Consider the following 127,919-nt stretch of genomic DNA (forward strand, 5'->3'; position numbering starts at 1 on the left):
ATGAGTTCACTATTTGGATCAAATCATTAGCAACGACAGGCAAAACCTTCTTAAAGAAATGTGTGGGTAACACATCCAGACAGCAGGAACTGGAGCTTAATTGACTTATAATTTCCTCTAGGGTTTTATAATTAAGTAGTTGAAATTGGGTCATCTTTTCTGCATTTGTTTTGTTTGGGCATAGCATTGGTACTGGCTTTGGAGTGGATGTGCAGATTAATCCTCTGATTTTTTGAATTTTCTCTGAAAAGAAACTGGAAAACTTGTTGCAGGCGACATTAGATTGAAGTTCAGGTGGTAACGTCACAGGATCAATGTAAAACTAACCTCATTATTAGCTTATTAGTTTTATTAAGCAGTTGATGAAACATCCAAAATACACATACTACTTCAGCTATTATACAAATAACTGGTCAAGAATTTTGTCACAAAACCAATACATTTTGTTTTTGACTTTCACCACTGTTAATATTTTAGTCTTGGATACTCAACTATTTTATAAAACACAGAAATACCAGTGGCCTTCTGGAAATAATAGTTTGATGCAACTTATTCAATTGGGTACAAATGCAGTTTTTTCATGCTATTTTTTATTTTTTTTATTTTTACCCACTTGTGCCTTCTCTGACCGTCCTTCTCTGTTACAGTTTCTTCAAAAGCTGAAATGCACACCAAACTTCTGGGTGGATTACAGACACATAAACCTGTGCACACACAAGAAAAGTAAAAAAACCAAGAAAGAAAAAAAAAAGAAAGAAAGACTTTATTTAAGTTCAATGACTAAACATTTGAGTAATTGAACAATAAAAAAGACAGTTTTTAAACTTTGTAAACACAAATCAGTCTCAAAGCTGACTGATATAATTTATGCAAAAAGCCTCGTCTGTAAGGGATGCCTACACTTATCCAGACACTCTTTTATTTTCTTGGTAGCCCTTAAAAGCAACCAAGGCACCCGATACTCCAGCTGCACTCCCCACGGAATGCCTCGGGGAACACGGTCATAAGCCTTCTCTAGATCTACAAAACACATGTAAACTGGAGAGTCAAACTCCCATGACCCCCTTAGCAACCCTGCAAGGGTGAAGATCTGGTCCACCTTTCCATGACTGACCAGGACGAAAGCCACACTGCTTCTCCTGGATCCATGAGGCTTCCTTCCAACACTCTAATGTAACAATAATAATCCCTAACTCAAAATCAATTTCTTTTTTTTTTTTTTTACTTTTTAACTTTTAATTGGAATCATTGTAACCTACGTCCAGAATGACACTTGATGGGATGTCACTGAATGCTAGTTGTGTTTGCTGAACCTAGTGTTGAGTCAGGGTTACCTATTTAATTTAAGAACGAGATGGCTGGCTTTATCATAATCTTTTGTGCCTGTGGTCAGGATGGTATTTTTTAACAGGGATGGACTGTGATCCTTTCCTCGTGAGAAAAAAAAAAGTGTGTGTGTGTGTGTATAGGTGTGTGGGACAATGTGTGTGGGGATGCATGTGTGTGTGTGTGTGAGATGGATGAGGTTGTGGAGAAACGTAATGACACACTCCAGTGGTCCAGAGAACAGCAGAAGTGCAGTCTCATTGATAACAGGATAATTATATACTCTGTCATCATGTTATTGTGTGTGTGTGTGTGTGTGTGTGTGTGCATGAACATTTATTTATTAAGAGCCATGGTACATGTAACTTCTTCGGCATGGTTATAAAGCTATTTTAACTTCCATGTGTGTTGCATGAGTTAATTACCAGGTGTGTTTTATCTATGACCTTTGTGTATTATTCTATATAGAAATAGATGAAATTTTGATATTTGTGTGCGCACACGTTTTGTATGTCACATGCGTTTATAGAGCACCTACCACAGCCTGCATGATTGTGTATGACAGCAGTGAAGGGGGATGTTAAATTGCTGCATCAAGTTAGTACACTCTTGCAATAAAAACACCCCTGCTCTCTTTCACACACACAAACACATAACTCTTGCACAAAAACATACTCTCGAAAAAGCATCGGAGCCTTACAGTGAAGAGACCTGACATCAATTTCATTTCAATTGACTGTTGTCAGCATCCGTTTTTCACCTCCACATTGTCTCCATGATCTCATTCTTATACCTGCCTCACACATTAAGATGTATGAAATAAACACATGCACACACATAATCGCACAAATGCACAGCAGACGCACACAGTCACACCTATACACCAGGCCTCCATCATGTCACAGAGCTAAGCCCTCAGCATGTCCCACATTCCTGTTGAGAATGTTTTGGACTTCCACTGCTATGTGGTTTCCCTAGTGATGTGAGTATGTGTGTGTTTGTGTCCTTATTTGTTCCCTGGTGAGTTGGGGGATAGAATCTGAAGGAGGCCATCCGACTGGGCTGTCACTAATCCCTTAACAACACAGCTAACCATGATTGGCCATGACCATACAGAAGGGGATGGAGCCCGTAGGTGGTTGGAAAGATGATTGAATGGTTGGAGCGGTTCAGGAATAGGGAAGTAGAAAGTGAGACAAGAAAAAATGGAAAAGTCTACTTTAAGAATGAACAGCTCAAAGATGATCATGACCATAGTTCCCCGAGACTCAACAGTCTCAACAGTGCTCAAAAGGATAGAATTTAAATGAAGAGTTGAACAAAGAATGTAGCAGTTTGATCAAAGATATTTGAAATGTCTTTTTTCTAAGAATTTGCTGAGAAGAAAAAGAGAAAATAGGTAAAATTAAATTTTCATGTTTACATGCTGATAAAGATACTTTAATAGCTTTAAGTACATTTTTCCCAACATTTGTAAAGTTGGCTTGCAGGATGAACTTAATTAGTGTAGAATTAGATGAAACATGAACAACGGTGCTGCTCCTGAGTTATGTAGTTAAATAGCTACCCAGTCATTTTGTCTGGGTAGATATAAATATTTGTCACTACTAATTTGTTTAGCTTTTATACTTTAAATTTTTAGGTTAAAGCGTAGAAGCATTGGATGAGCTTATATTTGAAGTTTTATACAATCACTTATAACTAAACTAAATGACAAAAAAAGATATATTGATCTTCAAAGAAAATTGCAACTTCAAACAAATCACTTAGAGGAACTTCAACTGAATCACAGATCTGTGCATCCACACACACACTTATACCTAGGGTCAATTAAGAATCTCCATTTAACTAGACATGCATGTCGTTGGACTGTGGGAGGAAACTGGAGAACCTGGAGAAAACATTCAAACGCCACACAGAAAGACTCCAGTTAAGATTTCACCATATGACCTTCTAGCTGTTACGTGACAGTTCCAACCTCCACACCCCCATACTGTCAGACTGGAAAGAAGATACAAAGGAGTTTAGTCAAAAAAAGGGTGAGGACGAAAATCCCCTGGGCTTGTATACAGACAAACTAAAAACAGAATTACATATTTGTAGTGCTTTAAAGTGCATACATTTTTAGTAGCATAAAAGTTCTGAATAAAGTGATGCACTTTTACCAGAATCAGTAAATATGTGGTTGATGTATTTCTATTCTCTCATTTAGCACTTTTATTACCTTCTTGGTTTTATTTGAATTTATTTACCTTATTACTTGATTTTGTGTAGGCCACATTATCATGCATTGTCTACAGATAGAGTCAGTGACAACATTATTGAAATTCTACATCGACCATCCCAGCTGCACCAGAGGCATTAGCATGATCCACCAGGAAGTGCCCTTTCTATCCATTGAGGCTCTGTGCATGGGTCACATCACAGATAGAGTTGTGGCTCCATCCATCATGTGGGTTATAGTTAGCTGCCTATGCTAATGTCTGACCCAATGAAAAGTTTACTAAGAGACGGACAAGGACATTGGGGTGGACTCTTGTCGTTGCCGTAAACACATACATGCTCTTTCTATTTTTTCCCTCCATGTGTGCGCATGTACTCACACTCCCCACTACAGCAATGTGGGGCTGTCATATTTCACAGTACCTGGTAGCGTGGGGTGAGTTATGGCCATGTCATCGTGTAGAGGGAATATGTGTTGTGTGTGGCATGTGTTTATGTGGTCACACATTTATGTGGGTATGCATCTACACTGTGTGTGCGTTTGAAGTTCATTCCTTATAAGTTTATTAAAAGAAAACTCAAATTCTTTGGTGTCCAGAAAGCAGGTGCATGTTTAAATGACAAAATGATTTATAGAAATATTTCAAAAATAAAGTTCAAACATTAGGAGTAAATGGAAAACCCCTAAGAGCATAGTACCTCAATGGGAAACATGCAATAAATGTACCTGTACATAAATGTGGTTTATTCAGATACCCTCATAGATGCACACTCACTGTGGTGTGGCCCGTTTATGGACAGAGAGGACGGTGCTCCGGTATAACGGCGCTGCAGATTTATGACCTGTAAACTTGGAGATAGACATGTGGCTGAATAGAGGGACGGATCAATGGAAGGGCAAAAATAAAAACATGAGAGAATTAAGATAGAGGGTAAAAGATGGAAGGACAGAAGGACAAAAAATGATGAAAGCACAGACAAAAAGGAGGAAGAAGATAACAGTATAAGAATAATAAGAATAATGGTACCCAACATATGTGCTGCCTAAAAAAGAAGAAGGCACTTTAAGACGTAGTTTGAAAGAGGGATTTGAGGAAATGAAAGCAAATGCACAAGTAAAACAGCAGAACATAAATGCTTGGATGGACAGATTGATGGAAAGTTGGTTAGAATAATGGCAGGTCAGGGAAGGGATAGAAAGAAAAGAAAAAAAATTGAAAAGAGAAGAAAAAGGAGAAAGAAGAGAACAGAAAAGTCCTGAACTTTTTTTCAGGCAGTTATAGGAATATAACAAATCCTGAAGTGGTCTTTGCTTCTTTGTGCACCATGATTCCTGGAGGAATTGTCAAAGCATGAAATGAGTCTTACTCTGGGAATTGTCTCATCCTGACTGTGAGCACAGTTATTAATGGTGTTATCATTCTGTACTGGTAATTATGCTCTCTCAGGGAGCAGGCATAGACAGAAAAAGACAGAAAAGGCAGAAGACAGACACTTTGATGTCTTTTGAACTTGATGAACTAAGCTGAATGAAATAAAATGTCTGCGAGTGAATGAGAAACTAAATCCTGTATGCAACTTGGTCTTGGGGACTTCAGGTTATAGTGGTGTTAGTAATGTTCTATAATTTTTTTTTATAGAAAACATGACACTGTTTTATCTAAAAAGATTGTGCAGGCAAGAATACTGAGAGAATATATGTAGAAAAAAAAATTCTAATTGTGTCATAATTTTTACTACAGTCACTTTTTGATCTTCTAAATAATCATTAGATATAGATTATGTTTATAATGATCAAGAATAGAGGTAAACTGTTTTCTAATATTTTTCTAATAGTCAGTATATACATTACTCAACTTCTATTTATTTTAGGACACTGACATGGTCAGAATGTGTCAGATATGTTTTTTATCAATGTTTTTTTCTTGAAAAAACAAACAAATACACAAACAAAAGTGCTGCCGCAGAGCATGTCTGACAACAGTTTATCAATAAGCATTTTTCTGCATTGTCATCATTCTCATCTGCTATTTTCTCTTTGTTTTGAACACATCCAGTTTTACCCACCGATATACCAGTTTAAGTCTGTTCAGCCTCATTTTCCTTCATCTTTCAGAGTCCCAGTGCCATGTGTCCTGTTATGTAAATGGGCTGTGGTAAATGTTTTTCTGTCCCTGGTGAGTTTTAACAGTATGGAGAGACAGGCACATCATCTTTAAACAGGGCATCTGCTGGCATCTGCTTTATCTTTATTGTTCCCTTAACACCAAACAAAAAAAAAAAAAGCAAACTGCTGAAATGGAGACACACAAAGGCACAAGCACACAATGCATGGTATGTGTAAAATTTAAAAAGTAAACTTGGAGTCATACATGAAAACGCAAAAGTTAATTTATCATAAAACACAACTCAAAGGTATGTTTATAAGTTTGCTTTAAATAGATATAGTCCAATCAACTTTAAAGTGATGTTCTGTTTAATACTTATCAATAGTTAGTACCTTATGAGTTCTGACATCAGTCTTAGTGCACAGAATATAGAGAAAGAGGCAAAGGTTTTTACTAAGGTAAAAACTAGCTAATATTAAACCTCTACACTTTTTTTGTCGCAGTTTTCTCAACTGAACAACGTCCATGTTACTACACAAATGTTCTGTTTGTGTGCAGAGAACTGATAGACCGCATATTTGCCAATGGTGCCATGGCTGCTGAGTATATCAGTCTGCTGGGAATCATCAGGGGTATATTTGACTAGACGTACAGACGGACTGATACATTAAGCTGCCATTAGCAAATATGCAGTCTAAATAGCATTTTAATTAATTTTCCAATTTGGAATTTTCAAAGTTGGAACTCGAAAGTTGGACTTTCTGAGTACAAACAGAACACATAATTTATGCAGAAACCTTTCTATAGTCATCACACCATTGTGCCATCTTGATTTACCTCATTATGTTAATATTACTTACATTGAGCTTGTAATTTTGGGAAGTTGTACAGTACAGAAACATAAACAAACCTAAATCCCATATTTCACCAGTCTTTCATCTCTATTCCTGACAATTTGTCCATCACTGAAGTTGACAGGAACAAAAGCCTCAAAAATATGTATCTACACACATTTAATCATAAATGTTTTACATTTTTTGGATAAAATAACAGAAGTGACACTTGCTAAGTTCAACTCCTGGAAAACCTAAGGCCATACTCCAAATTGTGAAGGATCTCAAAACCTTTGTTAAGGATTAACAACATCTGTCGGTTCAACAAAAATCAAGCAAGAGTAGAAAAAAAAGAAGGAGAAAAGACAATGAAGCAGTGGGTAATCATGAGAATGGTCAGCTGCAATAATTACATGAGGAGAAGAAAAAGATGAATGGATTCATACATGAGAAGAAAGAGGAGGAGCAAAAATGACAAGAGGAGGCTGAGTTTTCAGTAGGGAGCCCAAGGGCTGCCAAGCACCTAAGTAACACCTCCACTATTTGAATATGTGTGAGTCTGTCTGTCTGATTTTATGATTAATGAAGACATGCCTGTGTGATAATCCTCCTTAATAAGCACCAGTGGAACAACCTTCAACCATACCTGTGTTAATTTATGCATGCATATGTCTGTGTGTTAGGATCATGGACATAATCACAAAAATGAGGCAAGTGTCTAGATCTGCTTGACTTGTTGTCTAAATATGAATATCTGCGCCATGCTTATTTGTATCAGTTCAGTCAGATGAGCAAAACTCTAGTGTGACAAAGGACTCTGTCACAGCTATACAAGCTGCTTCCTGTGTGCATGTGATTTAATGTCATTCTTTATAAGTATGCCCAGATGTTGATACTGAAATGGCTCTTTAATTACCATTTAAACAGCAGGGGCTTTGTGTGTCGCCTGTAAGTCTTTTATGTTTGTGTGTGTGTGTATGTGTGTGTGGTGTTGGTGGTGGTGGTGGCGGTGGGGGGTGGGGGGAATGTGTGTGTGAGTACATGTGCATTGTTGACAGCAAAGCTACTGTTATTACCATTTAAACTGTGAGAGCTGAGTGGATCATTTAAAAACAGAAGAGCTCCAGCCTGCTAAATGAGTAAAACACAATTTTAGGCACATGCACACACGCACACACACACACACACACACACACACACACACACTAAAGCCACATATTAAGTATACATTTATCTTAAGTAGGCGGTAAAATGCATTACTTTGTGAGCATATTTTACTCCGTATAGGTACAGTATGCATGCATATTTCTGTTCATCAGTGACTGTCAGTTTGTTAGTCAGTCACCCCATAAAAAGTTTGCTTCCTACTGAAGCAGTTGGCCGGTCATTCACCTCCCAACATCTTTAAATCACTCACAATTGTAGATGGCAATAAGCCTTGGATATGGGTTCTGTTCCTGTACAATACTTTGGTACTAGAAAATCAAATAAAGATATCCTTGATTAATCTTAAAACCTACACCTTACTATAGGGTGACATTTTTAACTTGTAGATTTATATTTTCATTGGATAAAGAGATTGTTTGTTTTCTCTTGAATAAAAATGCAAATAGCAGAAAGACAAGTGAATGCTTCTTAAAATGAGAAGCAGTTTAGCACCTTTATTCATGCAGTCATCATTTAGGAATTCAAACTACAAGAATTGTATAAACAAACCTTTCTAAACCTTTCAGAATCAGTCAGTGGTTTGCTCTCTTAACTTCTAGCTGAAGAATCTGAAACTTTGTAACAGTCAAATTATTTGTGTACTTTTACCAATGAAAAGGTACACCACATTTAAAAGAAATGAGATGTTGGAGATATTGCTTTAATTGGATACAGAAATAAGGTAATCTAGCCTGTTTGTGTTGTCAGGCAAATATAATAAATCGCAACATCATTTTAGGAGCTTAATTCATGACTTGAATAGAATTGCATTTTAAACTTTTGTCTGTGATAAGGTCTGGGGATAAGAAGAAAAAAAATGTTCCAACTCAGTTTATCTGTTTTTCAAATGTGTATTTTAGCAGAATAAATCATCAACATTGAGTTAAATGCCAAGACACAATAAGAACAAAAGAGTGACAAGGTGGGTACAAAGCGGGAAAAAGTGGAAATGAAGTGACCAAAGCTGCAAAGGCACAATTTGGCAGACGTACAACTTAAATTGGAGTCGGTAAAGATGCACATAACCTCGGTTATCTAAATCTAATTATTTCACATTTTAGATTATTGGCAAACAAACTTTACTTTTCATAATTAAATGAAAAAAATAACTGTATTGAAAGGAATAAAAAAAGGATAATTAAACCAACTGGTAAGTATGAGTTATAATCCCAAATTATTTTCACAATGGCATTGGCAGGTACAAATGAAGGTAGCAACGATTCCTTACACAAAGGTAGTTAAATAATTACAGTGTAACGGTGAGAATGATAAGAGCGATCATATTTGTGACAGGCAGGGTGCGTCGCACTGAGAGTATTATGATAATGAAATTAATGATGGATTTTGGTAAGTGTGTGTGTGTGTGAGTGTACACTAGAGTTTAGTGGGGGATGTCTTGCTGCACACTGGGCCTCTCTGTGCTGTGCCATCTGCTTTGTCAGAGTGCACAAATGCATACACACACACACACACACACATATCAATATGCACACACAAATATGTGTTAAAATAATAACTAGTCATTTACATACATAAACATTGTATTAACTGGCCACTAGGGAGCACAAGCCAGTGTATGTCTCTTGCTGGTCCCAAGCCCGGGGTAAATGGTGAGGCTTCTGTCAGGATGGGCATCGGGCATAAAAAACTGAAGAAAGGAGTTCAGGCAGGACAGAGTGGATGGAGAAAAGTTTCAGGAGTGATTTGTGGCAAAAGGGTTTGAGCAAAGGTCAAAGGAAAGGTCTACAAAACAGTGGTAAGACCATCTGTGTTGTATGCTTTGGAGACAGTGACACTGACAAAAAGACAGGAGACAGAACTGGAGGTGGCAGAGCTGAAGATGTTGAAGTTCTCCTTGGGAGGGACAAGGCTGGAAAGTATTAGGAATGAGGTCATCAGAGGTACAGCACAGGTTGAACAACTGGGAGATAAAGTTAGAGAGGCCAGACTGAGATGGTTTGGACATGTGCAGAGGAGGGACAGTGGGTATATTGGTAGAAGGATGTTAGAGATGCAGCTGCCAGGAACAAGACAAATAAGAAGGCCAAAGACGAGATATGTGGATGCAGTTGAAGAGGACATTAAGGTAGTTGGAGTGAGGACAGGACGCAGAAGACAGAGTTAGATGGAGGACGATGACTTGCTGTGGGGAGCCCTGAAAAGGGAACAAGCAAAAGAAAAATAATAAGAAGAATACATAAACATTGTATATAACACACAATTATAACAGCTGGTAATAAAACACTCACACATACATGTTCTAATTCAATAATAATAATAATAATAATAATAATAATGTGTCCAAGCATAGACTCGAATAAAAAACACATAGACATCAATGCTCATAGTTCTGCACGATTGGTAGTTCTGGATCTGTTCATAAACCTCAGTTGTAAAGGTTCAGCATGATGTCTGCATGCTGGTGGCACCAGGGACCAGTGTTTATGTGTCTATATTGGGTGTGAATATGGGTATAATATCTATGTATGTAAGTACTGAATGGGTTTGACTTGGCTATCTTTAACAGAGCAGCTGATCCAAACACATATAGAAAATATGAATGAAAAATTTTGTATCTGAATTAGTTCAAATGTGGTTTTGTTTAATTGGTCCATATAAATAAAAAGCACTAACTATATACTAACTGTTCTAATTGTTCTTTTTTCATGTCGGTCCTCTTTTTCTATCATTGCCAAATATCAGGTCAAGAAAAGGGAAAATGCAATGGGTAAAATTATTCTGAAAATATTATATATCACAGGCCTTATCTGTCACTGTGTTTTCTCACTCTGACAACACAGGAGTTTGGGTGTAAAGTACGTGCCTGGGTATTCTGGCGATGCCCAGACTGCATATGACCAACTCACACAAGGACTCATACACACATACTCACACACACACACACAGATACAATTTGCACATCCATGTAGCGTTGCCTAGATGGTATATGAGCCGCATATCCGTCAGTGTGTGACAGGTTGACAGCTCAAGCTCCCAGCACTTTGTCCACTATCATCACGTCAAGAAAACACACACATAAACATTCATGCACACACTCTCATGGTCACATGAAATGATGACATCAAAATAGGCCACAGTGGCTGGAGTTGATGCTTTATACCACCACTGAATAACTTTGTATGCTGTATTTGGGAAAATACTGTAAAAAAATAACATCTTGATACAGTTTAACACCAAAAAATTTAATAAATGTAATAAAAATTGAAAAAAAGTACTAGAAACATCTCTGTGGAGAGTTTTGTCAAACATAAGACAGGTGACAGAAAACTGGATCATAAGTTTTGAAAGCCTTGCAGCGTTTAAGTACATGCCAGTGCATGCCCTCCTCCATGCATTTCCTGCCTCTCTCCACTCATGCTATCTGTCCCAGCAGAAATGCTCTAAATCATCTCCAGAAAACAACAATAATTGAAATTAATTATTGGTATCAGATTCAATAGCATATCAAAAACCAACAGGCGCTTCTATAAGTTTTAAACAGATTCTGCTCAATGTCACCGCAAAGTTATCACCAGTTTACAAAGCCTGAATTACAGGCTCATGGCAATTCACTATATGCAGACACCACATGAAAGCCGGCAGTATTATCTTACCATAATAGCTGCATTTATTGATATACCCATGTGCCCCAAGTCGCCTTTTTATTTCTGAAGATGAAGTTCAGCTCCTACAAAACCCAGCCAGGTCAGAGCAGATAATTTGAGTCACTGGCACAATCACGGATCACAGCTTTAGCACATTTCATACAATTAAGGATTGTGGATTTGAAGCAGACTAAACAATGGGCTCAAATTAAATTTTGAGTTTCTCAGTGAAAGACACTCTGGCAGCTCTGGAAATATAATCAAAAGAAGAAGAATATAGACACAGTCTCTAACAGGATTGCTGGGCATACTTACTCACAATATGGCATCTTTCTCTCTGATTCTATTACTCAGTCGGTCTCGTGTACAGTTGGAGATTTAGTAGATCTATAGCTGTCGTTTAATTCTATAGTTCTTCTATTGTATAGCCAGCACTGAGCCTCCTTGTGTCAAACAGTGAGTAAAAAAATAAAACAGAAGCAAAAGTGCAAAGCAGAAAAGACTCATTACAACCTTAGTGGTCATGCTGAGATGGAGACAAAAAAAGAACAATGAAAGACAGGAAGAATGTAGAAATGAGAAGAAAAACTGAATAAGAATGTTTTTTTTCCAAGTCTAGGTAATGTGGAAAAACTCCTTCTGCCAGTGTTTAATTTAATAAATCTTAACTTTTGAAAGAATGAAAATGAAAAGGTTTGCGAAGAAAGACACAAATGGCAGAAGAAGCACAATGGGAGTCATAAAGAGAAGATCGTTAGAACAAGGACATCAAATTGACCCATCCAAGTAAAAGAAACAAACTTATTTTTTAAAAAATATATTTGAAAACAAGAATAAAAGATTTTCAAAGAAATAAAGCAAAAAAAAAAGTAAGAAAAGAGACTAAAGCAGGTCAAGGGAGGACAGACAGGAAACCAAAGACAGAAACTGACAAAAAGACAAAAGAAAGATTACATAGAGACATGGATTGAAACTGAAGAGAGGAGGAAGAAGAAAAAAACAGACATTCAGGAAAGTTGAGAATACATAAGACAAAGAATAAAGACAGAGAGAACAATATTGAATGAAACAAAAAGAGACACTGAACATTTTTTACTTCCAGTGAGTGAAAGACTTAAAACTCCAGTGGATGAGAGGGCTCCACTTTATGGCTATTCTCTCTGCATTAGCATTAGCTATAGCACTCAGACTGACTTTGTAGCGCTCTGCTCTCAAGGTCAGGAGGGGCACTCACTACCAAGGGCCATGACTACACACACACACATGCACACATACAGACACACCCTCTGCACAGACAGCCTCTCATCAGCACACATCAGCATTCGTACGCATATCCAGATAAAGACAATGCCAGGATTACCAAGTTAACTTATCAGTTTTGTTCATTCAACACAAAGTGGGCAAAAATGAGACCAATGTTGTTATGCTGGATTGCCCCATCAACCCACAAAGTACGTTAAAATTATGTTTGATTCACAGAAAGCCAACAACCTTATATGTTTTTTTCTTGTGTCAGGAGTGAGCATTGCTGCAAAAGGTGGTTGTGGCACCAATAAGTGAAAAGGTTAGAATTTACATGTCCATCCTTCACACCTATAAATTAAAGCGCTGTTCAGTTTTTCTTCTTTTTCTGAGTGTGCACTTTTCAAACAACGGTGTCTTGTTAGCCATAACTGCATAACCTTGCAGTTACAGTTTTGCATGTGCTTTTACACTTAATAAGTGAAAAAAGCCAATTAAATACTTAATTAAAAGGCAAAAATTAAGATTATTTAAAAAATAACTCTTAGTGTCCAGGTTCAAGTTTTTCTTATACTTTTGTTGGTCATCACAACCTTAGCTGATTGAGGAAACTTTGGTATCCACTGCTAACAAACTTCTTGATACTGTCATAATTTGAGCACTTCGTGCACCACTTTTACGCTGCACAAAGTCAAGATTTCATGTTTTTCATAGGGACTGAAAAATTAACTTGTCAACACCACCCTGATAGTACTATAGTGCACATGTTAGGTTAATTGGTAACTTTAAATTGTCCCTAGGTGTAAGTGAGAGTGTGAATAGTTTTTTGTCTCATTTATGTGGCTCTCTATGTGGCTATTTGATGTCCAGGATGTACCCAATCTCTTGTACAAAAAACACTGGAAGTAGGCACCATCTCCCTTGTGACCCTGCATGAATTTATGGATGGATAAAAAGTGTTTTAGGTCCACCAATCAAGATTAAGCTACATCTTTCTATTAATTGCTGATTCTATAAGTCATTGGTAGATTCATAAAATTGCCACATCAGCTATTAATAACAATTTACAGTAACACAGCATTTAAAAAAAAACATTTCCAACAAACCTGATTTGTTCTGTTTGTTATAATGATGCGTCCAACTGCTCTGAGTCGGTTTGGGAGCCAAAAGAGCTGACTCAGAGCCCGTTCAGAGCTGCCTCTTCACAAATAGTACTCAATTAAGAACTGTTTGAAAGCAAAAAGAGCTGTCTGTCCATAAGTCTCATCACTAGTTTGTTGCATGTTAGAGAAATCACTGAGTAATCAACTTTAATACTGATGGATAGAAAATTATGGAGAATTTAATATTGGTTATTAGATGCCAGTCAGGTGTGTCAGCATGACATTTCTTTGTAAGTTAGAGTTTATACTTAACACACATTAGATGATATTTGTGCTGTGATTTTGTCTTAATTCAGACACTTAGTATTTAACTCTGATAGTGTATTTTACTTTTGTCTGCTGTAAATGTTTTGGACATTATATATATATATATATATATATATATATATATATATATATATATATTTTTTTTTTTTTACTGAAACAGAATCACAGGAAGTACAAAAAGATTAAAAGACAAATAAGGAAAAAGATAGCATTTCGGCAATCTGCGATTCTTTTAAAAACTGTCTATAATCATAATCTTCCTACTGTGATCCAATTCCTGCAACAGTTTATGGGGAATGAGAGGCCATCAGAATTAGAATGAGTATAAATTGCTATTTATTCATAGTGTGTGTGTGTCTATCTCATCATGACTGGCTATTTATGTGGATTAAAGGACTACTGAGGCCATCTGAAACACATGAAGCAGACCTCACAGTGATTTAAGAATGGACATAAACATGCACCACAACACTTAAAGCTTAAAGCATTCAAACATATTGAAAACCTTTATTTTCTGTCTTGTGGTTGAGTATGATTATGACTTGTAGAGCTACCCTCAAAATATTTTTTTTTGTATGTGCTGATGTTTGTGTGTATATTTCTCTGAAGTGTGTGTCATTTGCACAGACAACATTCATCTAACCCACAATGTGCATGTGTACACTTACTCATGTGGTCTACGTGTTTGTACTTGAGTGTGTTCTTAACTACAGGTTTGTAAGTCTGTGTGTGAGAGAGTGTGTTAAAGAATGACTGAGTGTTGAGAGAGTGGTAATTACCATTCGGCAGTAGCTAAAGTGACATGTTTGAGGAAGAGATAAGGGGACATAAATTGGCCTGGTATAAAACGGTGATATTTCTTCCTCTGCTTTAGAAAAACCCATTTACTCTGCCTCTTTAGCATGTCAAGACCCCTGTCACAACCCTCTCATCCCCTCGGCCGGAGGAACTCATTTGCACACATGCACACATACACACACATATGCACATATATATGCCTAACACATTCGGCCAGCTCCTTGTGAAAAAGTGCTCATCTGCATTCTGCTATTAACTTGAAGAGACAGAGAGAGACGGGGACAAAAAGGGAGAGAGTGTGTGTAAATCAGTGTAATGGGGCCAGGACCTCAGTAGCTCTAAAAAGAGAGAAGACATGTGGAGGACAAGACATGATTTCTTTTTTTCCCCCCTTTTCATGAAGAAAAGCAGTGATACAGCACATCTGTCACTGCCTGCCACACTATTGCTCCTACAGTCACTCAAAGAGAGAAAAAAGAAAAAGAGAATAAAGTAGACTGAGCAGTTAAGTGACAAAATGAAAAGAACTCTATGATTGGCCAAAAGGCCTCTCAGTTTGTCTTAGATTATTTAACTTTCTACTTTCATACTGTTTTTTTCCTCAATTTAACATGCACTGCATTGTTTGTTTGTTTGTTTTTCTTTTCACCCAATTTCATCTTAGAGCCTCTAAAAACCTGTAAACAAGTACAGCTACCCGAACTAAAATCAATGTGTGTGAAACAGGGTATGTAAAAGCTCTAGCAGACTTGGCCACCCAAACAACAGAAAATGAAGCTTTGTATCTAATAAGTCCTTTTTTTCTATACAGTTGTTCAGGTCACACAGGCAACAAGCTAAATATGGTGTTATAGTAAGTCATAGATTGCCTTTAGATCCCACAATAGATGCCCATTTTTTTTTTATCATACATTCCCAGTGAAACCTTTACAAGATCTGCAAACTGTTTGGGGCTATTACAGAATGTCACGCCAAAGTTTACATCAACAGTGTAAATACTAACAGAAACCAAGGTCTTAAATTGTTGTACTTTGTAGGGAATACAATAAAGTTTCATCTGCCATAACAAAGTTGCTGGAAAAGTTTGTACCAAAAGTGTCTAAACTAAAAAAAAAATAAATAACTATATAGATGTCCTACAATGATCTCAGATTTGGAATCAGATCACTGAATAATAAAACAATCAAATTAAAAAGTACCGTGTAAAACTAAATGAAACTTATGAAACTATTTGTTAAAGTTGAGAAATCTGAACAATCCTCCACCAATACATCTGTTTTGTAGTCTGAATCAAATTAAGGAGAACACTGTAAAACACTCTAGTTAGTGATTATAGATTTATGGGTTGATTTATTGATTGGAAAAAGCTGATGTGGGTGTAACTGCACTGTAAAACTGGACTGCTACAAGTTTATGATAACTGAAAAATTCCCAAAGGATATGAAAACAAATTGTGAGAACAATAGTCTCATACTTATTAATTTAATCATTGTTTTGGTCACTTAAACATGAGAACTTAGAACTTAATGCGCTTGCTATCCAGAGTGGGTGTTCCTCTTCTTCGGAGCTCTATAGATGGAGAAAAATCTTTTCTCCTTGAACAAAGTTTTAAAAGACAAAACATTTCAGCAGTGCCACACAGAGAAGATTGTGAACCATTTCTACGTGCCATGTGCTCCAGGTCGCAGGTTAGAGCCCTTGTTGCGTTACTTAGTGAACGTGCACACTCGAGCCACAGGGGAAGGGGTGAGAAGAAGGGAAGATGAGAGGAGGAGGAGTGGAGAGGAGCAGAGAGGAGGTGAGGTCAGACCTCTCTTTAGCCTCACAGTTGTGGGCAAGTTAAGCCTTTTTTCACACAAGTAAATAAAAGCCACACCCTGTTTGTGTGTGTTTTTGTGTGTGTTGATGTGTATGAACCTGCTCCCACCGCCTGCCTTCTCTGCACTGCTGACACACCCCATGAACAATCTCCTTTTACTGTCAATCCTCTGTTTTACACTGCCCTCTTTTTATCGTTTTGTCTTTGTGTGAGTGTGTGTGTGTGTTCTGCTTTGGTATTTGTGTTCTAAAGAAAATGAAAACTTTTTGTCATGTTGTGATGTGTGTTTAAACCTTACACTTACTCATCTTTCTCAGTCTTCAATATTTAATGTTTCTCTTCACATGTTTCTCTTTTTATCATTTTGTCATCTTTTTGATTTCCTTTTGACTGAGTTGTCCTCAGTTCCTTTATTTTTCTTTTATAGCATAAACATTAATTATTTATCTTTTCTTTTCTTTTCCTGAGTATCTTCCCCACCCCTACAATTACACCTAAATATACAGACACGTATGGACACAACACTACATCAGAGTTGACTTTTTAATCACAAGGTGTAAAAGAAAAATTTTGTTGACAGCCACAGGTGTTAAATATAATACAATTCCTGCACAGAACCAATTCACAGTCAGGAAACACACTGATTCACACACACACATAATTCCACAGTTTCACAACTTTCACCTACGGTTACCTAGACTTGTTGTAGAGCAAAACCAATGGCCTCAAAAGGAATGAAAAAACAAAAATTTAATTATAGCAGATAGAAAAAAAGTGTCACACAAATTCAGCTTCATGCCTCGTTTAAGATTTCTCATCTTCAAAAAATGACAAAAAAAAAATTCACTTTTCGTAGTTGGTAACCTGCTATTTTTTATCTTTATACATAATTTTAATACATCTACAAAAAGAAGGTTGCACAATGAAGGCTAAATCTTTCTGTAATTATTTTTGATGTAATAAAAATACAGAAATCATGCTTTGCAGCTTTTAAGCAGTTTTATTTCATCAGTCAGGAGAGCCACAGTTCATGACTGAATTCATCAATTTATCGTAAAGCATTAAAACACAACAAACAAACAAAAACCCAAAAGAACCTTGCATGAGCAAACTTGCATTTTCTCCAACCTTTTGCATCGCATGAAACCCTTTGAGCTCAGAAATGTCTCTGAAGTTTTAGGTTTTTAGAGGCACTTGAATGCAGTGTAAACATCAACCGCATCTGAAATATTTACAGATTTAAGTTGTATTAAATGACTTTATACATGATTTTATAAAAAGAAATGAAAATATTCTTCTATACAAATTAGTAGGAACATGTGGCTTCTTATTTTTGAGGAAGCAAAAATTTAAACTGAATTTTTAATAACCTATTTCTTTTACAACTTCAATAAAAATGTATTTAATGTTCAGTTTTGTTATGCAATGACTATTAAAAAGAAAAGCAAAACTCATAAAAGTATTTTTCTCTTTATGTTTTTAATGCATTCTTTACATTCTGTGGTCATATTTCAGAAACTGGGTTTTAAAAATATTTTGCCCTTTGTGTTACCAGGTATATTTAATCTGAAGTGCATTCGTATTCACTTATCTTGACTTAATCTTGTGCTATGGAATATTTTCAAAACACATTAGAGGTTTTTTATGCTGCAGATTAAAAAAAGATTTAAAATGGAAAAGCCATCAGGAGATGGAGTTAAAATAATCTACTCCTAAGTACTTAATTAGCATTCTGCAATAAACTACATATTTAATGTAACCTTCACAAACCTGATTGAATGAAATGAACAATAAGTGTTACTGACAATGACAATCACATTACTGTTTTTTTTGTTGGTAAATAAGCAGGTCTGGTGGATTAAGACACCAGCCAGCATTTTCCTGCACAGTAACAACAGAAAAGCCATGTACTAATTCAAACTGAAGAGGTTTTCTACCATAAGCACAGCCTGTATAATTATTTCAAATACGGGGAAAAGCAAATCACTTTACAACGTGGATTTACATATGATTAGACTCATACAAAGACAGGATTACTACAAGTAGTCAAGAAGCTGCTTTTTCCTTCTCACTGTCATTCTCCTTGTCTTGATTCGGAGAGCGTTGACACGAGTTAACTCTGCTCTCTTCCTCACAGGTACAACTCCACTGACAAAAACTGTCAACCTGAGCATGATTACTGAACTATTTAGTGTGAAGATGAAAATATTAATCTGGTGAAGAAACATGGTGACAAACAGTTCTGGCTAAACAGACATTTAGAAAGCTTTACAGCAAAAACAACAAATTGCATATTGTGGTTACTATTATCATTGTTTACTCTTTTGCCCTTTTAACCCAATTTATAGACTATATAGACCATGTTGTAGAACTGGTGTAAATCCTGGTCCCTGAGGGTCACTATCCTGCATGGTTTAAATGTTTCTCTGCTTCAACACACCTGATTTGAATGAATGAGTGATTAACAGGATCCTGCAGAACCTAAAGATATGCTAAAGAGCAGGGAAACAACTGAAACAGGCAGGACAGTGGCGCTTGACGACCAGGATTAGGCACCACTGTTGTAGAACATATGCACTTATTCACAAACAAAATGAAAATGTGGAGTTGACCCTGGAGATGTTAACAGTCCACTATAGGGCCATGACAGAGATAAACAAGATGAAATAACCATGTATGCACATGCATACTCACATCTAGAGTTAATTTGGAAACATCAATTAACCTGAAACATATGGTTTTGGACTGGACTAAATGAGAAAACCCCAAGTATATATATTTGCCTATTTCACAAAGAAAAATTTAAAGAAACCAAGATTTAAGTTGTTCAGCTCTTCATCACTGAAAAAAAAAACAGAGGTTACCCTTCTATCTATGGTACTTATAGGGTGGGACAGAATTACAGTTACAGTAGTTTGTTACAGCTGGAAACCTCCATCAATCAATCAATCAACCAACCAATCAATCAATCAATCAATCAATCAATCAATCAATCAATCAATCAATCAATCAATCATCCATCTTCTATAACTGCTCTTGCCTCTTAAGGGTCATGCGGAGCTAGCTTATATCTTCAGTGGTCATTGGGCCAGAGGTGGGGTACACCTTGGATAGGTTGCCAGTTTATCCTAAAGCCACATAGGGATGAACCATTCATTTACACACACTTCCAAACTCACACCTAGTGACAATTTCGGGTTGCCAATTATTCTAGCATGCATGTTTTTGGAAGTGTGAGGAAATCAGACTGTTAATAACCTCAGTTAGCTCTTTTTAGGTTGACAAAAGTATCCAATGTTTTATAGAAGATGTGAGAATGCAGCCGTAGGTTTTTGAGAAGTTGTACTTGTTGGAAAAAGCTGTGAAGAATGCTTACTTAAATTACATTGTTGTCTTTAAACTATAAGATAAAACATATAACAGCACCAAATCATCTGAAATGTTAATAAATAATGTTATCACTTTCTTTCTACTAAAGATTTTGTTATAACTGTAGAAGTAACTGACAAGAGGAAACTTTATATTGAATTTGCATGTATACATTGACCTGAAATATATATTCAAGTTACAAATGTGCTATGTACATTAACATTTTTAAATTATTTAGAAGATTTTGTGTCTTTTCACAAAATAGATGTTGTAAACACAGAGAAATTAGAGCATATTAATTCCTATTATATTGGATTTCATTTTACATCTCAGTTTATTGATCAACTTTGAAAGGAAGTTGTTTTATATATATATATATATATATATATATATAAAAATATATAAAAATCTGTGGCAATAGCAACAGAGTCTCATAAGGTGAGCAGGTGAGCACACAGATGAATGGAGGACAGGCAGCCGCACTGACATACAGAACAGTATGTAGAAACAAAACAAAACAAAAAAAGCCTCTCAGTGAGAGACTGTGATGATGGACAGAGAGGAAAGCAGGAAGTTAATGAGTAGAATGTGGGCCAATAACATAACCAGTCACCCACAACAACGCACTGGCCATACTCCGTACCTACCTGCCTTGCTGCTCTGCGTTCTGGTAGTGGAAGGGCAGAGCGGCGCGGCGATGGGATTTGAAAGGCGTTCTGCATGGATGACTCTCTGATTTGCATTCAACAGTGGAGACACACAAGCACATACACCAACAAGTATTGTCTCAAAGCACAAGTGCATCACCAAATCCAAAATAACAAAAAATAAAATAAATAAAAAAATTGAAACAACTATACACACATAACAGAGCATGACCATGTATGGATATTTTCTACTAATTAATTCCTCTCATATTCAAGTATGTCTGCATCAGTGACAGAGAGGAGATGATTGGAGAGAGGATGAGGGAAGAAGAGGGATTAGAGGCTGGAGGGAAAACACTCACCCCTCTCCAAACCCTCTTCCCTCTCCTATTTTTTCCCCTCTGGCATGTTATTTTTCGCTTTACGATTCCGATAATGATGATATTAGAGAGAAGAAGAGGGGGAGGAGGAAGGAGAGGAGAAAATGATGGGCGCCGCATGTGATTGTTCACCCTGTCTTTCCTCTTATTATTATTTTTTTTTTACTGCTACACATTGCATAGAGAGCTACATAGTGAAAAAGAAAGACTAGAGGATGGGGTGGGGGCCCTCAATGACTAATTTTCCTTTCTTTTACAGCAGCATAAATTTAATGGGGGGGGGGGGGGGTGTAGAGTAGAAATCCTTTTAGCGCTCTGATTTATGTATGTCTGATGGCTGAATCATAGATCACCGCTGGAAGATGGCAGACACACTGATGATGATGGGGCCCTTCGACAGGCCCCACTAATGCCCTGCTGAACAAAATGTAACCAATCTGTGGGGGCCCTCAAGCATGCAATGATCCTCTAATAGAAACTATAGCAAACTATATGCCTGTCACCAGTGACTGGAGTGGGGGAGTTGCAGGCGAGTTCATGTTTTGAAGGATGCAGCAAGAAGAAAACTGAAAACACAAGGAAGTTTGAGACGGCTTAAATAGAGAGAACTTCATCAACATAAGAGCAGAGAATAAACTTTAAAATTTGCTAATTAAAAGATGGACAGGAAAACCAAGAACAGAAAAAGCAAGTGAGGTGAATCAACAGGCAGAGTTCCAAATGTTGGACAACAGAGGCAAAAATTAAGAGTCTAGTAGAAGGGTACGCCAAATGTCAAGTAAGATGGAAATCAAAAAAGAAACCAAACAAAGAAGAAAACAATGGACAACAACAAGTAAATAACTCAAGTGTCCACTTTAAATCACCCAATCCCACAGGCCTGATGCACAGTGCAGCGCGTGTATCCCCACCAATCATCCTTATATCAAAACATCATTATGCTGGCTGACAGCAGCTAAGATTCCAGCGAAGCCTCGTTGTCATAAATCGTCAGCTGTTGCGGCCCTGGAAAGTGAGCCTTTTCATTTAGAAATGTCAGAGCTCTCCAGAGCCTCGTTGTAAAGATGGTTGTAGACTGGAAATGGGGAGAAAGACGTAGAGAAGGCAGAGCCCGGGAGATGAGAAGACTGAAGATGTCAAGCCTGGTGAAAAAGTACAAGCCTGTGAGACAAACGCTATAATCGACTTTACTAACATAGGAGTAAAACATATAATTTAGATTTTGCTTTCTAGATTATTACTTTTTAAACAATGTAGCTATTTCAACTTCTTCTTTTTTTCTGAGGACATTGGCAGTGCGGCTCAAAGTTTGACAATGTTGGTTGTCCATCACAAAAAATATAGTAATATGACAACCTATGAAATTAAGAATAATTGAAACAATCTCAGTCTTTCTATAATGACATTTTGAATAACTCAGTTTGTTTTGATCATGAGATTTAAAGTTGTAAAGTTGAGTAAAACATCTTAACTAAACTCAGCTAAAATAAATTGTTTTGAATTGGATCTGTTTTATTTTGCTGTATAGGTCAAGTAAAATTTCAGTTGCCTAGATGATGCCATTTTTGTTGTGAATTGATGTTAAATAAATAAACTGAATCGAAACTAATTGGAATGTTGCATTATTCATTATTTGAACAACTGTTTAATGGATTGTTTTGAAAACACCAAGCTTGTTAAAATCAGACACAGAGCTAAGGGTTGGCCAGGACTACTGCTTACCTTGTCTTTTCTTTGGATATTTGCTGATTGTTGTCATGTTCTCAGTCAAGAAGTTTTGGCTTAAATGCTGCTTAAACCATCACAGAGTCTCCACTGTCTTTGAAAGACAGTACTGTAGCTGTCTTGTAATCTTCTTTCAGTGGTGTGCAAAAAAAATGTCTCTTTTGCAAAACTAAACAAGAAGGAATGAACATTTACTGAGAGCTGCTGACTGTGGCGATGCTGAACAACAATTATTTTTAGCATAAACTATTGTTATAAACTGAAAACTATTAGAACAAACCTAAACTATTTCATGCTGAAGATAGTTGCCTCTCAGGTTTTGAGTGGGAACGTGCTTCATCCTAGAAATATCCAAGAAATGTAAATCTGTATTCACATACAAACCTTTTTGATTTGAATTTTAAAATGTGCAATGTAGAAAGCCTAACCTTAATCTGTTTCTGATCTCAGTCAGTCAGCTGAAGGTTTTAAAAGCACTCTCTTGAAAATGGCATCCAGGTCCATGTAAGTACATTTAAAGTTTCCAGATGCTTTTATTCTAAGTGACTTACCAGTGAGAAAATGACACAACCAAAAAGAACATGAGTGGAAACAGGCAGTGGTTCACAATTAGACCAAAAGAGTAGAGTTGGGAATCAAGCTGTAGAGTTGGAAAGAGAACAAAACCGTACAAGGATAAAATCCAAAAAAAAAACCATGCATTTTAAAATGAGAGCTTCCTTGTTTTTAGATCAGAAAGAAAGTGCTGTAGTTCTCAAGCTGTTCATCAAACTTAAATATAAAATTGTTGCAAATAAAAGCTGACATTCTGCACTTCACAGTCACTGTCATTTCAAATTAAAAAACTAGGATTATAAAACAGGAAAAAAAAAACTTATGTATGTGTGCCATTTGTGTGTATGTGTGTCTGTGACTAATGTACTGGAGAGCTCTTCACGGATACTGACAAAAAGACAAGTTTGCGTTGCTGGTGCTAGTGTGTCCCTCCAGGGCTTCTGTCCATTCACTGGCGGGGGAGATGAACTGAGACAAGATGTCAGAGCAGGAAATGTCAGACCACTGCCAAACCGCTGCCCTGCACAGCGCTGACAGGCACACACACACACACACACATAAAAGAATAACACATACTCACCGTGGACACAAATTCACGTGCCATCAAAGCTACAGGAACAAACTATATTACGAAAAAAGAAAAAGACTTGTATGTTTTCCTCAAACACTCTTGAGAACACACATAGGAAAACTAATACAGCAAGCAGTTGCTTTTGCAATCTGGTTTTGTTCTTCGAGTTCATAAAAATCAACCAAATTGTTTTATAATTTCAGTAGAGGGCCTGTTATGAAAATGTTATTTCAGAATTTCAGTTACTTCACTGAGTTTTGGAAACAATGGTAGAAATCTGTTCGCAAAAATGCAAACACAGGAATGAAAAAAGAGATTCAGGGAATAACGAGCACAGCAGAGGTTTATGTCCACTGGCCACTTCTTGTGTTTGTTTTCTTTGGTGGTGTGTACACATTACAGATGTCTTGAGTAATGCCTCCATCTGTAATCTCTCTCTTCCTCTTCCTCCGACTCTCTCTCTCTCTCTCTCTCTCTCTCTCTCTCTCTCTGCTATCCTCAGGACTCAGTTTTCCTTAAGTGTGTCAATTTGGTTCTCCTTGTTCAAGTTCAAACATTTAGCCCCCAAACAGCCATTTGTCTCCAACTTACCAGACAGACAGACCGAAATAGAAGAAAATACCTCAAGAAACAAGACACAGAGAGAAGAAAAATAAACATCTTGTATGTTTGACAGCACTTTTTGCTGCCTGGTTAGAGCACACGCACACACACACTCACACAGAGTGACCCCTCACAGCCTAAAGGGACTGCAAGTGCACAGCCAGTAACCAGACAAGATGGGGGGTGGGGGATATGTGTGTCTGTGTGTGTGTCTGTGTGTGTGTGCTTGTGGGTGAAGGGAGTCCACCCAATGCCAACCATCCCAACCCCCTCCACCCCCTCAATTACTCTATGATACAAACACACACACACACTCACACATACATATATTCTGAAACATACATGCACCCATCTCTTCACAAAGCTTCAGATGATGTGCCGTCCAGCTGCATCTTCGTCACCGTGACGATGAGTACTCCTGCCAAACGCCCGGCAACCAGAGTCACATCTGCTCCTGTCTCTGTCGCCACGGCAATACTGCCAAAGTCTGCTAGACAACCAACACACGGCCAGAGGGCAACAACGGGTGGCACAGCAAAGAATAAGATAAAGGGATTGAAAGCGAGAGTCAGTTACAAATAAAACATTTAACAAGCTCAAAGTTCATTTATAAGCCTGAGTTGGCTTGGCTGGATGCTGCAAAGAGAAGACATTTTATTTCTCAGCAACCACTATTATACAATTTAAAGAAAGTTTACTTCACATCCAAGTTTTTTTTTCTGCTCCTGGAGAACCCCTTCCCCTTGCCTTTATTATTTTCTGTTTCTTTTTTTTCCTCCATTATTTGCACTTCCCTGTGGTGGGGTGATATAATGGATTGTAAAAAGTTTGTATCTTACTTCTTATTTAAAAAACTGTCAGCACAGACTCGGTTTGGAAAGCCACAGAGGAATTTCTGAAAGACAAGCAAAACAGAGTTCAGCTTAGAATTGGAATAGGGACAACTGAAGAGAAAATTTAGTTTCTTTAAACTTCAGACATTTCTTTGTCGTTGAAGTGAATGTCTGTTGAGGATTTTTGGTCAATTTCATTTTGATTTTCAAAGCAAACTGTCTGCTATTTGCATTCTACTGCATTTGACTTTTCCTCCCATTTATAATTAAAGGCCTAAAATTACACCTTTCATGCTAGTTTTAAATTTAGATCTTCTTCTGTTAAGTTATGTACATTTTGGTCAAATCTTGAACATAAAATTGTGTGTTATCTCACATGGTACAGCCAGATCTAATGCAATCTCTTAGCACTCAAAGTATCTGTTGGGAATGACTCATAGCTACTACCACACCAAATATAGTTCAAAATCTATAAAATCGACAGAACAATGGTCATTTTTTTGTGTTGGCTTAGGTTAATTAGCTGTGCCAGTCATTTTAAAATGTATTGAATCCAAAAGGTAATTAGCTGTGGATGTACAGCCAATGATCACTTTCAGAGAGTTTCATTAAAATCTGTCAAGTGGTACATGAGATATTTTGCTAACAGACAATCACGGTTGTTCTTAACATTATTGCCCATATTTCAGTGGGTAATATTGACCCAGTAGGAGTCTATTGATTTTAATCAGTTTAGCTAAAGCAGAGAAAAAACAAAAACATGAAGACCAGTTTGTCCTGAGAATGAACATTGAAACATTGGTCTATAGTGTTAATGCTACTATTTCCTACATAAATCTTCTTCCCATCCTTGTTTTTTCCTTTTTTTCAAATATCAGTCTACTTTCTTCCTTTAATCCAATAACCTTTCATTTTCATTTTTTATCTCCCTCCTTTCATTATATATACACATTTTACTCCCTCTTCATTTCTGCCTCCATCTTGTCTATCCTGCCAGGGTGTTTATATTTTCCCGGCCCACGGCTGAGTGCCTAACAAGGTGGAAAAAATTAGGGGTGAAAAGACAGCACTGCTGCCAGCGAGGGCCTCTCTCTCCCTCTCTCCTTCCTTCTCTCATATTCTGACAGTAGATACATTTCAGCTAATATACTCCTGACCTCTTCTACTCCAACGAAGTATTATAAAAAAAAACAGTTTTTCACACCTTAAACAATGTGAGTTTTAAAGAACCCTAGAAAATGTGTTTAGGGATGTTTTTTTAAACCTGGACTTAAATGACTTTCTACATGTTTTACTCGTTTTGTAATTTGAGACCAAGATTCTTGGCTTTATTCTATCCTAAATTTTACACCATTGATATAAATATTTAGTATACATTTTGTATCACAAATCTTCAGATTAAAGAGAAATCCAATTAGCACAATTGTATGCTTTTTTACTTTTATATCAATAATTAAAAATAATTTAATATTATAAAAAAGGACATAATTTTTGTACAAAATTTTTTAAGACACCTAAAAAACACAACTTTTAATGAAAGTAGATTTCTGGAAGAAATACATATCACCTGCCACTTTGCATGCCCACGTTGCTGAGATGACTCTCAGCTACAACCAAGCTAAATTTTAGTTTAACCAGTTCAACATTTCCCACAAACAACCTTGCAGTATGACATTTGAAAACAAATATTACAGAAACAAACTCTCAACATGCTGACATTTATTACTTTTACAACATTTGCAAGTATCCTGAAGAAGTCCAATTCACTATCCTTTTTTAGTCAGCTTCCCTTCATTTCTTTTCCTTTTAATTTTGTCTGCTCCTTTCAATGGCAAAATGTAGAAGAATAAATGTAATAATCTTGCAGTATTCGATGAAAACCCCTCCCACATCCCTACCACCTGCTTTAGAGTTCATTTCAGGTATTTAACCTTATGGTTGCCTGCAAGCAAGAAAGAGTGCCCGGTTTCGTTTTAACAACTTCAGTAAGTGAGTGCATGAAAAAGGCAATGAAAGCACAATAGTAGTAAAATAGTGGTGTGCTGATGTGTGTGTGAGATGGGCAAGAGTTGATGTGCATCACCTCTTTAAATGCAGACAGGGTGAAGTCTTGGCCCCCTTTTCACCCCTCTCTGCTCTCCTTATACCCTTTCCCCAAAGTGAGGTGTTGCATTTCCTCCCTTATTAGACAATGAATTATTCGTTCTCACAGAGAGAGCCAGAGCCGCTGTGCTGCTGGGAGGGAGGAGGCTTGCAAACCAGAGGTAGTTAGTGAAGTGGGAGGGATAGAGAAGCAGGTTGGTGGTGAGAATAGGTCAAGCTTTTTTGTTTTGCAAAACTGAGGCTCTACGTTTCATAAAAAATACATAAAGAAGATGGTCAAAGGTCTTTTCTTGTTCTACTGAGCTCTGCAAAGAGTATGTTAAATTATGTTTATAAATTTCAGTGGAGGTGTGGTGGTTAGTGTTGTCACCTAACACAATGAAGGTCTCTGAATTAAATCCCAGCTGTCCACGCCTTTCTGTGCAGAGTTTGCATGTTCTTATCATTCCTGCGTAGGTTTTCTCTGCATTCCACCCACAATACATGTTCTATGCTTTTTTGTGTGTGTGTTTATCCTTTTGATTGACTAGCAAATTGTCCAGGATGTGCTTTGGCTCTCGTGACAGCTGGAATAATTTCCAGCACCCTTGTAAAACTCAATAAGATAATGGAGACATAAAATAAAACCAAAAAAAAAACCAACCAAAAATGAATGGATAAATGAGTTTTACTAGACTTAGATGTGGATACATGTGTGTCTTCAATACCCTCTTCTGATATGTGTGTTAGAGTTTTTGTGTGCATGTGTATTGATGGGAACACCTGGCCAAGAACAAGATAAGTGATTAAATGAATCACCTTGAGGGTGTGCCTCAGCTTTTAAATGCATTTTCAAAGTCACAGTTTTTTAGCACAGCACATGCAATGTGCTGTATAAACAAGGGCTTTACCATTGGTAGGTGAGCATGTGGGTGGTTTAGCAGCACTCATTTTAAACAGTCAGTGTATGATGCACTTGTCTGTAACTCAGGCAAATCATACTCAGCTCTAAAATCCACTACTGGGCTGAGTTTCATTAAAGATATCTCTCTGTGTTAAAGTACACAACAGCAAGTATGACACTCATAAGTGTAAGTCACACTGGCATTTTACATTTGATTAAGGTGAGTTGCATTTCATGACAGTTACAATCACACATTTCGATAAGATTTTGTAAAAATGTTTTGTTAAAAACAGTTTGCTAGAACTTTGAGACAGAACAGAAGACCCAGTAGCCAGACATTGCCTAAAGTTAACCCAAATGGAATGACTATGCCATGGTACCGGGGACGCATGTTCATGTGATGTCTTAAACCACCTTGGCTGCTCTCTGTCCAGTTATAGATGCACCTCTGCTCTTTCTGGGGTACTCTCCATGCAAAAAACTCCTGCCCTCACAATCCAACATACTAGGCAGATTGACAACCAAAGTATCTTAAACAAGGTGAAACCCCTTCAAGGTAAACAAGGAGTTTATTACAGGCCTATCTTGCCCAGTCATGCCCAGCAGTCCTACAAGCATCCCCATCCACATATACTGAGACAAAAACAGGATAATTAACCGATCAGCTCCTCACGGTTCACATATTCCAAACATCATTAGTATTATCCCATTCCCAGATTCTTCTATACAATACACAACTATAAATCATGCCATCAACTATATCTGATTAGAGGGCACTTTCTGTCTTCTGTCTTTATGGAATGAAATACCTTTTTTTAAACAATGCCTAAATCACCAGACCAGAGGTTCAACTTTATTCCATTCCAACATTGCAGCATCCTCTACATGCTTTAGCAGCTACTACAGTCACAAAGGGCATCCAAATGGCCTGCAGGTTCAAATATCTCTAGCTACAATCAAATTTGCCATCATCTTCTCTTTAAGAGGTATGCCCTAACATTATACCTGCCAACCTTTGGGGGGAATAAATGATCCAAAAAGTTGATTTTTCAAAAAGTTGCAAAAACAAGAATATGATGCCTGCTACAAATATCCAATCTCCCAAACCTACACTCTCTATATCATTCTCTTCTTTTAGTCTTTAAACTTGCATTGTTGTAGCATGGCCCCTGCCAGTGAATAATAAAACCTCAGCAAGGCACTAACAATTTTCAAGAAGCTACTTTTAATATGTTAAAGTCTATTGGTTGTGTAAAATTCTACATTGGCAGAATTTAGAGAACATTGAGGATTTAATATCCTGAAGTTACTGGTGAAAGGCTTTGATTAGAGTTAACACAGTTTACTCAGAATCATTCCATTCAGTATACTGAAGGTTAAAAGCCTGTGATACGACATGATAGTCTCTGGTCCTACAGGGTGCAGTAAGTTCGCTCTCCATGGTGCTGAAAGGTTTGAGCGATCACTGTGTTTCTTGTTTTAATTAAACTAATTCCACAACCAATCTTGCAATTCTTAGTATTGCATATTAGTAACACAAGGTTTGGTTCAACAAAGAATTTGACTAAATTTAGTACTGAAAGGTTTTAAATGTGCTGTAACATGAAAACTTATTTCCACTTCTTACAAAACAACAATAACAATTTCTTTCAATAATAACATAACTAAGTAATTTAGGTGTATATAATGCTTAAAAATACTTATAACTCTAAAGCACAAAACCCTGCTGGCCCTTCCCTGATAATTCCCTGCTCAGTGGATGTTCTCACCTTTCGCAGCCTGTTCATGGCTCTATTTATAATCCTATCACTATGTACACACACACGCACACAACTGGTTTCTTGTTGCACCGTTCCACATCTATATGTGAGCGTGTATGTGTCAATGTCGAGGTGGAGATGGATCCAAGTTTAAAGTCTCAGCAAGGTTTGCTTCAGTGTGATAACAGGCTGTGATTTGTATCTGTAGATGAAACTCCAGCATAATAAATGTTCTCCACCTCTAACCTTCCCCATCTCTTTCTCACTCTCTTATTCTGACTCTTACGCACTATTTCTCTGTCTGTTTTCCTCTTTCAAGCTCTTTGTCATTCTGTCTTTCCATTAGCTGTCTTTTTTACAAATAAAGTTTCCAGTTTAATTTTCATTAAATTGTAACTACTTCTGTCTGATTATTTGTGGTGTAATTGTATTTTCTTTCTTACTTACACCTCTGTGTACTCATGAATAAGAAAGCATACATACAAGCAAATATGTGTAGCTGAAAGTGAGAAGGTGTCAGTACCATTCTCAGGTCAGTTGGATTTGATCTTTTCCACTTTCTGCTTTCACACATTAACAGACACCCCACAGGCTGAAACACAGAGGAAAACAGATGCATACACAGAGTGAAACAGAGACATCACAGTCTGAACATTGCATATAGAAATTTCATAATGATGGCAGGCATGTACAAACACACACACACACACACACACACACACACACACACACACACACACACACACACACCGACATACAGACAAAAACATTTTGAAGAAGATGCTTTTTGAAAGCAAAATCACAGCTTTAATCATTTATAAGAAAACAATAAAACTTGTTAATTAGCATTATATAAATATCTTTGTAATTTACATAAAAAATAACTCTTTTGAGCCTAAAACTGTTACTTTCTGCCTTGGTATTCTGAACTCAAAGGTGCAATTTTTTCATTCAATGAAAAGACTACGCTGAAGTTGATTTATAGTTTTCTGCTGGTCTGTCATAAAATTATATCAGAGGTATTAGTTGACATTAGTTTTTATTCAATTCTCCTCTCCACAGTCAGTCCATCTGCTTGTTATCCTCTTTAACACTATCCTCATCCTCACCTCAGCTCTGCTTAAGACTCATTCCTGCAGGAGAGAGCCTGTTGGCAAACTGCTCATCTCTTGCTCTCATCTTTCTCACGTTTTCCTCACCGACCCACTTTCACTGATTATTTGTCTTCTTCTGTCTTATTCCTGCAATCTTCTTGATGCATGTCACTTGCTCTGTCTTCTTGTCTCATTACCTGATATTTGTTCAACTATACAGTACATCTGATCCCTTCCTTTCCCCATTCGCTCCTCTTTAGTCTGGTTCCTCTACTTAACTTTTTTCACTGTTTGTTCAGTGTGTGAAGAAATGTCCAATAAAGCCAGAGTAGGCATACAGAAGATATACCTGTAGCTGGAATATAGTCAAATTTTCTATAATGAACTGCAACCTTCATCATCTTTAGATCTCCTCTTACGCTGGTGGAAAGAAATCAATTTTAACTCATATTAATGGAGGCCTGCTTCTGCTTAAATCTGATTCAAGTGTGTGAATATGTGTGCACTTTCACTGCCTGTTCTCTAACTCTTGGCATCATTCTTTCTTTCTGTCCTTAATGTATGACTCTCTCCTTTTTCCCTTTGTGTTCATTTTTCATTCGCACTCGTCTCCCTGCGATTATCCCAGTGCATATCGGAGGCTCTTAATGAAGATTCACAACATTTTCCCCTCCCAGCTAATACCTTATCAAAGGAGAAATCTCGTTCCAGAAAATCAATTTTCTTTCATATTATTAAGTCCTCCTTTACTGCACTTGCATGCGTGATTCCTTTGGTTTAGTGCTGCAAAGCAACAGGGAGAGACTTAACCTTAAGAGCCCTGCAAGCTCCATCCATACACACTGATCTGATATCTCTCGTGACTTAAGCAGACAAAAAGGTAAAAGCAGAAAATGAAATGAAGGGAAACATAAAACACAGCATTAAGTTTGTTGAAAAAGAAAACTTTTCCAACATGTTTAGCCACAAAGTTCTGCAAATAATTTTAGCTATTTGTTGGACACTTTGTTCTAAAAAATGACAGAAACTGTGAAAAATAGGCAAAATGCAACCTTAGGTAAACTCCATAGGCTGAAATTACATCCATTACTGTACCAACATCCATCATCCATTACGGTACAGTAATGGATGTGCAGTAACTTGAACCAAAAGGATGCTTATTCACGGCGTGTTCCTCTTAAATACGTGTTTTAGCTGCAATAATATACAGCTGAATGTAACAGAAGGTGCAGTTTAGTGGTAACATCGTTATCCTGCAGAGTCACCACAATTTGCACTTGGCTTTTGGGTAGGAAAGGTGTGAGGGAACATTTCTCTTTCAATGAGCACAGAAGATGTAAAAAAAGAAAAGAAAAATCAATAAACCAAGGTCAAGGTAATGTTACTAATCTTGCAAGAAGAAATTTGTATGTCAATATAAGTCAGTGAGAGTTTGGAGTTATTTATGGTGGTCAAGGTATGCTGATTATCCTCCTATTACTGTTGCTTCACTCTCTCACAAAGACAAAGACATCTGGATATATTTTTTCAGGCAACTTAGTACTTTTAGTACTGAAGCTTTAAGCCCAGTTTAAAACCCAAATCTCACTTGTATTCAGTTTGCAATTCATGTCTTGTTAATGTGATTACATTTGTATTGCTCATTTTTGCCAGCATACTATAAACTTTCATTGCCTGGAATATATACTTCCAGGATTCATTTTAAGTTGCCATTGGCAGTGCAGTATTACTTCCTCATCACTATTCTAAGTTCATTCATTATAAACTAATCTAAAGGATTTACTCATCATGCAGGAACTGTTGCCAACTCCAAGTGACCTTCGGTCTGCTCTGGTCTTAAAACCAACTGGTCCATAAGGAAAATGTGCAATGAAGCATCCGAGGCTCAGGCCCCATAAGCTCTGCCAGCCTCAAGTTTTGATATTGTTAAAAGGATTTCAGAGCATGATCTAGATGCAAACAAGTAAAAAAATAACTGTAACAGAAGCTGAAAAGCAAATGTCCAAAAAGTAAAAGAACTATTAAAAAATAGTAACAACATTTTAAATGTAAGGTATTCTTGTTAAAGTGACTCAAGATGTAAAACAGAAAATGTTTAAATAAACTCAGAAGAACTGATGAAGACAATCTGATGAAAACCACAAACAGTTAGAACTTTTGTATTTTTTTTTAAAAAAGAAAGATAAAAACAAGCACATGTTGACTGAGTCTAAATGTAAAAAAGAAAAAATGAGGAATTCTACTGTAGATGGAAACAAATGGTTACAATGATGACAATGGGACAAAGGCTGGAAATTGATCACAACATGATGCACAAGAAAAGTTAATTTTCTAAAGAAAAACAGATCATGACATGTACCAAAAGCTTCATAGTGTTTAAAAAGTAATAGATAAAGACTTGATACACATGAACAGACGATATAAAAAACATACCAGCATAATCTCAGATTCTGTTTATTTTGGCAATTATCAGATACTATAATTTTATTCTCAAAATTCAAAAGTGCACAAAAACAAACATACAAAAAAACAATAGTGTACTTTTGTTCTGATGTATATGAGTAAGATATTTTAATTTTACAGAGCTAAATAAATGACTTTGTTCTCAGTCTGATAATTGTTCCTAAACTAGTTCTTCATGTCTTTTGTAACGATCCAAGGAAGATTCAATATTATCTTTTTAATAAATGTGAAATATTTGAACAATGCATCCCCAAGAGAAAACTCCTTGACTTCTGACAGCAACAAAAAACGTTAATTGATCATGTTACACTGAAGCTGCAAGTAATATTTATTTAAGGTTAAATTGATTAACTATAACTTTAGTTTCTGCAAAATTTATTTCATTTAGACTACTATTGGGGTTCCCATCTTCTTCTTAAAAAATCAAAATTGTTTTTGAAGCTTATAACTTAATCTCAAAGAAGGCTAACAAAAATCAATTATGCTTAACAAAATTTATTTGTAAGAATAATACGTTTTGGCCTGTAACATTTTCCTGCCTACCTAGCCTGATTCTGCTATAACTTTTTGGGCCTTGTTTCAGCAGTTGAGATCTATGGCGGCTAACCACAGGAATCAGGCCTCCAGTGAAGAAATGGGCTCCACATAGAGCTGCTGGATGATAGATAAAGTAGGGCAGGGGTAATGATGAGGCATCATCGATGTAAATGATACTCAGGGAGGCCTGGCAAGAGGTGTGTGGGGGGCTGCGAGCAGGTGAAAAGGGAGAAAAGGGAAATGCAGAGACACCGGCACTCTAGAGAGATGGGAGCAGGTGAGAGGGAGGGTAGGCGGAGAGGTGGATGGATGGAGGGAGGGAGAGAGGGAATAAGGATGATGAAGAGGGAGAGGCGAGAGAAACAGAGGTGTTGGGGTGGTGATGTATGTAGCCCTGTTAGAGAGTAGTCGAGGAAGATGCAGCGTAGTCCTTACGCTGGGGAAGCAACACCCCCACCCACTCAACAAAATACACACACATTTGGCTGCCATCCCACACCCACCCACCACCTCTTCCCAGGTCGCCCTGGATGTAGAGGCTGACTAATAAGGTAAAGGTTGTTAGGTTGAGCCCCACCACAGACAGGGGTGTTTTCTGACTGTGGGCTGGCAGCTGGAGGATTTTGGTATTACTTCTAAACTTCTCACCAGCAATGCCCTTGAATAAGACACAGAGTCCCACGCTGCACTGTAGGTGGCCCCTGGCACTGCTGATAAAATACAAATGTATAGAGATCTTTATGTAAAAAGGAAATATGAACATCTAATTTTTGCACCAGTATGAGTTGATTCAAAGAGTAATTGTTACAAAGGCAAGGTGAAAAGCCAGGAGCTACAGGAGTTAAATTCTAGCTGCTAAATAATAAAGGCCCACACTTCTGCCAGATGTATTGTGCAATATATGATCCACTGTCCAGTTGATCTCCATCTAAACCATGAGGCCTGTGTGACATAAATTTGATCTTCACCACACAGACTGTTTGCCCTTACTACACATACATAATGACAAAACTCCCAATCAAAAGGTGGCACCAAAGACAAAATGACAAAATGAGAGAAATGAAAAAACAGATGGCAAATACAGCCGCTAGCAGAAAAACAACAACAACAACAACGCTTGTTTTGGGAAAATACTGTTAAAGGACATGAGCTGTTATATGCATTCATATAACTATCAGTCGGGGACCACAGAGACAAAGTCCTGCTGAGAAGTCACAGACCTTTTTGTTGTTTTATAAACAGATGACTCATTAGTAAATTATCGCCACCTGCTGGACTGGAGTGTAAAACAGTCACATAAGTATAAAGTCAAATGGTGTGGTAAGATCTTAAAGATTTTGTTCTGGCAGTTATGGAAAGCAAATCCAAGCCTTAAAAGGAAGTACAATAATTTTATTTTATATATTATTTGTCCACTGATTAATCTTCGGTTAAAATTTCAGGGTATAGTTAGTTAAAATCTGATGTTTAGAGTTTGAAAATGTCATGACAAGACATAAAAATGTAAAACAAGGCAAGCTTATCTGTAAGAAAAAAGCCAGGATACGGTAAAAACTTTGAACTTTAACACTTCTTTATGTCTTTTGAGTGTGTTTTGATTTTTAAATACTGTTACATCATATCCTAACATCTGGTACATGTTTATTATTGTGCCCTTGACAACAATCAAACATGTTCATATTATACAGTCAATATGGTAAGGAATTTTTTTCCACATGAATAAATTATATGGATAAATGTGACAATGCATGTTAGTTTGAGACACAAGAAAAAAGAACTGGTATTTGCTGATTCTTTTAAAATAGTTTCTGCAGTCCAAATCCTGTTTTGTAAAATGTGACCAATGACACTCATTAAACATTTATACTATGAGTTTTCCATTTTGTGGAATGAAGTTGGACTAAATAAAGCTCAACTCTCAAGGTCGCCTTTTGGGCTAAAACTGAACTATAGTATGTGAGACAGATTAAACAAGGTTTAATTTTCAACATATTTTCCTGACCTAAATAAGGGCAATGACTGACCAGCCTAAAACAGCCATAAAAATGTCTATGATTGTCCAGAGTTTTAGCAGTCTGCTCAACCATTATTAAAGTAATAAGTGTTATTTAAAAAACAAAAAACAAGCTGTGAACATTATATATATATATATATATATATATATATATATATGTCTGCCTTTATGATTGTACTGAGTTTAGCACTTATGTGAGCCATATGTACAGTAAGTACGTATTTGAGAGGTTGACATGAAGATGAGGTGTGTGTGTTTTGGTGCATCAAGTCAGAGAGCAGAGTAATCCATTCTCTCCACAGTGGTATGGAGAGACACTCTTGTCATGCTGTGTTTCACACACACACAAATACATAGACACACTCAAATACACAAGCTGTTGTCATGCTGTGTTACATGGAGTCATGATCACATTATCTTGTGCTGGACCCTACACACTCATTCACTTATATAGCATTCTCTGTAGAGTTCCTTCACACACAGACACACACACGTGCACACACGTATCGAGATACACACACAACAGACATTGTAGGAGCCAACTGTTCACCTGATGGACTGGATGAGAGAAGAGCAGGATTTTCACACACTCACACCTAAACACACAAACATACACACACAGTGGTCCTGCTGACAAGCTCTTCCACGCCAGATTAATCTGGTTTACAGTCTTATCTGAGCACAGATAGCACCTCCACAGGCAAATACACACACACAAACACACACACATAAATATAATATCTCAAACATTTGGACCAGGAGGAGCAATGAACTGAAGACATACTAACACACGCACACACATAAACACAATCTGGTCAGAAAAATACAATTGGTTGTTTACCTGCAGATGGGCAAGTCAGGAATAAAAAAAATGGCCAAACTAAACAAACAATAAACACAACTATAATATAAAACAACAACCAACAACTGAAAAGAGAGATAGAACTTGTTTATATGAGAGCTGTGAGAAAGTGGGGGGAGGGGGGGCAGCAGGAGAAAGTTTGGATTCAACAAACATCACATTAGTCACAGCGAGCCATCTCCACTCACTCTCCCGTCTACACAGAAATATAACATAAAGAATATTGAAGCATAATCCTCCAGAACTTCTCTGTCCTTTCTGCCTGGTGAAGGTCAGCTTACGGTTTGAAATGTTCCTGCTCACTTTTCAATTCTTCTATTTACTTTTCTTTGTTCTTTTTGTGCACCCACTGCCAGGAAACAGGTTTTATAAATACAGTTTAGATCTGTGTGAGAGGTAAAACTTTAATTAAAACAGGGCTATGCACAAAGCCTTTTTAAACTGTCATATCTGTATGTTTGGAAACATCTGGACAGAAGCCTTCCTTAGCAATCCTTCTTTTTCTCACTTCCTTTTCTTTTTTGATTTAAATTTTTATTTATTTATTTCTTATTTCTAATTTTCTTTGCCAGGGCTAAAGCGCCATTAAAAAACAGTCCGATCAGGATTGTGATCTGGAGCACCACCAAAATTTTAATCAACTGTTTCTTGTGACAAGCCCAGCATTTCCTGAAAATTTCATCAAAATCTGTTCATTAGCTTTTAAGTAATCTTGCTATCAGACAAACAACTAAACCTCTTTGGGAGAGGTAATAATTAGAAAGTACAGAAGAGATAGGCTGGGAAAGGGCAAACAATATAAAGAAAGAAAGAAAGAAAGAAAGAAAGAAAGAAAGAAAGAAAGAAAGAAAGAAAGAAAGAAAGAAAGAAAGAAAGAAAGAAAGAAAGAAAGAAAGAAAGAAAGAAAGAAAGAAAGAAAGAAAGAAAGAAAGAAAGAAAGAAAGAAAGAAAGAAAGAAAGAAAGAGAAAGAAATTTAACTGGCTTCCAAATTTTGTAAATAAAAAATAAATAAATACATAAATGACATTTGTGCTTTAAATGGAATGCATAATTAAATATTTTGTTCTTTTAAAAAAGGCATTTATATTTCTAGGTACATTAAGATTTTATGATTTTATCTTGAAATGCTGTTGGACATTAATTTAAAGTGTCTGCAATGTAAATAAAATATTTATTAATTAAAGTCACAACAATCTGTCAGTTTAGTGGCTGTTTTAATCATTCCTTAGCATAAAGTTATACATTCAAAAGTGTGAATAATTTCTTATCTCTAGGACTTTAACAAACATTCCCTCTTCTTTGTTTAATACTTTCTATCTGCTCGGGCTGTTTTCCTCCAAATGATGAAAAAAGGTGTGCTACTATACTGTGTACACACATTTACAGCAGTGTTGTGTATGATTACAGTAACAGCATGAAACTAAACTCCACTTTTCACTCCACATGGGGAAAACGGGTGAATGTCAATTCAGTTTCTCACCAATTTCTCTCTCTGCCTGAGTCTAAAGCAGAGATTTGAGCAACACGGAGTTCATATGTATGAACAGGAACAAAGTAAAACACATTATCCATTCTCTCTCCTCTCTTCTGTCCTTAAATTTGTCATCCTTCTGCTTTAGGTTCATCTTTCTTCATACAGTTTTCTTTTTTTCCTAGTACTTAAAAACACTTTTTATTTTTGCCATTCTTAGATTTTCTCTCTGATTTCCTTCCTGCTTCCTTCCCACTTCCTCTGCCTTGTAATGGACAGCTGTCGTCAGTGTGTGTCTGTGAGTGTGTGTTTAGTCTGTGAGTGTGTGTGTTCTGTCTGTCTGTACTGAATGCTGTGAGTGGCCTCTACTGGCTGATTGAAGAGAATTAAAATGATTCATAGACACCAAAAATAGCAGAGCCTAATTACCAGCACAACTCCACTTGCACAAACAGAAAAAAAACAGAGATATAATATTTTAAAATTAGATGTTTGCATGAAAAAAATCATGTTGCAGAATTTATTATTTTTGCATAAGTAATATTTTTGCTGTACTTAGAGTAAAATGGATTGTGTTGGTATGTGCATGTAGGTTTGAGAGAAAAACAGAGCTTCTGACTGGTACAATGTACAGGGAACAGTAGGCCATAGATTTATTGCTTTCAGGGAAGTGGAAGGCTGTGGGCCTCAGGGGTCTGTCCTCACATCAATATAACAATGACATACATCGACCCAACAACGGCCCACTTGCTTCATCACTAGGACAAAGTAGCATCAATAGTTACACAGAGAGAGCCAAGACTCTGGTTGAGAATAAAATAAGATAGATTGAGGTGAGGAACTACAACATGCGTAACATAGGTAATGTGTTCTAGATGCTGTTATAAAAAATATTCGTTTTGATAAAAGCTTTTGAACTCTGTATGCTTTGTGCTGATTTTTTTTATTGAAAAAACAAAACAAAAACAAAACTACAGTAAGACCTAAAGCTTTGTTTAGTAATAAACCAAAAATGATTAGCTCACAGAAAACCACTTGTCACGTGTTTGAAATCAGTCCTGGAATGAAAATTACTTCCAAAACTTTTCTTTAAATAATTCAGGAATTATTGCTATTGTTTATAAGTTGGATTAATATAAATTAATTGTATATTTTTACCTAACTATGCAGGAAAGAAAAATACATTCACTAGAACTCTGCCATATGACTTGTTAGGCTTGTTGTCATTGTTTTGACAAATTCAAAAAATTACGTCAATAGTTGAATAATAAAATGCAAAATGAACCTTTTGAAGCTTGGTAAAGAGAAAAATCTAAGGCTCAAGTTTCATTATCACCAACTGTGCAAAGATAATCTATCTTTTGTTTTATTGGATGTTATTTTTCAGTTCATTGTCAACAATTTCACATGAATGATCAAAGACGAGTCATCTGTTTAAAGTGCATTAGAGGGAAATATAATGCATACATAACAAAAGTGATTTTTCTTTTTTTTTTTTTTCTGTGCAGTATAGTTTGGTTGACAGCGAAGACATTTCCTTTCAAACCTAAAGTTAAAATCAACTTCTAAAAGACTCAACATGACAGCCAACAGGATTGAGACAAAATGGTCATTGTTGTGTAGGACAGGATAAGAAGTCCAAAAACAACAAAGGAGAGGCAAAACAAAGAATTGCTTACAGGCTTCTTGCATTGTTGACTGTCAGTGTGAAAACAAACTTAAAACACTTTGACCAGTATGGGTTAAATCATTTAAACTTTTATATTTCGGTGGAACTACCAAATTTCCTGACACAAACTTCAAACTCTGAAGAATAAGTGAAATCTGGTGCTTGAGTTACCAGACATCTGATAAACCTGTGATAAATTGTGAGATATTTTTAATACTCAAAAAGACCAAATAGTGTAAAAACAGCTGAACTTCAAGTACATCATATATAATCATATAAGACACATATATTAATGCTTAGATTGTTTTGCTGTGTTTAAAGATTTAGTTTCTTTTTAATCTGTGTATATTTTTCAGTTACCCATAGCGAAGGTAGATTCTGTATGAATATGTTTAAATTAAAAAAAAAGAAAAATATGGGAACTGATAGCTATAAAAAGGTTTGGATTTATGACAAAAAATAAAACAAAAACACCCCCAAACAAGCACTATCAAACTTAATTTCACTTAGTCAAACAACAACAGGACAGTTGGATAAATGATGACTGAACATTGTGCAGAAAACTATCATTACTCAGCACTAAATTTGGCACCTTTTCCTATTTGTATCATTTCTAAATGCCTTCAATGTAAATCTAAAATGGTAACATTTTCACTTTTTTGTCTTTGTGACAGCTTAATAAACAATACAAAGAGATATTTTATAATGCGGTGCAATGAGTGTGTTTGACAATAAAAACAGCAACGTGAGAGAACAAGAAAGAAGTGTGTTAAAGTGGGATGGAGTGAAAAGTTATTTAAAAGTGTACAAGTTTCTGAGGATTAAATAAGTTTTCAAGTAGTTCTTACACTTTTAATCCCATTCTTGCTGAATAATTTCAGATGAGACTGTTGTCTTTTAGTTCAAATAACGTCGGAAATAAAAAAGGAAACAGTGAACTAAAAAAAAACACCTAATGATGGGGAGAGGAGAGAAAGAGAAACAATATGCTGTAACACTGAGCTGAGAGAGTTTGTTGCCACTGAGTGATGAAAAGTCCATATGTTACAGAGCCATCATAAATTATGTCCCACAACGTATGGTGGAGGGGCACGGAGTTTAGTGTGTACGCATGTGTGTGAGTGTGTGTGTGATCCAGAAATAGGACACCCACCCAGCTAGTCAGACAGCTAGCCGAGGAAACAAATAGCTCTCCTCACCAGCAGGACAGACCTGCTTCACCTATAGCTGACACACGTAATGCAGCTCTCACACACACACACACACACACACACACACACACACAGTGTATCTGTGCATGCGCAGCTGCAACGTAGACACAAACTTCAGTGAACATAGTCTGAAGGGTGCGCATTTTAAAGTTTTGAACATCAGAACGGTTGCAGGATGCACATGTAAGCTTTTCCTTTTATTTTGAGTCAAACTAATTGAAGGACAAAGAGAGAGGAGATAAAACATAACTGTGAACAAAATGAACAATGATGATGCAGCGATACCAACGTGATGAATTTGAGAATAGTAAGATTGTTGCTTTGTGGTTATATTTACAGTAAAAAAAACCTGAAGAAAAGTTTTCTAAATAACTGAATACCCTGGTTGCTCTGAAAAAAAATGAAGTTTTTATGTATTGGACTGTTTGTCAAAAAGCACAAGGAAAACAGTAATAATAAATATTCCTCTGCTGCATCCCACCAACTATTTTTCTTAATATGCATAGATCATAAACTGTAATCTTCCCTCTGATCCAACAGGACACAGCCAGAGGTGGCTTGTGATCTTGCCCCAGTATATGATCCCAGCCCACAAAATACAGCACTGCTACCTGACTGGCTGTGTGTCCCTGCTCTGTTTGTGTGTTTACTAATAAATCATCCCATTACATATCATAAGTAGGCCATCATAATTAATTGGCCAGTCAAAAGAAGCTCTGACAACAAGCCCCCAGCGGTGAACAAGCAGACACACATACAGTAGGAGGAAGCGCTCACAAAAGCAGCAGTTAGTTGTACTCGGCAAAAGAAACTGTGCATATAAAGGCATGTAAATAAGCACCAAAATCAGAAATGTGCACATTACATACCTGCTTAGAAGAGTTTGTTTCTAGGCAACACTTAAAAAGACAATTGCCAAATACTGTTGATAGAATTTCATCCTGTGCAACTTTCAACATGTTAAATGAATCGATGGTGAAATTTGCACTCTATTGTGTAAGAAAAAGAAGAAAACAAAGACTTTTTATCCTTTTGCTTTCCTATAGTTTGCAAACTCCTCATGCCACCTATTGTTGTTACCACACCAAAGCAATCTGCACGTAGAGCAATAACGCACCACATCCTTGCAGCCTGTGAGAAGGTCAAAAGGTATTCAGATACATGAAAACACAGAAGAAGAACGAACAATGTCCTGACACACAATGGAGCTCACTGCAGGAGAGAAAGGAAAGCCAAGTCAATGTCTCAGCTTGTGTGTGTGCAACATAGTGTGAGGCTGCCTGTGTGCACACATATGCACACAGCTGCTTTGTTTCTTGCGTACATGACCATATGTAGCGCCACAACAATAAGCCATGTGACATCAGTGAAAGGGATCAGCAGGGAAAGTTTGTGAGGGTGTCTGTGTTAAAAGGAAAAGAGGGAAAGGTGACCCCGGAAAGAAGAATGAATGACCTCTGATACCCATCTTTAGATCAGAGGAGAAAAAGACACCTGATTGGGCTTTGAATAATTTAAAGGGACATTCCACACAGGCTTGTAACCCCACCTTCTAACACTGAGCTAAAATAAACAAATGTTACTCTTGACTTCAGGTGAATGGCTGATTTAAACCATTTGTTGCTCTTTGTTTATTTCAAGTTTTATTGCTTTTTAACTTATTCATTATATGATTTCTTTTTCATACATGATGTATTTTTTTCATATTAGCACTAATAGCATATTCAGCAGAAGAATTTGTCCTTCTAATCGCTGCATCATTGCTGAATTGTTTTTCTTTTGTTTGTTTTTTTGCCTTGAGCATACAAATTCTGATGAATCACAGTCTTTTGTGAAAATGCAAAACAAAACCCAGAACTTCCTATTTGTTGCAGACTGGAAATCCGAGCAATAAAACTCTGCATATATTTGAAACGGATATAAATTAAAGGCCTAAATTAAAGGCTCGCCCGCTGCTTTTTATGCCTCAGCTTTAGACAAGATGCATTTTTTGTGGAGAAATGATGTGTTTTGATTAAACCTTGAAGATACAGTTATGCAGTCTCACACGGTATTGCAGGTTTTCACGCTCAAAGGATGAGTTGTGAATGACCATGGCTTCTAGCAAATCAAATGTCAGCTTAACATTTGTAAAATTGACTGAGTTTTGCCATTTTTATGTTTTCAAAGCCTCTTTGGCTGTTGCAAACAGCATTAATGGGGTTTACTCCAAAACCTAATCAGTTGTAAATTTACATCCAATGATTATTTTTTGAAGGTTTAAAATCTGTTCAGTGGTTCTCTATAAATTTGACTTTAATAGCTCGTGGCAAAGTATGAAACAAAAATCTTGCAACCTTTTTGCACTCAGAAAACATGTTGGAGATCTGTCTCAGCTACTACCACTTTAAATTTTACGTTATAGCTTTTTTGGTGTTTTTTAAAGTTAGTTGGCTGTGGTAGCCATCTGACATCGGACTGTCTCCAAGACCTAATCAGATGTAGAGCTACATCCAATGACTACTTTCAATTTCAATAAAATATTCATACACGGGCAAAATATTATAATATAAAATAAATGACTGTTCATCTAAGCAGAAAAGTTCTGATTGTGCAGTAAACCTGTTTACTTGTTCAGTAGGTTAACAGAATCACTTTTTTCACTGCTAATGACTTACAGTAATGGCAGTGCACTAACATGCTTCATTTAACATGTCAGCCAGTAATGAAGCTAAAGGCTTCCACAACTAAATGCTGAGTCATCAAAATCACCCAACCACTGCTCAAAGTAAATCCACTTAAAGTACAAAATAATGCGATCAATTTCCTGAATGTTTTGATTTTCTAGATAATTAATTTTAAAAAAATTATGTTTCTGTGTATGAATTATACAACAGTTTGTTTATATTTTCATCATGTGTGCTTTCCATAGAAATGTACTGCACTGAAGTTTCCTGAAAGATTTTAACCTTTGTTAGTTTTTTGCTGAATAAGACAGGGTGTGACTTGTGTAGCTTGATACACATTTGCTCTTATGCTCACTGCTCAAAACTGGTAACTGATGAAAACAACAAAACCTTTTTGTTTCATTGACAGCAACCAGGCTGATAACGCAGAGCAGTAAGTAGGTTGTAAAGCCTGGAGAAATGCTCTGAGTGTGTTGAATTCTCCTGCTTGCGTGCACTGTACTTGTGATCTTCTGTGACACAGATGTGACAAATTCATTTGGTAATTCTGTTAAAATAAAAATTAAAAAAAAAACTAACTCACTACATTAGCCAAAAAGCTCCAAATACACAAAACAGATTTATTGGCTTAATTTGGGGACCTCTGCACTGACATATGTGAGTGAGAGGAGGGAGAAAAAGAGAAAGGCCAAGGTCAGGTTTAACAGGGTCAAGTTCAGTCCATCTCCCTGCTGCACTGAATTATGCAGTCAGCTGGCCGAATTAGCATTGCAACCTGATTTAGCCAACCTCTTTCCCCCCCCAGTTCATCACTAAATCACACACACACACACATACACACACACACACACATGCAGACCCAGGCTTCAATGCAATGCAAAGGTGTCAGAAAGATTTTACTGCATGTATATGACTTAACAATTTCAGACATTTCCAAAATTCTGTCACCCTGTAAGAGAAACCCATCTAAAAAAATTGTAGCTTTTTCTTTTAGGGTAAAAATACTAACGAAGCCTTCAGTTTATATTTACTTTCAAATTCCGGTATCTTTACAGCAATTTGATGCACAAATGCAAAATAAATTGAATATTAATTTAATAATTGAATATTTCATGTTTAGAAGCCTTTTTGCTTCTGTTGTGCATTTTTTTTTTAAAATAAAGAAGTTTCTTACTGCCAATATGTCGCTAACAAACGTATTACCACGTCAGAAACATTTCAGTACATTTTTTTTTTGCTATTTTTAATATTGTTCACATCAGCTTTACACTTTCTGTTTCTAAACAAGCTCATGAGCTCAAATATTTTGCTAATTTCACACAGGCCTTTGACCATAATCAAACTGTGAGTCAATCGCTGACCACACAGCTAAAAAAAAAAAAAGAAAAAAAATTATTTTATGTAAGCTTTGACATTTTACTAAAGGTGACTTGAAAAGGAAGGAAGAAAGAAAAAAACGCAACGCCTAATCGCACTGTTAGCAATGGACAGTTCCAGAAACAGAAAGACAGGAGAACACACTGATCATCCAGCAAAGCAGTAAAAAAGAAAAGCTAAGTCTAAATTAAGATGTTGGATGCCAGCTTTCCAATAGGACCTTGACACAGCGGTTGACCTACTCATGACAGGATCCCGGTGCCGCGGATTTGGAATTCTATTAGTATTACCAGCTCTGCAGGAGGGGGGAAAGTGTCATGCAGTCATCAGGAAGAGGCCAATCCATAGCTTCTATCCATCAGCCAATTACTGGTGCTAAAGTGGAATTAGATAGGTATTGACAATGAGGAGAGGTGGAGGGAGATTAGCAAGAGGAATGGAAAAAGTAGAAGGAGGAGGCGGCAGGAGAGGGAAAGGGAAGAGACCGTACAAAGAGATGAGAGCAGAGGGGAAAAACATTAAAGGAAGAGATATTGGTAAGAAAAGTGTGAGAAAATAAGTAGTTTTTGAAGAAAAGACAGGTGTGAAATGAGCAGTGATCTGATCATTGGCAGGTTTAATGGCATCAAAAACATTGGGGAAGAAAAAGATTTTTTCAAATATTCATTTTATGTAAAAAAAAATGAAAGAAAAGTTCTAGATCTAAACGCCTTAGATGAAGTTCCCCTGGTTGAACAATAGCTCCTATACTAAAAATTTAAAAAAGAAAAACAACAAAAAAAGGAAAAAAATATTGAAAAAATTGTGAGCTGCGCACAATTCTAAATAAGTTTTTTTCCAGTTTTTTTTTTTTAAGTGTTAATATCAATCATACCTAAAAACAGCAGCAAACATCTTAGATTTATTTTTAAATAGAGAGAAAAGGGTTTTGAAGGTAAGAGAAGAAATGTAAAAGAAGACAGAAAAAGAAGAAGAAGAAGGGAAAAACAGGCAGCAAATCTGGGAGGGAAAAGAGACGAGAGAGAAAGAGATAAAAGAGAGAGAGAATATATACTCAGAGCTATGTAATGAATTTATGCCTGGCTGGCAGATCTTTATAAGTTATTGGAAAAATAGTCGGGGCAGCGTATTGACACAGCTGGGTCTGAGATCAATAGATTGAGAATGAGCAATACATTTTAATTTAAAACTGTTCAAACTTTAGCAGCAAATCCATGCAGCTCAGTGCAGCCTTCTGCCCCATCACAACACACCAAGACTTACACATCCTCATATGAACACATATGTACATACACACAAATAAAGGTCTGAGCTGAGAAAGATGGCTAACTCGGGCTGCTTGGGTTCAGCTCAAACTAACATGCACACACACACACACACACACATGCTTGGGTTTCTATCACTTCAGAGGACATTGACTAACATTTACCTCCTGATGCACTTAACCCAACCACAGCTTTGATTATAACCTTAACTTTATACATCAATTTGTTTTTTACATTATCTCACTTCTTTATGTTGTGACTGGAAACAGAATTAGGTCCAACATCAGTTATTCTCATACATCAGCATACAAACATATTATACACAACCAATTACATTCCTCCTTTTTTATAAGCTCAACTTAAGTTCAACACAGACAGTACATATATATAATCTTTGGCACAGTTTTCAGACCTATTTTACTCAACCTTATTGTTTCACAGCCCAAAACTTTGAAGCTTTACAACAAAGTTGGGGGAAAAGTAGTCACGTAAAATGGATTTCATCCCTTTTCCAATTCTAGGATTTAACAAAACAGATAATAAACGAAAATCATCTTTTCTTTACCAGGCCTTAGATTCAGGTAACTATAACTCCCAATGTACCACAACACGTGACCTATCCCACAGATATCATTTATTACATGATTTTCTTTTGCACAAACTTGTAAATTCCTCACATTGTTTTAGTGAAAATATGAAAACTTATTTTAACTACTATGTCAGTAAATTTGGGGTTTGTAAGGTTTAGTTTATGCATGTCTTGTAGACAGACGCGCCACAATATCTTTATTCAGATTGTGTCATTGCAACAGGTCATTTCTTTTCTTTTTTAAGCCATTCAAATTTTAAAGTGTGGTTTAAAATCAAACCATGTTAAAGCATGACAAAATTTCAGCTGGGCCTCATGTTTGACTTTAGAATAATTTGGTATAGAAGTAAGTTAGTGGCAAAGGAGCACAAATCATCGTCCTTTCATCATAGTGCTTAATACTTTTTTTTCTATTTAGGCTTTTGTGTTGTATTTATACATATTTTCTCTGTTATGATCAAAATTTTGTGGTTTGTTGAGACACATTTTTGTAAACTTACTGTAGAATGACAGACTCCGCATTGTTAAAATTCTTCCTAGATTTATGGACAGCAACAACAGCTTAAGACTTTCCTTTTTGGTTATTATCCTGTCAACACACACCTGAAAGATCCAGACCAGTAAACTACCTACATATCTGTTTTTATGGATGAACTCATCACATGCAATTGCCTGCTACTTGTTCTCTTGATTCCAGCAGAAAGATTTTCTTTTTAAAAATGTCTTTGCATTTTGTCTCAGTTTTGTTGAGAAGTAAAATCAATTTGTGTAATGAGACATGTGTTGCTGTTTATTGCAGTTTACCTAACACATTTTTAACCAAATATTTAGGACCAGGTACAGACCAAATATTTTGGTTTGTTTAGTTTAGTCTTCAAGAACTTTAGAGCCAGTTTATCCTGGCATGGGTAGGAGGGCACTTTGGACAACTGTTTTCATCCCACTCTGTTAGCATAATTAATTAACATTAGTCAATACAAGCAAATTATTTTTTTAACTCCAAGAATAAATTACACTACATCTCTGACTGATCCAGCACTTCGCAAAGCAATTATTGATCACTCAACAAATGAGATAATGCTGGGTGATGAGGCTTATTGTATTGTTTTCCTATTGTATCTGGCTATCTGACTTCTTTCGTCATCCATCACTGCCCTATCAAAAACAAAAAGATTGTACTTAGTAAAACAAGGAAATTCAAACTTTGTTAAATAAACAGTGCAAACAGTGAGAAAGTTGTATTCTTAACTTTTTACATTTTAATACAACACAGGTTTTGTTAAAGAATCAGTGCTTGCAAAATACACTAATAACAATTATACAAAGGTGGGTTTGTGTGGATCCTTAAGGCTTTCAGACAAGACAGATGCAGTTTCAAATGCACAAATGTAAACATATAGACCCACTTTTAATATTTACACATGCACACCTCTACTACTGTTGTATTGCTGTCAGGTTTTCAGTGGCTTGGGTTAATCAGAAAAGCAAGGGGAAGGGTGCTATCTACTCACCGCACTGCCACATTTATTGATTCCATTTACACGTACACACACAGGCACACACACTCACACACATAAACTGACACCCATTTTCACCTGAAGAACAGGGGCCCATAACGCCCCTTTAACTATTCTATTGGCCCCAAATAGATTTTCCCATTTTACGCTGTATAGGGAGGGGAAACACTGGAGCAGAACTGAAAGTGATATAAATGTATCAAAAAACAGATGAACAAACATTGTGGGGAGATTTATTACTAGAGATTTTAATAAAAATTGGAGGCGGATGAATTGATTTTGGTTTAAGGGAGGGTGTTATAAGGAACAATTTATCGGGATGGCCCAGCTAAGATGCATTATTTTCCGATTGTTATCTGGCTCCAATGTTTAAGGGGCCTGATTTGTGTTGTGTATTGCATTTTATGGGCAAGAAGGAAAGGGGAACTTTCAATGATTTAGGTGGGATATATTAATCAAAGGCGGTCGGTGTGAACCATAGATCGCCTGGCAAAAGAGGTACAGGTGACAGCTCATTCTGCTAAAGAATGTTTTGGAGCTGCACATCACCGCTTCTCAATTCCCCTTTCCTTCTCACACTCTTCACCACCTCCTTGTTCCGTACTCTCTCCATCTTACGATCTTTCTCGCCTCATCATCTAAGCCTCTTTATCTCTTCCCTTCCTTTCCCGCTATCTTTCTATATCAGTGCCTCTTCTCCACAGTATGGTGCACACTTAGTTTTAATTTTATGAGGCTGAGAGTAGCTTTTAACCATCCATGCGGCAAATAAACTAGGGATTAGGAGTATTTAGTGTTTTCCTCCTTCTTAAATGCTCCCTTAGTGCTCAGTGACCTTTTTCTGCTGCCTCTGCCATGTTAGGAGACAAGCTCTTTGTTGTGAGGTTTATGCATTCCCTCCACTATCAGTTGAGAAATGATGTAACGTTCGCTTCTTTCTGACTGCTTAATTTGTGGTCTGCCTTGAGATTTCACAGTCTTTGTCTTGTTCTCCTGAGGTATTTGTTGGGGGTTTTATTTTGCAATGTGGATTAAAATAAGTTTTTTTTTTCTGTGCAAGTTCTTTAGGGTTTCTTCACACGTTTTAGTGTCCACGTGTTTCACTATTTAGTGAACACATTTTACAGAATGCTTTTTGTTTTTTTAAACCATTAAAAAATTATTGGTGTAAATTAAAAAACAGATTAATTTTGAGCAGGTAAGAAAACAACACATGAACAAAAATAAAAAAGAAAAGGCTACCTTGCAACGTAAAGACCTTCAGAGCTGGGCAACCCCTACCCTCTTTCTAAATCTTTTTAGACTAAAAAGTGCTCTCTCACACACACACACACACACACACACACACACATCTAATGAAAGGTTATTTGGCCTGGCCATTCACCTGTGGTCAGGCCTGATCTTAGTTGATCTGTATGTAAGATTGGTATTGTGATGAATGAGGCTATGTGTGTGAGTGATTTAGGTAACAATATTACAACAACAATACAATACCTCTACAATAGTTAAATTAATATACTATGCACGTCATTGTTTTCATTTTTATTACTGAGAAAAAACACAATGAACTGGGTAGAGGTTTGAAAGCTCTATATTCAGAATTACCCACCTTTATGTTTGCACAGCATAGTTTATAATAACATTTTAAAGTTTTAAAGAATTCCAGTCGCGACAATTGTTTAATCCTGAATAGAGAACAAATCTTCCAATGCAACGCCATTGTTGTAAAGTGAATAAACTCAGTCAAAGTTTCTTGGACACACTCAGTGATTTAGAAATGCAACTGCACTGATGCGTGTTATTGAGTGGTCACTGGCAACCATCAGCTTTACTTTGAAAAGCTCAGACTGTGGCCACTAAAGTTTACCCAACACTTAGACCATGTGCTGCAATAAATGCCTAATGGCAACACTTCATTCGTATGACACAGTCGGTGCTCTATAAATTTCATGTCACAATCACTGGCTGGTGAGTCGTAACTGGACCCTAATGGAGGCATGAAAATGGAAATTTTCAGGAACTTAGCAGTACTGTCATTAAAAATAAAAATAACTCACCAGAAGACCCAGCAAACAGCAAAATACATAGAGGTTAGGAGATAAATAAAAGAAGTAAGAGAGATTACTGAGTAATCACATCACACGTGTGCTGATTACTAATGATTCACAGGAGGTGTGAGAGAAGTTGGAGAGAAGAACTGTGTAGTACACCAAGTGGAATGACCAGAAGAACAGAACAGAAGTCAAAGGAACAGCCAAGACTCCTAACAAAAAACAAATATCAATACAAAATAAAACCAAAAATCACAACACAGATGCAAACTATAACATTTTTTTCCCTCTTTACTGAAAATAATATTAGCAAAGATCATAATGACCAAGTTTTGTAACATGAAATTGTAGACCTGCTGATGCTTAAATAACATACATTTATTTTTCCAGAATGGAAAAGTGATATAGAACATTTGTGGTGTGTTACACAAACATGAAAAGAAGTAAGTAGCAGTTGATAGGAGTTTCCTGGGGCAACTAAAACTTCCTGATGTAATTAATTGTAATTTATTACAATTACCTGTCATTAATATTCATGCCTGTATTCTAGTTCTTGCTCTCTTTCACCTCCTCTCATATAGACTGATGCCATCACTGTTAATCTTTGACTCATCATTGGCACCATAAAATTGCTGATAAGTCCATCAGTTTCTTGGCATCACAGGCACTCCATTTAATTGTTGAATTCCAATAATACATCAGTATCTCATCATTACATAAGTCGCTATTCCTGGCCTCTGGTTTATCCGTCACACAAAGGAAGAATCAGATATTTTACACCAAATTATAAATTATGAAAAAAATAAAAGTAAATATTTATATTTCATTAAAAATGGTTCCAATCTATTTTATTTTCTATTGGCTTTGCAGTCCTGCTGTAATCAAAAATGACTTAATCACAGAAAAAGAAGAAAAAAAAACTTTTCTCCAGAGGGATTTTGGTTAAGTTTGATCACACCAACATATGTAGGTGCAGATGTTCACACAAGAAGATATTCAATTAATCATTAAGTTCCTCCTCCACTGCCTCAGCTAAACAAAGTCTGTCCTATCTGAGCGATAACGAATATATGTTACCATGCATGTGTGTATAAGTGAGTGTGTGTGCATGTGTGTCCCTGTTTGTGTGTCAGGACTGATTGCTCTTGACTTCATTAATCTCTGCAGTGTGGTTATGATTAGCTCTCTGAGGCATGCCAGAGGACATCTGACGCGCACACACACACACACTCCCACACACTCATTGTCAGGTTTGGCCACCTTTCCAGCCTGTCTCTCTCATAGTCCAACCAATTAGCTCGGTGCAAAGAGAAATAGAGAAGCTCCTGCAGTGACAAGACACATGTGAAAACAAGCATGCAAAAGACTTATTTTATTTCACGCAAAGCAAAAAAGTTCAGAAAGTTGAACGTGTAGCTATAAAGGCAACAGGACTTTTTGAAGATGTACAAAGTCACACTGCAGGGAAAGCAAATCACAAATACCCACAGAAATCAGAGTCTTGAAAAATGTATTATCATTATGTTTAAAGAATTAAATTATGCTGACAGGGGACTTTTTAGTTTTTTTCAGATACTGTGTTGTAAAAAAGAATTAGGGGTTTACATCTGATGCTCTTGGCTTTGGTAGACAAGTTATTACATGCAACAGAATTTATGTCATTTTAGATTTAAATGTATAAAGCTTGTGATCATTAATAGCTACAAAAACAAAACAAAACTGAGAAACAGCTTAATTTAAAAACATTATTAATAAAGTATGAGATGTAATATTCCACACATGCATAAAGGCCCTGGCAGACAAAGATAAAGGTAGCAAGCAATGCCAGTCAGATAGACAGGAACCAGAACTGGAGACGAATGGTACGATGAATGGGAGGGTGCAGATGAAAAGAACAAGTGAAGTGTAATGGTGAAGTGCTATAGAAAGGGAGAGCTGTGAGATGCAAGACTACACCCTGCCATGATCAGAGTCTGGTCTGGATGATTTATTTTGCCTCTCCAATATTGAGTCCCTGGAAAAAAAAATAAAAAATCTACATTCTATTAAACTACTGAGGATTTTATATTGAAAGAGGAATGTTATTGTGGGCGTGGATGTGTCGGAGTGAAAGAATGGTCATCAGATGTGACAATCATGCACCAAAAAGGACTCTTATCTTTTCTTCCATATCTTTCTCCACTTTGATGGTTGTTGTGTTTTTCTCCTGCATTCTCTAAAAGTGTAAAAAAATAAAAATAAAAAAAATGGATGCTTCCAAAAAAAAATGTTGTCAAATTTGATTCAGCTACATGCAAATAAATGCTTTCAAATTCTGCTTGTAGGATCCATGAAATGCACCCTTAGAGGTAAAGTCAGCTTTGATGTATTACAGATATACCGGAGGGAAAGTTTTGCAGAAAGCACCAAGAGATGTTGTGAAATAAGACTTTATAGTTTATATTTCACACAGTTGTGAGAGGAAAAAGTGGTCAGAAAATATAATTAATCCTAACTACAATTAGTGCAAAGGTTATTATGGTCCTCAAAGCAAGTTTTATCAGCTACAAAATAAAATGTTCAAAAATGGTAAAATGACTAATTATAAGTCTGCATATTTGTTACATTTTATAAACTTCTGTCACTTGTCTATTTCACTTTCACTCACAGTTAAGGTTGAATATTTTTTTTGTGGACAAACATTGTTATCAATTTCTGAAGTGCACCATCTTTAAACAAACACTTGAATGACCTTTTTTACATATTATCACTCAGGTGCATAATCCAAATATTGTAACAGTTTGAAATGTTCATATTTCATTTCATCATTATTTCTACTTTTCATGTATTTAAAAGTTTTTACATTCAGTTAAATGTTCATAATTTCCACAATGGTGGTCTATTCAGAAATCATGGTGCCAGATGAATATGTGTGCATGCAGGTGTGTGTGCGTGCATGTGTGTGTGTGTGTGTGTACACTAACACAGGCAACAAAATGACAAATTGTTGAAAAGCAAAATGAGAGGAGTAATGATGGCACAATAATGCCACATGTGTACTGTAGCCAGTGCAATGTGCATGTGCGCGTAAGCGTGTATATGTGTGTGTGTGTGTGTCCCACCCAGAAGGACATTTGCTGCTGCCGGCCCCACTGTCACAATGGGAGATTCATCACCACACACATAAACACACATACACACACTGACACACGCTTACACAGATGGAAACGACCGCACTAATGGATCACCCCTGTCTGCATGCAATCCGCCACAAATAATGATGAACCACCCCTGCATTAAACTATTTTACACAATGCTCAATTCATTAGTCTTCTGCCCTCTCCTTTTCTGGGTATATGTGAGATAATAAAGGTACGATATTTCTCCTTTACCGCAAGAATCATAGTTTTTATCAATCAGTATTATATTAGGAAAGAGGAAAGGGGGATGGGGGTGTGGAAGGGAGGGGGGAGTATAGATGGCTTTAAATTGGTTTAAAAGCATTGCCACTGTAAAAAAGTAACAGCAGCCCCAGGCAGAAGATGTGAAGGAGCAATTTGCATAGCTGTACAAAAGGAAAACAGGGCCAAGTTCTGGTATTTTATCTTCAGCTCTAACTGGAGGGGCACTAATCATTTTTTGAAGATAGACCTGTCTATTTATTGTTGGGTGGTGGGGGTGAATGGAGTGTGAAAAAGCACCAAATAAAAGTTTTGTAGATCAAATAACCTTTTATGAAAACAGCAAAGAGGTTCATATCAGTGGACTTTGAGCAAATTTAGAAGCAACATCCTTTATATCCGTACAATATCATACATTTACATTAAGAGAATATGTCACTATTCTAGTTAACATTGACCTTAGCATATTATAGCATTTTTATGGCCTTCAGGAGTTGTTATAATTTTAATCTAAACACAACTCAAAAAGCTTAAAGTTGATTTAAGTGTTGTAATTAGGATGGCACCTTTAAATCACAAAGAAATCTGCAATATGTTGCACAACTGTCTAAATTAGACAATTGGAGAAACACAAAGTATTGATGAACACCATTTTAATAAGCCAAAGATGAGTCCTGTTAAGGTAAAATAAAATATTTAATGATATTTGATGCATTCATGTAACCTTTAATGTTACATGTGTTTGTCTGATTGAGTAAACTTAGAGAGAAAAACAGTCTACGTTTTTCAGCACAGGGCTGTTGGTCAAGGTCTTAGACACCACAAGGCTGGTTGAAAACAGATTCTGTCTCAGATGTTGTCTCTAGTGAAATGTAAACTTTTGAATGAACCAGCTGTTTGGACGGAATGAGGAAGTACCCAAACAGACCAACATTTTGGTAGTGAGAGCACGCAGAATCTGTTGAAGAACTCGTTTGCTCTCCCTTGTCGACAAGTGTAATAAACTTTTACTCTGAAGAAGATTCTCAATTTCAGTCTGGATTATTTCTTTTTTCACAACAAGAACAAATAATGTTCATGTCCCACTTTACACATCAGATTTTGGCAATAAAATAGGGATGTTTTTTCTACCCAAAATGGTTTCAAAAAAAGTAATTTTCAGTCATCAGTTATAGATCTGAACAAAACATGTTCTTTCATTCTGTTTTGCTCTTAGAAAACCATAAATAATTATTTTTTCTGTTATTAAATGAAATTACAATAAGTGTTAAAAAAACTGTTTAAAATCAATTCTAAAATATGTGTGAAATAAATCTGAATTAAGTTGCCATGATCACCTTTATTTTTACTATGTATTTCCTACAAATTGTGTAAGCTGGTCAAAAACAAAAACAAAAAAAAAACAAAACACACCATTGTCTGATAGTTTTCAGACAATAGCTGATGCAAATATCCTTTTCATCTAAAATTCATTTTCCTTTTTCATTTTGCCCAGTGTGGGGAAGAAGAGAAGAAAGTGTCATTATGGATTTCAATTAAGTGATCCCTGGGCAGTGAGGGATGCGTCAAAGTGGGGAAATTAATGTGCTGCGGACAGATGTTTAATAATAATGGCCGAAATAGCCCTGCTGAGAAACACACATTCCATTCGTCGTGCCCAGCTGTGGCTGTGGGAGCACGCATGCTTGGCACAACACTGGAAAAAAATATAGAGGCCCACATCTACAGGCACTTTTGTATAATCACTCATACTCTGACACGTGCAGTAATGATAAAAAAGACACACACAGTGCAGAGCAGTGTGTGAGTTTCACACACTCACAGTAGCAAGAATCACCGCTGGTGTGTGTGTCTTAATGACCAGCACTGGCCACAGCACATATGGCTCTCATTTATGAACAATAGAATGACGGGCTGGGTGAGCTTCTTGACTGTAGGAGGTGACTTGGTGCATGTTAAGTGACATGTCCCACGTGGCGCAATGGAGTGGAGAAAGAGAAACAGAAAGGATTCATGGGTAATTTTGAATAAGAACTTATTGCCTCTCTGCTCTGGGAAAAAAAAAAAAAAAATAGAACAGAACAGGTGGTTACTCTGGGTCTAAAAGTGGGTTATTGAACAGTGTGTAAAGATGTTCATTTATAAAGTGCTCTCACTCCTTTTTGTGTCATTTTCTCACACCTGGTGACACCTAATCAGTGTTTTGTCAGGACGAATAGCTTCCAGCCATCCTCACTGTCTTTTCAAAAATAACACTCTCCCAAAATTCTCTCTCCCCCGCTTGCACACATATACGTTTTTCATACCCACTTGTCACAACAACAACTCTCTAGTAATTACCAGGGTGGCCGTTCACCTACCTCCATTCGATGGATGGACTGGGGAACCATGGGTTCGACCCTGGAGCCATTACTCTAAACCTGGGACATCTTCCTACTGCTTTTCACCACTGTGGTGGCCCTCAGACAGCAAATTGGCCGCAGAGAAAGACAGAGACAGAAGAAAGAATCTCAAACAAGCTTACTCTCTGGCTAGAGAACCAGGCATGCCGATACACAGACATGAAAAAGCATTCAAGCAGACAGATACTCATTCACTTCCAGTATTTGTCATTTCCCTGTCTCCAAGGAGTAATCTGTAATACTGAGATGCCTCTGACCAACAGCCAGACAGGCATCTTTGCTTGCAGAGATACAAAATTGCACCTACAAACACACACGTACACTCTGCTGAGTTGATCATTTTGACAGGAGAATATGACTGAGGAGAAGTGGAGTAAAGATGAGAGGAAGTAGGGAAGGGAGAGCAGGGGAGACTTAAACTGATAACTGTTTGATGGAGGACGATAACGTCAGGAAATGAAGGAAATAAATGAAGGGATGGATGGAAGAGGTGAGACAGCTATCAGATCAATACACACATCCACAACCACAATCTGCATCTGGAGAAATTACATTTTTAAGCCTATTCTGTGATTTTGCACTCTTACCTATTATTTTTACTGTATTAGTTTTGGAAACTAGTTACTATAGCTCATGCTGACCCAGTCTTTTAGTGTTGTAAAATGTTTACTGTATCAACATAAGTATGTTTGCAAAGTGTAAAATATTAACCTGAACATTCAAATACGAGTGGGTGCTATAACTTCAGAGTGTAACAAAAACATTAATAAAAACATTGTGCATTTAAATTCTTCGCAGCCTCAGTTGAAAGTTTGTATATTTGTTTTGTTACAACATATACATAAAAATCTTTTTTCCTACAAGCTTTGAACGCAACTCAACTACCGGACGCACTAGTGTTGTCAAGACAACCGGTAAACTTACGTCTGTGTCAACATGGCGGAGCTCATGAAAATAAAAAGTGCAGAAGAAGAGTTCAGGAAGAAATACTTCTACAGAAACAGGTGTGTTTTTTTTTTTTTTTTTTTGAAATGCTTTAAAAAGACGGCTCTGACTGTTATCGTGCTCTTTGTTGTTTTTTTTTTTTGGCAACCTATTAATTTGCCTGTCTGACACGTTAGCTTAGTGAACTAACGTTGGCGTCACGTTTCCTCACGTAAATGTTTTCGATATTAATCAGTGTTTGACGCTTTACCAACGGACACATCATGTTTGGTTCAGTTAAAAATGATCGTGAAAGTCACCAGGAAGAGTGTGCACAGTCAGTGAAAGCGCTAAAGGGAAGCACCACCCCTTTTTCCTGCGGATATTGTTTGCGTGGTTTACATTATAAAACGTTACAGTTACATAACTTACCTATTAAACTTGAGGTTTAATATTCTGTCAATGCACTTCAGAGAAGCCGAGGAGAACAGACAGAGAGAGACCCGGGCCGTCATCCGAATTCAGAGCTGGTTCCGAGCCTGCAAGGTGCGAGCATACCTCAGGTAAATGTCTGTGTGCAGGGAGAGTTTATTTTTAAACACGAAATGAGACTTTTTGACTTACACACACAAAAAACCCAAACAAACACACACGAACACACTAAGTAAACCTTGATCTGGTCTTCCCATGAGGCTGTAAAACTGTCAGGCAGGGCTCTGAGAGTTAATTTCAAGGGAAACGCTGATATTGGCTCACTCCTATAATTATCCCACTTCTGGAGCTTTGCAAATGGCCTCAAGGAATAATTGTAGCTTGGACTCTGAGCTCTTTTCACACAGAGAGAGAAATGTATGTGTCTATATCTTCTGTGTTTCTACAGATACTGTGACCCCGGCACCATTCTGCAGGGTCAGCAGACAAACTTCCAGACAGTAGGTTAATTCAGATTACTTTAGTTAATTGATCAATGCGATAAGTGGATAATTAGCAACAATTTTAGCTGCCTAAGTGCAACTCTGAGGTTGTGCTATCCCCACTATAAGCATTGATTTTCTGGGCATATAAATGGCCTTTTGGAAATTGATGGCCTCATTGGTGGCCGAGAATCACAGTGGACTTGCATTTAGAGTATGTTTGAAGATGAATACAAATGTGCACAGCTGACTAAAGGGGTGAAAGGCTCATCTGGCATGATTGAAAAGCCTGGAAGAGCAAGGAGCTTCCATGTTCGTGTGTCTTTGTGAGAGTCTACTTGAAAGTGTAATGTTTGCCTGACCTTTTAAGTCCTTTTGCAGAGTAAAACTGTTTGCAGAAAATTTTTCTTTTTATTTTCTGTAACGCATGGTTTTGTAAACACCAGTTATTTTGAAAAAAATGTAATTCAATTAAACAAATTCTGCTCTTTTTATTTACCATTTGGATCTTAGTTCTTTCTTATGTTTATTTATATTTTTCTCTTTTTATGAATTACTCCTGAACTTAAAGAAAATAGCTTATAATCAAACAGATACATTTATCATTTAATTTTTCCATATATATATATATATGTGTGTGTGTGTATTTTGTATATTTGAGCAACTTGTCAATGCTTCATTTTGTTCAACTGTTAAAAATATGCTCACCCAATCCTCTCCCCAATGTTTTTTTTTTTTTTCACAGCCATTTGCACAAGAAAGCAGTCATTATACAGAAGATATGGCGGGGCTTCACAGCAAGGGCATGCGTCAGACAAATGGTGAAGGTAAGTTAGAGCCTAGAAAAGCTACAGATATATTGATTATGTTATGATAGCATGCATTAGAATTCAATTGCCATATTCCTAAGTTCCTGCCTCTGACCTTAAGAAATATAATTCACTCATTACGCATTTGGAAATTAACACTTAGCAAATATGATGGAATATGATAAGGAATTCCATCTCTGTCGCAATTCCAGGGATGCATTTAGTAAGAGTGTCGTGAGAAATGGATGTAAGAAAAGAGTTGTGTACATGATGATTGTGTATGTGTGTGCTTTAGTAAAACAAGCCCCCATTTTCAGCATATTGCCTCCAACTGCTTCTTAATTGAACAGATTGTTGATACCGGATCCAATACCCAGCGCCCTCACGTATAATTTTCCCCTGGATTGAGTTTTGTAAACGTATCACAACAAGCTATTTATCATGCCTGTAAATTGACTGTTTGCTAAAGCATAACTGCCAGCCGTCGTTTGGGAGGCGTTCAAGAAATGAAAAGGAGGGGGGGCGATGGGTGTTAAAATAAACGGTGAAGGATGTGTCACAACACACATATGGGCTAAAATGAGGCTGTTTGGTCTTATTTGGAAACAGATGAGCGCTAATTTGAATCACTCAAAAATTGCCACAGAGCACTATTTTGAATTAGCTCAGAGAAATTCCACGCTTCGCCTCCTCTATCGCTCTCCGTCTGTCTTCCTCTGTCTCGCGGACCTTATCATGTGTGATGTGACTTGCACAAAGCTTCTTCACAAAACATCAAGCTGAATTTACAATCTCCTTTCAAGTCTTTGTCTTTCTTCTCCTCCCTGTCTTTCCTCTCTTCCTTGTCTTTATTGAAAAAGACGTGTTGAAATATGAATCCCTTTTATAGCCAACACTTTAGTTTGCTTCTGAAATGTGCCCCCAGTGGTCGGCTGGCACGTTTTGTCTGTGTGATGGCTTGTTTAGTGTGTCGCTGAATATTCTCTGGCCCTTTGTTAGTCTCTTTTGTGGCAGGGCTGTCATTGATTATGAAATCCAGAGGAGAGCGTTTGGCCGTCATACATCTCCATTAGTGCGCTGCTTGACTACCATAGATTTTCTTGGCCCTTGTCTGTGTTAGTATATTAAGAGAGTACTGTCCTCCCCTTGATACAAAGTCCCACTAACCACTTTTTCTCTTCCTCTCTCCCTCCATCCTCTTAATTTTTTCTTATTCCTATCCTCTCTCTTGCTTCCCCTCTTTCTGTTTCTACACCCCCACCCCCACCCCACACTCCTCCCTCCACCCTCTCCTTTACTATGGCCCTATCTGTGCTGTCTCTGTGCAATGTATTATGTATAAAGAGCTCTTTATCTTTGATGCCTGCTGTGGACAGATCAGAGGGCCGGGAGACAAGATGTAACGGCATCTTTTCCTTTGTGTTCACAGGCGGCATATTTTATCATGAAGATGAATTTCTACGAAGAGATGGCAGTCAGGGTAAATATCACCACAGTGTCTTATATTAGCAAATGTAGTGTCGTGGTGGGGGGACACTCTGTTGCTCTGTGTGTGCGGCGAGTGGGAGTCCCCATAAATAGCAGTCTTTTAAACACTTTGGCATACTATTTTGTTACACTACATGTCCAGTTGAGATCTTTTTTTCTTATTTCTTACTTTTGAACACATGATAACAGTTTATGCAACATTAACTATTAAAAGAAGTTGGATTTTTTTTTTATAGTAGAACCAATATTATAAAAATCCAAAATTGTGAAATTGTTTTCCAGACACTGATTTTACTTACATGTGTCCCCAAATATTTCTGGCAACCCATTCACACATTTTCTACAATTTAAAATAGACAGCTCATATTTTGATTTGGCTTGTTTCTCTACCTCATACTAACATTATATGAAACTCTCTGAATAAAAAAAATATGATCATATGTGTTTGGAAAGATTGCTTGCATAAATTCTTATTTGTTACTTGAGTTCCAACTACAATTTAAACCCCTTTAGGAACCATGTTTTCAAAAGCACATAACAAAAACTTCTGCAAACATTTGAACCGACCATAGATTTTTTTTCTTGTGGAAGAGTGACTTCAATACTATTTTTTTCCTTAGGCAGGCTCAAAAGAGTAAAACCCTACTTTGATACATTTACTTTAAAATTTTGCTATGGACAAATTCTATTTAGGGGCAGCTATTTTGAGATTTTTCAGCGGCTGCGTCCACAATAAGTAACAAAGTTTAATCACTGTGTTTGACCGGAATCTGTGCCAGAGAAGAGAAAAAATATATATATTTAAGATGTGCATGCAATTTTCTCTCTCATTTTCCATAAAATAAATATTATTATGATTCAGACCATGCTAAAAGTATTGTAAACAACAGAGCTGAAGCTAGACAAACCATAAAAACATTCTAATCATATACCAATATATATTTGGAAAGCCAGTATTAAACAATAATATAAATCATGCCATAATCATGCCATAATAATATTCACTATTCTTTATAAAATTCCAAACTTTGTTTTATTAAAGGGTTTCTTTACTCTTTCAGCAGTTTTTAATTTTCCCCTCTTAAATTACAACACTGTAGTCTCTGATTGATGTTTTGGCACTTTTACATAGAAATGTTGCCTAGAAATTTGTTTTCACAGTTCCATATAATATTTACTTTTTGGCATTCAGTCTCATTTTGGAATAATCATTTAAAGGTGTTATAGAGCAACAACAACAAAAAATCCACATTTTTTTATTGAGAGTATGTCATGGTCCAGATGTATAAAGATGGCTATCGTATTTTCATATTGGTGGGGAAAATTGGGGGTTTTGGGTTTTACATTTTATTGCAGGTTAAACGAATGAACCTGACCACAAGGTTGTTTCATTAAAATCATACTGGGGAAAAAAATAAAACAATTCAAAAATAGATGTTTCAGCTGTTTAGTTCACGGGATAAAACTTTATAGTTGATGTCATCGTGATTCATAAAGCAGCTGCTGCTGAAGTTGGAGGAGAAAGGCTTTTAGTGTTCATTTCCTAGAAGCTCCATATTCGTATAACATTCTTTTTATTTCTGATAGGAAACAATGTTAGTTGTTTAGTAAAAAAATATGGGAAAAAGATCTGTGGCTTAGTGCAAGAAAGGCTTGGGTTTCATTCCCATATGAGCCTATCGAAGCTGTGCTGTGGTGAGTACATTCTGTTTGACTGCGATTTTTTTTTTCTTTTTTTTTCTTTTCAGTTGCCCCAATTTTATCCCACTGCCCTAGACTAAGGCTTTTGGCTCAGAAGTAGAGTTTGCCCTAGGAAAATGCAGATTTTATGTTCCTAAATGATTACAGAGTGATTGTGATTTTAAAGTCACAAATCTCATAAAAAAATAAAAGTTTTGTGAGTACACATTCAGCACCTGAAACTGTCCTTGTTCTGTTTATGATGCCAGCCACTGAAGATTTTTCTTGAAGGATCTGAATAGAAAATAAACCCAGTAGAGTCACTTTGTAATAGAAAAAAAACAAAGCCAAGGACGTTTGTATTCTTTTACTAAAGAAGTATTGTTTAAATGAAGAGAATGGAGAAACAATCATCTTAGGATCCCCTTGTGGCATTTCTTTTTGAATCAATTTTGACTCTATTCTTTTATCTCTCTCCTCCTCATGTCTTTATCACGGTGTGGTAGATAACAGAAGATAATGTATTAAGGCCGTAATAGAAACCAGTGTTTACATGCTGCACCTCGGATTTGTATTAGATTCAACAGCATTGATTTCACTAGTCTACAAAGGTCAGCAAGAACTTGGGTGGCGCCAATTACTTTATTTAAAATTATCTATTGACTGGCAGATCAATGCTAATTCTCATTTTGCTCATTGTTGTTTTTCCCCATCCTCCATTCCTCCATCTCTCCTCTCTTCCTTCTTCTCATAGCATAATTATTCTTTTACCTGCCATTGTTTTAATCTCCTAATTAGTCTGAAGGACATCCGCCATTGCTTTAAAATGGTCTACTGGTGTGTGGGGGTGTATGTGCTAGTTAATCTGCAGCCACCTCAATCAGTGTGACTGAAATGGTTAAATATATAGAGTTGCGACAGTTTTTAGTCCAACCTTGGATTGCTCCTTTATCAATATATTTTATGTAAAACAATAATTTTAAAAATGTTTCTTCAGTATTTGGCTGTAGTAATTTGCTCATATGTTATGCTTTCATAAGTCATCTTGGTGTATGCAATGTTCTGAAAATAACCTTTTTTGCTGCTTTACAGATTCAGCGGAGGTGGAGAGGATTCTTTGTCAGGAAGTACATTCATGACTTCTATGCACGGAAAAAATACTTGGAGAGACTCCTCATAAACAATGAACTTATGAGGTACATCTATAAAAAAGTCCTTCATATGAATTAAAAAGAAAAGCTTTTTTTAATGAAAAGTTTACATGATACATAGTTTTCTGTAGCACTGAAGTTTTGCAGTGTTTAAACAAGTTTCCAGATATAAAGTACTTGGGTCAGAAGTACTGACCTAATGAGTAAAGAGGAAGTGAAAACCTGTATCCATTTCATAAAATATGATAAGACCAGAGCAGCAGGAAATGGAAAGTGGGGGGAATAAAAGAGTCTGAGTCATGTAGAGTTAGAGGGGACAGAAGAGGGAGAGCAAGGAGTTCTTTAAAATGCTCAAGGCTAAGAGAGAAAGACGTGAACAATGTGAAGAAATTAAAAATTAGCCTCTGATCTGAACTGCAGCTTGTACATTAATAAAACATTCTGTGCTTCGGGGCTGAGAGCTACGAAAATGCCATATTTTATTTTTGACCAAAAAAAAAAAATTACGTTTAGCTAATCAGTCATATGTTTAATGTTCTAAATACATTTTACCAGAAAATATCTTTAGGCTTTTGCTAAAATTAAATGTAAATTTGTTGAAGTTCTCTGTGGATCACTGACTTTCCTCCTCGCTTCCCCCACCCCTTCCCCCACTTCTTTTAGAGTAAAGAGAGACTAGGGTGTTAAACCTAAGGCTGCTATATCACATGCACTACCCTGTAAGGTATACTGACACTTCATCCCAATGACTGACATTATTCAGCTTATGATAACATAATCAAGTTGAGCTTTTGTTTAATATCAGAGAATAGTTATACCACATTTTAGACAGTACATTATTACATTATAATTTAAAAAAAATGATATTTAAGTGGTAGATTTTTTTGAATTTGAAAAGGAATAAAAAAAACAAGCAGTTGAGCTCAAGTCGATTGCATTAAAAAAATGTGCAATACCTTGACTTGTCTTACCAAAACACACACGTATACACATTTTCTCATTCGTTGCGAGGTGTTTAGGTCACGTTCACTCCAGTTAATCTCATGTTTATTCAGTACTGCCGGGGTCATAATCAATTAACGGTGTTCCTTCACTTATTTAAAATATCCCTTTTGCGTTAGCTCTTTAACCCTCCGATTGCTCACTGCCTGATCACTCACCCTGCAAATGTCTGCTATTTAATCCACTAGAATGTTCCTTCCTATCGTAAGTGTGTCTGTATATTCAAACCATTGAACATAGTATTGAGTGCTGGATTAATGGTGTCCATTGAGTGAATGTTGATTCATTGTGCATGGTAATGATACAGGACTAGTACACCCATTGGCAAACCTTCTGTCCGTTCACACTCATAGTCTCTATTTCAGTCTCTTTTTTTTCTAATGACAGATTTCCTCAGCACAAAACCATCTGTGCCATTTCATTAGGTACAGCATCCAACTAATCCCTGCCACTTACACCATACTCCTCTGTCCGCTGCCTCTTCTCCCCCCCCATCCCTTAATCTCTAAATCTCGCCTCTCTCTTTCCTCCTCTCTATCTTAATCTATTTAACTCTTTATCTTTCCCTCCCTCTCGGTGCCACAGGTTCACTGTGCTTCCGTGTCCATCTTCATTCATCCTTTCTCTCCTTCTGCATATCCTAATGAAGTCAAGACCCCAGCACAGTCCCCACTCTGCCACAGTTTTCCTTGATACCCTAACAATTTATCACTTTGTCAGGGTGACACTTAAAGTTCCCGGGCTTTAATAAGGGCATGCAGCGGGACGATGGGGGCAATTAGGAAAGCAGGGCAACCACACTTTGCATATTTACTAAATGTGCAAGTGTCATCGCTGCTGCTACTAACATGGCCTGTTGACTACATGAATTATTTCTCTATCTATAGCAAACAGCTGGGTAATTATTACTGCCATAATAATATAAATAATTCTCTTGGTGTTGTTGCAACAACACAATGTACCTGCAAGTAAGAAATACAAGACTGAGGAAGAACTTATGGACTGCTATGAAGATGAGCAACACTTTCCTTTTGTATTCCTTTTTGATGTTGCAGTGTCTCCCTTTCTCTTCATGCTTTTTTCTTTTGTCTTTCTTTACTTCAGCCCTCTCCATTCCTCTCTCACTTGTGTCCCTTCCAAGGACATTCATGAAAGAAGAGCTGCCATGATGGAGATTGAGCAGGCCTGCCCTGTGTTCACTTTTTGCTTCTGTGTGTCAGTATATATATATATAAATTTTTTGCATTTTTTTCTTTCTGATCTACTTTGGGTGCAGACAGGTTCATTCCCTCATTTTAAATCTATTTGTATTATCAGTATATGTTTGTGAGAGTGTACTGTGGGAATAAAACAATGCAAACAAGCAGTATAAATTCATCACTTAGTCACTTAAACTTAAAGACTGCATTTTAAGCTGTTAAAGGTTCAATACATTTAGTGTCACAGTCTAAATTGACTGACTGAATAGCCCCTCTTTGCTAACTACTGAATCATTCAATTGAAGCAATTAAATCAGCCAATCAGGTCAAGCCTCCTTTAAATATTTAGAACCGGTCCAATTAGCTGCTCTTATGTTGGCCTGGATGACCAAAGGTTTGGCCTGCTGTTCTACAGTGCCTCATTCTCTGATATTCTATCAGTCCTTGACACTCTGTTGTGAACCAGAGAGTGAATTATTAAAGAAAATGTAAAAAAAAATTTAGCTGTACTATATTAGCCATTTAAATAAGTTAAAAGTCTGGGGTGACAATGTCAGCCAGGGTTTCAGTGATTCAGTGACAGTTCAGCAGCCATCAGAGAAGTAATTTATAGTCAGAGTTCTTGCATCACCCTATGTGGCATGTTAAGAAGGTTATGGGTGTCTGAATATTATAATGCGTATGGATTATCAAAAGTATTTCATAATGTGTAAAACTAACCTTACTGTAATTCATATGTTTTGATAATGTTGTTAAAATGAAAATGCTGTAAGTAACCTCCTGCAAATACTGTTTAGGATTGCCATATAGAGCCCAACATGCCTGGGTTGTTCACTGGGCCCCACTCTCCTCAGATACCAATCTGATGGCATACTTGGAATGTAAGGCCAACCGACCGAAAGCCCAGCCCACAATTCACAGGGCTCAAAAGATCTATTGCTAATGTCATTATACCAGACACCCTGAGACACCACCAGATGTTCTTTTCAATATAAAGCAAATGGTCATGATGCTGTGGCTGACTGCTGTACCCTAAGTATTTGTTTCCAATGATAACAAATACAGACTTTCATTTACATTTTACTTCTAAACCTTCTGTTTAATGACAAATAAAGAGAATTTTGTTAATCTGGAGGCACCCTAGTTACCTGTCTTTGAAGGTGTTTTGGGCATGCCCTTCTTGTAAGAGATCCTGGGGCAGACCCAGAACCCATTGGAGGGATTATATATCCTCTCTGGCATTGGAATGACTCAGTATTCCCCAGGATGAGCCATAGAGTGTTACTGGGGAGAGGGCCTTTCTTCCTGACATCCATCCATCCATCCATCCATCCATCCATCCATAGCCACTTTCTGTGCAGGTCCACAGGAAGCTGGTGCATATCTCCATTGGGCAAAAGATGGCATACAACGTGGACATAGGACTGTCATCCCATCACAAGGCTATGCAACCTGACCTTAGATAAGCACTTGAAAAAGAATGAGTGAATGAATGGATAGATGGAAAGCTAATTAAAAAAATATTCTGAATAACTTGAGTTCTAAGTTAGCATTTAACCATATATTGAATCAAAACAACCGAAGGAGGTGTTATCGGTGTTCTTGATTTATTTGAAATCAAAATATACTTGGGCATTATAACTGAGAAACGTTACAAACCAGAACCAAAGTTAGTGACACACATATCCAGTCACACACACACACACAGAGGGCATGTGCCGCTTGCCGAACAGGGCTAATGAGAGTTGTATGTTGTGGCGGCTGGTTGGGTCGACACAGATCGAGATGCCTTCAGCCGTTACAAATCTGTTTGGCTTTTGTCCACTACACAGCAATTAATAACACTGGGAGTGGGGGCAGGGAAGCAAAGGTCACCTATTCAGCTGGACCAACAACAAACACACATGCACACTGACAGATGTATGTACATACATTCAGTATGACACATTGGTGTTCTGTGAGGAAATATTAATGCATATATGAACAGACGTACACACACATGCACCAGTTGGTTTGTGAACTAAAGGGTCTCACAGTAAACCACAAGTTTATATTTTACATTAATAGGTAATATCCCTGTTAGCTTGGTAGACAAATAGAGGCCAGGTAACCTCAATATTTATACTCTCACATATAACTCCACTGTATTAAATTGTTGTGCTTAATATTACATAAACACACACCTTCAGACTTGTTCCTCTTCTCACTGCACCCATGCACACACGGAGCTCTGCATATTTCATTTATTTTGTAATTTAATCTGGTGCTCTGGAAGGAATGAGAATGCAAAGGCAATGGGACCGCATTGTAATTCCTTTTTAAATGTCAGCAGCAGCAGAATGTGTTAACCTCACATTACAGGCACACTTTGAATATCCTAATTCAGGTGTGGAAGCTTGTAATTGAAAACAGAAGTTGGCTTGGGAAAGAAACAGCAGAGAGGAATTAGGGAGAAAAGGAAGAGATAGGAAAAGGAAAAAAAAATGCGCGATTGTTGATGATCTATGTCTAAACTCTTATTGGTATTGCGCTTGTGGAAATAGATTGGTTTTACTCTTAGTTTTGTGGGCGTCTCTTCAAATTATCATGGCGTGTGTGTTTTAGTAATTGTTTCCAATTCCCCTTTTAAGTTATTACTCTCTTGTAACAATAAGGCTGTGATTGTGGAATGAAAAAACTGTGTATGGGGTTTTAATGCATCCCATTTAGCCAGCTTCGCTAAACAGATGTCACAGACATGCCTGTTCTGGCTGTGGTGATGAAATATATCCATCATCCTCCCACTTATATACTCTCATGCTTTTTTTTTTCTTTTTTTTGTCCTGCCAAGCAGTCTCATTCCCTTGTTTTTATCCCACAGTTTATTTGCCTTTTCATGTGTGTCAGTGTGATTGGGCTTTTTGTGTGGTTTGGGTTTTGTTACTTTGAAGGACACTTTGGGGATTCGTCAGACATTCAAAAATGCTTTAAACTGGGTTTACATTTTGCACAAATCAACCAATTCTCCAAATAATTTGTAACATAATTTGTTAATTTGTTCTGAAAAAATATCAAACATTTAAAATGTTGTCATTTAACTAACTTGCTGTATTTGAATGTTTGAGGATAGAAAACTATTTTTTATGTATAATTTGAAACCTTGTAAAGGAAGTAAATTAGATTTAAAATTATGTACTGTTATAAGATAAGATTAATAGATTTTGATTTGTTTTATTTATCACAATATTATTAGTGTTTGTATTTTTTTATGATTTATTAAAATATCAATTGAATGCAAGTAGAACATTAAAATATATATCTATTGACAAGACAGACTAAACTTAGATTTTAGATAAAATCATCACTAAGGTAAGATTTATTTATTTTTCTGTTAAAATTATTTCATTACTGCTTTTGTCTTTGTATTTAGCTATGATCCCTAATACTTGGAAACATATCTTGAATGGAAGTAAATTTGCAGTTTTTGTGAATATTTTGTGTTTCCTGTAGGAGGGAGCTTGATGAGATCCAGGAAGTCCAAAGACGAGAGAGAGAATGTCTGAAGATGGTAAAAGAGCAGACAGCCAGAGTCTACAAAGCTCATCGGTTACACCACCTCATCAGCACGAAGCAGGTTGGTGTAAAAAAATACCTGAAACGTGTTATTTGTATTGGTCCATTTTCAAAACTACATTGAAATTCATTCCTAACTACATTTATGTGAAAAGAATACATATTAGAATTCTAAAGGAGAAATAGGAATCAAGTGATTCATCAATCTGGCTAAGTAACTCACTGACCAGACACTTTACATTTATTATTGATGCCGTTTGTTGCATATAAAATATTTTGTGTGGAGTTTTCATATATATTTTGAAATTTAGTTAAATAATTAATTAATAGAATTGTGTTAATTTTTTACTTAACTACAGCATTTCTGTGCATATAACTTTTAAGTTTTCATTGGTTGCGGCACTATGAACCAATGACTGTGTGATATTATTTAAGGTTTCACGTTTATCGTAAGGGTCATCTGCTTCTCACTTAAATGTAAAGAAATGTTGACAAATTATTTTCCTTTCAACTTTTTTCTACAAAAGAACAATAATACTTTACATTTCACCTTTTCACTTATGCCTTCATATGCACCTGAAAGTCAAATGTTCTGGGAATCATATGACTTGAGACAAGCAATAAGTATTAGGGAGGTCCTCTAGAGACTGGCTACAGTGAGGGGGAAAAAAAGTCTTCCTTTCTTTCATTTTGTCAACAAAAGTGGGCTGTGTGGAGTTAAGTTGAGTGTGTGCACACATGAGTAAGTGTGTGTCCTCATGGCTCTTCTGATGTGCTGAGTGGAGTATTTTAGTGCTTCCCTGGGCACAGGTGCACGTGTATGTGTGTGTGTGTGTGGCATCTACAAATCTCTGTGACTCCCCACTGGGATCATAATGAAGACAAAGCACACTGGTCACTGTTGATTCAGCACCACCACACTTCTCACTTTTTTTGTATCTTTCTTTCCTTCTCTCTCTCCTTCATTCCTTTGCAGCCAGCATTCTCATCACCTAAATTACTAACTATTTCCTGCAGGTATCCAATAGTTTTCTTAGTTTTGTTAACCCATACACATCAGTTTTTTAAATTCAAGATGTGATAAAAATTTGAATTCAATAAAGATGTTTTTCAATTGGTTACACCAGTGAAGGTATACAGTATATATATATATATATATATATATATATACTGTATACCTTCACTCTTTCTCTGCATATGGTAGAGGTACCTTTACCTTAGTAACTCTGACCTTGTCAGCTGTGAATAGATGGCTCTCCTACACAGTTCATCCTTCCTCACTTTTAGGATCCTAGCCCACACACACCCACTCACACACACACACATACCGATAGTCACACACAGCTTACCAAAAGGCCCCAAGTCCCTCTGACAGAGACAGAGATGCTGTGTTCTTGGGGTCAACATCATTGCTCTTCTCATAGCTAGCTTGGTACTTTTGTGTGTGTGTGTGTGGGTGTGTATGCGTGGTTGTGAGTGTGTGCGTGTGCCTGAGGTGGGGGGGTTGTGTGTGTGTCTTTCAAAGTTGTGTGATTTATGTCTGAACATGTGTTTATGTTATTGCAGCAGTCTCGTTATTAGTGTTAGGCAGTCCTAAATTCCTCAAACAGAAACCTTAAAAGGAAAAAGCTAACATGAATGTATCCTCTGCTTTCTGAACTGTCTCAAGTTCAGCATTATGTTGTTACTGCCTCTTTCTTTTCAGAGAAAATAGTTGTTTTATTTGGAAGAAAGGATGGAGCTGAAGAAAGTTACTTAAATTCTGGTTGAAGAAAAATATAGATGTTGTCAAGGCTTGACTTTTATTTTATTTTGATCTTTCATGTTGTTCTCTAGTTGCACTGGTGATTACAGAAACATTTAAAGCAGTGCACTTTTCTCAACATTCAGAACAACATGTTCCTATTTTTTTATCTTGTACATAAATTAGTTTTCAATTATTTGCTAATAAAACACTACAAAATTAAAAAATGTTGTAAAGTTGATGTTGAAGTTACCTTTGCTTAAACAATAAATATTAACTGTGGTTTTAGTGAGTAACAGCTCCTGTTTTAAAATGTTAGTCATTTTAGCTGATTCCTCTCACAGGCTGATCTGCAGGGTTTTTTTTTTTTTTTGAAAAACACTGCTGCAGTTGTATTATCCATTTGTTTCTACATACTGTAAGCATCTTTGTGTTTTTTTTTCTGAGTAATTCATTAAGTTGTGGTTGAGTGGTCACAATAACTTTTCAACATTTACTGCTCTTCCACCAGTTGCTGCCCCTTTCTTTAAAGAATTTAAGCTACATATTTCGTATATTGCGTGTATGTTTGCATGGATGGTTGGGTGGAAAGAAATGTGCTATTTTCTGGTTGAAGCTACAATTTCTTTCTTATCCTTTGCCAGCACTTAGCATTACATCAAACATTATTTTATCTGATAATAAAACATTTACTTAATAACTAGATTACCTTTAAATTTTTAAAGATTAATGTTTTAGTTGATGTAGTTAGTACAATTTCCCACTTATGGCCTCCCTCTCTTTTTTCTCTGTTGTCCCAATCCTTTAGAGTGGCTTAAATAGCAAGCAGTGTTATTAGCATATAAAGTAGATACAGAGTCCTCTGACTCAAAGCTTTGTTCTGGTAATTAACACACAGGCAGGAAGATCACTGTGATTTGAATAATTATTGACTGTGGCTTATCTCTACCTAATTTTAAAACTGATGAGGCAAAGTTTTGTTTATGTTAAAATTCATGTACAGCAGTGAAGATTCAGAAGTTGCCATATTGGCATGTGCAGCTTTATAATTTTTCATTTTATCCATCCACTCATCCACCAATCAGTCAGTCAGTAAGTAGTAAATAGTCAGTGTCTTATTTGTTGTACACAAAGTTTTAGAAGCAGTCAGTTTGAAGTGGGCTGTGTTCTTGAAAGACACAGTACTTTTAATGTCACATTGCTTAAATGGCAAGATCTTGGATCTTTGGTGATCTTTGTTTGGACAACTGGCCTTTTTTTGGTCAAAGTTTGCACTTTTGTCGTGTTATTTGTAAGTTATTATTATGAAGAAACATTTAACAACCTGCAGAAACAAACAAACAAACAAACAAAAAACTATTGTGGCATTATTGAACCTCAAGACAAGGATTATAAATATATATTGTGTTCAGGAAATGGCTGACATAAAATAAAATCACCTTTTTTGTGGTTTGCTCAGTGGTAACTTAAAACCTCCAAGAAGTGGAGAAGCCTCTAAAAGAGAAAAATAGATGTTGACAGTCATGTAAGTGACAGATGTGATGGTAAATAACAGTTTGTGAGGACAGGTATGAATTTTAGATGTTGGATTTGCTTAGCAAAGCTAATAAAGAAAACATTTTTAGAAATTTTCTTTTATCATCTTCAAACACCAAACACTTATGTCATTCCGAATAAGAAATCAACATTTGCCTAAATGTAATCATAATTTTCATAGTTATTTAAAGTATGCATCAGCCCCATTTCTGCACATGGTTTTTAACAATGATCTGTGTCTAATGGTAATATTGTGCTAACCTCTTTCTCTGTCTCTCCTTTTTCAGTGCCCAGGGGTCTTCAACTCTCCATTTAGGTCAGCCCCTCATGAGATGGAGCTACTGTTGAGGGAGGTCAAGTACCAGACCCCCACTTGGCTGCCCCCCAGATCTAAGGGTTGTCTCTGGGACATGTCTGACCCAGCAGAACCTAGTTTCTCTGGGACTCTTGAACCCCTATGGATCAAATCCACTAGAGCCTGCGACTTAAGGCCCAAACTGCCTCCCATTACCAGAAAGAAACAGCAGGTGAAGATTGTGAAAGCTAGGACCATAACAGATGTGGCAGAAGTTTGACTAAAACACAAAGAAAATTGTAATTAAAAGATTTCCAATTTTGTATTTTCTGAATACATTCAACATTCTGGTATCGAAAATATTAGTCTAGCTTTGCATTTGTGACCATAATGTGATGTCATGTGAGATTTTGTCCTTTTATAATCTGTGTTAAACATGTTCTTTTTCTCTTTTCAGGCATAGTGCTGTGTATGTTGTGCTTTTATCGTAAAAGTAAGCAGAAATTAGCCATAGTGTTATTTTATTAGATGCACTTACTACATTTAGTAACACTCAGTCCCGATGGCTGTAGAGTGATTGAGGCCATTAGTTGTGTCATTAAGGGCTCATGTACTGACAGCTAGATGCATTGTGTATCCTTAAATATAGATGTTTGTCTCTGCCTCCCTGTCTTTTGTTTGTTTGTTTGGATTAGGGTGTGTTTTTTGAGACAGGAAGTCCCCCTTTCTGTTACAATCACCCTTACACCTCACATGTCTTCCATCCCTGGTGTGATAACTATCTAGTGGTGATGGATAAGGTTGAGGTGCTGGCTGTGGAAGTGGTCAGGCCAGGCCACTGATCCCGTAGCGATAGGAGCAAGGACAGGGTCCCTGTCCCTTCCTCTATCGCCCCCCCATTTATGCTCCCTCCACCCAACAACAACTGAAGGTCACCTCAAACAGCACAAAACAATTTAAGTTAATTGTCAGTGCAAAAAAGTTCATCCCACACACCTTAGCAATAACACATTTACACCACTGAACATCTTTGTGGTAAAAACACATTTTTAGTGGCACATCCAGAGTTTTTTATTCACAGAACACAGGATTGTATTTTTTAGAAAAATATTTGTAACTAAACACATAAGTGAGAGAATATGATTGGAAGCATATTATCCCTCCTGGTCAGGATATGTTTTATTTTCCAAAAATATAAACTTATATGTTCTTAGAATGTGAAATTTACAATTTTTATTTTTTTTTTATTAATTTTTTTTTTTCCTTAATCATTCCTACATTTTTATTATTTTAATAATTTTATTATTTTGTTCTGTTCTGTTCCACTGAAAATGAGCTCAAGTGAGATGCACCCTGGATTTAAGAGAAAAGTCAAAGAAGAAAAAAAAAATTTTAGCCTACAACAAAAAGAGCAAGAAGGTTGAGGGTTCGCTTCCCAGCCTGGGGCCTTTCTGGGTGGAGTTTGCATGTTCTTCGCATGCATCTGTGAGTTTACTCTGTGTACTCTGGTTTTCTCCCACTGAGCAAAACAAATTTTTAATTGGTAACTCTAAAATGTCCCTAGGTGAGAGTGTGAATGGTTGTCTCATTTGTCTCTATGTAGCCCTTTGATTGACTTGTGACCTGTCCAGGGTGCACAGTGACTGCTGGAGATAGGCTCCCTGTGACCTGGAAATGAGAAGCAGGTAAAAGGAAATGGATGGATGCTACAAAAAGAATCACTGATCATTATCTGATTTAGTTTCTTTGTCTGTATTGATAGTTATTCCAAGAGTTATTTAGAGAGCCAGAAGAATTGTGGGAGCAGAACCTGCAATGCCTGTGTCTACAGACTGCGTACCCACACCTGGAGGTGGCCTAGAATCAGCGCCAGGAACGGCAATCCGTAAGGCTCCCCAATATTACTTTGTAGAAATGATACTGTACCACACACTGCGTTCACGAACAGCATTAGTGTTCAAAAGTTTGGGTTACAAAATCCATCTTCTTGTACAAATTCACACTTATAAACATTTTTAGAAGCTTTTTATTTTTTATTTTTATCAAATATTTGTACGTCCATCATGGCATGTATGTACAAGGCAGATAACAGGGCACAAATTTTGTTGTTCATAAAAGTAAAATCGGAGAATACTTAATACTTCAAGCTAGATTCACAGTGGACAGCATTTCAGTCTCCCTACTTAAGTTCAAAGCCTTGAGTTTTAATTAGGAACCATGCAAGTGTGTGTGTGTCTCTGCTGAAACACTTGACTGTAAACTCATTACCACTCACAGGCTAATCTACTCAGCTGTGTGTGTGTAAGTGTGAAGTGCTGTTATTAACCCTCTGTTTGATCTGTCTCATACAATAATTTTCCTGACTACAGTAATAAAGACCACCAAGCAACTGAGTTCTTTTTTGAGTCAGTTTTGTTAACATTTTGGTCTTTTGTCTCACTGCAATTAAAATACTAAAGACAGAGGTATTTTTCTTTTGTTAAATCTTATTATAAATTATACATCAGCTTTGAGAGGAGGCATGATCAGAAATACATACATACATACATACATACATACATACATACATACATACATACATACATACATACATACATACATACATACATACATACATACATGTACATGCTTTCTTCTATAAGTTATCTATCACCACGATGTCCTGTTTGTTAGCCATCACCTAGCTGGAAGTCCCACAGTATCTTAGCCCTGCCATTCTCCACCACCTTGGGTGGAGTCTCCTACTTGGACTGTGGGACTTCCAGTCCATACTCGGTACAGATGTTCATGTACACTATTCCAGCCACTATGGCGTTCCATGTATGCTTTGCCTGCCTGCATCTTACATCCTGTTATTATGTGCTGGGAGGTTTCAGGGGCCTCTTTACACAGCCTGCATCTTAGGTCCTGTCTGGTATGATAGACCCTGGCCTCTTGTGCTGAGGGCCTGTTGTTGTGCTGCCATGATTAGTGCCTCTGTGCTGTCCTTCAGTCCAGCCCTTTCTAGCGACTGGTAGGATTTATTCATATCAGACACCTCCTCAATCTGACGGTGATACATGCCCTGCAGGGGCTTGTCTTTCCATAAGGGTTCCTCTTTCTCCTCTTCCTCATTGGGTTTCTACTGCCTGAGATATTCACTTAGCAGATCATCATTAGGGGCTTTCTTCTTTATGTACTCCAGGATCTTGGTTGTTTCATCCTGTATAGTGGCTCTGATGCTCACTAGTCCATGCTGGACTTATGGTGAAACCCTCCGTGCATTGTGAGGAACTTTGTGTCTTGCTGTCAGTGGCTTCTATCTCCTCCTTTGGCCAGGTTATTATACCAGCAGGGTATCTTATGACTGGCTCCTCTTATGTGTTGATGGCGTGGACTTTGTTCTTATAATTCTGCTGGCTCTTCAGGACCTGCCTTACTCTCTGTAGGTACTTGGTTGTGGCTGACTTCCTTGTGGGCTCATCCTGGTTGCCATTTGTCTGCGGTGTACAAAGGTACTTGTAGGTGTTCTGGGCATCTGCAATGTTGCCTTCAGGTAGTTCAACCCCTTCAGTTGTGATCACCTTACCTCTCTTGGACACCATTCAGCTGTACTTATCAAATCCGAATGACATACCAATGTCCTTGCTGTATATCCTGGTGAGGTGGATCAGTGAGTCAGTGTTTTGCTCACTTTTGGCATACAGCTTGATGTCGTCCATGTAGAGGAGGTGACTGATGACTGTTCCACTTTAGGACCAGTATCCATATCCACTCTTTGCAATCATCTGGCTGAGGGGATTCAGGTCCATTCAGAACAGGAGTTGGGGCAACGCATCACCGTGGTATATTCTGCATTTGATGCTGACTTGTGCAGTTGGCTTTGAATTGGGCTTTAGAGTTGTCTTTCACATTTTCATTGAATTCTCAATGAAGCCTCCTAGTGTCCTGTTGATGTTATACAGTTTCAAGCACTCCAGTATCCGTGTGTGGGGCATCGAGTCATAGGCTTTCCTGTATTCAATCCAGGCGATATACATATATATATATATATATATATATATATATATATATATATATATATATATAGTTAGTGCGCAGAACCCTCAAGCTCCCAGGCCTCTGGTAGAGGACCCGACCTCAGAGGATGAAACAAAGACCACCCGCGGAGGGTGAGAAGGGAATTTTTTTTGTTTTGTTTTAAAGTTATTTATCTGTCTTTTTTATTAGTGTTGGATATTAATCCCAGTTGTGGAGTTTGGTCAAGAAGCTACAGTACCTCAAATAGAGCTTTCATCACCAGCAGACTAATGGCGCTCAAAGGTTTAAGAAGGTTCCTGGATTTGGTTATAAAGGTTCAATTTTCCTCTCAAAGAAAAGATGGAAAAACAGAAACAGTAGAGCCCAAACCTTCAACTTGTGTTGTACAAATTTGTCAAAAGTGACAGCAATTTAATAAATCATCGCCCTCCATCACACGCATATGTACACCCACCCACACAGATACGTACACCCAATTCTGAGCTATGCCCTCCACTGCTCGATCTACATGTATACGTAAATGAGGTGTATGCATGGGTGTGTGTGTGTACGTGATTGTTAGTGAGAGAATGTGTGAGCGTGGGCCCTGCAGTCAGGTCCAGGCATTAGGTAATTGACTGTGTCTTTGCTCAAGGCCTTTCATGGATCACCGTCCTTTATTAGCTCACTTCCCAGCACACACACTCATACACACACACTTGAACAAAGTTCCCAGCAGCTCCACCCCAACCCCTTACTCCCAACCATCAGCACCCAAACCCAATTGCCCAGAAAAAGAGGAGTGAAACAAGAGAGAGTGAGAAGAGCAAGGAAAGAAGAGAGCAGCCACAGTGGGATGAACTAACACGGCCCCAGGAAGTGGCGATAAATAAGTATGAGGACTGAGTGGGCGGGTGGATGGGGTCTCCTCCAGCTGACAACAGAGATTGAGAGAGTAAGATCTATTTAGCTTGGTGCACCATCTACATCATGCAGTGTTTGTAAAATTCAGTATTAGCGACAAAATTGTAGATCTGCATGTGTTATACATAAATTTAAAATGTTCAACCAAAATTAAACTCTTTTAAGGATATTGTAATTAACCATCCAAATCATTATGTACTTTTAACTGTGGCTGTGTAATGGCCAACCTGTATCAGTATAGCTATAAAGAATTTAATTATTCACATTCCACCCTTACTTGCATTATTTGATCTAACTGAATGCTGTCAAGGTGGATTCAGACATGCTGCAAATGTAATTCCAGCATTTTTTGTGGCTATAAAATTTTGTTATGATTTTTGCTTTGACAGGTTATGTCTTCCAAACTATTGATGAAAAACAAAACAAAACAAACTGGATTAAACTAACAGAAATGTCATAAAGTATTTCCACATTTTTTATGTTTTTTGATAGGACTGAGTGACTGACAAACTGATAGTGTTTTACTCTTAATTTCATCATTTCTACGTCCCATTTACTGAAGTGGAACTGGCCTACTGGCAACTTGCAGATTTAATTTTTGAAGTTTTCTAATAAATGGATATCACCCTCTGTAATGGTTGGAACTGCGGTAGTTTGGTGGTCAGTTCTCCAGTTTGGCAATTCTGAGACAGTAGGTTCAAGCCCAGGTTGTGTCAGTTGTAAAACAACTGCCAGATATTTTATATGAATTGACTTGCTGTGGAAACCCCAGCAAAAGAGAGCAGAAAAAAAAAACTTTGTAAAGGTTATTTAAAAAAAATTATATTATTAGTCTTACACTGAAATAATGTATTATCTTCAAAAACTTTATTTTAAAATTCTACCCAGGAGAACAACTAAACTCCTCAACCTTTGAATAGAGGAATAGAGGACCTGAGTCTAAAGTGACTTGCAACCTGTTCAGGATGTACCCCGCCTCTTGCACAGTGACTGCTGGAGAAAGGCATCAGCTCCCTGCGACCTGTAAAGCAGAAGCCGGTTAAATAAAAAGGATGGATGGATCCTTAAGTTGTTTTTCATATGTTGTATATTGCTGGTTAAAAGGTGCAACACATTGCTGTCATATCAAAGTTTGGTGTAAGAGAATGTTAATGTTTGCTTTGTGATATATATTCTTGATAGAATGCTTGCTAAAGTTTTTTTTTTTTTCTGTATGGCACCAATGTTTCTGATAGTTCAAAACGAAAATAAAGGCTCTCTATTTATGTTTACTCTCGCTCTCTTCTCTCACTCTGTGGTAATTAGTGCATTAGGCCTATCATTGGCATCACCGCCAGCTACAGCAGCAGCCAGCAGAGCTTCTTGTCACAGCTCACAGGGGCAGTAGAGTGGACAGCTCAACCCTGGTACTCATCATCTTCATACTGTGCCTCGCCAGCCTCCCCCGAGCCACTTTATCTAGCTATGCTATTCAGCCATTCCCCTAATTATTTTCCAACCCCAACCATAGCCCTCTCACCCAGCCTCTGCCACCATACGCAGCACTGCTTGTAATCATCACCCTAAGCTTTGCTTCAGCTTCTCTACACAGCCTGAAGCCTCATCATTAACATAGCCATTTTTTCCAGACTGTGGCTCTTTGGCTTGACCGTCACAACTCTTGGCAGCGTGTACACAGACCCCCAGTCCAAACCCTGCACTAGAAATAGCCTGTGACTCCTGGACCTTTGTTTACCTTAGCCATCTGGGTCACAGTAAGGCAGTCTATCAGGGTATACTCAGCTCAGTCTGTTTGAAATTCACTCATACATGTATAAGCTTTGTATAGGTGGAAAGGTGATCCTTTTTGACCCCCAGGTGCCCTTATGCTTACTGTCCACAATGCCTCCAAAGAGTAACTGTATCTCTTTCTTTTTCTTTTTCTTTCTTTTTTTTTTCCTGAAGGACATCAAGTTCTAGTGATACAAACAAATCAGACTTGAGTTGAATGGACTTTAAATCATTCTTAATCTCTCAACTTGCTTTCTTGAAACACTGTTTCACAACCCATCCTGGATATCAGAGCATTTCTTCATAATTTTTTAACCTCAGATTATTATTTTTTTCAGTAAAGCCTTTTTTCACACAACACTTTCAAGCTGGGCCTGAGACACCCTTGTTCTGTGACACCAGGTTTTAAATGTGTTAGCACACTTCAATGTAAAATCTGGTCAGCTCTGTTAGTTTGTGTGAATGACCAAAGTCAACCAAAAACAGAGGATTTTCTTTACAGCCATAGTTTGAAAATCTCTTGCAAACATAGAATTGCAAGTTCTCCCCCCAAATACATAAACACAAGGATTTAAGAAGAGGAAGCCAAAGATAGGTGTATGTTTAAACTGGGAAGGTTTAGTTATGGGACTTTTTTTGTACTAGTTGCTATTCTTACCAACACCATTGAAACTTGAGTACTCTCTACCTCAAGCTAATTATGTGCCCTCACTGTCATCATCTGTCCATCCATCCATCCATCCATCCATTTTCTTTACCTGCTTCTCATTTCTGGGTCGTAGGAAGTTGGTGCCTATCTCCAGCAGTCATTGTGCAAGAGGTGGGGTACACCCTGGACAGGTCACTAGTCCATCACAGGGCAACATAGAGACAAACAAGACAAACAACCATTCACATTCTCACTCACACCTCGAAACAATTTAAAGTTACTGTCATTATCTGCTATGCTACTTGATTTAAATCCATATTGCAGGGCTTAAATAGAGTAAAAAAATGTGATTTATGACCATATGTTGCTAAAATTACATGAACGTAGAAAATAAATACTGAAAGCTCATTGTCCACTGTGAGGTAAAATTCCATAAAGTTTTTTTTAGCTTCTGAGTAATTTCAAATGCAGATGTGGGAAAACCCTCTCTGTTTATGCTAATTTCGTGGTTGTGTTATTAGCAATGTCACCAGCGGATCTGCCTGTAACCACAAAAGATGTCTAATTAGGAGGCTACGTGCTAATCAAGTACACTGGAGTGAGTGGTCACGTCTGTGTCTGTATGTGCTCCAAGCCTTTCCTTCTCTTCACATTAGACTGACATCTATCAAAAATTTCAAAATTATAATCTGATAAGAACCAGTTTACTGTTATAACATTTAAATACAACTTACCATAGTTAAAGCATCTTTCTTGTAAACGTGCACAAAGACATAAATTCACAGGCACACAGATAAATAAATTCATTGGCTACAGTGCAACTACTGAGCATATAATGTGTAATGCTGCTCTAATGATGTCCTTGCTACCTCCTTGCACCAACTCACTCAAACGCACACCCATCTTACCCCCCCTCCACAGAAATAATGCCAAAGCCTCTTCCCAATTGCTTTGCTTTGGGGTAGTTTTATTATTGTATTGCAGTTGTTAAGCTTCAGGCAACTGGGAAAAAAATGTATGCCTGCACAAATACATTCACACAGTGTCCTGCTATTAATGACCTTAGTTGTGATGGACCACCATGATGCATACATCTGGAAACAATATCCAATAGCAATTATTTCTACAACTGAAGTAGGCCACAAACTTGGGCAATAGGATCAGGTGTGGCTGCAAATTCACAAAATTGCATTTTAGCCTTCACATGTGTATGGATTGAATGTACGTTTTACATATTATGTCCAGCCATCCTTCCAGCTCAGGTACGTTAATGTCCATGTTACTACAGTGAGATAGGAATGCTAATTCCCCATAACAATTTTACAACATGTGTAAAACCCAGCTGCTCCTTCATTTGCACAGCCGTAAAATTCTCCCTGCCACACTGTTTCCCTCTCAGAATCCTAGCTTTATCAATTAACCCAACACTTTGCTCCTATTACTGTGGCATTTTGCACCATGAGGCCTTCATAGAGAGTAGCCATGAGGGACAAATGCACACAGTATCGTACTAAATTGACAACTTTCGTTAAATAATTTGCAGTTGTGGTTTGGTGTGACTTAAGAAAATAAATGACATTAGATTTTTTTGTTGCGCAAAACAATTAGACCTGTCCAAAATGTTTCGAGTCACATTAGTCTATTATTTACCCTAAATAAAGAGTGTTGCAATTTTACACCAAAAAGGTTTTGGAGACAAAAAACAGTCACACTTTAAATTTGCATTGGCAGAATTAGCTATAAAAATATCCGTAGTGTGAAATCAAGCTGGAAAACTGTTTTTGAGTCAGATGGTTTCCACGCCATACATACATGGTTGTAAGAAAAAGCAGGCAGACAAGCTGGATAGCTATGTCTGTACTTTAATGGACAGTCTGTCCCTGTGCAGATATGCTCCACTGAAGCATATTGCATGTAGTGTGGTATAATCACTTTCTATCTCATTCTCCTGTCATCACTCTGTCTTTGCTTTGCTGCCTTGTTTATTTGCACACGAGTTCTGTTTTCTTCATCTGCGATACCTACTAGCAGCCCCCCCCTCCCCACGCCTATCAAATAGCTGAGTGCAATACACGCACATGCACACATACTTGAGAAACATGACAGCCCTCTCATACAGTAGTGTGTTGGTGATAGAAGTCAAACCTGGCTGTGAAATGCAAATGGTTTGTGTTAAAGCTACGGTGTAGACGGACACTGAGGATACTGCAGACAGGATACATTTTGTGGACTTACATGAGATTTTTGCAGTCAAAAACTTGCCTAAAACATCTTTTAAATGCAAATATAATATGTGTTTTTAATCTGTATGTCTGTGTCTTGGTGTTCTCAGCTTTGTGTATGTGAAAGCAGGTGTCACTGTGCACAAGGCTTGTTTGTTCAGTGTGTCGTTTCTATCCTTGGCTTTGCACTTGATAAGCCTCTTGATGTGTATGTGAAAGTCACACTTTTATCTTTGCTATGCTACTTTTATCTCTGTGATGGGTAGTATATGTGCATGCCTAGATGTTTCTTACTATGGGCTCATATGTCCGGGGGCCACCATGCAGGGTGTACGAGAGAGGTTGGTGTCTTGTAGTATGGCGATGGGGCCTGGAAAAGGAAGCAGTCAGGAACACTTAAACCTGCAAATGGCCTTGATGTTCTGTTCAAAGCAGCCTGTGTTGACTGATGAGCCTGTTAACCCTGGCTGAAACAACTCCAGCACAGGGAATTAGACAACAGTGCCGGTCCTGGCTGTTCGCAGCTCGTTTTGCATGGGAATTGTGCATATTTAATCTGAGGTGTGTCGAAGTGCAAAGACAAGCCTCCTTCTTCTCCGTTTCTCATTATGGATGTGTAATAGCACCCCGAGGCTGCGGGCCTTAATTCACCAGCCCCAGCCGCAGTCTTAATCTTACCTTCAGTCTCAGCCCCCACCTTCTCACCATACCTACTCTCAGCCCAAATCTAAGTCCTTTTGAAACCCCTTTTTTCACTCTTTGTCTCATGTGTGTAATTCCTACCTGCTTTATGACTCAGGGTGTCAGTTTTACTGTTGAATCCTAAAACAGCATCTTTATTCTAACCCCTGTTTGACTGTAACTAAAAACAAACACAGTTCAATTACTTTTATTGTGTAACAGCTTTTATTGTATACCAACTTGTGCACTAGGAAAGTATTGACACTAGGAAATGGACATGACATGAACAACTACCTTTTGTCTTGTACAGTCTAGGCTTTCCGAGTGAAAAAGTACAAACTAGTTGTTTTAAAAAAGCGCACCAGTACAATCTAATCTACTTCTTCATGGTTCTTGGTATTTTTATTCTATTGAAACACAACTTGAGGTGATACTTAACATCTCAACTGTTTACTTGGATTCAACCTAAAACTAACTCAATATTAAAACATCACAAAGAGTTGTGTTTGTAGTGAGAAAACAGAAAAATATGACTTAGCAATTTTGTCTTTGTGATTTTTTTGTTTCATTGTGAGGATCACCTAATCAAAAATGTGATTAAGTGATTTACCTGATGGCTGTATTTTTATGTTCATCTTTATAGGTAACTGTTTTCCTTATTTATATTAAAATTTTAGGCGCTTTAGTCACCAACTAGTTGTGAATTCAGTGTTTTTGTCTTGATAAATGTGTTTGAGTCTCACTGACAAAAAGCTTCTGTCTATCTAATTCCATCTATCACATCATCTCTTCATCTTCTCAACATGTTTTAATTCAGCAAACGCTTCTCACTGCAGGACAGAACAATTAATGCAGCTTCTTGGTCTCTTGGCCCTTTTTCATCTTTTCTTTTCCTTTTCTTCACATTCTTCTTCAGATGATAATGCTTTTTTATACATCTTCTATGAATCATGTTAATTCTTTATGAGACAAATGTTGAGTGAATGCATTTGGGGTTGTGTGTATGTGTGTAACAGAGAGACCCCATGCTGTGTGTGTAATTTCGTGTTTGTACATGGTTCCAAACATCTTAGGCCACTACAGAACAGGGGAGACACAGAGAGGGGCAAAGAGGTTGAGTTAGACAAAAAAGATTGAGGGAGAGAAAAAGGAAAGAGAGAGAGAGAAGGGAATGGGAAAACAGGATGATAACAAACGTGGCTCAGATTTCACAGACGCATATTTCATCAATCATGTGAATAAGTCGTGGTGATTATGCATGGTGGTGGCAGGCCAAGGGGGGGCTGATTACCATACACCATAAAGGCTGCTTTCTTATCTCACACACACTGATTAGTTTCTGTCTGCAGATAGCCTCTCACTCTTCGCTCTTTCTCATATGCACACACACACACAGACTTGTGGGAATTGTTGGTCTCTATCGTACACATGCATGCATGCATTTACATGCAAACACAATCTTAAACACTTGAACACATTTAATGCTGACTAGAAATCCAGATACACACAATTAACTACAAGAATAGCATTACAAATATGTGTTTTCTGAGCTTTTCTATGCTGTTTTTGTATATTTAGAAGCTGGAAAAATGTTTTAAAATTAAAAGCTGTACTGTTTTTTTGTTTGTTTTGTTTTTGCCAACATACTGATGTTTTCATATAACATTCTGAATAATTTGGAAGATGACAGAACATTTATCTGCCTGTTTGCACAGACATTTGAATCATTCCTCTAGCAAATTCAAATTTATGCTTTTTTTATTTGCGATAATTAACTGAGGGTCTATTTTTTTTCTGTTTTCAATGCACACATTTATTTGACAAAATTTAAAACTAATGAATTTGCAGACACACTGTCTGATACAGTACATAGATATTTTTATTTGAAAGCCTTTCAGTACTAATATTAATGGAGTGCTTGCCTGAATGTCCTAAACAGAACATGTGTCATTGTTTTTCAGATATGGCAAACTTGGCAAAGACATAATTTGTCTTTTCTGTTTTTATATCTAGAAGTACAGCTTATAAAATTTTGCGAAAGGGAATACCTGTCCACTTGAAAACCATTATTTATATTTCTGTTTGTTTCTACAATTCTCTGTGAGATGTTTTGTGTGGTCTCTTCTGATACTCTATACTCATTTTCTGAAGCTATAAACATTTGATGCAGAACAAGTGTGTGAAAGAGAAATGAGATGATTATGAATAATAAAGGGCAAAATTAGGGTCAAATTAGCTGCATATGGTGTTGCTTTCTGTCTAATCGAAGAATTAGAAGTTACTTGTTTCTTTTACCCTTTTCTTTCTCTCTGTCACTCTGATATATAATATAAACTCATTTGGTAACCAGGCAGGAGTGGTGTTGCGCTGTCTGAGTGCCTGCATGTAAGAAGTGTGCCTGGGATGCATTAGGGCCTTCTGACAGGGGCCTGGGTGAAATAAGTGAAATTAATGGAGCTCCTTTCATGTCGGACAAGGCCGCGGCACCCCTTTCACGCAGCATACAGTCACAGAAAAGTCAATACTTTTTTATTACTCCTCGCTTGCCCTACATTCCCCACTACAAGTGCTCTGCCCGCTAATTGGTTTCAATTTGCGGAGAAAGAGAGAGAGAAAGCAGAAGAAAGAGTGGGTGAGGACTCCATTGCAAAGAACACTGAAGCAAATAAATCAATCTCATATTTTTCTCCGTGCTGTCTTTTTTCATAGAGTAACATCATGGCAGAGAGAGCCAGACATGTGGGAGAGAAATACAGGAGAGAGGGAGAGGGTAAATGGTTGGTTAGAGCACGCCTGATCCCAAGGGAGCGTAATAATATCTGGGAGCCTGTTAATGGAGACGAGTGGTTAAAGTGGGCTGGGGCCCTGGCCAGGTCACCCCTGGGGGTGTATAACTAGCTACACAGCCTCATCTGACTGGTCACACTCCAGCTTCAATATCATTCCAAGCAAATGTCTGATAGTTTTGAAAATTAGATTTATCTCCACCATAACTGTGTGTGTATTCAGGTGTTGGAATGGGCTGCATGCATCAAGGCCTCTTTCGAGATTATTAACTGGCTGCATGTCATGTTTTTGCTTGATGAACACAAATGTTGTCAGTATGCGTTATCATCTTACATTTTGGCATGTGGTGTTGAATAATTATTATATTTCTTTATTTTTTATAGAAAGATTTTGCAATAGCAGCGCAAAGTTGCACAGACAAAATGGGAAGCATCCTTAAATTGAATATTGTGGAAACTCATTAGTCAAATCTATTTTTTTCCCCACAAATCACATATTTGCCTTAAATGATTCTTTGTTTCCAGTTTCACACTTTATAATCATATATGGAATTACTACCCATCTAATATAAGAGGCAGAACTGTGTATGCCTGCAGAGTTGAGTGTGTGTGCATGCCCGTGTGTGTGTGTGTTCTGTCTGTCAGTGTGTTGTTCACTGTTGGGCTTAGCTTAAGTGGCAGTGGGGTTAGCCTCTTTCAGAAACAGCACAGCCACAAATTGATGTGACACTCTGAACCCCACTTCACCGCAGTCACACACACACACACACGCACACACACCAGTCAGCCTCCAGTTAAAGGGAGGTTCCACCAGTCTCGTTTTCTCTCCCCATTCCAAATTTCACAGCTGTACGGCGCAGGCCAGGGCAGGTTTGGGGGGGGCTACAGCTTGTATGTGAATGAGCTGTCACACACGGCTGGCATCACCATCCAGTTTGCCATGTCTTTGTTGGTTTGACAAGTCCCTGCTCTCTGCCCTGTGGCCAATGCAAAGACACATACCCACACACACAAACTCTCTCTGTCTTTCTATCATTCGTCCATCACATACATTTCACATGTGAGTATATGTTATTGGATCGTACGGATGAAGTAGATTTGTATGCACCCACTCACACACAAACACAGGTCCACATGTACAGATAGCCAGATGCTGCATATTAAACAGTAAATGTGCTTGACAGTGCATGCACCGTGCTCCAAAAACAGTGGCAGTAGCATATCACTTCACATCATTGTTGCCGATAAATGGAGCTTTCATATTAAATTTAGGCTGAAACATGCTTTGATTTTCCTGTGCCAGAGCTTTTATTTCTGACTGCTGCATGGTAGTCGGCATGTGTGAGTTTGAGTGTGTCTGCGTGTGTTTGTGTGTGTGTCTGTGGGAGATTTTCTCAGGAGTTGTTAGTGTCAGATCGAGGAAGGCTTCTGTTTGTTACAAGGACAGGCTTGTACCCACCTCCAGGCGTTGGCATTATGATGATTGTCATGGCGATGGAGTGTGAGTGACAGGAAGGATCACATGTGGTAGCCGCGGAGCAGGAAGCCCGAACCGCCCCAGTCCCTGACATTAGTTTGTCCTTCATCAAAACTTTATTCTCGTTTATAACTATTCACTACCTCTGTTCTTTATTGTTTGTGTTTTTTAACCATCTGTCTCTTGTCTCTCTGTTGTATGGATCTTTTTTTCCCTTCTTTTCATTTTTATCTCTTCATCTCATTCTTGCCCTTTTGTATTATACTCTGAGGCCACTTATCTGTATCTCACAGTTTTTTTTATATTTATCCATCAGATATTATCCTGCTGTCTTCTTCAAGTGCCAAGATCAATTGTTTCTTGCCATTTTACAACTTTCTTGGTAATCCACACAATTGTGTAAGTGGGGAAAGTTGAAGAACAGGTCATATTACACACAGTCATATCTGCACATTTCATTTTTTTAACAACTGGGCCAGCTGCAAAACAGAGGCAAGCGCAAGGTGGGTTTGTGTGTGGGTGCACATGTAGGTGCAAGCATTTTTTCTTTAATCTATGTCTTTTTGACTCTGTAGTGCTTTTGTTAAGATCTATGTGTTGTTGCAGACTTACACCTGTGTGTATGTGTGTACATTAATGCATGTGTATTTGTGTCTTTCGGTGAAAGAACAAGAGCTTTTTGTGCATCGCAGCAGAAAAGGAGGTCAGGGTTTTCACAGTGGCTCGAGCATTCATCATTAGCCCGCTGTTGCTGCCGGTAATGTTGCCCGTTACAGTCATGATTAAGAGCCCCGCTTAGTTCCAGCAGCCGGCGCGGATGCACAAACAAGTGCACATGTGTGGTTCCAAGTACTGCTCCAGTAAAACTGAAGTTTTACAGAAAATTCTACTTTCACCCAGTACAGCGTGCCTAGTGTGTGTGTGTTGTGTGTGCTTGTTGTGTAGGAGATTGCATTGTTCACGATGTCTAACTGAGACAAGGCTTCAGGGCCCGATGAGAAACCTGTCAGAGTCACTCATGAAAAGAGCAATTCACCACTCCACACACACGCACTCTTAGTGACACACAGGCACACACACACTCACACAGTTATCATACAGGATTAGTGAGTGTATTTGTGAATTATGATGGAGAGATGTTCACTTTCATCCTCATTTATTAAAGGCAGGAAAAAGAAATAACATTATATTGCATTCATCTGCCCTGTTTAAGGGATGTTACTTTGAAGTATTTATTTCCTCTTCATGTTTACGAAGAAATGTTCTGAAAACCAGTGCACATTGAAGTTACTATATTAGATAAATGTTGTGATACAGTCTCATAAAGAAATGTATGTTGATGAAAAGATGCTTTCCACTTTGCATTTTGAAAGACCTTATATGCTAACTGTTATGAACTTGTGACTAATCTACGCATATAAATTAGATTTAATTCCTTTGCACACTTAACTGTGGCAAAACTGGAGGTCATGATAGTTTTAGGATTTTTTCAGTTAAAGCACAGTTTACAGTGTTGCACAGATAAAATATGTAATTTCTGTGTTTATGAATGTGACACAGTCAGGTGACTCATTCAGATAGACAGTGACATGCAGTGCATGCTACCTGACCGTGACAAAAAAAAAGAATTGTCGTACCTATAAAACTATCTGCAGCTGGTGAATAGTATTTGAAAGTCATGTCTTTACAAAATCCTGCAAAAACCCATGCACCTGAGAGATGCCACATCCTTCAGTTGATTTTCTACAGTATGCCAAGCATTTAACCAAACAGTAGAATAATTAGGTTTTTCATAGCCTTCAGAATTTTTGTTTTATCTGACCAACAGTTGGTATCCAGAAATTTTCAATTTAGCATCTGAGATGAGAAAAATATGTATATATTTTTGCCTTTGAGTTATGTTGCTGCATATCAGTTTTATGTTAATCAGCTAATTTCAAAGTAGTTTTAGTGCTGACAGAAAAAAAAAATCTTTAAGACATGTTTGAAGTGTAAAAGTTTTTAGGGACAGTTGTAACCCGTGTAAAATTAGATTATAAATTTTTTACACCAGTCCTGAACTTTGACTGGAAGTGATAACTTCATGTCAGGCCCTCCTGTGCCCCGAGGCGACACTCCCTCATCAGTCTGTTCTGATGGTGAAATATAAAATAAGTTCAGAACCTGTCTCTGTCACACATGTGACATTTTAGCTTTCGTTAAAACTTGCAGGAAAGTTTTTAACACAAACTGGCCATTCCTCTCTTTGCTTTGTTACAATTGTTTCGCTTACTTTTTTTTCCGTCCCTTCTCTTTTATGTCGCTGTCATTCCCCTGGGCCTGTGCTGTAAGGCGTGGAACAGGAGCTGAGACAGAGCATTTAGTAATGGCTTCTTAATGGGGTTGTCGACAGCCACATTAGAGCACGCAGGCAGTGGGCGAGGCCGGGCAGCGATATGCCAAGCCAGATGCTGTACCAGCTGTGGCACTCCGCACTCTCATTCACACTCTCATTTGTAATCACATTTCTTGTACGGATGGACGCCATGTGCGTAAAGACGAGGAATGTCTCCTTGCAGTTTGTCATTATAGTCATTTCATCTGTTTTGGTTTGTGTTTTCTTGTATCTTTTGGGGTTTATCACATCTCAGTAATGAATGTATGCTTAACAAGATGCAAAACACAGGAAAAGAATCATACAGGTTTTAAATAAACACCCTATTTGGTTGAGGATTAAACAAAAATGTCTTAAAGTTGTTGCACTTTTGTTTTTTTGACCGAATCCTTCAGTACCTCCAATCCATCTGGTGATTTTTTTTTTGTGCTTATTTGAGGTTTTATACTGTTTTTTTTACTTTGTTGTATTTGATGAGTAGAGTATTAGTGTCATAAGGGACCAAGGCAAATCTCTGGGTTGATTCTCACTGTAAGACTTGAAAATCAATAGAAGTAATAGAAGACATTTTTCTACCTTTACCTATAAACATAGCAGAAATGTGAAAGGAGAACTCTGACAACTTATAAGTTCAGCAACCACATGGGAAAGATTTCAAAAGCCAGAAAGGGAAGGAAGAAAGGAGAAAGAAGCAACAGAAGGAGGGAGAAGTAATTAAATGAAAACATGGATGATTAAATCAAGTAATGAATGTTAATGTAAATCTGTGTAACTAGGGACTGGAATGTCATTGCCAAAGGTCCTTTAGGTCTCCAGTAGGGGGAGCCATGTGTCAATGACTTTAGGCTGTGTCAAAGACCTTTATCAGTTCAAAAATCCATGAGTGTGTTGTGTAGGTGTGTATGTGTGTGTGTATGTACACAGCTAAAGAATGAATAGTCAGAAGGTGGTTCTTTGTTTCCTCATCTGATCTGATCTTACTGGTATCAAACCAAATTTTCCTGTGTCAGCGATGATCAAGTGTGATGAGGATGCAAAGAGAAAAAAATGGTATCTGTGTGTTGTGTGTGTGTTTATGTATTGGCAGCTGATAGCATTTTTTGGAAGTGAAGCCTGTATACAAAGTGGGGACCCTCTTCACTGTATTGACGGCTGCCAATTGTCACTCTTGTGACTGACAGTTCAGTATTGATGGAAGAGACCTGCTGACAGAGAGATGGAGGACAAAACAAAAGGAAACAGAACACCGTTAGTGGAGAAAGGCAGAGGAAAAAGTCCAACAGGATAGAGTGAACCTGGAAACTTTGGAACTTAAAAAGTTGCCATTTGGGTTTGGATCAGTTTATCCTTTTGGTGAGACAACATTTCTTTAGTAGTAGGAGAAAGCTTGCCTGTCACCATGAATCATTCTCCTCTTCTGCTGTTTCTGTAACACCATTTTGTAAAAATCACATTTGCTATTGAAAACAACAATCAGCACTTTTAAACTCACAATTTACAGGCTAAAAAACATGCTCTGAACATGTGCTTTCTACCAGAGGTCATTGTGCTAAATTTGTAAGCCCATCTCAAACATTAGAAAACTGATGCATCTTTTTTTAACTACTATTAGCTAGTAAAACCTAACATAACCTAACCAGGATTCTCTAGATAACAAGATGGGAAGCTGTAGAGAAGCAGAAGACCTTGGTGAATTTTATTAAACCTAACTTAGTCAGGGCATATATAATGTGTGGCAGATATGTTTCATCTTTTCAAGCTACAAAATGAGACAAGGGTCATGCAACTTGTGAGGTAGTTTGATGATTGAATGGCTTTGTATCAATTGCTTACTGTATTGGTTTACTCATTTATTGATTGAATTCTGTTAACCGTTGACAACAGGTTATCTAGTTTCTTCTTGTGAGGATGGTGAAACTCAAACACACACAGCAGCGGCTAATGTTAACACACAGCTCTGGGTCTTAAAGAAATACCCTTGTTTCGTGTGTGATTATCCTAAATGCAAAGATCTGACACAGGCAAGGAAACACATTCTTTTGCTATTGTTACTACCTTTAAAAAATATAATAAAATGTTTTTCTTGTTCTTACTTTTCTTGTCTGCAGAAGCTCCTACGATTGCAAATGTACAGACACATAACTCAGTGTGTTCATCCTCGTACTAATTTATATGTGCCAATGTATGAAATTCATTCATTCATTCATTCGTTTTTGTCCTGGTTATGCCGTTGCAGGTTATTCAGCAAAGACAAAGTGGTAATAAATCGGACCTTTAGTTTGCCGTACTGCTTACAGACACAAACAGGTGGATGTTTCTCCTAATCCTAGAGAGGAGCTGTGACCAGTTTGCAGGACTCTAACCACCTGTCACCTCATTCACACACACATTCACACAAATACAATGCCATCCTGTCAGTAACATTTCATGTTCATGTGTTAATCTTGCATAATGATACAACCAAATCACAGTGAAAGCTGCGCATATGTCACTGATACTGGCTGAGATGAAACTGATGCAGATCTGTTTTCGATGACATGGTGGTGTGGTGGTTTACACTGTTGTTTGACAGGATAATGTTCTGTCATGTTTCTCTCCATTCTCTGGGAAATTTGGTCCCACCGTTAAAAATCAACTCTGCATGTTTGGTTAATTAATAACTCTAAATCTACTTTAGAAGTGAGTCTTTATGTTGGCCCTGTGCCTTGTTTCTCGCCCTGCAACAGCTGAGTGTCTTTCCCAAAGAACAAAAGACAGATATATTAAATTAATCATTTTTACATGCATATATAACTAATTTGAATCACAAGAAAATAATGTTAAAAACAATATTTCTGTTTCTCTCTTTAAAGTGAGGAGCTTTTGGTTCAATATGCCTGACTGATAGGAAACATCAGAGAAGTCTGGACAGTCGGTTTTGCTGCTAATTTGACAGGTAATGCCCAGAGGACACATACACACTTCTGAATGACCCTCTTTCTATTTATGTCTCGATACATTCTAAACACACCTAGGTTTCCCCAGCTCTGTCACAGTTTCCCAAACACACAAACAGTTTAATAGTTTTTTTCCCTCACAAATACTCTGCTCACCTACATTCCCTCCTTTGAATGTTTGGCTGTGTGGCATTTTACTACAGGTTAATAAAGAGAGGAGAGGTGTGTGACCCTGTCAGAAATGTGAGAAACTGACCCAAAGGAATCAGACAGGGGCCAAGACACCCCCCAACCCTAAGGGCATTAAGGTGTGTGTAATAGAGGTTTAAAAGTGGGTGCATGTGTGTGTGTGCCCATCTTCTCATAGATGACATATGTGTGGTCATTTACATACTGGATATGAGGTAACACACACACACACACATACATTGAATGACTGGGTGTGATGTCCCTGTCAGATGTCAGGATGCAGATGGGATGGGATAGAGGGGGGTAGGTCACGTCTGTTTCCCTTTATTCACTTTCTCCGCTCACATGCGCGCGCACACACACACACACACACACACCTGTCTTGGGTCCTAAGGTGCCCACTTACTAAGAGAGTTGTCAGCATGACTGTGGGAGGCCTCAACTGTTTGACATCTGCCTGCGCACCCCCCCAAAAACATGCACATACACACATGTATCTCCCCTGATACTTCATTTCTGAACAACAAAGCATCTCCCAGTGATCTACATTTGGACATAGTCATCATTTATCATCTCAGCTCCACAGAAACACACATAAGAAAAGAGTGTTTCAGAGGCCAGAGATGAGTTGGAGAAGAAACAAAGAAAAGGAAAGTACGGAATTGGAATGTTCCACTATGACTTGGAATATATGTGTGTGTGTATGCGTGGGGGTGGATAGGGGTGGGTGTGTGTGTGTGTGTATGTGTGTGTGGTTTTTGTTTTCGTACCTCTCCATACTGATAGAAAGACAAGCCTCCATTTGTCCCACTTTCATACAAGATAATGAAGCTGTCATTCTCAGACAACTTTATTGGATTGGTACTGGAGCGCAGACTGCAGCTCAGGGGAAACACACACACACACACACACACACATACATCTACCTAAGCGCAGAATGCTACAAGCGATCCCCTTGGACTCCGTTAAGCATATGTCAAATATAACCATGTAAAGAAAGTGAGATTGTGTGACATCTGTACAGCTGCCTGAATGGCAGATACAAAGCAAAGCAACACACACACACATACACGTGTGCACACCCACCTCATATCTTTAACATGCAAAGAGACAGACAACCCTGATAGCAAATAAAATGAAATCAACCTTGAATGGTAAAATCCTCTGTGAATACTTGTCTCCTCTTTACAAGTCAATTTCATATCCTGTAGCTCAAGACAAACCTAAAGAGATCTGGGGAATGGTGTAGAACTAGACGGAAAATGGGGAGGGGTAAAAAGGGTTACAAAAAGAAAATTAGGAAACTGAAATAGTGTGATAGACAAAGAGGGAGAGGGATGGTGGGAGCTGTGATTGTGCTTTAAACTGAGGTTGAAAAATCTTAACAGGGCCACTGGTTCATACAGCATGCACTTTTTCTGCAAAATAGACAATAGTTTTTCATGCGGAGAGTTCTTTAAGTTCAGACACATGGTATCACAAATAATGTTGAAAGCTTGAGTGTTTTAGTTTAGTTTTTTTTTTTTTTTGCTATTTTAGTAAACTGTAAAACTTATATATAAATTGGCTTTTTTATGGCTGCTTGACTTGGTTTGGTTTGCAAGTGAAATCAGCTCCATGAATAAAATTTGAATGCCACCAGTGTCTTGTAAAAAAAAAAAAAGATGCAAAAATGCATAAAAACACACAGCAAAGATGACATCTAACTGCCAGCTATAATGTAAAATGTGCTCCTGCACATTATACATCATACACAGTACATTTATTCTGGCCCGCTTGTGGGTCAAGGTCCAAAAACATGCAATCTCAGAATATTCATTTTGCAGTTAAATATCATCAGTTTTACGTATTTCAAACTCTACATTAACATTTCTGGGGCAAAAATCTTTTAGTCTCCATTCAAGCTATCAACAATTACTTTTCTTGTATTTTAGGCTTTTCAAAAGTCACATAAAACATCATTTAGCACCAGATAAATAAACTGATCATGTTTGAAACATTGCTGAACTCTTCATAGAAAACCTGTGTTTATCATCTAACTGTTGAATGTACTTTAGAAAAGGAAAACTTTGCCCATATCAACAGTAAAAAGAAGCAGACAGAGCGACTGAGTGAATGTGAGCACAAGAGAGAAGACAAAAGTAGAAAAGCAGTTAACTTCTTTCCATCCGATCATCTGCTCATCCACTCATCTGTCTATTCAAAGGCAGACATAATTACAGCTTTGAGTATTTAGCTTTGTAATTTACTCATTTTGTCACATTATTTATAACTCCCTCCTTCCCTTCTCTCTTACTTTGTCTCCTGCTCTCGGCAGGGGTTCACCCCTGTAATCTAGTCTGTTAGGTCCAATCCATATTCCAAGTTATTATCACTTTCATTTGCTTATTAAGTGCTCCCTTGTTTTCTTCAAATAAAGTTATAATTAGAGATTTGGTGTCTGCAGCTTGAAATACGATCTCCTCTTTATGAAATCTTGGGTGGGATGAGAGAGAATCATATTTTATCACACTCATGGAGTTAATGAGGATGTGCACAGCTTGATATTGTGTTTGTATGTGTGTGAGAGTGCCTGTGTGATTTCTAATTACGTCTCTGTGGCAGCTTTCTGGCCTCCAAAGTACCCATATACTTTATACCCTCTGCTGTTTTGTTTTCCCATTGTTTAATGTTAATGGGGAAAATCACAAAAGAATAAATGATCAGCTTAAACTCATGCTTTCCGCAATGTTTATAGGATGCAGCCATGTTGTACTTCACCATATTGCTGCTTCATAATAAATTTAAAATGTATGTTTTTATTTGGTAAGAAGACTAATGATAATGCTAATTTGGCCAATGATCAAAAATCCTCTTGAAATAGTTTATAGATGTTTATTCTGCATTAAATAACAGGAAAATATTTGAATATGTAATTTAAAAATATTGTTTTTAACCATTTATCATGATATACTTTCATAAGTACAAATTTACTTGTAGAAATGTATTTATTTAAAAAAATGAACCTTTTACAAAAAAAAGTGGAAAAAAAATGTTTTAAAAAGTTTCTAACAAGTTAAACCATTACCTAAGGGACTAGGTAATTTTTCAGTTGTTATAGCAAGGTTACGGTTTGTTTGTTTGTTAGTTTGTCCATATGTTTGTTTGTGTACAAGATGACTCAAAAACTTATGAAAGGATTTTCATGAAATTTTTAGGAATCGTCAAATATGGTACAAGGAACAAGTGATTAAATGTAGGTTGTGATCCGGTCAAAGTTCAAGGTCGCAGCTGTAAACCAGAAATGTAAGCTCCACACCTGGACACCTCATAGGTCAAGGATGATCACTGTTGATTTCAAGGTGATTAGTTTAAAAGTCAAGGTCACAGTTGACCTTGTACTATGCAACCATTTAATGGAGAAAATGACATTGCACACTTGGACACCCTTTAAGTCAAGGGTGATCATGATTGATTTCAAGGTTATGGGGTCAAAGGTCATTGCCACAGTTAACCTACTGCTCTAACTCTGCAAAAGTGAAATGTAGGAATGTCAAACTGCACAGCTGGACACCTCATGGGTCAAAGATAATGCGTGTTGATTTTAAGATCCATGGGGTCAAAGGTCAAGGTCACAGGTAGCTCCTTTGTTAAAAACTTGTCTATGCTCCTACATGTGGCCCTTTTGTTAAATTTTTGTTTGTGTCCGTTGTTTTTTTTGTTTGTTTGTTTGTTCTGTGTATCCTTACCTTACTGTGTATTATTTTGTTCCACATATTGTTCTTATTGGCTGGCAACGGAGTCTAAACTGCATTATAGACCACTTTTTAATTAGTGAGTACTAATCACCAACATTTCCTGAGAATGATCCACTGATCCATTCTTACCTTCTCATGACCCACCCCATGGGCCCAGCCCTGTCTTTGAGAAATAGCAGAGTACATTAAGACACGCCCCAGCAACACACTGATTACATATGCTAGCCATGGTAATGAGCTGAGCTGGACAGTGCAAGACTGCTGCTGTTTATGGTAACTCATTATCTGCCCCATTGACCAGAACTGTTCTACACATCATAGAGCCCTGTGTCCTCTACATCTACTCAACCATCACTCTCTTTGCTTGTCTGGTTGAGTGCTGTAATGTATGTGGTGTGAATGTGTGTGTGTGTGTGTGTGTGTGTGTTTGCTTACATGCTTGTTCACATAATGAAAAGTAAGATGATTCGTAAGCTGATTATCTCACCAGCATGTGTGGCATTAAATGTCCATTTGAGTAATACTTTGTGCAGTTAGTTATGTTTAAGTGAGCATCTATGCTGTTTGATTGTACGCTCAAGTGTCTTACTCAAGAGTGTGTGTCTGTATGAGTCTGTGTGCGCATGTTACTATGATCGCCTGCCAAAGTAAAGTGTTTGCAGCCGACAGAGACGGGGGCACTAAGCTCAAGGGCACATTTGTTTCAAACTAATGATAGAATGTAAATGGAGCAAATTTCCTTTGCAAGAGCAGAAGCTCTCTCTTGGCCAAACACACACACTTACATACTTCCACACACACCTAAAGACACACACTTGTTCTCTCACGCACATAGCAGTATCGTGTTGATGGAGTGCAGAATCTCATTACACATCTAATAGAATAAGTGTAGTGTGCGTATGGGGAGAGAAGAGGAGCAGCCAACCTGATTAGCCTTATCACTTTATTATGCCGCTCCGCACGCAGCACACAGGACAATTGCATTAGAGAGGAGCAGATGAGCTGAAGGCAAGGAGAACTCAGCAAACACAGCCTTAATTGATTCCTCACCAAATTAGCAGGGACAGGTGGGGGGGCTCGCTGGCTGGGTGGCTGCTCCACTGACTGGATGCGCGCTCGGATGCTTCACGGAGCGACCGACTTGTTGACTTGTTTTCTGGTCGGTTGACTGAGTTATGGCATGATAAGTTGACTGAGTGATTAGGTTACTGGATACTTTAGAGGCTGTAAGTGGAGCTGAAGGTGAGAAGAACTTAGTAAACTCTTTAATGCTTTGATTTCTCAGTGGATTAAGAAGGACAAGTGAGGTGATCATGTAAATGATCTCCTGACTGCCTGAGTCTATCTAATGATTTTACTTGAAGGCAGTGCTTGTTCATCAGGTTGTGAGTTTGGTAAAAATTAAACTATCTGTTTGTAAAACAGGGAAACAAAGCAATTATTCCTATCCAATAAAATAAACTAGAGAGAAGTAAAAACAGAACACAAGCATGGTTGTATGTATCTGTAGTTATTGTGAGCCAGTTATGAACCAAAAATCTATAGTAGCCAGCAGGTGAAAGTAAAAAAATAATATATGTACATGTGTGTTATTTGGCAAAAACATACGGTTCTCTTGAGGCAGGTTGTCCAAAACAAAAATTTAAAGATGGATTGTTGCAAATGATAAATGGAAACAAGACTACAGAACATGAAACAGATACAATATAATCACAAAATCGTGATGTACGCTCACATATAATCAGAACTTAGCCCGGCAAAACAGAAACATACAAAACAATAATTAAATATGTCACTAGAAAAAATGTTCAGTGTAAAATTATTTAAATAACATTTTAAAGGATTCCGTGTATTACTTAGTAATTCAAATGTATAATATGCAATAACTGTTTTTTTAAAAGAGGCAAACTAAAAATAAAGAAACTTCATGATAGTGCCTGCTATCATTTAAAATCTACTGACCATGTTTCAACTTCTCTGTGTGATTTAATTGCTTTTAAAATATCCATAGCTATGTCTATTCCTCTACTATATATTGTCCCAATAAGTCTGAGCATCAAACTTGGTTGTGTTTAATTGATTTATGTGTTGAAACGGATTCCTGCGTAGTGGGTGTTGTTTGGGGGAGTTGGGGAGGGTTGGATGACTGTAATGGGGTCCTGGAGGAGGAAAAGTGGGAGAAACAAGGGGAGACACAGGACACACACCGGGGAAGAGAGTTTGTCTTTGTCTCTGTGAGTCCCCCCCTTAGGGATTTTGGGATGGTGGAGGTTAATGAATCTGATTGGCTGGTAGGAGTTTTTTTTGCTGGTGCTGCGGTTTGCACTTTCACAGAGCCTCACTTTTTTTTTATCACTAAGTTTAGCTTTGACACAGCGCAGCATGAAGGACAAAGTGGTACAAAAAAAAGGTTGCAAAATTTTGGATTATTAATTTTTTTTTTTTTTATTCACCGTCTTTATGGCTCGCAGATAAATATATATTCAGCTTTCCGAATTCTTTTATTTTCTTGAACAGTGACTTCGACAAGTTCTGATCTAAAGGTGGATCAAAGTTTGTGTCTGTTTCAACATATGTCTAGTTACATTTTGGTATTTGAAGCTGTGTGAGTCTGTACACATCCATCCATGTCAATGTGTGCGTCCCTCGTGTGCATGCGTATGAATGTCTGTGTGTGAGTGTGTGTGTGCTAATGAGAGTGGGGGGGGGAGCGGGCTGTCGCAGCAGTGCGTCCTCTGCTCTCCCGGCAGGTCACTAGCGACAGATGTTCTCAACATATGTGGCGAATTAATTAGCCGCTAGTAAACAGAGGGGGCTGCCGCCATGAGCTGCTGGTCCATGCCGACGCTGAGCCGCAACGGGCCACCCTTTGTCCAAATTCCTCTTTTCCCACCATCCTCCTCTGGTAGATAGTTAAACCGAGCATCATTCTTTATGATCAGTGGACCCACAATTAGTTGGGGGCAAGTTGTGTGTGTGATTTGTGGATGTGTCCATTTGCATGTCCATGGGGTTAGTGTGTATCTAACTGTGAGAAGATGTGTGTTTTCTTTGTGTACGTGTTATTTGATTTTGGAGAGAGGAGAAAATTGTGCGTGTGTGTGTGTGTGTGCCAGCATCCCATCATTTGAGCATGGCAGCCGGCCTGTCTTTGTGATGAGAGAGCTCCTTGATGACCTAACTGGTTGACTGAGGTGCGCCTCTGCATAATGTGTGTGTGTGTGTATGTGTGTGTGCGCCGGGGCCTCCACGTTCCCAGCACTGGGAATGTTTTCACAGCCTCGGAACAACTTGGCAGTGCCTGGGAACACTATGAGAGTCGCGTGGATAAACAGACAGCACATTATGTTGATACATTTAGGCATATTTGTAATCTGTTGAAGGAAATCAAAAAGTTTCAAGTCATTTTTCTTGTCATTAAATAAATCATGTAAAATGTTTGTAAAATCATTTCGAAATAAAACGGACACTAGATGAATGACATTGTCATGATTTCTGGCTGAATGAGATCCTGTGAAAAGTCTGCGCTCGATGATCAACAGTGTTGGTGTGTGTGAGCTTGTGTATGTGTGTGGCTGCAGTAATGAAGTTGTTAGTTAAAGTGGCCCCCTCCCCATGGGACTGGCTTAAGCTGTGTGTGATTGCTTAGGGATCGGGCAGATACACATACACTTATCATTATCCACACATACACATACACTCAGAGTCATTACTCCATTACGCACATGGACTATTGATTTTCTGCCATCTTTCCATCAGGTGAGAGCTTGCCAGGGAATATGGGAATGAACGCCTGGCTAGGAAAATAAAACTGTCACTCCTCCTTTCCTCTCTTCCTCCCTTCCCTCCTTTATTACAGACAGATGACAGGTCAAAGCTGCTATCGTTCACTCCATTGTTTTGTCTCTACTCGTCATTGCTCAATCACTTCTTGCTTTCCAACGTTTTTGTACAACAAATCTCAATGTCTGTCAATGTCTTTCTTTATCCCTGTCAGTCCTGACTCCTTCTCTTCTGCTGAACTTTGTATCTCTGGCATGTTTCGTTTCCATATGATTTCCTCCTCTCTGATCTTCTCTACCTCTCTTTTCATGGCAGTGCCTTCTTCTCTCTTGCTTCCTCAAAGTGATAGATTCAGTCCTCTGTTTTCTTTTCCCTTTCCCCTCGCTTCTCCTCATCCTTCTTTCCACAAGTCTCCAACACTCTGCACAATCAATCAGCTGGCACCTCCTCCCTTCATCCATACATCCCAAAACCCCTTGGTCCCTTCTGTCATCCCTCTTTCCACAGATTTCCTCCACCCTCTTTCCTCCCTACTGTTCTCTGCTTTCTCGTTACCCCATTGCCTTTTTTTTAATTTAATGCAATTCTTCCTTACTACCAGTAAACTCTATTTGATCACATATGCCCGCTGCTTTTTATCTCTCCTTTTCTCCTGATTTTTCTTGCTTTCTGGATTTTATATGCATCCACAACAAGTTTCTTTTCTTGACTTTTTTTCCTTTCGATTCAGTTTGACACAAATAAAAATCATTTCAGGGCACTATAAAGATAAAGTAAAAAAGTCAAATTTGAATCCAATTACAAATCCGTTCCGCTCCTCTCCTCTCCTCTCCTCTCCTCTCCTCTCCTCTTCATTATTTCTTGTTAACTCCTAGTCTCCTAGTTCCTCTCACCATATTTGTGCTCCTCATTATGCTTTTCTTCTTTTCTTTTCTCTACCTCCTCACCCTCTATCTTCCTTTTCTCTCTCTTACTTCTCATCAGCCACTTTGCTTTTTCCTACCTTCAACTTTTTCCCTTTCACTTTCACTCCTCTTCTCTCCTCTCACTTTATCTCTCCATTTTCTTCACCTCCCATGACTTCTCCCTCCTCACCTCTCCTCCCTGAGAGGAGGATACAGGATCAGAGGATGTAATTCACTGACAAGGGTATCTATATTTAATATTAATGGGCACATAGGACCCTTCACTCTCAAACACATACACACAGACACACACACACATGCTTAGTGCCATATAAAAGGTGATCAGAGGCTGTGGAAGGTGCTGCGTTGTTGCCCCCGGGATAGACGCCTTGTGGACTCACATATAACACACACACTTAAGCTGTGCAGCACTCTGCGCTCCAGGATGGATGTGGCATCATTAGGCAGAGGAGTGTGGCCGTTCTCAGTAGAAACGGCCATGCCGGCGGTACACATCAATCTAGCACCGCACGCTCCCTCAGATACTGTCTCCCTCTCTCTCTCACACACACACACACACAAATAAAATGAGAGGAAGGAGCAGCACAGAGCGGTGCAGGTTTTTCCACAAGTACAAACATATACAGTACCTATGTACACCATGGGCCTTCTAGCTTCTGCTATTTGCCTCATTCTGCTTCCCTTTCTCTCTGTTTTTCTCTCTCTGTCTCACATACACACACCTAACCACACATATATACAACCACACACATATGCACACTTACTTTGTCTAATTTATTTACAGTTGGAAAGAGCCACCAAGGAGAAAAGGACGAAGGAAAAGAAAAAGTGTCTTCTTTTTTTTATCTCTACAGCTCCTGTCAATTCTATCACCAGTTTTTATTTTTTATTTCTTTAGCATCACTTCTTCATCTGCAGGTACAAACTGCATGTTGCAGATCACACATTGTATCAAAAAGAACCCATTGGTCAATATTCCTTCAAAAATACTTGTCCAGAATATATAAAAAAAACACACAGTGGTAATTCTCCTGCTGAATGAAATTTATTTTGTAGCAATGCAGTCTGAAATGTGGTCACAAATTTTATCCTTAAACAACATGCATTTATATAAAGAGGTTCATAGTAGACATTAACAAATATCCTATTGCAGTAATTAAAAATAAAGCGTAATGCTGGTGAAATTGTTCTGGTAAAATGTGGTGATATACTTAATGTTTTCTGGCTAATGTCCACTTAGAGTAACACTTCTTTAGCCCTGTTTTAAACTAACATACTATAATCCTATCATACCAGAGTAATTGGAATTTTATTCCCAAGCTTTGAAAAGTTTCTTGCTGAATAATGGTAATTTGTGTCCTATAAAAACATTAGTTGGGTCTTTTATATTTTTCATATCCAGCAGTTATTTTAAGAAAACATGTAAATAATAGCATTTTATTAACAGTTTTTATATCTGTTGTTTTGAGCTGCAACATCAGTATTCAGTGATTTAACAGCAATGTGCTAGAATGTAAAATCCAACACAAACCTGCAATGATGTTAGGAATGGTAAAGTTTTACCCTGCATAAATGCTTTAGGTGTCTTAACGTGTTTTAGTGTTTTCTTGTGCTCATGATTTCCATATCAGAGTTGTTAAGAATAACAAGCTTCTACTCCAGATACTATCTGCCTGTGGGATACACACAGACTGGTGTGTGTGCAGCGATGTGCGTTTGTTTGTGGTTTCTCCTTGGCTCTCATTGATTTGTGACTATCACACTGTATCAACTAACAAAATTCTCTGGGACAGGGGCAATATTTAAATAAAAGTTAAGCATCTACCTCCATGAGTGTGTTTGTGTGCGCGCGCGCGTGTGTGAATGCATGCATCTTTAAATAAAACGAGTGGTAGGACGAGTGCAGAGCAGAGTTTCTCTCTGTTCCTCCAGCCGACAGACGAATAGACGGCCCTATTGGGAATCAATGGTCGAACTCGAGTCATTGAACAACTGTCCGCCTTTTCAATTGTGTCCCGTTTGAGAAACAATTTGACAATAACGTCAGCTTGAGAAAAAGGACATACAGTCAATATACAGGGAGAGCTGTGTGAAGGACAATTTACAGAGCGCCATCATCTATATGTGAGTGAGTGTGTGTTCTTTGTCCTGTAGTGTGCTTTTTGGACACAACTGACACCGGGCCATTGTATACCCTTTAATGATAAACAGCTTCCAGAGTCATTAAAACAGATTTAGTAAGTCTCTCTGACCTGCATGCACTCACAAACCCATGTCGCTGTGGATAGGTGAAACTACATGAAACCATGAATAAATATTTAAAATTAAATATTTAAAATTCTGGCTTGACGTAAAGCTTATATATAACAGTGAAAGAAATCTTTGCTGAAGTTGGGTAATATTTTATTTTTTTTGTTTCAATTAACATTTAAATATTTTACCAGTAGTATAAGGCACTGCCACTACTTTCAAACAAGCTGAAAATGTTAGTTTCATTTCAGTAGGTAAAAATAAAATCAAATAAAAATGTATTTGGTAAAACTAAACAACTTGTATAAATAAAACTAACTTTTTGGAAATTAACTTTTCAACTCATGCAGAATAATTGCTTGTTTATAAAATCTTTGATGCAGCTGTTTGTGTGCACTTTTGTTAGTTATTGTAGTTTATGCATTAATGTGGGGACTGTTTGCACACACCCCTTTTAGAAGAAAAATGATCGTTTGCTTGTTTCTGATCACACAACACATGAAAATCATATTATAATAGCTCATCCTGTTAATGCTCAAATTGTTGGTGTGTATGTGTGTGTCAGTGTGTGTGTATGAAGTAAGTGTGTGGTTGATTAAGGCAGGGGCCACAAGAGATCTGCCCCCCTCCCATCCATCAGTTTGATAAGTCCCTGAACAGGTAACATATTGCCTGGGACGCTAAGAAACGACCAGGGATATCAATTTTCAACTGTCTCATGGAACAACACTGCCGCTGTCAATTACACAATGTGGACAATTTTACCAGGTACAACATATACAATAAGGGTGTGATTTTAGGTCACAAACACCAAACACACTCAACCCAAAAATATCTGAGAGAAGAGCAGAGGTGAGGGGAAAGGCGAAGTATACAGGTTCAAAGAAAGAAAGAAAGTTTTTATACTTTTTTCCTCACTGTAGTGTTAAACAAATAAAATGATTTCAAAGGATTTTTAATTTTTTTTGATAAACCTTTAGTGTTTTTTGTTTGTTTTTATGCTCACTTTTATCTTTTCAAACTGTGCACATCTATTTTTCAAACCTATTTCTTAAGTAAGTGTAAATCTTTCCTTTAGAAATTGTGGAGTTTTTTTTTCTGCGACTAAAAAATAAAACAACTTTGTCTTGTGGTTCCCTCAGGCATTGTTAAAAGTCCTCCCTGTAACCCATCAAGATCTAGACTGGATGTTTCTGTCTTATTAGCTATGAGTGCAGCAGCCAGGCCACCGTTCGTGTGGATATGGATCAATAACTAACCCAGAGGTGTGGGTGGAGAGGGCCCAGGGTGGGGGTCAGGGTTCTCCTCCCAGTGTTTGGGAAATAAGTGGATAAACACTTGAGAAAAGGAGCAGGACAGATGAAAGAAAATGAATTAAAGGTGAACAATTGAGAGAAATCCATTATCAGTTGGAGCATTGAGCTACGAGAGCATAATAAAAATGTGTTAGGATGCAAGATTATATTAAAATACATGGTTTTAGTGTTTTTATTGGAAAAATGTAAGTAAAACGGGTAATTTCAATATACAATATATAGATGTATCTATTAACTACTGTATCTGTCTGGTAAATACAGCAGTTGGAACCTTTATATTCTATTTTATTTTACTAATATTTTGAGGTTTCATCACTGCATTTGTCTCTTTACTTTAATGACAGCACACACACACACACACACACACACACACACACACACACACACACACACTCCAGCACACGCAGTAAGTACCAGGCTTTGCTTCCGATATAATTGAATCAAATTCTTCAGCACCCTAAAAAAAAAAGTGCAGGCATCAGCATTTTCTCTTCCGTTTTGCATGGCCATTGATTGTCCTTCATGCTCCTCTCTGCAGACTAACAATAATGGTACAAATTACTCAACAGTTCAGAGTGAACTCACCAAACCCTCACTGATCAAATCAACAACAAGACGCTGCCCATCTCTCTCTTTCCGCTCTTCTCTCCTTGTGATATTTTTTTCCAACCATGTCACAGTCACACGGGCACGCAGATGTGTGTGCACAGTTCTGTTGTCATGATAATGGATTCCATGTTGTTGGCTTTAGGGTCAGGAGGTCAACATAAGCTTCTTAATGGACTGTGAAATAAGCCTAACTGCATTAACCTCTCAGATCTCACATCTCTCTCTCTCTAACACACTCACACCTCTACGGCCATCTATTCTCATACATATAAGTGCATATACATGCAAACACGCACAATACCCCACACACATGCTCACAAACACTCAAAAACAATTGGATAGGTCTTTAATTGGCAGGGCGATTGCACCTTTAGGATGGAGGGAAGATCCTTCAGTCACAAGGAGTGGTGGAGCTTGGGATGCACAGGATGGATGAGGGGAGCGATGGATCTACAGAAAATGAATGAAGGAGCATCAAAAGAGGACACCTGTGTGTCGCACGAGGCAACAAAGCTCATCCTGAGCCTGTTGCAAAGCACACATGCGTACAAACACACACATTTTCAGGCTTACATTAAGATAATGTTGTGCAAATGTTGTTTTGCCTTTTAGAGAATATTAGAAAACTCAAGAACATGCTCACTTAGCAAAGAGGAAGCCCATCCATGCATCCATTTTCTTTTGCCCGCTTCTCCATTTTGGGTCGCGGGGAGCTGGTCAAAGAGGAAGCCAGTGAATCAAATAAAAAAAAAAAAACTTTTACATTAATGGCAATGAAAATTTCTTTTGAGACTGAGTTTGTTTTAGGATGGCAGCAATCCACTTTGGTTTTGGTCCTGCTCAGATTAGTCATTTGCTTGTCAATCCAGTTAAAGTTAAACTTTATTTTGCCAAATTGAGGTTGTTCTAGAGAGCTGTCTACAAGTAAGATATGCATTGTTCATTGTCCATAACCTTTACCTCAACCTTTCAAAATACCTGAACTATTCTTTTATTGCTCTGTCTTTTTCAAAAGTAATGTAATCTAGTATAATACTAACATCTTTTTTTTGTAATGCTCTCTTCCTACTTTCCCTCAGTTCTTACTTATTCTCCTCTGCTCCTGTGCCAAATGGGTGTCTCCCTGAGTGGGGATCACAGAGGATTTGGGGGGATTTAGGCACGTCTCTTAAATCAGTCTTAATTTTTGCTCTCTGCTATTAAAGCGATGCCATTAAGCTCTTCTCTTCTCGCCTCATTTCCCTCTTCCTCTTGTTTCACTTTTTCAATTTGTGTGAGAGGGGGAGTTCACTCCTCATAAAATTTCACTTTGGCCAGCCTATCATTTGCATCTGAGCCAATAAATAGCAATTAGCATTAACAATTAAACCAGCCAGTGGAACTGCGGGCAGCTCCCCGAGATGGCCTGATGGATGGGAAGGTGGATAGGGAGGAAGAGACGGAGGAAAGGTTTAGTGTGTTCCTGTAAGTATGTGTGTGTTTGTGTGAGACTGTGTGTGTATGTGTGGCTACTCACTACATGAGCTCTCACAGGGCAATCCAGTATATCTTTCACTTTCACTTTCTTCCCAAAGCTAATTTATCTACCGTCTCCATGGTCTAATCATGATACGCACATATGCAGCGTGGGCAGAAATGCCAAGCTGGCACACCATTTGGTACAAAGAGATAGAACACATTTTATTTGTTAATTACTTTTAGATAACAATCACTTTGGGTGCTACAAATGATTTTAGAGTTGTGTGGTTCAGCATCACAGAGCTGTTAGTAAGAAGGCCAACACGGACCTCGTGATTTTGGGTAATCTCAGCCTGTGCCAAGACGAACAACCATGCATTCTCATTCACACCTAAGAGCAATTTAGATTCTCCAATAAACCAAACATACATATTCTTTGACTAAGAGAGGAAACCAGGAGACCTAAAATCCACATATGCTCAAGGAGAACATGCAAACTCCTAAAAAAAAAAAGACCATCATCAAGATTCAAACCTGCAACTTTTTTCCTGTAAGGCGGCAGCATGAATGAGTAACATCGGCCTTTTTTCACTCAAAACACAACTCAGGTTGCGCAACTCAAACACTGATGTTGTCATCCTGGCATGTTCCTGAAGAACTGCATGTGAGAATGTGAATGTTTGCAACATTTGATTCATACTTCTCAGAAAGATTACCCATAAAGCTACCAAGTAATCCTTCAGAAAATCAGCAAGTGAGACCATGTGTGGATACAGTAGGAAATCCTCTGGAGCATTCTTGATGAGCAATTGTGCGTGTCGTTCTATCTATTTTTTTTTTTTTTTTTGCACACCTGTTTGTTGCTTTTCAGCTCCATAATCAAGGTTGTAGCTCTGCCAACAGAAAACACTACTTATGCTTGATAAGTAGGAAGAATAATGTGTTGTTCTAGCTGCATGGTAAAGAAACAAAAAAAAAAAACACTTTTATCTACAAATGATTTGCATTGTCTTTCTTCTTGTCTGTGCTACCCAGCTGCTACTGCTGATGCTGTCCTAATGCAGCTCCAGTAGAAACCCTACCACTGATGGTTATTTTTTGCTTTGTTTGCTTTTTAATTGATTAGCAAACTATTTCATATTAAAACTTCTGAAATCATTTGTTTTTCAAGAGGTCACGTTTTTTAGATTTTAATATGAAGGAATAAACCTTTAAGATCATATTTTTCTTGTAATTAATGGGTCTTGAAAGTCCAAATTATTTTCAGTATTATCATTTTTGTTTCCATAGCGAAGGCAGTTTCCCTTCATGGATTTATGATTGGGTGCACTGACACCCATGTGTGCAGGCCTTTTTAATGTCCCCTACCCCCTGTGTGCACCTCCGCTGTGCTGGCAGTGAGAATATTGTTGGTGGCTGGTGACGATCAGTCCATCTCCATACATTAATCACCACCAATAGAAAGCCCTGACACAGCAGCTACAGCAGTGCCACTGCCCTGCCTAACAAAGCATAGAGCAAGGACACACAGCGCCAACAGCGGAAACACGAAAAGAAGAAAAGAGAGAGTGTGTTGGGGGGTGAAGGGTACAGGGAAAGAAGGAGCAAGTGGAAGCTACAGTTGGTGGGAAAATATGGAAATGTAGAAAGAAAACAATCATACTTTATGTTTCCCTCTGTGTCCTAACCTCTTTCTTTTTTCTTTCTGTCTCTTTTCTCCTGTACTTGTGGTTTTTATTGTTATTACCATAGCAGTGCCATTAGAGAGGTCTACGTTCTTCTCCAGTGGAGCAATAAATGAAGAGGGCCTCACTCCTTTTTTTTCCCTCCTCATCCTCTCCTTTCTCATCCATTCATCAGGTCCTCACTCACCTCCCTTCTCACCTCCCACCACCAATACCTTCTTTTCTGCTTCTTTCTTCTTCACTTCCATGCTCCCATCTCAAGTTTTTCCCCTTTTCTCCTCATTCTGGCCATTTTGACATCCCCTTTTTTTGTTTTTCTTTTCTTTAAAATGTTTCATTAAACCTTTTAGTTTTGAGGTCTTTCTTTTATGTGTTCTTCTATTTTTATGATGATTTTCACTACTTCTGAACGTACAAATAAAATGTATAGTTCAGTAATGTTTTTGCGACTAAATTCAGTTTTTCTTTCAGAGCAATATTTATTTAGGGATCTAAACATTGCAAACAAACTCAAACTGTGTTTTCTTCTAGTATTTAGTGTAACTTGTGTGTATCTTTCTAAAAGCATACGAATAATGCAACATTTATATGCTTTTATCAATCTTTCCTTCTTATCCCCTACAAGACAGGCCAAGATGTTGTAATATAAATGAATATGTGTGAAATAAAATAGTTTGCAGTTCAAATATGAAGATATAACTTCTTAAAAGGTTAAATTTAGCCGTTTTAGTGTCTTCAGAACCTGAAATTTAAAGGTTTTTGCAGCATTTAATGCTTTTGTTAAACTTTTCCAAACATGCTTAGGTTTAAAAGACTGTTTTATTTTTTATAGAACATTTTTAAATGGTACCTGAAGTCTAAATCGAGTAAGACTAAATATATACTGTTAGCTATTATACTAACAGGGAATCAAAAGTAGATCCCTAAATTGCCTCCAATGCCAAACACATCAAAAGTAAACTTTAATGAGGCAGGACTCATTAAAGTTTTAAAAGTGGCTTACAGCCAGAAAGGGATCCCATGCTGAGAGAAGACAATGTTACTAAAGTTCTAACATCAAAACTATTCAATCTGTCTCAGCCAACAACAGACAGACACTCGTAAGGACTGTGGAGTGACCTGCTCTACCAAATACATTTCATGCAGTGAGACAAGACGCAAACACAGCAAGTAGACAGAAATCAAGGACACAGACGTAAAGTGAGTAAAGGATATATGGAGTAAAGGGTGAAACAAGGCAGGAGGACATGAGGGCGGAGGTTCAGGGAGGAGATGCCAAGGCTGTATGGTGGAGAGTGTCAAACAAAGAGACAGCGAAGGTGGAGGGAGCAGTGGGTGGCAGCAAAGAGAGGGGAAAACCAGAAAGCTGTAGGTTTTCAATAAGATGGGACATTTATGTTATGTTGCATGTTTTGCTTTTATTGTACTGTTCCACAGTTTGATTCTGATCTTATTGGGTCATTTCAGGTTCTGATCTGTACTGGTAATACTTTTTTTGGCACAAACAAAACAATCTGAAAGTGTGTATGTGTTTATGTGTCTGAAAAATTCCACCTGAATATCGATTGGAGCTGTAGAATGAATGAATGGTATGGAAACAAGAAACTGAAGTTGTGTCAAATATAATGAAGTGTGACTTTAAGGGCTGTGATCCTAAACATTTAGCAGCTGTGATATTAAATAGATTAGAGGCTGTTTAATTTTAAGAAGTTTTCTACTTCTGTTACTGAGTTAACAGAAGAAAACACAATAAAATTAGTCACCTTAAAAATGTAAAAGTCCTTGAACAGTTGGAGATGGAAAGGAGGAGGTGAAGGCAGGCTGGGAGAGGCGATAAAAAGATTAATATGTGCCTAATGCTAGACAGTTAAAAGAAAGTTTTAAAAGTCCCTCTAGTGAAAGTAACAGTTTGCTGAAACTGTGGAGAAATGCTCTGCATGTGTTGGCAACCGCCTTATGGAAATGTACAAGCCTTCCAGACAAAACCTAAATAGCGGATGTGGGTGAAGGAATGACGGGGACAGGATTAACAAGTCTGTACCTGCTGTTGAAGACAGAGACAATGTGCTAACATTTTACTGACACATTATGATGACAGATTAATGGGGAACGAGTGAGAGAAAGAGTGTGGACGCCAAGGTTAAGGTCACTGAATTGATGAGAAAAGTCAGAAAGACTCTGGACTATGGTATTTGCATGCATGTTTCCAGTCATACACGACTCTGCAGTGACTGTCTTTGACTTGTCATTCCCGTGTATATAGCTGAATATACGCCCTGTTGTCTACAGAACATATTACAGATATAAGCTATCGGTGGCTGCCTTTTGTTTGTCTGTATATCTGCAAACTCTTCAGGACGCTCAACTTGGTTATTTTGGGTTCTCAGTAGGAAGTGCTGCTTCTCACCTGACATCCCTGAGACATAGATTCATTACGGAGCCCGACGCCACTTGGTAGCTCTGTGTGTGTGTCTCATATAACTCATCTGAGGTCAATCAGTTGTTTGCAAAATTGAAACATTTGCCTGAAATGTAGCAGAAATGTTCTTCTTCATCGTTTTACATTATCTTTTATGTTATTATTCAGTAGTTTGATCAAATTTGAACTCTTATCACACACAATAGACTTGATCACAAAACTTTGACTGGAGGAAGTGGTTTGAGAGCTAAGAGCGCACGGAGATATACAAAAAGCTGCTGCTAGAGCAAATCTTGGGTTTTTTTGCCCATGCATACACATTGATTTTATTCATTTTTCGTTTTTTCTACCTTCCTTCTCCCTATACGTTGCATCTAACCTTTGTATCGCCAATGCAGCTCCCTTCTCCGTCTTCATTTCCCCCCTCCTCTCTCCCACTCAGTCTCCAGCATCTCCTTCAGCACCCCCAGTGAGAGCAGCTAAAATTAAGTGGTGCCACTTCTCAATGACACTTTAATGATAGCACCGCTGCTCCACACACAGAGAGACGGGAGAGGTATGAGCATCTGCTAAAGATAGGCCCCTCAGATACAAACACACAACACACACGCACGCACGGGGACACACACACGCTCACACGTCCAAACGAGTGAACCTCCCTTTGTCTCGCCTGCCACAGAGACCGTGGGGGACGGGTGGAGTCTAATTAAGAGCGTCTGTAGGGAGACGCTTGTGTATGTGTGTGCGTGTCATTTCGGCTCGGCATCACCGTCACCTGCCTGGCACTGCCATTACGGCTGGCGTTTGAGAAAGACAAAGATACAGACAGGGAGGCAACTGATAGCCCAGTGTGATGTAACGCCCGAAAAGTCTCGAAAACCAACAAAAGTTACCCTCGTGATTTATTACATTTTTGAAAGGACAGCTAATTAAACTGTGATCTTCAAGTTATGTGATGTAAAAACCTTGGCCTAAAACATCCTTAAATGAAAAAAAAAAGCTCTGTGTGTGTATTCTCAGGTCATTTGAAGTGTCTTTGTAATGGAGTTCCAACATGTTCTTAATGTTGTCAGCATTAAGCAAGTGGTTGATCAATTAGGTCATTACTACACTTACAACATCAATACCCTGACTTTAAAACCCGGGTCAATACTCTAAAGTCAACTGCCAAAACACTGGTGGCGATAATAGTCACTGCAACACACAACATTCTTACCTGGAGAGGTCAAACTCAAAAATTCTGTTGTGTGTTAATATGTTCAAGCGGTAGAGTATTTTTTCCTTCATAGGTCTCTGTGTGCATCTTTAAGAGCTTTTTCTTCTTCTGAATCTATGTCTAAGAAAAGAAAAAAGTGTGTGCGCCGAGGTTACCATCAGGTCAAAGATACAGCTGTAGGGAAAAGAGCCAAGTGACGCTTTACAGCTCCCTTTAGGCCCGCTTAACACACACACACACACACACACACACACAAAGATAGATGTTTGCAAAGGGTTTGACTGTACAAGACAGATGATCAGCAGTGTGATGATGGCACTGATCTGAAATGACACACACACTCAAATATACAGGACAACAAATGTTGCTTTTGTGGCATTTCATTAAAGATTTTCTTTTCTCAGCAGACATATTGGAGTGATCCCTAAGAAGTGGGCATTTGAAAATTAATTCACATAATAATTTAATGTCAAGTATCATAATAAAATGTATTCATTCTGCACATTGTACCCTAGACTTAGTGTGGTATACAGAGCCAAAGAAATACAGTATCTGCTGTCATGATTCAGATTAAAAGCAGACACAATGTAAAGGATTAGTCACCTGCTGCCAAGTGTGTGTGTATGTGTGTGTTTAGTGACCCTGGTAATGAGCGATCTGTTGTCAATGCTGCTTCCTCATGAAAAGAGCTCCATTTCACCTTTGCTCCAGCCAGGTACATGTGTGTGTGCAGAAAAGAGACAAGGTTGAAGCACATCAATACTTCAATGAGTTGAGCCTTTCCTTTTCTATGTCTGTGTGTGTGACTTTAGAAAGTCACACACAGACACAGTACATATATATGCAGCCTGGTGCAGAAAAAGCAGACTTTCAACTGAAGAAAATGCTCTTAGGAATTAAGTGTATACACATACAGAGGAGTGTGCCGCACATGCTGCATTTGGCTTGTGAAGGTTGATGCATGGTGATTACCCCCAACAGCTCAAACCAACACATATACATAACAAATTACCTAAAGAATATTTCCAGATACTCAAAAATGTGTGTGTGTGTGTGTGTGTGTCAGAGCTGGTACACAGCACGTACACGTGCATTTTATACTAAGCACTATTTTCATTTTGCAAAAATAAGTGCTTTCACAATTTGGGAACTTCCTGACTAATGTGAAATGTTGCCCACTAGACAATAATTAGTGTTTGTTCTCTCCTGCTTCCGTCCTTTTTTATGCGTCTGCTCCTATGCATACAAGTTTTTTGGATTCAGTTTGTTTGCCTCAGAACAACTAATTATGTAGTCTGCAGCAGTTTAGGCATGGACATACCACTCTGTAGCGGAGCATTAACTACAGTTACTTTGTGCTGTTGAAAGAAATTCTCAAAATTAGATTGTGAGTGTTAGCTAACAAACAGACAGAGAAAAATTATTTTTGTCCAGTTCTTCTAATGCAGGTTTTGAAGTATTTAACTTGACTGAGAGGAGACCCAATTTAACTACATTGATTGTTTGTTACAGTGCATTGACAGTATAATATGAAATTTTCCATTTTTGAACAGCATTCTTTTATATTATATGATTCTTTTATGATCTATGATTTGTCTTTCTCATTCTATCATTATGGGGAAAATGCTGCTTTAGACTTTTATAGCTGTGTGTTTCAAATTCCTCAAGCTTGTTCTCATTTTATGTACATGTATTTAGGTCGAAATCCTTAACTGTAAGATATTTTTATGTAGCAACATCAACAGCTGAAAAGATAAGATGATAATTAAAATAGAAATATGTGGTAGTCACAGTTAGCTTTGACTTTCTGCTTTGTTTTCTCTCTGCATTCAGAATGGAAGCCACATCTTCTCAAGGGCAGGACAAAATCATGCACCCACATATACTCTCATCCACTCAAACCCCTGCACGTCTACGAATACAGGCACATATGCATGGAGAAGGTAGTGCGGTATGTATTGTGGCAGCTCTGTGGGAAAAGCCTGTGGGTCCGAACACAGAACAAAAAAAAGGCAAAAATAGAAAGAGCCGCTGTGTTTCTGTGACTCTACTGGGTCAGTTCAGATCTGTCTCTGTAGCTTTTAGGAAGAGACCTTCCAGCCTTTTATGCACACACAGAACCACAGCTTCCCCCACTCTTTTTTCACTGTTGTAATTTTTACTTTACTTTCATCATTATTTGAAACAAGAGGGATGTGAGAGACGATACTGCACACTGATGAATAACCAAGATGGAAGAAGGACTAAGAATAACAAAAAATGAAAGAAAAAAACGAAGAAGAAATTAAACTTACCTTTTAGTTTCCACCTGTTAGCTCTGATCACAGGCCTTAACTGAGTGTATACATTTATTTTTTTGTTTAATCCTGGTTAGTAATACAGTTAAATACTACAGTTCAGATGAGGAGGCAGGAGAGGTGACTGTGGAAATTACCTACTTTCATCCTGGAGCCTCAGTTTTTATTCTCTGTGAGAATATTGTGTTTTTACTTTTCACCTCGGATCGCATTTTCTTTTCGGTTTTGGGTGTATTTCACTGTTTACTAAGGTTAGACTGAGAAATTCTTTTGATTTTGTTACCTAAACCATTTTGCTTCAGGCATATCTTTCAAAAATCCCAGATCTGCATTTTAAAAGAGCAACACGCCCAATACGAGCAGACCTATACAGTGCATTATATTTAAGTAGATTTATTACAGTTGGCAACAATTGCTTGCAAATTGATTCGACTTGCATGTAAATAACAGTAGCTCTGTCTTACCAAAAATTCAAATCCTGCATGAAGTTTTGCCAATCCTGGTGATTCTCTCTCCCCCTAATAACACAATAACCCTTAATGCTTCCCCAGCAGTCATATCATGTTGGCAGAAAAGTGACACCTTTTTGTTAAGTTGCTGCTTTTCCATTTTGGTAACTCATGCAGACCAAACAGAGGCAGTTTAGTGCTTAAAAGAAAAGACAAGCCTTGTTACAGAATCTTCTGAGTGACAACACAAACATGTTATAAGAGCTTTGTGACATTCTGCAGTACCTCTCATTTAACACACACACACCCATTTGTCTCTGTCACTACTCCTTTTGTTGGCTCAATTGTATCAGCGCATCAACTTTACCTCGATACCTAAAACAGAACAACAAAAATGCATCAGTCCAGTTTCGAACAGTATAAAAATGTAAAATGTGTTAGCCAACACTGGTCATGGAATAGAGATTAAAATGTCAGAGTTTGGTTTCAGGTAATTTCTTCAGTGTCAGAGACCTGTGTGTGCTTCTCTCTGTAAGATTTATCTGGATGTTAACTTTTTGATTAGTTCTTGTTAGTTCTGTTTACCAGATGGTTACTCTTTATTTAATTAACTTCAGCTTTTTTTCATTGATTGTACAGTTATGTTTATTTTTTTTTACATTAATTTGGAATACACAAATCAAATAATGAAGCCATGTTTTGGACATTATTCTCAAGTATCTGACATCCCCCTTTGTGAACTCCCAGTACAGTGACAGGGTGTCACTGTGCATAAAATGTAGGTTGACCCCAGAACTGTCCATGTGTCTGTTTGTGTGGTTAACTGGTGATATTTGTGCAAGAGCTGCAAATGTTGTAGTCACATTGGAGTGCGTATAAGTGTGTGTGTGTGTGTGACATGGGCGAGGAAGGGGGGCGTTCTTTCTGAAACAGGTCGTCTGTTCTCAAAGCAGAGCATGAGAGTGTGTGTCGGCGGTTATGTGTGTGTGTGCCGCAGCTGAGCGCTCTACTTTCTGTGAGCACAAGGCGGAGGGAGTGAAGCGGAGCGATGCGTAATTAGGCCACAATTTGAACTCTCTTAGTTCCTCCCTGAGAGAGGCCACGAGGTCATGCCAACTATTATAAATCGAGCTGGGTTGTATATGTGTTCATGTGTGTATGTATAGTAGTAGTTTGTGAGCCCACTTGTGTATGCATGTGAGAGATATAAGAGGAGGAAGGCGGGTCTATACTGACCGCTTTAAAATATACTGTTAAATATAGCTTTTCCAGGTCGTCCTGATTCACTGCTTTATCGTGAACTTCCGTGTTAGACTTTTCAAATTTAATTAATTTATTTAAAATTTCAACTCTTGTAGCTTCCTTGTATGGCCAGCTGTAAATTGCTGTCAGTCAAATAGTAATTTTACATTTTGGTACAATCCTGACAAGGTGTTAATATATGTATTTATAAATTTTATTTATTTATTGTTTTCAGTTGTATACTGTAACTTCTACAGCTCCAAATTAAAATAAATAAATAAAATCTGTCAGAGGAATAAAGAGAAACTCTGCTCTGCACTTATGCTATCATCTCTCATTTTATTTAGACACATGCCTGCATTCTCTCTCACACACACACGCACACAAACACTGATTTGATTTTTAACATTTAACCTGACCTTTATTTGTTCTTTTACAATCAATCAAATCAATCAAATTTTATTTGTATAGCACATTTCAGCAGCAAGGCATTTCAAGGTGCTTTACATAATTAAAAAACAAAATAAAAACAGCATGTGACAATGAATAAACAGTAAGAAAGAGACAAACATCAAAAAGCCGCACTCTAACCCTAGTGTTTAACCCTAACCCTAGTTTTACAGACAGTCTTTACTCAAGATATTGCAATTTTTGTCTAATTTTCTATATAATTAAATACATTCCTGCATTTTAGGCCTCTCCTGAATTCCAAGAACAGTCGGGAGGCTAAAACTTTTACCACTTTAGTAAAGTTGGGGTTTTGTGTTTTAACCAACTGTATTTTCACTTCTTTTGTTGTGTTTTTCTTTTAGGTTTTTCTGTTTGTTTGGCTTCTTGTGGTCCACACCTTTTCTCAGCTCTGCTGATTTTCTCACTGGTCTGTTCCTTTAAACACACCTGACTATAATCATTATTACTCACTCTGTCTATTTATTGTTTCATTTTCAGTCTGTTTCCTCTTGCAAGTTGCAGAAAACATGGGCTCAACTTGCTCTCAGTTTTTACCATTTGCCCTTAAAGTGTTGTTTATTTCTAGATTATTTGATTAATTGTTTGTGGATTTTACTTAGACTAAATGAAAGCAATGAATTAAAATTAATTTCAAGGGTTTCAAAATTAAAAATTTTCACTGATGATTATATGCTCTTATCTGTTTTGAATAATTGTTTTTTCTGGGTTCTAACATTTCTCTAAAAGTGATGAATTTCACATAGTTTTTACAGTATTCTAGGAAAATTAAAAAAAAAACTTTCTGTAGTTTAAATAAAAAATACAGCACACTAAAGTTTTACTTATCCTATATCTTTGGTTATTTTATAACTCATGTTGCTAAGAACTAAGAACTTTGAATAACCCAATTTCTGTGTTTGGTTGTTTGTTTAGACTGAAAGTTCTCTTGTTGTTGGGTTGATCTTATATGTATAAGCTCTTAGATTCTTAGGACAAACATATGTTTATTTGTGTGTGTGTTATTTGTTTGCTGTTTCTTTGTTCATCCTAAAAATGACAAAACATGTACGTGTGTGCTTATGTACATATACATGCACACGCACAAACATATATGTATTTAAATATAATTAATGTATGTGTAGGTTTGTGCATCTTTCTTTTCTCCCAGGATTCTTGATTTTAAGAGCTGTAAACACTATTCTGGAGGGGGATGCCCTACCTCAGATAAAACTTATTATTATAATAATCTTTGCTTAATTAGTTTGGCTAGAAATTAAAATAAAACTGACACTGGTAAATAATTTTTTTTTCTGTCTCCTGTTTAATATTAACCCACTATGGACCCTCTGATCTATTAAAATCCCTTTGTAACCTCCCCTGCATCCACACACACAAACACACTCCACCCATTAATGAGTGGACTTCTAATTAAGACTTAAAAAAACAGAAAGTGGGGGAGTCACTTCTTTTTGATAGCACCCACCATTTTCTGTTTCTGCTCTTTTGCATTTTAATGTTTATTAATGCACTTTTATTGTTTTGTTAATTATAAAGCTATCCTCCCCTGTTGCGATAATAACTAAACAGAGCAATGAGTTCACACGTTTGCAGACTGTAACATGAAAAAAGTGACAGAGGAAATTTCATAAAGAAACAAGAGAGGAAGTGAGGAAACACACACTCACACACACGACAAATAAAAGAGAAGGAACAGAGCTTGGGGATGTATGCAGTTAGTATTAGATTATTTTACTTAGATAATCACACCATATAACAGAATTTCTTTTTTTTATTGATTTAAAATTTGTTATTGCTTTCTGTTTGTGTGACACTAAAAACAATCAATATTATTAAAAAAAAAAGTTCCAACCTTCACCGAACTTTCTTCTTTATTTTACCACAATGAGAGAGACTTTGTTCATCATTTCATACTCTGTCTGGATGTTTTAGTTGTATGAAATTAATTTGGTAAACATTTCCATGCTTAAATACATCTGCTTGCTGGTTGTGTGTTTGTGTGTGTGTTCGACTGGCTGTGTGCATATGCGCTTATTTAAATGTGAGGTGGTGCGTGTGTGCTGTGGCCCTAAAGGTGCTGGGCCAGGGACACGCATGATGGATCGTGGAGGCCAGTTGATAGGGCCATTACTCACTGACACACACACACATACACACTCAGAACACACCTGCCTGACACCTGTTCTCCGTGGGGGTCTGCTTGCCCCTGAGGCCGGTCCCCCAGAGACGAGCAAAGCCCAAAATTATTCTGCACACCAGCAAATCCAAGTAAAGTTTTTTAAAAAAAGGAAAGAACTTCAGAACATTGTAGGACAAGGCCAGACTTTTGTCTTTCTCTTTTCTCTGTTTCTTTTGCCACTTATTTGCTTTCAGAATGTGTATTATTTAAAGTGTGTTGTGTTGAAGTTGTATTAGTATAATAAGTTAGACATGGGACATACATTTGATTTTACCTCAGTCTGGATCTCTAGACTTCATGAAACTGTTACAAGCAGGTCTTTGTGTGAAACATAATGATCACCTGCCTCTAAGATGGTATTTGATTAATATGACCATTTTATCATCATCAAGATAAAGTTTATGATCATCAGAAAAAGGTTTTCCCCACATCTTTATAAAATTAAAAATGGAAAAGCAGACTTTTAAATCATTTATGCAGTAAATAACTTTTTCAACAATATAAAACCAGATTTCCATTAAACTGAATGTTGTGCACATAGTTGAGTTATAATTGTTGTGAGTGATTAATTTTAACTTTTATTGGTCAAAGTGAGGCTTTAAAGTTGTTTTTTCTCGACTGTGCGTGTGTACGGTTACATCTACTACACACTGTCATTGTTGATTGAAGCAAAAACAGATCTCCTCTCTTGTTGACTTTTGATATGAAAGGTAAGAAAAACTCAAAATAATACTCAACATGACACAAATTGAGGTTTGGTGGCTAATTAGCATTAAATAGGGCACTTAATTGGCATCAAGCTCGATGAGAAAACACTTATATCTCACTTCATCTTCATTAGCAAGAAAAACTGATCTGATTTGTTTGTGTGTACGTGCATGTGGGTGTAGGTGTGTGTGAGTGGGTGTGTGCTTGCCTGCAACTGATAACCAGTGAGCAATGTTGAAAACACTATCAAATGTACACCACCCAATGATTCTGAAAAAACATTGTGTTGTAAAAAAAAGTTGAATCAAATTCTAATAATAGTAAGAAAAACCAACACAGATCATTATCTGTGCAAAGATACGTTCTTATTGTTGCAAAAAAGGAAAAGAAAAAAGGAACACGCTTCAAAATTTAGCTGGGCCACCTTTATTGCAAACATTTGCAAAGCCATAGTAATAATCTTATTGTGTCCAACATCATAGTACTTTTATCCAGAGAAGTTTTTTTTTTTTTTTTTTGGGGGGGGGGGGGGGCAAGATCCTATGTTAAAGCATTACTTCAGATCTTTTGAAGTGGGGTCCTGTAGAAGGGTTATGAACAAATAACTCCTGATCTTAGCCCCACTCCGACTAGGTGTTTGCTCTTCAGACAGTCTCAGTTTGAAACAAAGAACTATCTACAGCAGGTAAGATAATACGTGTTCATAATCTTTTCACAGAACCTCAATAAAAGAGATCTGAACTATTGTTTTAATGATTGATGAGTCTTATAGCTGCATGAAGTCTTTTCCAGGAACTCTGAAGTATTTTCAATGGGGTTAAGATCTGGACTCTGTTAAGTCAGATTTTATACAGAAACACAAGAAATAAACTCATAAATTCAAACTCTTGTCACATCAAACACTTCAACTGTGCAACTGATTTTATCTAAGAAGGCCTAAAGTGTAAAATATAGGCAATATAACTGGTTGAGGACAGGCTGCTACATCTGAGTCTGTTTCATTTTGCTTTTTTGGAATATTTTAAAACTATAGAACACCAAATATCACTTTAAAGGAGTATCAGCAAGAAAAAAAATCATAGTCGATCAAATGTAGGACTCAGTTGTTACAAACAAGTTAATTGTGAAGAAATGTCCTCAGATCTTTGAATGTGGTGAACATTTTTAAGTTGTTTCTGCGTTTTTATTATTTAAGTGACGTTTACTCAGAAGTCTTTGGACAGACAAACATGCAGGAGCAGGCAGACAGAAGGAAGGCTAACCTAATGTTATATAGAAGGACTCCCGAGGACTTCTTACAGCACACAGCAGAGCTTCTGGGGACACTGTAGCCATATGTTTAAGCTTTGTCTCGTCCTACAAAACTCAGTCTGCCCTTCATGTGATTTGTCAAAGGGCCGCGCGCTGTGACAGGTACAGGGTACAGGAGGACCTGAGATATGGAGGCACACAAACTTAACACAGAAAGGCAGGCAGAGGGAGAACGGCCTGGTTGGTGGGTGGTTTGGAGGGGAGAGGGGGAAAAGAAAAAGAGAAGGAATGCTAAATAAAAAAATAAGATAAAAATAATAATAAAAAAAAGGCGCAGAAATACACACCTCAGAGGGACCGGCCGGAAAGACTAACTCTAAGAGCTGAAGTGTGTAAGGTAGAACGGGGGTGCTGGAGGGGGTGTATAAAAGGAATGTAGGAGGGAAGTGAGGGGAAAAGGGAAGGAAGCAAGCAAGTAGAACATAAAGGGACCAGAGAGACATAAGAGATGAGATGAGATCAGTGGGAAAAGGTATAGGTTAAGAAGCAGAGTGCCTCAGGGCTCCTTTTCCTCCCGTCCTCTCCCTCCACTCGCTCTTCTCTTGTCCCGTCTCCTTCCTTCCCCTCCACCTCCCCCCCACCCTCTCTCTGTCCTTCTGTGCAGGGGGGTGAGGCGCTGAACAGATTATGGCGTAATTAAGGCGCTAAAGCAGCACATTATCCACCTGGTGGCTTATCCAGAGTGGATAGCACCGTGGCTAGGCTAATCAGCCTGGCGTGTGTGTGTGTGTGTGTACAGGCGTGTTTCTGCTGTGTAAGAAATTTGTAAATTGTGTATTTGCGCTTCTTGAATGGCTGTGAAAGTATGTTTTTCATACAGTGTGTGTGTGTGTATACAGCCAGCAGCTCTGAGGCCCATCTCACCTGATTAAGGCCTCTTATATGGATGTGTTAAAAGCATTAGTTGAGGACAGGAATGTAATTCGTCATGTTTAAAGGCTGAAAATTGAATCGGGGATTAGGCTGCAGCAAATGAGTGCGCTTACACAAACTCAGCTGTCTTCTTATTTTGTTTGTTTCACATTTGTCACCTACTCTATTAATTCTCATGTACATATTCTGTTGGTCTCCATTTTTCTCCCTTTTTATGATTTAAAATACACATACACATTTTTTGTATCTTTTTCACTCCCCTCATAGTGGCCTAATTTAAATTATTTGTACAGACACACCCCTGGAATGCTACCAAAACCATACCAGAAATATGACAGAGAAGTGGGCTAATATTACGCTGCAGAAAATACTGAAATGATAAAATACCTCAGAGGATCATTTTATACCTTCAGACTTTATTAAAGCTAATGGGTTTATATATCTCTCCCCAAGCCTGGTCAGTTCATTATGTTTAACTGTTAAGATCATTACGCACACAACAAAGTCTCAACAATTAGACCAAAAGCAGGAGGTCTTGAGCAACCTTCAAGAAATTATTCCAAAAGAAAAAAAGGGGAAAATCTATTTGTATTTAATTTAAAAGAAATCAAAACAAAACAAAAACGGATTGTTTGATAATAATCATAACATTTTTTATCTTTTCATTAATTTTCTAACTTATCTTTATCTGCCCTGTTTTTAAATTATTGTTTCTTTTTACTTAAAGTAACAATTGCAGCAATTTATGTATTAATTTTTATCCTTTTATATCACCAAACAAGAACAATAAATGGAGCAATTACAATTCTTAAAATTGTATACATTGCTGTCACAGCTTGTCACAATTTTATAGGTAAATTTAAATGTTTTAATTTGGACAGCAGTGTAACGAGAACACTGTGAATCCTGTTTTCCTGTTTATGTTTGTCGTAAAGTAACAACAAAGAAGCCAAAATGAAATCTTAAAAGATGAAAACAGAAATAGACTCTTAACCTTGTGCCGTCTTTGACAAGGACACTGTTTTTATTTTCAAACTGTGCTGAGATGGACATGCAGAACAGTAAAATGGTGAGAGCTAAAGAGGCAGCAATGTCTATGTGTGTGTGTGTGTGTGTGTGTGTGTGTGTGTGTGTGTGTGTGTGTGTGCGTGATTGAGTCCCTATATGTGTGAAACTCCTTGAGGGGGAATGGAGGTGATGACGGTTAGGTCAAAGCCCATCTTAATGACGCACAAAATGAATTAAACCATAATTATTGATGCTGAGTTCATGAAGAAAGATCTTAGTCCGAGGATGTTTGAAAAATATATGTCTATGTTTTTTAAATTACTTGTATGAATGACTTATTGACTTTTTCCCTCACTCCAGCCGTGGTTAACTGGTGTTGAACAGACAAACATTTTGATCAAATGAAGTCTTTTAGTTTTTTAAAGTAACACTCTGTTGAAGGGAAATGACTAAGTACAATATAATGGTCAAACATTTAGTAGAGTTTTCATTGGAAAGAGTTGAGTTTCCCCATGATAGTAAAGAGTTTTCCTCGCTGTAGTGTCCTTGAGCAAGACGCTGCAACCTGAGTGGCTCCCATGTGTGTCATTTTATCGTTAACCTCTCCCTCTGACCTCCCTGGAGGCAGCAAATGAAAGAACTTCCTCTACAAGAATGAAAGATTAAAATGTTCAATTTCCATGATACCTTCAGCGAGTAAACTGTGTGTTTATGCAGTGAATGTGACAAGATTTAAAACATTCTTGTGCTTTATTATCAGTGTATTTATAATACCCAGGTGCAAAAAAATTATAGTTGGAAAATCCAAAACATTTTTTAAATAAATAATTGTTTTTGTTCTTTTAAATTGTTAAATGGCCTTTTGTCTAATCGCAGGATGTATGAGCACACACATGAGAACTAATAAGGAGTTTCTTTTTTACCGTGTTGGTTTCTGGTGTAGCAAGAACATAACTAGGTTAAATTAAATAATGACAGAGAGCCTTAATAAAGGCTGAGTCATTGTCAAGGGCACCTTTTTTCAGTGCGGGGTACGACATATGTGGCTGTGCATCTGCAGCTCTTATTAAGCTGCCTGTACTGTCTGCTGTAAGAGAGCATATGGCCCCAAAGTGTTCTGCAATTATAATCAGTAACTAAATGTTTAAAAGATTAAATATCTGACTTCTGTAATTTCTGCCTATGTATATTTTCCTCAAACCAAATGTCACAGTTTTTTTTTTTTTTTTTTTGATTTCGCCTCACAGCACCGTACTGAAGCTTTCAAATGTTTTTTCGCTTGCACGTGCTTGGATTATGAGCCAAACATCTGATCATCTGAGGTTCACTAAAGACAAATGTCAGCTAAAATACAAAAACACGTCAACTAAATGACCTTGTTTAAAATGCACAGGAACAAACTTCTGGATTAACATTATTTATCTTATAATATATGTATATTTTATTCAGTGATAAAAGCTTAGCTGTTAATAAAAATCTACTTACACACATTCCTTTTATCTTTATATTTGTCTTAGAATGGCATTTTTTTTTTAAATTTGGTTAAACATCCAATCAGAATAAAGAGTCATGAGCTTGTTATTTGGTCACATCTGCATTTCTATTTTTAAACTGGAATCCCAGTCACATGAAGGTCGTTGCCCCTAACAAAGGATAAACAGATTTTACCCTCAAACATCTTCATTCAAAGTATGAAAAAAAACCAATTTGACAACAATTTGACAAAAAAACAGACTAAAATCATCAATAGGTTTATGTACAATAAATGTTTTGTGATTTTTAAAAGAAAGAAATCATTTATGATGTCCAATAGTTTACTCTCATGTGGCTTTTCTCATAATAAAATTAAAGACAAACGATTAAAACATTGAAAGGTATTTGTGTTCCAACATGGCAAAGAATCAGATCACCTAATTCACCACATTTTTACTCTTTTTATTTTATTTAATTACAGAGCGACACATCTGCCCGCAGCTGTCATGACAGCTCATCATTTGGAGCTGAATAAATTCATTCAACACAGCTGTACAGTATTTTAACATATTTAGTTCTTTGTTAAATTTTATTTTGTCTTCCTGGTTACAGTAAGGGTGAAATCTACACTGTCATATAGTTTAATTATATATTTATTATTAATTTTTTCAATGATCCTGAAAATGAAGATGGTTGTAAAAAGGGGGGACTCTGTTTGACTCGAGAATAATTTTATGCACATTTTTGCATTACTTGTCTGCCTGCTATCGTCCTGTTTTCTGTCATTTCCAGGTACAAAGATATTACTGAATTACACTCAGCTTGTCCCATTTACCTAACAGAAGTTTGGAAGCACGAAGACAACAGCTTTCAAAACCAAGTGAATCCACAGGAACCTCCAGTCCAAGTGTTTGTGTGAATCTGTGAATTATGTGAGAGGTTGCATTTATCAGAGGAAAAATGACATCCCGGCCCCATCTCTCCCTATGATCTAGTGTGTTCTTTTCTTGTTTATAACTTCACTTTATGCGCGCTTGTTCTGGAGCTATTCTGGTGCTGAATGTTCTGGATGACTCTGTCTGCCGGCTCAAAGACAAAGAAGGACGGTCATTAGACTATTCTGTAACATCCGGTACTGTAAACCACACACAAACACATACACACTTCATCTTTCTTATTCTGTTTTTTATTTTTATTTCTCCCTCACACACACACAAACACACACACATTCTGCGCTATGGACCTCTGTCCACTACAGTTCAGTATCATTTACTGGTATGGAGCTCCATCTACAGGTCCCAGAAAGAAGACCTCAGCTGCTGCTTATTTCTGTTTCCTTTTTTTTTTCTCACAAAAGAAAAGCAGTTTTTTGACAGAGCGAAAGGGTGGTCATTAACTGAGTGATGACTGGTCCTTGATTGCTGTCAACAAACATAAATGCTATATGAAAAGTAGCAAAGTAAACACATTGGAACTGGAATCTTCTATTAGCAATTATAAAGAGTTTAGAGGTGAATGGTTCACTAAGTTGGGTTACTGTGAGCGTAAAACAACTCTTAAGTTGTGTTGCTGATGTTTATAGCATGACATACATTAACATAAACTTTGGATTTGTTTCAACACCTAAATTTACATGAAAAATCTGAAGATTTTATTCGATAATCATTTTGATGGAGGAATGTAGCCACTGGCCTATGTGCAACTTGTTTTAGCTTTTGCCTTATTATTTATGAGCTGCTAGCTTATGTTTGTTAAAGTGATGAAAGAGTTTGCTTATTCAATTTTTCATTTCTTGTGTGTTCAAAGTCATTGTTTCCCCAGTGAGGGGTCAGTGGTCACTGGTCAAAGATCTCACCTCTCGCTACTGACCAAAGGCAGAAAAGAACCAGACAATAAACATAACTGTTTCATTCTTTCTGTTCTAAACTTTGTTTACACTGAAATTGTAAATAAATGTATAATTGAAACGGGGATAAAACATAGTTTGCTTACTTTTACATTACACCTTTTTTTTAAATCCAGTGTCTGCGAAAAGATTTTTATGTTTTTTATGTAAATAAATAGAAGAGGCTGGTCTCAAAAAACATGTTAAACTTTAAAAATTTTAGTGACAAAACCCAGGTTTTAGACAAGATGTCCAGGTTTTGGTTCAAATAAGAGGAAATGTTCACACAGGGCCTGCCTGTTGGGTCATAAGCTGACTTCTCTCTCTCTCTCATACACACACACACACACACACACACAGAACTGTACAGCCAATATTAAACAGTCTGTCAGGGGGGTTGAGAGTGTCGCCTCTTTCCCTCGTTCGCTCACTGCCCCTAGAACAATTTCAATTTTAATAGCTTTTACTATGTATCTAAAGCACTGGAGACACAGAAAGAAAGGGCAACACACACACACACACATGCACACACACACACACACACAGATGGAGAGAACTAGTTGTTGAAAATAGAGCCATCAAAAATGAAGGCCAGCCCAGTCTAGCCGACGGACACACGGACAAACCCCAGGAGCATCTTATAATTATCCCTGTGGACGAGTTGCTTCTAGCAGGGCTCAGTTACCCATCCCAGCCCCCCATCCTTCCCTTTCTATCATACCTCCATCATGTCGCTAACCCCTCCGCTGCTAATTTCATCCCAGGGATTAGCCCCTGCTTGCTTGTCTATCTTGTAAAATTTCTGGAGGGTGAAACAGTGAGATGTGGCCTTCTTTTGCCTATAATAGGACTTTGTGGACTGGACTGAGGCATGCTTAGGGCCTATCCTAAGTCCCTTCCTCCCTCCCTTCTTTTCTCCCTTTCTCCACAGAGATTCTTTTTATTTTTTTTTTCTTTAAAAAAGGTGAGATCTGGAAACAGAGAGAAAGACCACCCTGGCAAGCATATAGCTGCTTGCTCTACCGGGAAGTGACCGCAGCGATGGAGTGAAGGTGAATGTGGAAGCGGTGCAAGGCGCCACAGCGCTCTTGTAGTACCTGCAGGGCAATGCAAGCTGTTTTCTTTATGCATAAAAGAGGAAGGAGGGAGGGAGCAAGGAGGACAGAAGAGCTGTAAATTTACCGCCTTGTCTTTCAGGTTTGATACATTTGTGTTAAGCTCCGTTACATCTAGCTGATTTATTTGTTCCGTCTTTTGTCACAGAATCTCTTTAATAGGTAACATTTAAAAAGCTTCTGTCTCTCTGAAATTGGTCTAAACAAAACAACTTGTGAAAACAACTAAAAGTGATGCTTTTTTTGAACAGAAAAGGTGTTATTTGTCCTCTTGACATATAGGGGACAGCAATGTGCTCGAGTTGATGCTGTTACGTCGAGCCCAGTTCCCCCATGAGATACGGTTCCCCCTGCGTCTCCGTAAATAATGACTTATCTATTAACAGAATTGTTTAGAGGGGCAAATATTTCTCATTAAAAAAACAAAAAAACATAATTATTTTAAAAATAAAATGTGCTAATAATATCATAATACAGATAAATAAACACAGGTAAGGAGTTGTTGGTAAATTATTTTTGTCCTGTGTTTTAGAGGGGGAACTAATAATTTCAGACGGCTGAAATATTTGGTTCCCCCCTGGTAACTTTTGCAAAAAAAGAACAAATGTCTCCAAATTCACAGG

At 37.6% G+C, this 127,919-nt stretch overlaps 1 protein-coding gene and 1 long non-coding RNA gene across 5 annotated transcripts; both read left to right on the forward strand.

Moving 5' to 3' along the window:
• Positions 1-56,619: 56,619 nt before the first annotated feature.
• Positions 56,620-73,544, forward strand: spata17 (spermatogenesis associated 17). Of its 4 annotated transcripts, XM_037979664.1 has the most exons (8): positions 56,639-57,592; positions 57,986-58,075; positions 59,172-59,253; positions 60,665-60,715; positions 63,496-63,599; positions 69,245-69,368; positions 72,875-73,114; positions 73,340-73,544. In XM_037979664.1, the coding sequence occupies exons 1-8, from the start codon at positions 57,525-57,527 to the stop codon at positions 73,343-73,345; spliced, it is 765 nt and encodes a 254-aa protein (XP_037835592.1). In that variant the 5' UTR covers positions 56,639-57,524; the 3' UTR covers positions 73,346-73,544. The 4 variants fall into 4 exon arrangements, with proteins under 4 accessions (XP_037835593.1, XP_037835592.1, XP_024862235.1 ...); XM_025006467.2 differs by having other exon boundaries at positions 56,640-57,592; positions 72,875-73,544; XM_037979665.1 differs by lacking the exons at positions 69,245-69,368; positions 72,875-73,114; positions 73,340-73,544 and adding an exon at positions 65,661-66,777 and having other exon boundaries at positions 56,620-57,592.
• Positions 73,545-74,512: 968 nt separating this feature from the next.
• LOC108237344 lies at positions 74,513-116,745 on the forward strand. The gene is made up of 4 exons (XR_001808630.3): positions 74,513-74,567; positions 74,645-74,767; positions 92,617-92,699; positions 114,122-116,745. It is a non-coding gene; the product is annotated as an uncharacterized LOC108237344 (long non-coding RNA).
• The last annotated feature ends 11,174 nt before the right edge of the window (positions 116,746-127,919 follow it).

This window comes from Kryptolebias marmoratus, linkage group LG15 (assembly GCF_001649575.2).
Source record: "Kryptolebias marmoratus isolate JLee-2015 linkage group LG15, ASM164957v2, whole genome shotgun sequence".
NCBI lineage: Eukaryota > Metazoa > Chordata > Actinopteri > Cyprinodontiformes > Rivulidae > Kryptolebias > Kryptolebias marmoratus.

Bases quoted from the DNA above. Each gene is read 5' to 3' on its own strand.
- spata17 (XM_025006467.2), top strand. From the start codon at position 57,525: ATGGCGGAGCTCATGAAAATAAAAAGTGCAGAAGAAGAGTTCAGGAAG. The intron at 57,593-57,985 runs GTGTGTTTTTTT...AATGCACTTCAG, and splicing joins AAATACTTCTACAGAAACAG to AGAAGCCGAGGAGAACAGAC. The intron at 69,369-72,874 runs GTTGGTGTAAAA...CTCCTTTTTCAG, and splicing joins ACCTCATCAGCACGAAGCAG to TGCCCAGGGGTCTTCAACTC.